Source organism: Bos indicus x Bos taurus, chromosome 8 (genome assembly GCF_003369695.1).
Source record: "Bos indicus x Bos taurus breed Angus x Brahman F1 hybrid chromosome 8, Bos_hybrid_MaternalHap_v2.0, whole genome shotgun sequence".
Lineage (NCBI taxonomy): Eukaryota > Metazoa > Chordata > Mammalia > Artiodactyla > Bovidae > Bos > Bos indicus x Bos taurus.
The window spans coordinates 85,742,544-85,870,051 of NC_040083.1; the positions used below are offsets into that span (position 1 = coordinate 85,742,544).

The window sequence follows — 127,508 nt, forward strand, 5'->3', positions numbered from 1 at the left end:
CTGTAACAGGTCTCCTAAAAGACAGTGAAGGGTTAAGGGGTCCCAGCTTATGCAACTAACTTATCCCTGCTTCTCTTACCTTGATGGGTAACAGCTGGACTACAGGAAGTAATGATATTTGCAACTCCTAGAAAAGAAGGTGATTACAAATTAACCCAACGTAAATATAATAAAACAAAAGTATGTCATCATAAAACAGAGAGGTGCACAATTGTTTTTCTTTTACAACAGGTCTCTGTCTCTAACTACCTGGATGACTTTGAACAAGTCACTTTATCTCCTCTCCTTCCGGCCTGGATTTTTTTCCCTCTGAAAAATGATCAAACTTGAGCTTAATGGTTTCTTAATTCCCTTTGTGCCCTGCAGTCCTAGGCACTCTGGCCTGTTACGCAGGTATGATGGCTTCTTGGTGGCTGAGACATCAAATAGAGCAGTATTGTCTACCAGGTACTTGCAGCCACGACTTGATTTAATTTAACTTAACCTGTATCTCATAAGCTAGATATTCTTCCTATTACACAGATGAGAATACAGAGGTTTAAAGAGAATAAATGATTTACCAAGGGTCCTAGAGCTGGTTAAGTGGTAGAGCTTGGGTTCAAACTTTGAAAACGTATGCTTTTGGTGGCTCCGCAGTGAGATCCTGCCACTATGCTAGACACTGGAGTAATAACCCAGTTGCACAGCAGTTACCACAGGCCAGCCCACTGTTCAAAGCACTTTACATATGCTAACTCACCTAATCCTCACAACAGTCTCATCCCATTTCACAACTGGGGAAACTAGGGCACAGAGAAGTTAAGCAACCCAAGGTTAAAGAGTTGGTATATATAGGAGGGAAATTCATAAGCACAGACAATAACTTAAAACAGGGTTTCTCCTTTAAAATACAGTATGGAAATACTGTTTTTTCACATGTATCTCTGTAGACTATTGGCACAGAAGACTGTTCCCTACCAAATCATCTACCCTTTAAGACTTCCTCTAAGATTCTGTTCCCTAAGAAACTCAAGTTACAGGGTCATCTCAGGATGCTTAGGTTGAGTATGTGATAAAATACATTAGTTTCTAAAAAATTAATTTATCCTTCTTTAAGAGGACTCTCCTAATTATGTTAATCTGGACTTTTAGAAAAATGTGTAATAGTTATCTAAGACTTGAAAGATAAATAGGATTCTATGACATTAAGAATTGTTTATTTATAGTATCCTGAACTGAAACAATAATTTCACCAAGCATAAAATAAACTCTTGTTTAAGTAAAATGGAACTTACCGTTGGGACAATCTAAGATCACCCTGTTGAAGCTTTACAGGATTTAGGATCCAGAATAATTTTTTAAATGACTCAGTGTTTATACAGTAACAGTGTAGGGAGGTATGGGTGCAGGTGAGGGAGTAAAACACAGTCTTTCACATATTTCTTAATTATGTGTTGAATATCCACTAGATTCTTGGGAAAACAGGGACAAAAATATTTTCACAGCTCTTTAGTCAATGGAGAAGGCAGGCATTAATTCAAACATACACAACTACATACTTAGGTTTTATTACAAGGAATCAAGAAGTGCAGAGTTCTAAAAAGAAAAAATAAAAAAGAAGTAGAGACCATATAACTCGGGGAGCGGGGAACTCCCTGAGAAAGTAGTGTTTGAGCTGAGATCTGAAGGATATATGTCTTGCTGGGAGAAGACAGCATTCTAGCTACATCCTGCCAAGATATATGGACAAGAAGAAGGAAAAGGTTAGTGGGGAATAGGGCACAGAACAAAGGATGGTTGAGGACTGGGCTTTATGTAATGATGTGGCAGGTACCATGGCACATCCAATTCTATACCTTATTTCCTAAAAAGAGAACCCCATTTTATTGAGGCAATGGGGAGAGACCCCTTGATCTCAGTGAAGGTAGGCCCAGGTCCAAGGTTCAAAATATTTGTTATAATTGGTTGGCTAATTCTATGCCTCCTTTCCCAGTGACCAGTGAGGAGCTGGCAAGTGACCAGTTCTAATCAATAAAGAAAAAAATGGAAGAATGCTGGAGGGTCACTGGGAAAAATCAGATTTTCAAGCAAAACTTCAGAGGTCAAGAGAAGACGTCCTTTTCACCTTGCCCCTCTTGTCCTGACTCTATGTGACAGGGTGACACTGGTCATCTGGAACCCATAACAATCTTAACAACACAAAGCCACCAGGCTGAAGATGGCCGAATGGAAAAGTAGCATCTGGGTCCTTGACTTTGCTGAGCCTCTGAGCAAATCCTGGAACTGCCTCCCCCAGGCTTTATGATATGTAGGATCATTTAAGGCCATCGTTTAAGTCACTGTTGGTCAGTCCTCTTACTTACAGCCAAATGCAACCAAAACTGATATGTTTGGGAAGGCATTTGTTTCAGTGATCAGTTGTTAAGTTATCAATCACCTCAGAACTTAATGGCAAAAAGCACCAATTTATTATTATCTCACAGTTTGTAGGTTAATTGTGCCCAGCTGGGCCGTTATCACTTGCGACCTTAGAGGAGGTTGCATAAGTTTAGAAGCTGGGACTTGCAGTCATGTGAAGGCTCAGCTGGGCCAGCTGCCCCAAGTGGCTCAATGGTGTGCTGTTGCCTGGGAGCTCAACTGGGGCTGTCAACCATCGTGCCTCTATATGTGGCTTTACCATCACGGAACCTTTAGCATCCATGACCTCTACATGTGGCTTCAGCATCATGGAATCAAAGTTGCTTCCCTGCTCTTAAGAAAAAAACCTCAGGAAACCAGTCTTTCTTTGCTTGGATATGAACATGGAATCATGCAGAACTGATGACCATCAGCTGCTGTCTTATAACCAGTGAGGAATACTGGTCTTAAAAAACTCACAGTAGAGTGGTTTCCTACAGGGAGTATTCTCAAAAAAGACTGTTCCTAGAGGTTTAGGCTGAAAAAGTAAAGCTCTTTATGACGCACCTTCAGATGTTACATGGAATCACTGGTCAAAGTCAAATTGCAAAGCCAGCTCAGATTCAAGATGTGAATACCAGGAGGTGTAATTCAATAGGAAGGTAATCTTTGAAGACTAGTTTCCATCCTGTTTATGGATTTTAAGTGATAAGTGGCATAGTCAGATAGCTACTATATTGAATAGATTGGTGAAAAAGAAGATAAAATGAGGAGACCAGTGAAAGGGACTGTGATTGACTCCAATATCCATTCTGTTCTTCCCACTGTGTACCAGTGAATCACCTCTTTGCTCCTTTACACCTAGTTATTCAAGAGTGGGCAGATCCAAGCCAGTGTGGGCCAAGCAGAGCTCTCAGGATCTCTGAAAAAGTTGCTTCCTTGCCCGTAAGAAAAAAAACCTCAGGAAGCCAGTCTTTCTTTGCCTGGATGTGAATGTGGAATCACGCAGAACTGATTACCATCAGCTGCTGTCTTATAACCAGTGAGGAATACTGGTCTTAAAATTACCTTGATACTGGTCTTACAAAGAATTTCTGCTCCGGATAGTGGAACACGGGTCTCAGAAAAATCAGAGTCCTCAATGGCTTTATTGAGTTACAGGACGAGAGCTATTCAGGGATGACCTGAACTTCACTTTTTAAATTTCTCACAAATTATTTGAATGATGAGATTTAAGGAATTTTCAGAGTTAATTTCATTATGCCAACAAATCTATTTGATTTTAGATACAAACAGCAATCTTTCTACATCCCAAAATAAGATATTCCACTGTGCAATTCACAGAAATTACCAAAAACACCAACTGACACATAATGCTAAATGTTAGGTAAAATATTGTGAAGGACAGTTAAGGATACAACTTTTTTGCTTTTTCCAATTTAGTACATATTCATATATACATGTGTGTATGTGTGTGCTCAGTTGTTTGGTTGTGTTCGACTCTTTCCGACCCAATGGACTATAGCCCACCAGGCTCCTCTGTCCATGGGATTTCCAAGGTAAGAATACTGGAGTGGGGTGCCATTCCCTCTCCAGATAATCTTCTATACTTATATACATGCTTATGTATATTATCGGAGAAGGCAATGGCACCCCACTCCAGTACTCTTGCCTGGAAAATCCCATGGACAGAGGAGCCTGGTGGGCTGCAGTCCATGGGGTCGCTAAGAGTCCGACACGACTGAGCAACTGCACTTCACTTTTCACTTTCATGCATTGGAGAGGGAAATGGCAACCCACTCCAGTATTCTTGCCTGGAGAATCCCAGGGACAGAGGAGCCTAGTGGGCTGCCATCTCTGGGGTCGCACAGAGTTGGACACGACTGAAGCGACTTAGCAGCATCAGCAGTAGCATGTACATTATATCTTGAGAATTCAGATAAAAGAACAAGATTTATTTTTTAAAAAAATCAGTCCTGGTTCACCCCTCCTCACCCCAGATTCCCATTTCCAAAAGACAAAGTTATTTCTAAAAATTGCTTTCTGGTTTTAAACAGCATACTGTTCTGCTATTTATTCATGCTATTCTGCTATGATGTTTTCATTTTGCTGTTGTTTGTTAAGAGCTTACCTTACCTCCAGGTAATGTGTCTTATATTCTCTCTCATACACATTTCACCAAATGCAATCTTTCCATTTTTCAATGAAGTTCATTCATAGTGTTTCTATTACAAAATGACTTTATACACTGTTCACTGTCAAGCCAAACAGTGATTCATCTCTACAACATTTTTCTTTTTTCAGTTTTTTTTTCTTTCCTTGATGTTGGACCTACTTTGGTCCATTCCTTCTGCCCTTCATCATTTTAATCCAATTTGGCCTAGTCACACTTAGCCCTGCCCACAGCTGTCATCTTGGAATTTTCTTCCCTTATTTTCTCCCTGAGGTGCCCCATGCCATCTGCTTTCTTGTTCTGCTTACTCATTTGGGTGTGGCATATCACTCAGGAGTTTCCTGAGAAAAAGTACCAAAGTATATCAGTTATTAAGAACTTGTTTGCCAGGCATTAGTGCTACTCACCAATATTTCTGGCTCTGTTTTCCAAACATGGGCTAGCAACACACCTTCTTGCCATATGAATAAAAAGGGCATGTCACCTAATGCCAGAACACTAATTGCTAGTGTGATCCTGGCAGTGACACAATTTCAGGTGATGTCCAGGATGGTGGCTTTTGTGTTGGCCTGGAACATGAAGAAGAGAGACATTGCAGAATCTCCTCTAATCTCAAATTTATGAAGGGAGGTAGCATCAGTTCAGTTCGGTTCAGTTCAGTCACTCAGTTGTGTCCGACTCTTTGTGACCCCACGGACTACAGCACTGCAGGCTTCCCTGTCCATCACCAACTCCTGGAGCCTACTCAAACTCATGGCCATTGAGTTGGTGATGCCATCCAACCATCTCATCCTCTGTCGTTCACTTCTCCTTGCACCTTCAATCTTTCCCAGCATCAGGGTCTTTTCTAATGAGTCACTTCTTCGCATCAGGTGGCCAAAGTATTGGAGTTTCAGCTTCAGCATCAGTCCTTCCAATGCATACTCAGGACTGATTTCCTTTAGGGTTGACTGGTTGGATCTCCTTACAGTCCAAGGGACTCTCAAGAGTCTTCTTCAACACCACAGTTCAAAAGCACCAATTCTTCAGTGCTCAGCTTTCTTTATAGTCCAACTCTCACATCCATACATGACTACTCAAAAAACCATAGCTTTGACTAGATGGACGTTTGTTGATAAAGTAATGTCTCTGCTTTTTAATATGCTGTCTATGTTGGTCATAGCTTTTCTTCCAAGGAGCAAGTGTCTTTTAATTTCATGGCTGTAATCACTATCTGCAGTGATTTTGGAGCCCCTCAAAATAAAGTCTCTCACTGTTCCCGTTGTTTCCCCATCTATTTGCCATGAAGTGATGGGACGGGATGCCATGATCTTAGTTTTCTGAATGTTGAGCTTTAAGACAACTTTTTCACTTTCCTCTTTCACTTTCATCAGGAGGCTCTTTAGTTCCTCTTCACTTTCTGCCATAAGGGTAGTGTCATCTGCATATCTGAGGTTATTGATATTTCTCCCGGCAATCTTGATTCCTGCTTGTGCTTCATCCAGCCCATCATTTCTCATGATGTACTCTGCATATTAATCAAATAAGCAGGGCCACTATATACAGCCTTAAGGTACTCCTTTCCTGATTTGGAACCAGTCTGTTGTTCCATGTAGCATACATAAGAAATAAACTGGTTTTAATAAGCCACAAAGATTTGGCGGATGGTTGTTACTGCAGCATCACCTAGGTGATCCTAATTTATACACACTGTGTATCTTCATTCTACTTCTATTAATTATAGACAGTTAATGATAGAATCCTTTGTTGGAAATCATTTCCTTCAGAAGTCTGAAGGCCCTGCTCCACTGTCTAGTTTCTAATAATATTAATGAGAAGCCTGATGCCATTTTACACTTGATCCTTTTTGTGTGACTGTTTTATCTCCTCTTTTAGGAGATTTAGGAGCTTTCTATATTCTCATTTTTCTTAACCTTTACAAAGTATAAGTAGTTGTGGGACTTCTAGTATTCAGCGGGTTGGGCACTTGAGGAAGTTTTTCAGTCTGGAAAACTCATGTCCTTTGGGGAATTTTCTTATATTATGTCTTAGCTTGCTTCCTCTCTACCTTTTCTCATGCACTACCTTTCTGGAACTCAAGTTTTTAAATCTTTCCATTCCTAAACTTATTCTCTCATCTCTCTGTCTTTTGTCCCTAATTTTAAAAATCTCTGCGCTTTTGTTTTGCTTTCTGGAACATTGCTTCAACTTTATCTTTCAAGACTTTTAGTACATTCTTTCATTTCTGCTTCCATGCTTTAATTCTGAAGAGTTCTTCCTTATTAGCTAGATGTTCATTTTTATGACATATGGCTCTTGCCTTGTGGTTGCATTATATTCTTCTTTTTTTGCCTAAAAATATATTTTTTCCTTCTTCATTTCATAATAACTGTGTTCCCTCAAGTTCTTTTATTAAATAAGCTTTGTAATTTTACAATAGTTTTAGATTTACAGAAAAAAAATGTGAAGGTAGTAAAAGGCATACATAACTCACAACCAGTTCCCCTATTATTAAACAGCTTACACTTGTACGGTACATTTGTCACAGCTAAAAAGTCACTTGGGTCAAGTCCTTTTTATTCCTTGTTTTAGTGTTTTTCTTTCATGTTACAGGTTTTTTCAACTTTGTGGTGAATCTTGGATGGCCATTCATACTGAAAAGTTAGGGAAATCCTGATACATAAAGTAAATGGGATTTTACTGGGCTTTAGTTAAAAAGTCTTTTCAGAGGCTACAGTAAAGTCTCTCACTATATTAATATTCATTTTATTCAATCTCTGAGTGGCAGCAGTCCAAGGTAGGAAAAAATTAAAATTTTAGAAAGAAATTTTAAGTTTAGAAATATTTTTCAAATGTACTAATACCTAATATGATCAAATAGAAGTAATATCTGAGGAAATATGATAATGGAGAAAACAGAAGACAATTTTAAAGTAAATGCAGTTAATACACCCAGAAAGGAGTGCTTTAAGGCATAGCCTTTATACCTCTTTTCTTCTGTATCTACATTTGTTTTCATTTCTATTCCTGATCTCGCCTCTGAAATTCAGATCCAAACATTCACATGTCTTCAGGACATCTCCACATATATACCTACCATGTGCTTTCCAACTTGCTCACCTTATCTTTACCATCTCAGGAAATGGTACTGCCATTTACTCATTGATTCAGGATAAAGACCTTGGAGCATCCTGACCCTCCTTTCTCTCCCAACCCCCAAAAGCAAATCCTATCAGCTCTACCTTCAGATGATGTCTCTGGAATAATGGCTTCTCACCTCATGCAACTTTACCAACTGCATCTAAGTCAGTAGTTTTTCAGGAACTTCCCTTATCTTTCTGAATGTTGAGTTTTAAGAACTTTTTCACTCTTCTCTTTCACTTTTATCAAGAAGCTCTTTAGTTCTCCTTTGCTTTCTGCCATGGTAGTCATGTATGGATGTGAGTTCAACTCTCAGAAAGCTGAGAGTTGAAGAATTAATGCTTTTAAACTGTGGTGTTGGATAAGACTCTTGACAGTCCCTTGGACTGCAAGGAGATCCAACCAGCCCATCCTAGAGGAAATCAGTCCTAAATATTCATTGGAAGGACTGATGCTGAAGCTGAAACTCTAATACTTTGGCCACCTGATGCGAAGAACTGACTCATTGGAAAAGACCCTGATGCTGGGAAAGATTGAAGGTGGGAGGAGAAGGGGACTACAGAGGATGAGATGGTTGGATGGCATCACTGACGCAATGGACATGAGTTTGAGTAGGCTCTGAGAGTTGGTGATGAACAGGGAAGCCTGGCGTACTGCAGTCCATGGGGTTGCAAAGAGTCAGACATGACTGAGCAACTGAATTAACTGAACTGACCGTTACCATACAATTACCTCACATCTTTGGTGTTGCTTGAATTCCCAAAACATCTCATCACTTGGTCTTTCCTCTACCTAGATCACTCTTTCACCAAAGATTCATACATTTCATGTCTTTATTAAGAGTTCTGTCCAAACAAAATCTCTTCAGAGAGCCTTCCCTGTGCACTCTCTGTAATTCTTTCTCTCTGTACATACTTTCCTTTTCTTCATAGCAGTTCATAACACTAAGCCATGTTATCTGTTTATTATCTATTAGTTAGAGTGTAAGCTCCAGGAGGGCAGGGATGTGAATATTTTGTGCATTTCTATGCTCCAGTGCCTTAGGAAGTAAATGCTCAACAAATAGATGTGGAATGAATTCCACATCTAGAATTTTAAACAATTAGCATTTCTAGAAATTAAAAATGATCACTGAAATTAGATTTTAAATCAATGATCAGATGCGCTGAATAAGAACAACTAAATAAAGTGGATTAGAAAGTTGACACCAGGAAGTTTACCAAAATGAAGCTTAAAAGGACAAAAATTGGAAATTTGAAGAAAAAGTTAATTTATATAAAATATAAATATATACATATAAAGAAAAAGCAGTTCTTCACTGTGGCACAACATGCATACATAACAAATTTTACAATTTTATCCACTTTTAAGTGTGTAATTCAACACCATTAAGAATTCTTTTATGTGCTAAGTGACTATTTGTATATCTTCTTTGGTGAAATGTCAGCTCAAATCTCTTGTCCTTTTTTTGACTTGGTAGCTTGTTTTTTGTTGTTGTTCAGTTGTAGAGGTTCTTTATTCTGAATGTTAATTTCTTACCAGTTATGTAGTTTGCAAATAATTTCTCCCATAAATAATTTTTTTAAAAAATCACATAAATGAAATAGAAATAGTAAAAAAAAAAATTGTTCTAGAACTGAAGAAAGACATGATGCTTCAGCCTGAAATAAACCACCTGGTACCCAGCAAAATAAACAAAAAATGTTTAACATTACTAAAAATTATACTTGTATGTGTATGTTGTGTTAGTCTCAGCCTACTGATAGAGATACTGTTGGTTAACAATGCCTGAGAGATTTGCCCAGGGCCTGTATTACTGTGGCAGCCTCCACAGGCATTTTCTTGACCTGAGCCAACGTCCCTGGTCCAGCCCTTGTGAATCTTATTATGACTGCAGTATGCACTTCAGCAGAAACCATCAGAGAACTTTAAAGAACAAGATTATTACTCACAGGTTTTGGAGAGTCCACAGCATGCTTCAGGCATACTGTAAAGCCATGGGGTGGGAGAGGGGGAGAGAGAAAGAGAACTTGGAGAGAATCTGGGGCTCTGCCTTTGTTAGGGTCCAAGGTTGGGGTGCTTAGGGTTTTGCAGGTTCACTCTGTCCAGGAAGAAATTTTTCCTTCAACCTTGTAGATGCTTCTGGCTAGTCTAAGAATTAAATTGACATTAAACAGATTAACAGGAGAAAATCACGCAAAATTTTAATAACAATGTGTACATTGTAGAGACCCAGGAAAACTGGGTAACTCAGCAAAATGGCAGAAACCCTCACCTTACATATCATCTTTGGCTGGAGACAAAATAGGATGTTGTGGTTAGTGCTTTGGGACTTCAAAGAGGAGGAAAGCAATTTACATGGATATGGAAAAGCAAATGTTTGATAAATAAATGTCTGCTGGGTCATGCAGAGTGGGACAGAGAGGAATTCTAACAAGCACTTTTCTAGGTTCCTGCTACATGCCCAGTTCATACCATAGTTATCTATGGTAACTGCTCTTTTATCTAGTCTTTAAGCAGTTAGGAGGAAGGTCAAAGGTTCTTTCTGAGTCTTTTGGGCTTTGACTTTTTTCAGCTCAAAATCATCTGCATGCCAAAGAAACATTTTGGAGGGGGTAAATTTTGCTCCTTTGCAGTCCCATTTTTGAAACTTGAAGTTTCACGGTCCAGAAGTTAAATTGATAGATTGTTTTATATCTCTTTGAATCAGTCTCTTAGTCCTGATAACAGATCAGTTTAGTTACTTATTTCAGGAAGCGGAGATGCAGGTGGGCTCTCAAAGTTAGGTCTATAGGGCATGGGCAGTCAGGTATTTTATAAGAGGCATTTCTATGGAGATGAAAGAAAAACAATGCTTAATGATTGGAGCACGTTGTAAACCCACTGTCTTCAGTCCTGAGTGCTGCCAGTCCAGATTCCTCAGTGTCAGGTCTGAAGCATCTTTTGCAGTTTGGAATGTCTCTGAGGATGTCTTTGGGTGTTTAGGTAACTTCTCTGTTGGCTTACATAGCAATAAGCACAAAGATTGTCTAAACATGGGCTATTGTGGTCATCTCTCTTAAATTTATATCGAGTTATTCATTTTCAGTTTACAGAGATTTAGGAAAAGGGAAGTTTTAGTTCTCAGTGATTTCAAGTCAAAAGTGGGAGAAATATTGAAACATTAGTTTGAATGTTATAGTAAAACTTTTGAGGAAACTAGAATTCAGGATCCAGTTCAGCTAATAAGTGGAAAAGCAAAACCTTGAAGATAACTAACAGAACTAGAATCTAATATCTATAACTGTGTATTAAAGTTCTACTGAAAAACATTTTTCTCTAATATCACCTTCATTTCTAACAAAGATAGCTGAATAAAGACTAGTTTTTGAAACAAGCTTAGTTTCATTAAACCTGGCCTGAATATTTAAATATGTCCAAAAAAAATGATGATTGACCATAAAGGCTTTTTAAAATTTGCTTTGCTGGAATTTTTCACATGGAATTCCAAGTTAAATTTTTATTTGCCTATAGAGGCCACAAAGTCATGAAGCCATATCAAGGACTTGCCATCAGGTTTCCCTGTAATACCTATATATTTGGGTGAATTCTTCTCTTCTTGAGGTCCCCCAAATATCCTAAGATTCTTGTGCCTGCTTCAGTCAGCTGGTAAGGTTGCTGGGAAATCTGCAAACAGGATACTTACTTGTGTGGTGCTCAACCATGTCCAACTCTTTGCCACTCCATGGACAATAGCCCACTGGGCTCCTCTGTCTGTGGAATTTTTCAGGCAAGAATACTGGAGTGGGTAGCCATTTCCTTCTCCAGGATATCCTCCCCACACACAGATGGAAGCTGGGTCTCCTGCATTGCAGGCAGGTTCATTACCACCTGAGCCACCAGGGAAGTCCTACTGTAGGGGATTTTTATTTGTTAATTCCTTATTCAATTAAGTGTATGATTTGAAAGTTATTGGGAAATCTGCATTTCTCAGAAAAATCCTTTCTGTAAATCTTCGTGCAGATGAAGCATTTTTGAGAAAGCATCAGAGTAAGACAGTAAAACTGTCTATAAATGACAAAATACTTAAAATGGCATGGTTAAATATCTTTTAATTCAAATGACAAGGAAATTTGGTTATTTCTGTAACATACAATATTTTAAAATCATAACTAGATTCTTACTCATGTTTTTCTTCAAAATAAAACTTTTGCCTTTTAAAATAATTATTAGAATTGTGATTGATAATATTATACCAGGACATATCTGAGTTTTAATAATTTTATATAATTTCTGCAACATCTATATTAGTAACCTTCATATAATACAACCTAAAGCTTATCATTACTCATTTGACAGTGCTTCCAATGTAATTAGACATACCAAATAAACCTGTTGTTATTGTCATTCAGTTGCTCAGTTGTATCCGACTTTGCAACTCTATGTACTGCAGCACACCAGGGTTCCCTGTCCTTCACCATCTCCCAGAGCTTGCTCAAACTCATGTCCATTGAGTTCATGAGGCCATCCAACCATCTTGCCCTCTTTTGTCCCCTTCTCCTCCTGCCTTCAATCTTTCCCAGCATCAGGGTCTTTTCCAATGAGTCAGCTCTTTGAAGTCAGCATCAGTCCTTCCAATGAATATTCAGGACTGATTTCCTTTAGGATTGACTGGTTGGATCTCCTTGCAGTCCAAGGGACTCTCAAGAGTCTTCTCCAACACCACAGTTCAAAAGCGTCAATTCTTCAATGCTCAGCCTTTTATGGTCCAACTCTCACATCCATACATGACCACAGGAAAAACCATACCCTTGACTATACAGACCTTTGTTGGTAAAGTATTGTCTCTGCTTTTTAATATGATGTCTAGGTTGGTTATAACTTTTCTTCCAAGGAGCAAACATCTTTTAATTTCATGGCTGCAGTCACCATCTGCAGTGATTCTGGAGCCCAGGAAAATAAAGTCTCTCACTGTCTCCATTGTGTCCCCATCTATTTGCCATGAAGTGATGGGACCAGATGCCATGATCTTAGTTTTCTGAATGTTGAGCTTTAAAGACAACTTATTCACTTTCCTCTTTCACTTTCATCAAGAGGCTCTTTAGCTCTTCTTCGCTTTCTGCCATAAGGGTGGTGTCATCTGCATATCTGAGGTTATTTGTGTTTCTCCTGACAATCTTGATTTCACCTTGTGGTTCATCCAGCCCAGCAGTTTGCATGATACACTCTGCATCGAAGTTAAATGTCTGGTTCTAGGTGAGTGATCATACCATCATGGTTATCTGGGTCATTAAGACCTCTTTTGTATTGTTCTGTGTATTCTTGTCATCTCTTCTTAATCTCTTCTGCTTCTGTTAGGTCCATACCATTTTTGTCCTTCATTGAGCCCATCTTTGCATGAAATATTCCCTTGGTATCTTTAATTTTCTTGAAGAGATCTCTAGTTTTTCCCATTCTATTGTTTTTCTCTATTTCTTTGCATTGATCACATAGGAAGCCTTTCTTATCTCTCATTGCTGTTCTTTTGAACTCTGCAACCTAATAAGTTTAATATCACATTTTTGAGATTTTTCCAGGGGCCTGCTGAAAAATCTCAAACTTAGCTTGAGGTCAAAAAGACTTTATCCAGAATTTGATTTTGGGAAATGTTTCAAAGATATCAAAAGTTTTTAAAACACTCATTCAAATAGGACCATACATCAGTATAAATGAATATTCACTTAACCAAAGTGACAATAAAATATTTCAAAGGCAAATACAGAAAATTTCAAAAAACTACTTAAGAGGTAAATAAATTCTACAATCTGCTATCAAACAGATTGATATTGCAAGAAAACTTTGCCCTCTTAGCAGACAGAGAAAGTAAAATTCTAGTTTTGCAGCAGCTTGGTGGTTTTTGCCACCCTGAGTGGCCTGTGGGATCTTAGTTCCTGACCAGGGATCAAACCCACGCACTCTGCAGTGGAAACAGAGTCTTAACCCCTGAACTTCCAGGGAACTCCCAGCAACAGCTTAGTTTTAATATTAAAATTCATTCATCCAATTAAATTTATTTTAACCTTAGCCAGTCCTAAGCACACACAAAACTTTTCTCAGGGTTTCTTTTCCATAAGCCTCTATATAATTTCTTTCTTTTATATATTCAAAATTTGTCCTGTGCTTTCCTTTCCTCTTTTTTTTTTAAAAAACTTTTGAGGACAAAATTACATGTGTTCCCCTCAGCAAAATGTATTTCTACTCCTTGTACATTTTTTCCATACATAGGAAGATGTTTTCCTTATTAATTTTAATTGCATATTAATTAGAATTCCTAACCCTTAGAAAGGCTGGGCTGGAAGAAGCACAAGCTAGAATCAAGATTGCCGGGAGAAATATCAATCACCTCAGATATGCAGATGACACCACCCCTATGGCAGAAAGTGAAGAGGAACTAAAGAGCCTCTTGATGAAAGTGAAAGAGGAGAGTGAAAAAACTGGCTTAAAACTCAACATTCAGAAAACGAAGATCATGGCATCCGGTCCCATCACTTCATGGCAAATAGATGGGGAAACAGTGGAAACAGTGTCAGACTTTATTTTTTGGGGCTCCAAAATCACTACAGATGGTGATTGCAGCCATGAAATTAAAAGACGTTTACTCCTTGGAAGGAAAGTTATGATCAACCTAGATAGCATATTCAAAAGCAGAGACATTACTTTGCCAACAAAGGTCCGTCTAGTCAAGGCTATGGTTTTTCCAGTGGTCACGTACGGACGTTGAGAGTTGGACTGTGAAGAAAGATGAGCATCGAAGAATTGATGCTTTTGAACTGTGGTGTTGGAGAAGACTCTTGAGAGTCCCTTGGACTGCAAGGAGATCCAACCAGTCCATTCTCAAGGAGATCAGCCCTGGGATTTCTTTGGAAGGAGTGATGCTAAAGCTGAAACTCCAGTACCTTGGCCACCTCATGAGAAGAGTTGACTCACTGGAAAAGACTCTGATGCTGGGAGGGATTGGGGGCAGGAGGAGAAGGGGATGATAGAGGATGAGGTGGCTGGATGGCATCACCGACTCGATGGATGTGAGTTTGAGTGAACTCCGGGAGTTGGTGATGGACAGGGAGGCCTGGTGTGCTGCGATTCATGGGGTCGCAGAGAGTCGGACATGACTGAGCGACTGAACTTAAGTGAACTGAACTGAACTCTTAGAAACTTTAATTTCTAAGAAAACAGCAGTAACTGATTGTGAACTGCTTGTTATACCAATATTTTTTGGTTGGTAACCTTGTGAATACATTTCATAATTTCCAGAAACATACATTTCCTCATAATAATTTTTTAAATCTGGTACATGACATGTTTCTAATAAATGTAAACATATTTAGTTTTGCTATAATAAAAAGACAAAAGTAAGTAAGAGACTTTAGCAATTAATACTTCAATATTTTATCATATTTGGAAATGATCTAGGCTTTTGATGAATTTTCATCATTTAATTTTATTTACAGAAAAGCTGTACAGTTTTAAGTTACCAAATGATTTTGGAAGATATTTTAAAGTTTTATCTCACTTATTTTCATCTAAATCATTTGTCCCCCCAGATTATATTTAGATCACCTTTGAAAACTTCAGGTGACATCCACTCCCTGGGGTCACGAAGATCCTCTGCAGAAGGAAATGGCAACCCACTTCACTATTCTTGACTGGGAAATCCCATGGACAGAGGAGCGTGGTGGGCTACAGACCATGGAGTCTCAAAAGACAGGACTTAGCGACTAACAACAGAATAACAACACTTTCAAATATTTAATATTGATTGAGCCCTTCTGGAGAGCAGTATGGCAGTGTTTACTGACATTAACATGCACACTGAGTAAAATCTGACTTTGAGGAAACTTGTTGGAAATACCCCAATATGCACAGAAAGACATACATACATCCATGGTTACTGAGCATTGTTTGCAACAGGAGAAAAAATGGTGGTCGGCGGGGGCGGGGCGGGGAGAAAGTGAGCCACCAGGGAAGCCCCCCAAAAGAAAAATGTTTAAATAAAATGCAATGAGAAATACACATAAATTACAATAAATAGTCTTCATTGATCATAAATATAAAATTTATAGCCCAAAGAAGAAAAAAGAATAGAAGACAATTGTGCAACAGTATTATCCCTATGCTCCCAGTTACATTTAAGAAATTCAACCGAAATATGCGCACATCACGTTTGGATACCTACGCTCTTGAAGATTCCACAGCTAACTGCTATACGGCTTAATACGTACAAAGCCTTACATGATAAATGGTAATAATAAGAGTTGTCTTTTTTTTTTTAATTATAATGCATTCTTGCATTACTTACATAATTTAAAAGTAAAGAATATGTTTGCGATTGCATTAATAACTCCCTGAACCCAACTACCTGCCAAGCGTGAGGGTCATTTATTACAACCCTTCCATCCCAAGAGCCCAGCACGGGATCCAGCAGTTAATGGCCTGGCTCTGAACACATGCTGCGGGGACCAGCCTGCCGATTCTCACCATTCCCCACACCCCAGGGAGATCCTAAAGTCAACATTCACCACACCATGCTAATTCTCCCTCAGACGACGCAGCTGCCAGCCATACAAAACGCAGGCGCGAGAAGGCGGTGCTCACTCCCGGCAGCCCCGCCTCCCGGGCTCCTAGACGTCATTGGGCAGCGCCGCTCAGTATCTGAAGGGCCTGCGATCTGCCTTCCGGAAGGGAATCCCGGCCGCTGACTATGGCGACCGTCGCGGAGCAGTGGGTCCTGGTGGAGATGGTCCAGGCGCTCTACGAGGTGAGCTTGGCGACTTCAGGGGCTTACGACCACACCCAACCCTGGGGAAGTGGGACGTTTTGTCTGGATTTTTGTGCTGAGGGCCTAGGCGGGCCTGGCCTAGTCACGCCCGGACCTTCGGCGTCGCTCCCTGGAAGGGCTCAGAGGCACATATTTCCCAGCGGCGGAATGTAGGGAGGCGCGGGTGGGAGCCGAACTGGGGGGTCTCGATTTGCTCTCCAGCTAGTGGAGAGCCCTCTCCAGGTCCTGTCCGGATACAGGAGAGAGACTAGTCAAAAGCCAGAACTGTTAAAACGGGAGAGATGAAGTAGAATGGAAAATCTCAGTCTGGAGAGGTCCTAGGGAAGACAGGTCCTTGGAACTGTGGAGCAGATAATAGGGGAAAAAATAATAAGTTGGAGTTTGTTTTTGTTGGGAGGTAGCCGAATGATTTGTTGGAAAGGAAGCCGAATGATTTAGGAATATGAAATAGCCATTCTTCCGCATACGTCCCATTTTCTGTCTTGCAGAGATACAACGACTTTAGTAAATCTTTGAAGAAAGATTAGTTAAGGGATGTTTTTTGAAAGGCCAGCCATTTCAGGTAGTAAGATAATATAAAATTTAAATGTCGTTCTTGTGTAAAACGTTCATTCGACATTTAGTGAGTTTCCCTGCACTGTACTGAGCTGTTCAGTGGCCACTAAACACATGTGGCTATTAAGCACTTGAAAAGTGGCGAGTACCGCTAAAGGAGTGAATTTTTCATTTACGTTAGATGTGTATTTAAGTAGTTTAATGGTGCTAGTGACTATAATATTGGGCAGCACAGATGTAAATGCTAGAAGCAGTGCAGTGTGCGAACAGGTAAAAGTCGCTGTGCTTATGAATCTCACATTCATGTAGAGTGAATCTCAGTTTCTTTCGATAATTTTCTTAAAACTTAATATTGCACTTACTGGCAGCGGTGATGATGAAAGATGCATCAGGACCCATCAGGACTTTTTGGAAAAAAAAAAAACAAAAAAAAACAACAACAGTTAAGAAAGAGAATATGGCTTAGGAGATGTCCAACCATAGGTTAATCATAGTGACTGTGAAAGTCACTCAGTCTTGTCCCACTCTTTGCAACTCCCTGGAGTTCTCCAGGCCAGAATACTGGAGTGTGTAGCCTTTCCCTTCTCCAGGGGATCTTCCCAACCCAGGGATCAAACCGAGGTCTCACGCATTGCGGGCAGAATCTTTACCTGCTGAGTCACGAGGGAAGCCCAAGAATACAGGAATGGGTAGCCTATCCCTTCTCCAGCGGATCTTCCCCACCGAGAAATCCAGCTGGGGTCTCCTGCATTGCAGGCGGACTCTTTACCAACTGACCTATCAGTGACTAAGAAGAGCCAGTGAAATTTAAGATTTGTATTTCAGAAATGAATGTAACTTCTACTGTATATTGTTGCTGCCTTTCTGAAGACTGCCTTCGATTGTGTAACTTCTCATGCCTTAGTCCTGACCATGAGTGAACCTTGAGAGGAGTCCTCCTGGATGTCTTTCCTAGGGAAGAAAAGAACCTGCATTTGTAATTTTTATTAATTCAGTAGACATTTCAGCTTTTCTTAGGATGATGTCTTTGTGGGGTGGAATGTTTAACTAGTGACTTGGATATTTGTTTGTCAGCTATAGTCCAATTATTGATAAAACCAAAAGGGTTTTTTTAATAGAGCCCTTATTCTTAAATGAATTATATTCAGGAGGGATCAGCAAATTTTAAAAATAATCTTACAGAGATTTCTGGTTTTGCTTCTAATTTCTGTGTACCTTGGATGTAGAATTTAAGGAGTCTTGTTGTGTACCTATACCTAGATAACATGTATGGAGTTTTAAAGGTACCTGTGCAGTGATCTGGAAGTTTATGTATGCATTTGTCAGCAGTTTCCCTGTCACCACCTCAGAATTTTTTGAACTACTGTGACTCATCACTTTCTGTCTAATGCTTTACAGTAGTTTGTATTTACATTTCTAAATACCTCTTTTAAATGACTTTCCAATGACAACCTATTGGAATACAGCACTCCATAACTGACTGATGGTGGTTTAGTTGATATCTGGAATCTTCTACATGCACTTCGTGTGTTTAGTTGTATAAAACATAAAAGTCAGCTAGCTTGGCCTTTATCCTGGAAATGTACAGTTGAAAAGAAAACCTGACATGGATAATTTCATTAAGGTAACTTTTTGCCTGCTGACATGGAAAACACTACATACTTTTGGGAAACTATGGTAGAAAAGAGACATGCTGTTTCTTTAAGCATTAATAAAGTCTTTCTGCCATGTTCCAAGGAGAATTTAAAGAGGCTTATCAGGGATACGGAAAATGTAGTAAGATGTGCAAAATTCTTTGAAAATTGTGGAAACTGGTTTCCAAATAATTATCAGTTCATCCGTGATATGTGAAGGTGACAGAAGGCTTGTGACGCTGCAAAATGTTTGTTAGTTATAGTTGTTTCCTACCAGTAAAAATACAAATTACCTGAAGGATCTGATAGTTAATATTGTTTAATTATTGAAATTCTGTGTCAGATTTTATTTTAAAAATTAATTTTTATTCCTAAAGATGGTTTAAAGCTGCAGTTTTAGAGATTTTTCATGTTAGGAGACATGCCTTCTGTTAGAAATGGGAAATGGAATGAGCAGAAATAAAGTGAGCTTTGGAAGTAAATCTCCAGAAGTAATAAATAGGTTTTGTAAGGGTCATGGGTAGTAGTATATGCAGGTGCATTAAATTATATGTGCAGGTTTGGAAATATTTGTTTATTTCTTGTTTGTGTTTTACTTTTGTTTTTGACTCCTAGGCTCCTGCTTATCATCTTATTTTAGAAGGAATTTTAATACTCTGGATAATCAGACTTCTTTTCTCTAAAACTTACAAATTACAAGAACGATCTGATCTTACACTCAAGGTGAGAAGTTAAATTTCTATTTTATTATTTGGTGTATGATTATAGTTGTTGCTGCTGCTAAGTCACTTCAGTTGTGTCCGACTCTGTGTGACCCCATAGATGTCAGCCCACCAGGCTTTCCCGCCCCTGGGATTCTCCAGGCAAGAACACTGGAGTGGGTTGCCATTTCCTTCTCCAATGCATGAAAGTGAAAAGTGAAAGTGAAGTCACTCAGTCATGTCTGACTCTTAGCAACCCCATGGACTGCGGCCTACCAGGCTCCTCCATCCATGGGATTTTCCAGGCAAGAGTACTGGAGTGGGGTGCCATTGCCTTCTCCAATTATAGTTGCTACATCTTTCAAAAAGGACTTGTGGTGGCCCAACTATATATATATGTTAAAATGTTTCTGGAATGTAAGGAAAACGGGAATGAAATATCAGGGTAAACGAATTACAAGGAATCCAGGGATAAAGTAAGTGTCCAAAGGAGTACCATGTTACAGGCCTTTGTATTTTGCTAGAAGTAAACAGCAGTCTGGAAACGTACTAGATGCTGGAAGGGAGACTTGGGCTACTGCTGAATTGCCAGTGTCCACCTATAAGGTTTCATGAGTTGCTTGGGAAAAGCAGCACTGTTTCTGAAGTGTGAATGAACGTTTTCCCTGTGGTCTTCATAAAGGAGATTCAGAGTCGGAGAGAATCCTCTCCATCCCACCACTCTCCACCTTCACACCCCAAATCGAATTTTCATGTGTTCTGTATGGTAAAGAATCCAGCTCAAGCCCAAGTTCGGCAAACCTTAGGAAGAAGTGTCAAGAGGACTTTCAGTGCTGCCCTCTGGGGGCTGTTAGTATGGAGGACCAAGGGGTTTGTGGAATCCCCCACCTTCTCGTGTGGGTAGGAACACTGAGTAACTGTGCCCCAGGTATGAGAGGGGAAGAGCAGTTTTGACTGCAGCGTGGTTTCTGTGACTTTGATTGTTTCCCTGTCCAGCCTCTATAGCAATATGCCAGAATACTTAGAGACAAGTACAGTTAGAGGTGTTTTCCCACAAAAGTGCCTACAACTTCAGGAGTTCACAAGGCAGCGTTAAGTGTAGCACAAAGATGGACACTGCTCCTTTCTTTGCTTGCTGGAGCATTCACAGGAGAAGGTGCAAGTGGAATAGAATTACAGCAGTGTGGCAAGTGTTGCCTTGTTTTCACTGGCTGGCCCTTGCTATCTTGATCATTAATGTTTATCATGAGAGGGTCAGACAGTATCCCCTCTAGGGGATATGCAGCAAGTGACTCTTAGGGCAAATAAGTTTAGGAAACCTGAGTAAAGCAAACTAAAGAGGTGTCTTGTTGCATGATTTCTTATATAAAAGGTTTTTTATACACCAGTGGCTATTTGAACCTCTGGAGAGATACCCTAAACTTGACCACGGATCCCCACCCCTGCCTTTTTTTATGGCACACTGATCCTTGTGGGATTAGTGTACCATAGAACACTCTTTTGATAGTATTACAGTAAGATTGAGTCCTCCAGCCCAGAAATCCTGTTTTCTTTTTTTCCCTTGGTATTTAGGAACTCCATGTGAATGATTACGTGGCCATGGAACAGATTTCTAGCCCAGCTGTTTAAGGGGTTGATCATTCCTAATATTCTTAATTTAAGTTTAAGCATATCAGTCCACACAAATGTGCATTTTGAAAGAATAATGCCTAAACATAATTCTAGGATAACCCTCTAAAATCAAAGCTTACCTAGAGCAAGATTCAGTAGTCACTGACATCTTACCCTAAAAGCTGTGGAAGGAACAAAAACAACTGTGTGAGCATTTCTAAAGCTTAACTTAATGGCACCAAAGAAGAAATGCCCTTCTCAGTTTTGCAGATGTGCAGAGTCTCTTGAATACCAGGCAATCTTGAATTGATTCTGAAATCTGTCTCCATGGTAGCGAGTGGACTGTGTATATGTATCACACGTGCTCTAGGCTTGTTCAGGCTACTGTTCTTCCATGCAGTTGATTTATTCAGCTAAGCATTTTTGAGTTCCTGAGCCTTAAGTGAGTATGCTCCTGGCCATGCCCTAGAGTTGTCTATTAGGAGAAACATACACAGAAGCATTTAACAGGAGTGTGGAAATAGAAATATTAAGAGTGGGCTTATCTAAGGCTAGAATTCCTGTCTCTGTCATGTTCATCAGGTGTGCCTCATCTCATCGTATACATCCAGAGTACATTTTCAAAATTACACTGCCTTTTCTAGTTCAAGAAAGGATAGGAAACTCAAAATAGTCAAAATACCTGTAATGTAAGAAATAGCAGGTAAAAGGAATAAAGTGGCTTTCTGTGAGAAATTTCCAAACAACTAAATCCTATTATAATAATCATTATTAGAGAGTCTTTTGGTATATTTCAGTTGCTTCTGAATCCTTGCCAGTGGCTTATAGAAACAGTGCTTTGTAGTCTAGTTGATCCCTTCCTATGACTATCATGCCTATAAGAACCTAAGGTGTGGCTGTCTGTAATATTTTGCAAGAGGCTGAGGTCACTTAACCTGCAGTCGTGCTTCTTATCTTTGTATTGTAGACTTTTTTTTTTATCATCAGTAGCATTTATACTTCCTTCAGTGAAAAATTCTGAACAAAAATAAAATGAAAAAAAATTTTCCATCACCCAGGAAGTTTCATGGGAAAAGAGCCTTTAGTCTGAGTTGAGGAAAGAGGTAAGGGGTTAAGTGCACAAAACTCAGTGGTGATTTAGTGTCATTTCCAGCCACAGCGTCTGGACCTCTTTCTAGCAGCGTGTTCATTACGATGGCATCATTACAACAAACAGTTTAGATACTGCTAGAGTTGCTGTCCAGTAAGTAGCACTGCACTGTATTTTAACTGCTTTTCTCTTGTAGGAAAAGGAAGAATTGATTGAAGAGTGGCAACCAGAGCCTCTTGTTCCTCCTGTCTCAAAAGACCATCCTGCTCTCAACTACAACATTGTTTCAGGGTAAATTGGTTTTGTTAGTCAAGGGCTGATGTTTGGTTTCCTGAAAGTAAATTCAGCAAAGTATAGGTTGGTTTATATAATATTCCCTTTTTAACTGAAATAAGACGTTCAGAAACTTCTGGAGATCGGACATGCTCTTTAATAGTCTCCAGCTTGGGTTTCAGAGTTTGTCTCTTTAATACATATCTATTTTTCAAAGTAATACAGACATATAGTATTTCAGATGGTGAGACAGTGAAATGAAAAACAGCATTCCTCCTTGTTGCCACCTGGTTTGTTTCTGATTTTAGATCTGTTGTAGATCTTTATAAGTAGATAGTAATGGTATGCTTACACCACTGTTTCTTGATTGATTAGTATAGACAGACAGTCCCTGTTGACTCTCACAGTATGAATTATGAAACTTCAACTCACACTAGTCCCTCCTGGCTTCCAGTGTTTTATCTGTTTATATTTTTAGTTCTTCTGTTTCAGTATAGAGAAAATATTAGACACATAGTATCCATCATCAAGAAGTAATAGGTATTAACATTTTGCTGTTTACTTCAAATCTGTTTTTTAAAAGAAATAGAGCATTGGAAATATAGTTGATCCTTGAACAGTATGGCAGGGGTGCTGACCCTCCATGAAGTCAAAAACGTACAACTAAATTACAGTCAGCCCTCCAGATACATGGTTTTAACACATCCCTCCAGATAGTGGTTTTACTACTATTTACAATCTCAAAGTTGGTGGATGTTCCTTTGCTTATATTTATGCTTTTACAACAATATGCCTGTTGCCATGAAAGTTTTCAGTATTTGTTTATAAAATACGATGCAGCATATTCTCTTGAGAGAGCTTCCCAGGTGGCTTAGTGGTAAAGAATCTGCCTGCCAGTGCAGCTGATGCAGGACATGTGGGTTCAGTCTCTGGGTCAGGAAGATCCCCTGGAGAAGGAAATGGCAACCTACTCCAGTATTCTTGCCTGGGAAATCCCATGGACAGAGGAGCCTGGAGGGCTGCAGTCCATTAGGTCGCAAAGAATCAGACACCACTGAGCAACATTCTCCTGAGACTGTCCTACTTCTGGTCTGACATGGGAGAGGCTTGTATTCTTCACTTTGGTGAACTTCTTTGGTCTTATGAAAGTTTTACTTGTTCTTAAATCAAACTTACCAATCATTAATGTTATGATCATAAATCCTTTCTACCACAGACGTCTAATTTGCCTGTTTTCTGTATGACAGTCACTTGTCCCAACGTAATTGGTTGAATAATCCATTTTTTACCTACTGATTGGAAATTTCCCTACTTTCATATGTCATGTTCATCACTCAGTTGTGTCGGACTCCTTTTTCATATCCTTCTCCAGGGGATCTTTCTGACCCAGGGATCGAACCTGGGTCTCCTGCATTGCAAGTAGATTTGTTACCATCTGAGCTACCAGGGAAGCCTTCTTATGTTTAGTTCCCTTATATAAGATCTATTTCTGGCTTTATTTCTGTTCTTTGGTATATTTGTTCTCCCTGTGCCAGAACCTCGTTTATGTTGTTCAGTCGCTAAGTCATATCCAACTCTTTGCAACCCCATAGACTACAGAACACCAGGTTTCCCTGTACTTCACTATCTCCCTAAGTTTGCTTAAATTCATGTCCATTGAGTCAGTGATGCTGTCTAACCACCTCATCCTCTGCTGCCCCCGTCTCCTTTTACCTTCAGTCTCTCCCAGCATCAGGATCTTTTCCAGTGAGTTGGCTTTTCGAATCAGGTGGCAAAGTATTGAAGCTTCAGCTTCAACATAAGTCCTTCCAATGAATATTCAGGGTTGATTTCCTTTAGGATTGACTGGTTTGATCTCCCTGCAGTCCAAGAGATTCTCAAGAGTCTTACCCAGCACCATAATTCAAAAGCGTCAATTCTGGGAAGCTCAGCTTTCTCTTATGGTCCAACTCCAGATCCATACACAACTGCTGGAAAAACCATAGCTTTGACTATACGGACCTTTGTTGGCAAAATGATGTCTCTGCTTTTTATATACCGTCTAAGTTTCTCATAGATTTTCTTTCAAGAAGCAACGTCTTTTAACTTCATAGCTGCAGACACTGTCCACAGTGATTTTACAGCCCAGGAAAACAAAATTTGTCAGTGCTTCCACTTTTTACCCTTCTGTTTGCCATGAAGTGATGGGACCAGATTCCATGATCTTAATTTTTGAATGTTGAGTTTCAAGCTGGCTTTTTCATTCTCCTCTTTCACCCTCATCAAGAGGCTCTTTAGTTCCTCTTTACTTTCTGCCATTAGAGTGGTATCATCTGCATATTTGAAGTTGTTGGTATTTCTCCCAGCAATCCTGGTTTCTGCTTGTGGTTCAACGAGCCTGGCATTTTGCATAATGTATTCCACATATAAGTTAAATAGGCAGGCTGAAAATACAGCCTTGTTGTATTCCTCTCCCAATTTTGAACCAATCCATTATTCCGTGTCTGGTTCTAATTGTTGCTTCTTGACCTGCATACAGGTTTCTCAGGAGACAGGTGTGGTGGTCTGGTCTGTTTAAGAATTTTCCACAGTTTGTTGTGATCTACACAGTCAAAGGCTTTAGCATAGTCAATAAAGCAGAAGTAGATTTTTTTTTCTTAGAACTCTCTTGCTTTCTCTATGACCCAGCAGATATTGGTAATGTGATCTCTGGTTCCTTTGCCTTTTCTAAATCCAGCTTATGTATCTAGATTCATGTACTGCTGAAGCCTCCCTTGAAGGATTTTGAGCATAACCATGCTAGCACGTGAAATGAACTCAGTGTTAGGGTAGTTTGAACATTCTTTGGTATTGCCCTTTTTTGGGATTGGAATGAAAACAGACCTTTTCCCATCTTGTGACCACTGCTGAGTTTTCCAAATTTGCTGACATATGAGTGCAACACTTTAACAGCATGATCTTTTAGGATTTGAAATAGTTCAGCTGGAATTCCATCACTTCCACTAACTTTGTAGTAATGCTTCCAAAGGCCCTCTTGACTTTATACTCCAGGATGTCTAGTTCTAGGCCAGTGACCACACCATCGTGGTTATCCAGGTCAAGACCTTTTTGTGTAGTTCTTCCATACATTCTTGCTCAGTTTAGTTCAGTTCAGTCGCTCAGTCATTTCCAACTCTTTGCGACACCATGAATTGCAGCACGCCAGGCCTCCCTGTCCATCACCAACTCCCAGAGTTCACTCAAACTCACGTCCATAGAGTCTGTGATGCCATCCAGCCATCTCATCCTCTGTCGTCCCCTTCTCCTCCTGCCCCCAATCCCTCCCAGCATCTGAGTCTTTTCCAGTGAGTCAACTCTTCACATGAGATGGCCAAAGTACTGGAGTTTCAGCTTTACCGTCGTTCCTTCCAAAGAACACCCAGGACTGATCTCCTTCAGAATGGACTGGTTGGATCTCCTTGCAGTCCAAGGGACTCTCAAGAGTCTTCTCCAACACCACAGTTCAAAAGCATCAATTCTTCGGCGCTCAGCCTTCTTCACAGTCCAACTCTCACATTCATACATGACCACAGGAAAAACCATAGCCTTGACTAGACGGACCTTTGTTGGCAAAGTAATGTCTCTGCTTTTGAATATGCTATCTAGGTTGGTCATAACTTTCCTTCCAAGGAGTAAGCGTCTTTTAATTTCATGGCTGCAGTCACCATCTGCAGTGATTTTGGAGCCTAAACAAATAAAGTCTGACACTGTTTGCACTGTTTCCCCATCTATTTCCCATGAAGTGATGGGACCAGATGCCATGATCTTAGTTTTCTGAATTTTGAGCTTTAAGCCAACTTTTTCACTCTCCTCTTTCACTTTCATCAAGAGGCTTTTGAGTTCCTCTTCACTTTCTGCCATAAGGGTGGTGTCATCTGCATATCTGAGGTTATTGATATTTCTCCCGGCAATCTTGATTCAGCTTGTGTTTCTTCCAGCCCAGCGTTTTTCATGATGTACTCTGCATAGAAGTTAAATAAGCAGGGTGACAATATACCGCCTTGATGTACTCCTTTTCCTATTTGGAACTAGTCTGTTGTTCCATGTTCAGTTCTAACTGTTGCTTCCTGACCTGCCTACAGGTTTCTCAAGAGGCAGGTCAGGTTGTCTGGTATTCGCATCTCTCAGAATTTTCCACAGTTTATTGTGATCCACACAGTCAAAGGCTTTGGCATAGTCAATAAAGCAGAAATAGATGTTTTTCTGCAACTCTCTTGCTTTTTCCATGATCCAGTGGATGTTGGCAATTTGATCTCTGGTTCCTCTGCCTTTTCTAAAACCAGCTTGAACATTTGGAAGTTCACGGTTCACATATACCTGAAGCGTGGCTTGGAGAATTTGATCATTACTTTACTAGTGTGTGAGATGAGTGCAATTGTGCAGTAGTTTGAGCATTCTTTGGCATTGCCTTTCTTTGGGATTGGAATGAAAACTGACCTTTTCCAGTCCTGTGGCCACTGCTGAGTTTTCCAAATTTGCTGGCATATTGAGTGCAGCACTTTCATAGCATCATCTTTTAGGATTTGAAATAGCTCAACTGGAATTCCATCACCTCCACTAGCTTTGTTCATAGTGATGCTTCCAGAGGCCCACTTGACTTCACATTCTAGGATGTCTGGCTCTAGGTGAGTGATCACACCATTGTGATTATCTTGGTCGTGAAGATCTTTTTTGTACAGTTCTTCTGTGTATTCTTGCCATCTCTTCTTAATATCTTCTGCTTCTGTTAGGTCCATGCCATTTCTGTCCTTTATCGAGCCCATCTTTGCATGAAATGTTCCCTTGGTATCTCTAATTTTCTTGAAGAGATCTCTAGTCTTTCCTATTTTGTTGTTTTCCTCTATTTCTTTGCATTGATCGCTGAGGAAGGCTTTTTTATCTCTCCTTGCTATTCTTTGGAACTCTGCATTCAGATGTTTGTATCTTTCCTTTTCTCCTTTGCTTTTCACTTCTCTTCTTTTCACAGCTATTTGTAAGGCCTCCTCAGACAGCCATTTTGCTTTTTTGAATTTCTTTTCCATGGGGATGGTCTTGATCCTTGTCTCCTGTACAGTGTCGCAAACCTCAGTCCATAGTTCATCAGGCACTCTATCTATCAGATCTGTTTCTCACTTCCACTGTATAATCATAAGGGATTTGATTTAGGTCATACCTGAATGGTCTAGTGGTTTTCCCCACTTTCTTCAGTTTAAGTCTGAATTTGGCAATAAGGAGTTCATGATCTGAGCCACAGTCAGCTCCCAGTCTTGTTTTCGCTGACTGTATAGAGCTTCTCCATCTTTGGCTGCAAAGAATATAATCAGTCTGATTTCGGTGTTGACCATCTGGTGAAGTCCACGTGTAGAGTCTTCTCTTGTGTTGTTGGAGGGGGGTGTTTGGTATGACGAGTGCATTCTCTTTACAAAACTCTATTAGCCTTTTCCCTGTTTCATTCCGTATTCCAAGGCCAAATTTTCCTGTTACTCCAGGTGTTTCTTGACTTTCTACATTTGCATTCCAGTCCCCTATAATGAAAAGGACATCATTTTTGGGTGTTAGTTCTAAAAGGTCTTATGGATCTTCATAGAACCGTTCAGCTTCAGCTTCTTCAGCATTACTGGTTGGGGCGTAGACTTGGATTACTGTGGTATTGAATGGTTTGCCTTGGAAACGAACAGAGATCATTCTTTCGTTTTTGAGATTGCATCCAAGTACTGCACTTTGGACTCTTGTTGACCATGATGGCTACTCCATTCCTTCTAAAGGATTCCTGCCTGCAGTAGTAGATATAATGGTCATCTGAGTTAAATTCACCCATTCCAGTCCATTTTAGTTCACTGATTCCTAGAATGTCGACATTCACTCTTGCCATCTCCTTGCTACCTCTTCTTAATCTCTTCTTCTAATGTTAGGTCCTTATTGTTTCTCTGCTTTATCCTGCCCATCTTTTCATGAAATGTTTCCTTGATATCTTCTGTTTTCTTGAAGAGATCTCTAGTCTTTCCCATTGTACTGTTTTCCTCTGTTGCTTTGCGTTGTTCATTTTAGAAGCCCTTATCTCTTCATGTTGTTTTCTGGAACTCTGCATTCAGTTGGGCATATCTTTTCCTTTCTCCCTTGCCTTTTGCTAATCTTTCATTAGCTATTTGTGAAGCCACCTCAGACAACCACTTTGCCTTCTTGCATTTCTTTTTCTTTTGGATAGTTTTTGACACCGCCTCCTGTACAGTGTTACAAACCTCCGTCCACAGTGTTATTTGTTCCTCTTATGCCAGAACTTCATTTATACCACTAGGTTAATAATAGGTCTTGGCTAGCGTGGATCCTTAACCTTCTTATTCTTCAGAATTGTCTAGGCTGTTTTTTGACTCTTCACTAATAGTTTAGGTTTAGCTGATCAGATTTCACCAGAAAATGAATTTGAACTTTCGACTAGTAATGCATTGAATTTGTGGATTAATTTGGAAAGAATTGGCATATTGCTAATACTGAATCTCATCACCATGTATCTTGTGTATAACTTGTATATTTAGGTCTTTAATGTTTCTGAGAAAAGTTGGATAACGTTTTTCATAAAGATTTTGCTTAACTTTTCATACTTTTTGTTTTGAAACATGATAGATTCACATGAAGTCATAAGAAATAATACAGATAGATTCCATATACCCTTCATTATGTCCCCCAGTGGTAACATCTTGCTTAACTGTAGTACAGTATCACAGCCAGGAAATTGACGTTGCATATCTTTTAATAGCTTTATCTCTAGATACCAGAGAGTTTTCATTTCTGTCATGAAGAGCATCATTTTCTTCTTGTTTCTGTGTTATTACACTGGCTGGGATACTTTGTATGCAGTGTTGAATAGGAGTGGTAACAAAGACTTCTGTGTCCTGTTCCTGATAGCTTTTATGGGATAACCTGTATGGTGTTACAGGCCTTCCTTTCTCATCCTAATTTGCTAAGGGAACTTTTTGTTAGTTTTAAAATCAGAGTATTAAATTTTATTAAATCTGTTGAGATGATTGTGACTCTTCTCCCCTAATCCATTACTGTTTTAAATTGTACTGGTTGATTTTTTTTACAGTAATTAAGCATATACATAAAATTTCTCGAAATTGCAAGCAGCCACACCACTCATCGTCACTCAGATTCTAGCTTGGTAGACTTGCAGAAAGATGGAGATTTACCCTCTGGAAAGGCTAAATATAAATGAAAAGTCCGAAGGATGTGTTAGGGAACGGGTGCCCTTCTGAAAACAGAATGTAAGTAAAATGTTTATAATGAATAGTAGGATGCTGATCCCATTTCCTCCATCTCAGCTCTTAGAGAAAGTTGGAAACCAGATTTATACCTCATATATACCAAAGGAGTTCTCTTTGGTGAAACTCGAAGTCAAGAGAATAAACACAGAAAATTTTGAGCTTAGGGTTTCCACAGATGAACTCGTGTCTGATTATTATAGAGTGAAGCCCACTGTGAGTCAAGAAGCCAGGCCTATTTACACAGTGCTTCAGTTAGCTTCCCTGTGGCTCATATGGTAAAGAATCTGCCTGTAATAAGAGAGACTTGGGTTCAATCCCTCGGTCAGGAAGAACCCTTGGAGAATGGCTACCCACTCCAGTATTCTTGCCTGGAGAATTCCATGGACAGAGGTGCCTGGCAGTCTACAGTCCATGGGATTGCAAAGAATCGTTCATGACTGAGCAACTAACACTTTACTTTTTTTCTTTCTGGTTAGCATTTCAGTGTCTTATTCTTAAAAATGGGTGGACAACCTTAAATTATGGTCCATTGATTTTCAACAAAGTGCCAAGACAATTCAGTAGGGAAAGAATAGTCTTTTTTAGCGAATGGTGATGGCACAACTGGATAGACATGTGTAAAAGAATGATGACAGACCTCAGACTCACAACATGTGTGAAAATTAGCTCAGAATTAATCACAGGCCCAAATTTAAGGGCAAAAATTATAAATTCTTAGTAGAAGAAAGAAAACAAAAGAGTAATTCTTTGTAATCTTGGGTTGGGCAAAGATTTTTAGATATGACACAAAAAGCACAAGCAGCCAAAGGAAAAATAAACTGCAATTCATTAAAATTAAAAACACTTGTGTTTCAAAGTCCACTATCAGAGAAATAATACAAAACCCTGCAAAATGGGAGAAAATATTTTCAAGTCATTTATTTGTTAAGGGGCTAGTATCCAAAATATATATTAGAAAACTCTTACAACTTAGTGATAGATAAACCCTATTTAAGCATGACTCTTTGGTTAATTTTTATTAATTGTTTGGGTTTTTTTTTTTGTTTTTTGTTTTTTTTTGCTAATATTTGGTACTTTTAGTATCAGTATTAGAAAACGAGTTTAGTCTTTTCTTTTCCCTTACTATGCTGGCCCAGGTTTGGTATCAGAAATTTAGTAGTCTTGTAATTTTCTTGGCAATAATATGTATTTGTTGTTTGTTCTGTTGAGCATAGATTTTAAATCATGAATTTAATGTCTTCAGTGAGTTTGTAAAACCATTTCTATTTCCTTTATGAGTAAGTTTTGGTTATTGTTATTTAGTAATTGTTCATTTCTTGTGTTTTCAAATGCTTTTGCATGAAGTAGTTCATAGAATTTTCTCAAACAGTTATATGTAAAAAAAAAAATATATATATATATGTGTGTGTGTGTTAGTCACTTAGTCATGTCCAACTCTTTGTTATCCCATGGACTATAGCTCGCCAGACTCCTCTGTCCATGGGATTCTCCAGGCAAGAATGCTGGAGTGGATTGCCATTTCCTTCTCCAGGGCATCTTCCTGACTCAGGGATCAAATCCAGGTCTCCTGCATTGCAGGCAGATTCTTTATCATCTAAGCTATAGGGAAGTCCTCCTCATATGTAAAATAATATATATGCTATATATATATATATATATATACATACACACACAACTTTATATACAGATGTGTAGAACAACACATCTGTGGGGTTTGTGTCTGCATTACAGTCATCTGTGTCTCCTTTCTCACTCAGATTTGCTAAAGGTTTGTCCTCTGGTTTAGTTCAGTCTCTGTTTTATTTTCTTCATTTTGGGCCTTTCTTGCAGGCACAGGTATTGACCTCCTCTTCAGCACTGCTCTCATCAGCACTCATGTAAGACAGCATTCTCATTTGCTTTTTTCTTGGTTTCCTTTATCCCCAGCACCTGCATCTGTTCTCCACCAGTAATGGATCTCACTGTAATGCTTGTATTTTACTTTCTTTTATTATTTTATGTCATTAAAAACATGTATTTTATTATTTTTAGCATGTATAGATTCTTGAAACTATTTTTAATGTTTTATGAATGTGTTTTTAATTTTGTGCTCTAGACTCCATTCTGATTTTTTTTTAAACAAGTTTTCTACTCAACACAATTTTTCGACAAATGTTTGAGTTCCTGCTGTGTTCAAGGAATATGCTGAGTATGTGCAGTAATCAAAATCTTAGTTCTCTTAGGCCAGGCAGACCAAAAATGAAGTAAATATAGTGTTAGCTGGTGTTGAGTGGTGTAAAGAAATATGCGGCAGCACAGAGAGGTGGAATTGCTAAGTGTACTTCTCATTTCTTTTGACTGGTACATATTATTCTGCTGTATATGGCTACCATGTTTTACTTAGCCATTTTCCTTGTGATATATACCTCAGCTGCCTCTACTCCCCACTGCTACAAACAGTGTGGTTATTAAACCTGATTGACATCCTGTTGTGGACCTGTTTGAGTCTCTCTAGGGGTGTGGGCCCAGCAGGAGAATCATGATGTAGGAAAGTCCCAGAGGGAAATGAGACAGGCGTATACCAGTACCCAATACCTGGACAACATTGTTTTATTTTGCATTTCTCTGATTATTTGAGCCATTAAGTATAATTTTATCTACTTATTAGCTGTTGGGGCTTTTCTCTTCTGTGAATGCCTACTAGTATCTTCTACTTCTTTTTCTACCTAATTCCCAGCCTACTTTTCAATTATCAGGAATCCCCATTATTGTGTAGATTTTAATTCTTGATCAGTTCTTGTGTAGTGATTTATTACAATGATTCTAAGAAACTTTTTTTTTTCTTTCTATTTTAAGATCTCTGAAATGGATATGAATCTTACAGCTACTGGGAGTCATTCTTACCTGGGGGCAGTTGGGGTGGTATCGTTTCTTAGCACTGATGAACTTGGTCATGGCTGTACTCACTGCCAACACCTCAGTTGAGTTACGTGGCCACAGGTCGTATAAGACAGCTGATGGAAGGAGAAATGCTCAGATTCCTCTAGACGGATGAACAGAGGCTGTTGGGACTATGGCTTTGAGCATTCCTTTGTCAAATTCCTGCTGCCTTTGGATAATAAGAGCTTACTTTCTAGAAACACGTGATTCAGTTGAGAAAAGATTAAATTAGGAGTTTAGTCCAATAGGAAAGTTCCAGCACGAAATTTAGAGAATGGGTGACTTGTCAGGTAATCTCAGAGATGATAGCAGAGCATCTTCCTAAGCAATACCAGGATACTCCTGTTAGCAGGGAGTGTGAATACCTGTGATATCCATGATGTAGCAGGGAGCAGTCAGTCAGAACTGCTGACTAAAAATTAGGAATGTCTTAACTGATTCATCTTGTTTATATTTTTCCCTACATAGGTGCGAAAGTAGAATGACAAAAATCTGTGTCAGGAATGCCTTTTCATTAAATATAACCTGAAACACATATAATAAGAAAACTGTCATTACATTTTAATTGGCCATGTCTTTCTTCCTTAGTGGTAGATAAAATACAGTTGATGCCATCTTGCATTCATGAAATACAACAAATTTCTATCACCCATCTGTTAGTTTTGTCTGTGGTATCTTCGTTGAACCAAAATTCTTAGTTTTGACTTAGTCACATCCATCCATTTTAGCCTCATGGTTTGTGTTTGGAGACTTGCTCTAGAAATCATTTCCTATTCTGAGGTCACAAAGACTTTCTAAATTTTCTTCTGTTACCTTTTTCAGAGTACTTTTTAGGCTTTTAAAATGCCTGGAATTCACCTTTGTATATGGTTATTCAATTTTATTTTTTCCCATTGAGAACAAAATATGTGTAACTTAGTGGGTGCAGCTGCTGCTGTTTGCAGGTATTTATATATAGGCATACCTCATTTTATTGCACTTTGCTTTGTTGTACTCCTGTGTGTGTGTATGTGTGTGTGTGTGTGTGTGTGTGTGTGCACGCACTCAGTCATGTCCAACTCTTTGCGACCCCATGGACTATATAGCCTACCAGGCTCCTCTGTCCATGGAATTTTCCAGGCAAGAATATTGGAGCAGGTAGCCGTTTCCTGCTCCACGGGATCTTCCCAACCCAGGGATCAAACCCACGTCTCATGTGTCTCCTGCATTGGCAGGTGGATTCTTTACTACTCTACCACTTGGGAATTCCATTGCACTCTCATAGATACTGCATTTTTTACAAATTAAAAGTTTGTGGCAACCTTGTATTGTCAGATGATGGTTGTCATTTGTTAGCAATAAAGTATCTTTTAAAAATTAGAAAATAATTTTTTTTAGTTTTATTAAGATATACTTGACATATAGCACTGTTTAAGGTGTATAGCATGATTTGACTTACATAGATCATGAATTGATTACCACATTAAGTTTAGTGAACATACATCATCTCATACAGATTCAAAATTAAATAACAATTTTTTTTTCCTTCTGAGGAAAACAAGTTTTACTCTCAACAGTTTTCATATATAATTTAACATCAGTGTTAACTATATTTGTCATGTTGTACATGCAGTGCAGGCAGATTCTTTGCCATCTGAGCCACCAGGGAAGCTTGTTACATCCCCAGTACTTAATTATCTTATAACTGGGAGTTTGTACCTTTTGATCACCTTAATCCAATACCCCCTCTCCCTAACCTGCCTCTGGTAACCACAAATCTGATCTCGTAACCACAAATCTGATCTCTTTTCCTGTGAGTTTGTTTCTTTTTGAAGTGTGATTGACTTAAAACACTATATTAGTTCCTGGTATGCAACATGGTGATTTTATATTTGTATACATTTCAGAATGATCACAATGATGAATCTAATTACCATTTATCACCATACAAAGATACAACAATAATCATTAAGTGTATTCCCCACACTGTGCATTTCATATCCATGACTCATTTTTTTTATAATTGAAAATTTGTACCTATGAATCTTCCTCACCCGTTTTTTCTCATTCCCCCAGCCTCCCTTCCCTCTGGCTATGACTCTGCTTCTCTGTGACTGCTTCTGTTTTGTTATGTTTGTTCATTTGTTTTGCTTTTCAGATTCCACATGTAAGTAAAATCATACATATTTGTCTTTCTCTGACTTATTCCACTCAGCATAATACCCTGTAGATCTATTCACGTTCTCACAAGTGGCAAGATTTTGTTCTTTATTTTTTGGCTGAGTAATACTCCTCCTTACATCTTCTTTTTCCATACTGATGGGCACTCAGATTGCTTTCGTATCTGGGCTATTGTAAATAATGCTGAAATAAACATAAGCGTGGAAAAATATTTGCTAATGAGTGCTTTTGTTTTCTTTAAATAAATACCCAGGGTTGGAATTGCTATATTATATGATAGCTCCATTTTTAATTTTTGAAGTGATTCCATGCTATCTTCCATAGTGGCTGTACCAATTTGCATTCCCACAAATAATGCATGAGGGTTCCTTTTTCTTCACATCCTTGCCAACACTGGTTATTTGTCTTTTTAATGATAACTCTTCTGACAGGTGTGAGGTGGTATTTCATCGTTGTTTTGTGTTTTCCTGATGATTAGTGATGTTGAGTATCTTTTGTGCCTGTTAGCCATCTGTATGTTTTCTTTGGAAAAATATCTATTTAGATTCCTTGCTCATCCTTGTCTTGTTCCTAATCTTAAAGGAAATGCTTTCAGTTTTTCACAGTTGAGTATATTAGCTGTGGGCTTGCTCCGTGTGAACTTTATTATGTTGAGGTATGTTCCCTCTGTACTCACTTTGTTGAGAGTATTTTTATCATAAATGGATGTTAAATTTTGTCAAAACTTTGTCTCCTTGTTGAGATGATCATGATTTTTATTCTTCAGTTTGTTAATATGATAGGTCATGTTGATAGATTTTTGGATATTGAACCATCCTTGCATCCTTGGGATGAATTTCACTTGATCATGGTGTATGATCCTTTTAATGTATTGTTTGATTCAGCTTGCTGATATTTTGTTGAGGATTTTTGCATCTATGTTCATCAATGATACCGGTCTATAATGTCCTTTTTGTGTGAAATTTCTGTGATTTTTCGTGTGTGACATTTTATTCTTTATACTATGGAGTTTGCATGTTCTTTTTCTATGTCCTTTAAGTGTAAGGTTGTCATTTATCTGAGGGATTTTTTGTTTCTTGAGATACTCTTGTATTGCTTTAAACTTGCAACAGCATTCTTCCATCTGGCCACCAGAGCTACATGTTCTGAGCATGCCCTGTGTGTGCTAAGTGAGTCTGTTTCAGTGGACTGACTCCTATGGATACTTGGTAGCTATGGCTGGTCCTTGGTCTAGTTGGTTACCACAGAAGTTGTGCAGAAGTTTTTGGCCCCTGATGGGCATGTCCAGATCCTGCACAGCTGGCTACATGGCTAGTGGAGTCCCAGTCCTGGTGCCAACCCCCTGGTGGGTGGGCCCAGGTTACGAAGTAGCTGACTGAAGGCCAGGAGCCCCAGAGCTAGTGTTTACCTAGTGTTGGTGGGCAGGTTTAGTCTTGGGGTTCCTGCAGCTCATGGGGTCCTATGACAGCCTGCCTGCTAGTAGGTGGGACTGTGTTTCCGCCCATCTCATCCCTTGGCCTGGCATTTCCCAGTACTAGTGCTGACTGGCTGGTAGACAGAGCTCAGTTTCAGTGCTAATAAGCTAGAGTGGGATTTCCAAAATGGCACTTGTCAGCAGCCGTGTTGCCATGTATGATGATCTCCCAAAATGATGGCTGCCACTATCTCTGTCTCCATATTAAGCCCCATTTGCCTCCTGCCTCTCTGGGAGGCTCTCTTAAGATCAGTGAGTAGGTCCTTTCATATTACTGATTCTGCCCTCCATTCTGGAATGTTTGAGATTTTTGTGTGCAGCCCTTGTCTACATGGATATTTTGCTTTTTCATGTTCTTGTGGGTGCCAGCTCCACCACCTCAGGAAATTTTATGAAACTTCAGTTTTGTGAAACTAAAGAAGTCCTAGGAGTTGGGAAGGCAGTGGCAACCCACTCCAGTACTCTTGCCTGGCAAATCCCATGGACAGAGGAGCCTGGTAGGCTGCAGTCCATGGGGTCACTAGGAGTTGGACACAACTGAGCGATTTCACTTTCACTTTTCACTTTCATGCATTGGAGAAGGAAATGGCAACCCACTCCAGTGTTCTTGCCTGGAGAATCCCAGGGACAGGGGAGCCTGGTGGGCTGCCGTCTCTGGGGTCGCACAGAGTCGGACATGACCGAAGCGACTTAGCAGCAGCAGCAGCAGCAGAAATTGGGAAAACAAGTGACATAGTAGATTTAGAATCATAGTGGATGATTTGAAAGAGAAAAAGCCCTTGAAGCCATAGAGAAGAAAGAAGATAGTTAATGAGCACTTTTTATAATGACAATTTGAGCCATAGCTTCTCACCCCACTTTATAGATGAAGAAACAGGCTCATGGAGGCCAAGTGACACCCCTGAGTTTCTGAAGCCGTCACTAGCCACAATGCAGACAGAATCTGCCTGACTGATCTACAGCTGTTCTTTTCAGAGTCTTGTATGAGTTCATCTGCTTTTGTTAATTTACTTCTAGTAGTCATTCTTTTCCTTCCCTGGATTCCCAGCATTTTTTCATTATTTTTCTTGCAGAAAACTAGTTCTGTTAGAATATACTGGTGAGAGTGGTGTTCCCTAGTCTTTTCTAGCTGCAGTACATTTTACAGAACAGCCCAGTGACAGAGCAGTGAGTTTGTGAAACAGAATCAGTTCTGTGCCACTGTCCTTTCCCTGGCCCTGTGTGGTATGTTTCTATTCCATTCTATTCTTTATTCTTACGATTTCCTTTAGGTGAAATGGGCTGGCTGTGATCCATTAATCACACCCTTTAATAGCTCGTGTCCCATAGTTTGGCCTGTATTTTTAAAGCATGACTTGTAGCTCGAGTACTTTTCAGCAGAGGACGATAGGTTGTCTGAGTAAGAGCCCATCTCCTGTTCAGCTGAACTCAGATCCATGCTCTGTGCAACCGGGCACTCTTATTTTACCCCTTTGTGGAGGGGTGGGGAATTCCTTTTAAATAGCGTTTCAGCATTAACTTTAGAAATGGGGGCCACGGCTTACTTATTCTTGTGGTGGCTTCCTGTAGATAACATGTATTTTTAAACTTGTCTGTAAGACTGTGACTCGCTCTGTCTCTTCATGCCTTTGATCTTGATGTTTCTATGTTTTCCTGAGGTACTTTATTTAGCAACTTAAGTGAGTTTCAAAACCAAGCAAAGGTTTGCCATTTGTCTATCCAAAATCTTGAAATTCTAGCTCACCTTTTTTTAATTTAAGTAGTATAGAGGGGCCTATTAAGAGTAGAGTTAATTACCAAGTATCTGATTTTTAATATACCATTTTCTAATTTTACTTTTTAAGAATAAAAAGAGAGATAGGAGTATGCGAATAGAGTAGAATGACACACTTGTGTGTCCTGTCCCCTTCCCTCTCCGAGACAGTATAATAATGTGTGTCCTGCAACACAAATGACTGAAGTATACCACTCTTGTCTCTTTCCCCAGCCCTCCAAGCCATAACATCGTGGTGAATGGAAAAGAATGTATAAACTTTGCTTCATTCAATTTTCTTGGATTGTTGGATAACCCTAGGCTCAAGGTAGGTAGCACATATGCTGAAGTGGACAGATAACATGACTGACTTGAGCAACTGGGCATAAAATAAGAGACAAATGCAGAATATCTGAAAGGGCTTTGTAAATGTTTATCATTATTCTTTCTTGACAGAGCTGTAACCTAGTTTTCAACAAGGGAAGGCAGGAGTGTCCTAATGTGGTCTAGTGTTAGGTGACAGCCAGAGAACTATATGAACCAAACCCGGTAATAGTTGGAGATGTGTCCAGGAAATTGCTTCATCTCCTTTTGGGATTGTGAGCCAGTAAACATTTTTTGAGGAAAGTTGTTCAGTCGCCCAGTTACGTCCAACTCTTTGCAACCCTTTGGACTGTAGCACGCCAGGCCTCCCTGCCCCTCACCATCTCCCAAAGTTTGTACAAGTTCATGTCCATGAACTTTGAGGTAAAACTTATGCCCAAAATGCCAAAAAGTGCGAATGCATTGAGTTAACCAGGTTTTCAGACGGTAAAGTGTCTGCCTACAGTGCAGGAGACCTGATTTCGATCTCTGGGTCAGGAAGATCCCCTGGAAAAGGAAATGGCAACCCACTTCAGTACGGTTGCCTGGAAAATCCTATGGACAGAGGAGCCTGGTAGGCTACAGTCCATGGGGTCGCAAAGAGTTGGACACGACTGAGTGACTAACAACCAGGTTTTAATGGTCAAGCTAATATAACTTTTCCATGTTCTTAGTCATATGCCTAAATCTTTCCATCCCTCCTTTCTTTATATCCTGTCAGAATTGTCTTAGTTCTTATAAAGGAGGAAAAGCCAGGCAACTAGAGAGGTATGTGAGCTATGTGGGTGAAAAAACAGGAAATTTCATTTTTGAGTTCTTAAGGATAAATTATTACAATATATATTTTTTTTCCACAAAGGCAGCAGCTTTGGCATCTCTAAAGAAGTATGGTGTGGGAACTTGTGGACCTAGAGGATTTTATGGCACATTTGGTATGTTTTCTGTCATATTTTTTAGACTGCTGCTTCCAACAATTAAGATCCAATCTGATTTCATAACTTCTTGGAAAAGGTATCCTTTATTAGTTGTGGTAATAAGCAAATGAACTTTCCAGAAGATTTTGTGTTTGAGACCATTGGTGGGAGACATGTTGATCTTAAGCTGACTGTCCCTTGTGTTGAAGGGCCATGGATACCTAAGGCGCACTGTCTCAGTAGGACGAAGACTGAGCTCTTGTTGCATTTGCCCCAAGAGACAATGGTGTGAGGAGACTGTCTGCCGTGCGTGACATTTGTGATGGGAAGCATCTGGTTTGAATGGCTCTGCTCTTCATAGTTGTGCAGGAACCCAAATCTTCCCTGTATTGTTGCTGTTGGCCTAATAGGGGCACCTTCCTGGTCTGCGTGGCTGTAGCCAAATGATGAGTATGGGGGAGCAGGAGTGCAGGGCTGCTGTACCCGTTTGGGTGGGCAGGTGGTATTGCTCATCATTCTGCCCACATTCCATTGGTGAAAACATAACTTGGATCATGCCTCCAGCAGAGGGACTGGGAAGTTGCCCTAGCTGGACAACCACATGCTAGGAGCAAGGTGAGAACAGATTGGAGGTACGGGGGGCAGTGATCAACTGTATAGCCCTTTTCTTTCTGGAATGAAGATGAAGGATCATTGATTTCCTTATGTGTGGATGACCTGGGGATGGATTAACTACCTGTTAGGATGAGTATGATTTCAAACACAGTAAACTCCCTAAATCAGAGTCATCAAAGAAGACCTTGGAATTTTATGATGGTTTTTGTTAAATGTATATTGTTCTTTGCTTCTGAAAATTTCAGAAATGTTGTTATATAATTGTTCAAGTGAGTATACTACTGGAAACAACATTCTGGTTTACGAAATGTCAGAGGCTGGGGAAAGAGGTCAGGGAAGGAAGTCTCTTTTAAAGTCTTCTCTGCTCATTTTCATTTCTTGGTCTGTGCTTTTTTTTTCACTTCTGCAGTTAAGATGTTTTTATTTAAGGGAGCACCTTTCTTTATCCTTTAGCTAGTTTAGTGGTTGAATTATTTGTATTAGAAACAGATGATGGGAGTTGGTGTCCAAGACTCCTGCAGCTGGACAGGATCTTTAAAATCTTGTATTCCTGCATCCCAGCTATTCAGAAGAGAACTAGAAAGCTCAGAGAGGTTAAGTGACTTCCTCATGGTCACACTGCTAATTAATTTCAACCCTAAAACTAGAAAACAAGTTTCTTGATTTGCAGTCGTAATGGGAAGATCAAAGACTTTAAAGAGCTTAGATCAAAACCTCCCTCTTTCTTCTAGCCTAATGCAAACATGAGTTGTTTGCCTGCTTTTTATTGGTAGGGTATTATTTCCTTGATAAGAATTAGAAAACCAGAAAAGGCACTTTTTGTTTTTACAGGTTTATTTGTTGTAATCTGATCAACAAGCCTTTCTTTCCATGATCTGCTTGCTGGGGTAAAGAATTTGCTTTCTTAAAACTCTCTCTTTCTAGCAGATTTTATTTGCCCATGTGGCCTTGACTCTTGCTCGAGAGTTATCTGAGAAGACCAATAAGAGATTTATTGTAAAATTTAGTGAAAAAAAAGTTTCAAATCTTTAAGACCAGTTTTCCCAGAACTGTGGAAATATGTTGTTGTAATCACCCAGTCAATTTTTCATTTGAATCACCTGAAATATGCATAATAGGATGCTGTGTGCTTCCAGATTTGTGTGTGGGGGGGTCTTTAATGATTTTTAGATTAATTTTTAAATTGCAATGTAGTTGACAAAAAATATTGTTAGTTTCAAGTGTATAGTGATTTGACATTTGCATACATTATGAAATGATCACCACGACAAGTCTAGCAACCATCTTTCCCTAAAGTTATTACAATATTATTGGCCATATACCCTATGGTGTATATTACATCCCCATTGCTTATTTATTTTATAACAGGACATTTGTACCTCTTAACCCCCTGTACCTAATTATCCCCACTCATCATCCCCTTTCCCTTTGGCAGCCACATATTTCTTCTATCTATGAATCTGTTTTCATTGTGGTTTGTTTGTTTTGTTTCTTCGAGTCCACATATAAGTGAGATCATACGGTGTTTGTCTTTCTCTGTCTGACTTATTTCACTTTTCATAAAACCCTAAATTAATTTTCTTGATTGAATAATTCAGTCCATGATATAAATCTCAAAAAGGTTTAAAAAGATAGTGAAGTCTCTACCCACTGTCATTCTGCCTCCCAGAAAAGACAGCTACTGTCAGTAGTTTCTTGTTAATTCTTCCAGAGACTTTTTTTCAGTGTATGCAAACCATTTCATACTTTTTCACCCCAGTTTTACAAAAATGATAGCATACCATATATATGTAGTATGCTGTTCGAGTTTGTTTTAAATTTAGTCTCTCATATGTCTGAATGTAATAAACACATGGTTGTGTTATCAGCTCTTTTGTGAACAGCTTTATTTGTCACTGTGTCTTTCTCCGGGCTTCCCAGGTGGCAGGCACAGAGGTAAAGAATCTGCCTGCCAGTGCAGGAAGTGCGAGAGACATGGGCTCCATCCTGGGTCAGGAAGATCCCACGGAGTAGGAAATGGCACCCGTTCCTGTATTCTTGCCTGGAAAATCTCATGGACAGAGGAGCCTGGTGGGCTACAGTCCATGGGGTCTCAAAGAGCTGGACACGACTAAATGACAGCACACGCCCACTCACACGTATCATTCTTATCCTATTGTAGTTCAGGGTTCAAACAGACTGTGGTATCTGGATAAAGATTGAAGATTAATTTGCAGTGTGATGGTTTTGTAATAAGACACCAAACCTGCCTGGAGTAACGTGTAATGTTTTCTGAATATATCGTCCTTCCTATTAACTTGCTTTGTTCCTTTTCAGCAGTTATCTATGCTTGCTTATCATCTTTTTTCCTTTCTTTATATGTATATTGCATATATTTTTATTTTTTGTTTTTTTCAATACGATATTTTCTATATTTTTCCTTATTCTGGAACCGATCACTTAAATTATTGTAGTTGTATTACATTACCTTGAAATTTCAGTGTATGTAAGTTTAGGGAAGCTACCTGAGATCTGCTAAGGCTATATTTTAAATCTCTAAAATACCTTCTACAGTTAAATTATTCAAAATATTTATGGTACATTAACCCTTTGCACTGAGCATTAAAGCAGAAGTAAAAGACCCCTTTCCTTTCATTTTAGTAGCTTGTGCGTTTATGAGACTAGGGTCTCTTTCCCTGGCCCAGCGAAAGGTTGCTTTTAATTTTGTCTTTTTCCTGAAAGGATCATTCAGGCATCTATTTTCAGTGAAGAAAATGTTGCCTGTTTTAGCTCTTTTCTCAACATTTCAAGTAATGAATGAAAATCACTTATTGGAAAAGTAAATGTCCTTATTAAAACATTTTCCACTTATTGTTTGATAGTAAAATTAGGTGATACTAGATGGTTAACCGGAGAAGGCAATGGCACCCCACTCCAGTACTCTTGCCTGGAAAATCCCATGGACAGAGGAGCCTGGTAGGCTGCAGTCCATGGGGTCGCTAAGAGTCAGACACGACTGAGCGACTTCACTTTCACTTTTCATTTTCATGCATTGGAGAAGGAAATGGCAACCCACTCCAGTGTTCTTGCCTGGAGAATCCCAGGGACAGGGAAGCCTGGTGGGCTGCCGTCTCTGGGGTCGCACAGAGTCGGACATGACTGAAGTGACTTAGCAGCAGCAGGTGATTAACACAGAAAAAAGAAAATTGAGAATTGAATTAAAATTCTTCTAGTTTCTTAGGCTAAATGTTTACCTGCCTCCTAAAGGCCCAGCCAGTTGTCTTATATAGTAAAGGACCATGTGAACCAGAGGTTTTTCCGCCTTCTCATCTTACTGTTTTAATGTGTATTTTAGAATCAATCAAATGGTGTTATCAAGTTGTGGAGCCTTCCTTTTCTCTAAGGCTAATGCAGTCCCAGTGCCTTTGATAATTGCTCTTGTTGAACCTTTTTATTTTGTTTGTAATGCATTCAGATCTCATTTATTTGTTTATTCCTCAGGCCTGGGATCTGCCTTGCATATGTAATACATACTTGGCTCTATGGTCTTAAACTGAATCAAAAGACAGTTACTGGCAGGGTTTCATGGTGAGAGATAGTGACATTTAATTGTGTTTTAGAGAAAAGAGTAAAGAACTGTTCATTTGTTTATTTTAAAGATATTTTTTCTCTGTTGTATAGTATCTTGACTGCATGTTTTAGTAGGAAAAGCATTTGGTCATAAAATTCCTAGATTTGCCACTTCCTTCTACCAGTCATGGGATTGTAGTTTTCTCAGTGTAGGCAGGGAATGATCTTTGTGCAACTTAGAACATTTTGGTAAGAATCATGTAAGATCCTGTTTGTGAAAAAATACTGCATGCAAAAGCATTCTGGAAAACATTCAGCACTGTTTTTGTATTTTAATGAGTACATATGTGATATTTGTACTTTTAAGAAAAATTGTCCAAGTCTCAGGTATTTAAAAAAAGTATGTAACATAAAAATATGGAGATATAAAGAGAAAATATAGTAGGTTGTAACTGTTTTAAAATTGGCAATTTTATGGTTTTTCCTCTAAACAACAAACTAGAACTTGGCCATAATACCTCCTTTTATTCTGATAAATAGGAAATTGAACTGAGTGGCTTTAATATATGATAGCCCTTATATTTGGATATCCAGGATTTGGATAGCTTCATTAGAAGATAACATATCTAATATTTCCTTTTAAAAGAAGAAAACATTTTCTTTTATTCTACAAATATTAATTTAGTTGAACAAACACACAGTATGTTGCTTTTTCCATGCCAGGCATTATTCTGAGTGTTTATGAGCATTAACTCTTGCGGTTCTCCTAACAATCCTTTCAGGTAGGTACACCTGTTGCCATTTGACAGAGGAAGGACCTGAGAGGGACAGAACAGTTTTAGGCCTGTCTGGAGTTCACAGCTGGCAGTGAGGGAGCCCAGATCTGAGCCCCTGTGATGACCACCATGGCCAGGCTCTGTGCTTGGTGTGGGGCAGCCTGCCCTAGCCTTGCCTCCCATCTGTTACGTTCTGGTGAGGGAGCAAGTGCCAGCAAGGGCAGCAGAAAGGGCAGAGAGGACATGGAGGCCTTCTGGTCACCTCCTGCCACAGCCTCCTGCCTGCCATATTGTTTCCTAGCAGTGAATTTAAAAATGCCGCATGCAGATCTATGAATCTAATTGTTGAAAGGGATCGTGCACACAGAAGATAGACATCCAGAGTCAAAGAACATGCCCTGGCAGTTTTTTCTGTTTGCTGCCTCCCCTGCCCTTTTGTTGAGAATTTCTTCATTGCAGTGTAATATCATACATAAAAAGAAGTCATACAGCTATCCTTGTTCACTTGTCACAAAACCTGCTTTGCAAGGCTGACATCAGCTAAAGCCCAGTGTTTTTAGTTAGGAGAAAAGGCCTGTCTTATTTAAGCTTCTGGGACTAGACAAGAACCAGTAAATCACTGACTTATTGTAGAGAGATTCTTCTTATCACTTCATGGTAATGACATAAAAATGGTTATGAGTATGTGTGATGAGAGTATTAACATAATTTTTTATCAACTGAGTTGCTAACTGTAAACCCTTAAAGCAGAGCCAAGATGTATTTGTTTTATTTATTTTTATTTGTTTTATTGCTAATCAATGAGAATCATTTAGATCTACAGAATGACTTTAAATCCCTTTTTGTGGTTGGTAGAAAGTTTGTATGCACAGCATGTTTTTTCTTTTTGAAATGGAGATAATGAATGAAAGCATTTCACTGTGACTTGGGTAGTACTTCTGCTAGCTAAATTGTTGAGACTTGCCATAGATAATTCCCGATTTAGAGGTAGCATGGTAATTTGAAGGAGGCCTCCTACATGGGACCTGCTCTCTCATCTGATCAGAAATGAGAGGCAGCAGAGAGGTGGGGGTCTTCGTGTAGGGAAGGTGCTCAGAGGACACTAGCAGAGGAAAAGGAAGGCACACCTGAGACATGCTCGTGCTCAGCCGCATGGAGGAAGCTGGATGTCTGGTGCTTTTCTGCTTTCCTTGTTCTTGTCAGATTTTTGCCTGAAACCTTTCCCTGGCAACATACCTTATAGAATGGTGGGCAGGGAGGAGCAAAATCAAGTCTGTAGTCTTGGTGGTGTTGCTATCACAGGTTTGATGCTTGAAAAGCTAAGCACTCCTTTGGTACTATTTCGATCAACCAGGATGCATCTTTCTAGACCTTGTTATTGTGAAATCTCATGTTTATTTAATATTGATCTAATTAAAGTATCAGTTTATAAAAATAACTATTTGACTGGTAATGGAAATCAAATGATATTTCATGTTTTTTATGTAATAGGCTATATGGGAGTGCTTCCCTGATAGCTCAGTTGCTAAAGAATCCACCTGCAATGCAGGAGACCCCGGTTCGATTCATGCATCAGAAAGATCCGCTGGAGAAGGGATAGGCTACCCACTCCAGTATTCTTGGGCTTCCCCTGTGGCTCAGCTGGTAAAGAATCTGCCACAGTGCAGGAGACCTGGGTTCTATCTGTGGGTTGGAAAGATCTCCTGGAGAAGGGAAAGGCTACCCACTCCAGTATTCTGGCCTGGAGAGTTCCATGGACTGTGTATAGTCCATGGGGTTGCAGAGAGTCGCACACTATACTGAGTGACTTTCACTTTCAGGCTATATTGGTATACTTTTAAACTTATAAATGGGTAGAAGCATGCCTAGATTTTTTTTAAAATCATTGCTTGATTAGAATGGGGTAAATAGTTCATTTTCACAATTCTGTATCATTCTTTAAGAAGTCTATGAAGTAGACTTTGATTTATTTTATTTTTCGGATATTGCTGCTAAATTTTCTAATTCCTCACCGTGCCTCTCTTGCCATCAAATTGGGATTTAGTTTGGACCCTCTGTGCTGTCTGATTTCTCGCTCAATGACTGGCTCCCATCCCTGCAGCCTTCAGTTCATGATTGAGGGACCTCTGCCTTTAGTCAGAAGTCACTACGGAGGTGTTGCAGTTCTGAGTGTAGAAGGGACCCAGATGCTTCAGACCAGGAGACCAAAGGCACAGCTTAGTCTTTTGTCTCCCTTGTAGGCTCAGAGTTCTCCATTGAAAACTGCCAGATGCCTCTCTTAGCTGTCTCACTTTGTCAGGTGGCAGGAACCCTGTATTTCTCCCTGACCCAGTGCTTATCACAGTATCTTTATGTGATATTTACTAAATGTTTAATTTACAGTTGAATTAACTGAGATTGTTAGACAGCCCTCATCTCCTTTTTAAAATGTAGTCCTTTGTGAAGTTGTATCTTTTATAATTCTCAATTTTGTCTCATTAATTAAAAGGCATCGCAATAAGATTAGCTTGCCTCTGATATATCAGTAAGTGGGTTTACAGAGTTTAGACACTTTAGTCAAATGTTCTAAAAAGTGGTTTATTCCTATTGCTGAACTTACCCCTCCCTGGAAGGTGATGGAAGCTTTATAATTAACTAGGTCCCTGTCCCTTACCGTGGGCTGGGTTGTTTCTTTTGTATATCTCAGTCCTTCAGGTCTTTTCCTTCTCCCCTTTCTCACCAGGAATGCTCTGGTGGGGAGGGGCATACCGCAGGGAAGGCTGATGCTGAAGGGGCCTCTTAGTGCGATGCTCCCACCTACAGGTCCTCGACATGTAGGCTGAAGGGAGGGTTCTGCTGGGCCATCAGCCTTCTTCAGCCCTTAGTGGAGAACATCTAGGTCCTCTGCCACTGCCTGCGCTTCTGAGTTCCTCTCAGTGGACATACCCCGGCTCTGTCTGAAAGTCTGCCTTTACTGCTCTGAGCTCGTCCTCTTTCTCTTGAAACTGCAAGGCTAGAGGGGCCTGGCTGCATCTTCCCTGTATCAGCTTCTGAGTTCTCCTTGCACAGGGCATGGGTAAAACGCTGATCTGGTTCTCCAGGCTTGGGTCCTGCTGTACTTAAAAGAGCTAAAGGAAGTTAAAAAAAAATTTTCTGCTCTTGGGTAATGCTTCAAGACGCCTTAAAGTTTTCCAGTTCAAAGCCAGTCAGTATACTGTTTATTCCGGATATCGCTGGTCTTTTCATCTGAGGGTCTAGGAAGGTGAAAGGCTATATGGAACCATGATGTAAGAGAGAAGAAAAAAAACAGTTTAATAATTACAGTTTATCCCTATAATTATATCAACATTCTTCCTAAGCTGCTTCCATAAAAGGGCCATATTTCTCTTTGTATTCTACATTTGGATTCACCAGTACTCTTAGAAAGAAAATTCAGACAGAAGCTCAGTCCTACAGTATAATGGCAGGTGCCACCAATAAATGCTGACACAAACTGTCAGTGGAGTGACCACCATACTTGAGAAAGCCTCCCTCTCAATGCAGAGTGTGTGGAGTTCTTTTTAACCACTTTGCTTTTGTATTTCTTTTCCTTTTAAAAACTGCTTGACAGTTGTCTTAATGCCTGGTTTGGTCACTTCTGCTAAAATGCAAAAAGGCATTAATAAATTAACATACGTTGATAACACCTCAGCACTGTTGATTGAGAGAAGTTAAAGTGGGCAAAGTGACAGGGCCTTGAATTCTTACTGCTAGAGTGATATGAAAGCAAAACCGAGTCAGAGCCATCTCAGTTATGTGTTTACGGACAGATGAGTAGCTGACTCAGTTCACAGAGTATAGACATAGTTTGGGCCTGGAATTATCTTAGTAGATACTGTATAACTTGTAACTAAAAACAATTACATTTGACCACAAGGTGACTACTAATAACTAAACTGCCTATGTTATTTTCTTTCTTCTTTAGTCAAAGAAAAAGAATTAAAAGACCTTTTAACCATTTAACTTTTTACTCTTGAACTAGATGTGCACTTGGATTTAGAAGACCGCCTGGCAAAATTTATGAAGACAGAAGAAGCCATAATATACTCATATGGATTTGCTACCATAGCCAGTGCTATTCCTGCTTACTCTAAGAGAGGGGACATTGTGTTTGTGTAAGTTACCTTTACCTTCATTTCAAAATTCCTTTGGAAATAATATTGGCCTTCCTAGAAAATGTCTCTGTTAGAGATCATCTACTTAAAATATTGATATTTTTTTTAACATTGAGAAGGTCAAACTTCTGCAGGAAGGGGCCAGCCTTCTGCCTTCCCTATGCAGCTCCTGACAGCATGGTATCCTTGTGAGTCTGTGATCATAACCCACTCACACTCCCTGCTGAAGTCACTCCACTTCGCAGCACCCACGCTGCAACTCCTGGTCTCTGCTGATCTTACCCCATGGGTTGTTTAGAATACTGAAGTCATGAGTTGGGAACTCATAATAAGGACTTGTATCTCTATTTTTATGAACAATGGAAGCTATTAAGTGAAGTGTGACAAAACCAAATTCTGGCTACAGTGTTAAAGAGGAAGCAAAAGTCAGTCTGAGACCTAAAATTAAAAGTTATTTAATAATCTGCGCAGAAGATAACAGAGGCTTGGGCTAGCGGCAGGTACTTTTGATGCTGCCTGTAACCTGCTGCCTGGGCTCTGCCAGCCCTCACTCTGCTCCTCCCTTCTATGGTAAACAGCAATACCACACATCCAGTGCCCATGTATGTTTGCTTCTGGAAAGTTAAGAAAGTCCCCAACTAGGGACTAGATTTTTAATAAAGCATAGTTACAACTACAGTGTCATCCAGTATTGCTTTGTATAAGTACCACCCCATAAATTCCTTTTTGAGTTTAAAGTCCAGAAAAGGCTTACAGTTAACAGTTGAACTTGTATGCTTCCTTTGTCAGATAATAAATACTATATTGTCCTTTTGGTTTAGTTGCTGGGAAACCTAGTCTAAATTCACTTTCAAGTCTTATGCTTGGTGTCTTAGAACTTAAATTTCTAGTACATCATTAGAAAACTTAATTATTTCCTTGTACATAATTTTAAATATTCCACCTGAAGTCTATTTGAAGGTAGGCACACTGGAGGTAAAAATGGTATTTAGCAAATGATTTAATGAATTGTTTTTGATAAATTCATTAGGCATAGGCAATATGCCTGAGGTTTCATTTTCTTTCTTTTGTAGTAAACTGTGATAATGCTTTGTCTACAGATCTCAGAGCAATGGTTGTTCATATACTTAAATCTTTCCCTGTTACTTTATCTTTCTGTTACTTTATGTACCCTTTACTAATGAAATGCTTTATGTTGAGATAATTGTGGCTTTACGTACACCTGTAAGAAATGCAGAGATTTTCTGGACCTCTTACCTAGTCTTCCCCAAAAGTCACCTCTTGCAAAACTCTAATACAGTTTCAAACTGGAATGTAGACACTGATAAAGTCAAGATAATCCCTGGTTTTGTCACACCCATGTACCTTCTATCCTGTTTTCTCTTTAACCCCTGAGGGCAATGGCACCCCACTCCAGTACTTTTGCCTAGAAAATCCCATGGACGGAGGAGCCTGGTGGGCTGCAGTCCATGGGGTTGCTAGAGTTGGACACGACTGAGCGACTTCACTTTCACTTTTCACTTTCATGCATTGGAGAAGGAAATGGCAACCCACTCCAGTGTTCTTGCCTGGAGAATCCCAGGGACGGGGAAGCCTAGTGGGCTGCCGTCTATGGGGTCACACAGAGTCAGACACGACTGAAGCGACTTGGCAGCAGCAGCAGCAGCAGCCACTGCTTTCTTCTCCCATTTCGGTAATTTCATCATTTCAAGATTGCTGTACATATGTAATCATATAGTAGGTAATATTTGAGGATTGCCTTTTTTCATTTTGAATGAATTCTCCAGAGATTCTTTAGAGTTGTTGTATAAAACAGGAGTTTGTTCCTTTTGATTGCTGAGCCACATTCCATAGTACGGATACACCAAAGTTTGTTGAACTATTCACCTCTTAAGGACATCAGAGTTGTTTTTAGTTTAGGGATATTACAAGTAAAGATGCAATAAATATTCATGTATAGGTTTTTCTGTGAGCTTAAATTTTATTTCTTTGGAATATAGACCAAAGAGTGCAGTTGCTGGTCATGCAGTGTTACACATTTCATTTTTCAAGAAACTGCCAAACTTTTCCAGAGTAGCTATATTATTTCACATTTCTGTTAACAGTATATAAGTGATGTAGTTTCTCCAACATCTTCAGCAGCATTTGGTGTTGTCACTATTTTTCGTTTTAGTCATTCTGTAGGTGTATAAAGATATCTCATTGTGGTTTTAGTTTATATTTCCTGATAACTAGCCATACTTAACTGTTTTTAGATTTTGTTAGTCTTAGCATAGGAGAAGGAAACGTCAACCCACTCCAGTATTCTTGCCTGGAGAATCCTGTGAACACAGGAGCCTGGTGGGCTGCTGTTTGTGGGGTTGCACAGAGTCAGACACAACTGAAGCGACTTAGCATGCATGCATGCATTGGAGAAGGAAATGGCAACCCACTCCAGTATTCTCCTGGAGAATCCCAGGGACGGAGGAACCTGGTAGGCTGCTGTCTATGGGGTTGCACACAGTCGGACACAACTGAAGCGACTTAGCAGCAGCAGCAGTAGTCTTGGCATCAGAATACTTTCTGAAGTCAATTTGAAAGTGTTCTCTCCTCTTCTAGTATTTTCTGGAGAAATTCTATAAACATGTGTTAGAATTCTCCAGTAAAAACAGTTGAGCCTGGAGTTTTTTTGTTTTGTTTTGTTTTAGAAGTATTTTAACTATGAATTTGATTTCCTTAGTACTTATAAGGCTATTTAAATATTGAGATGTAGTAGCTAGTGTTTTTCAAGGAATTGGTCCATTTCTTCTGAATCATCAAATTTATATGTATAGCATACTTTGTGGTATTCCTTTCTTATCCTTCTAATGCGGTATACATTTCACTTCAGTTCAGTTGCTCAGTCGTGTCCGACTCTTTGCGACCCTATGAATCGCAACACGCCAGGCCTCCCTGTCCATCACCAACTCCTGGAGTTCACTCAGACTCAATCGAGTCAGTGATGCCATCCAGCCATCTCATCCTCTGTCGTCCCTTCTCCTCCTGCCCCCAATCCCTCCCAGCATCAGAGTCTTTTCCAGTGAGTCAGCTCTTCGCATGAGGTGGCCAAAGTACAAATGTCTGGAAGCCCATTTCCTTCCTGACTGGTAATTTTTGTCTATTCTCTTTTTTGTCATTTTTGCTAGAGATTTGTCAATTCTATTGATCTTTAAAAAAAAAAAAATCAACTCTGTTTCATAGAATTTTTTTGTACAGTGTATTTTTGTTTTCATTTCTGCTAATTTCTGGTGTATTTCTTGTCTCCTCATTTTCAGTTTATCTTATTCTAGGTTCTTGAAGTGGGAGCTTCAATTACTAATTTGAGGCTTTTCTTTTTTTTCTAATGTGTTAGTGTTATGAATTTACCTAATCATGCTATAGTTGTGTTCCATGAATTTGATGTGTTTATTTTCATTTTCATGTAGTTCCTTGGATTTTATTTTCCTTAATACTCTCTTTGACCCATAGGTTATGCAGAAGTGTGTTGTTTAGTTTCCAAACCTTTGGAAAATGTAAATGTGTTAGTTTTGTGGCCTGTGATATGGTCTTTCTTGGAATATATTCCATGAGTTCAGTTCAGTTCAGTCACTCAGTTGTGTCCGACTCTTTGCGACCCCATGAATTGCAGCACGCCAGGCCTCTCTGTCCATCACCAACTCCCGGAGTTCACCCAAACTCGCGTCCATTGAGTCTGTGATGCCATCCAGCCGTCTCATCCTCTGTCACCCTCCTCTCCTCCTGCCCCCAATCCCTCCCAGCATCAGAGTCTTTTCCAGTGAGTCAACTTTTCGCATGAGATGGCCAAAGTATTGGAGTTTCAGCTTTAGCATCAGTCCTTCCAAAGAACACCCAGGACTCATCTCCTTTAGAATGGACTGGTTGGATCTCCTTGCAGTCCAGGGAACTCTCAAGAGTCTTCTCCAGCACCACAGTTCAATTCTTCAGCACTCAGCTTTCTTGACAGTCCAACTCTCACATCCATACATGACCACTGGAAAAACCATAGCCTTGACTAGATGGACCTTTGTTGGCAAAGTAATGTCTCTGCTTTTGAATATCCTCTCTAGGTTGGTTATAACTTTCCTTCCAAGGAGTAAGCGTCTTTTAGTTTCATGGCTGCAGTCACCATCTGCAGTGATTGTGGAGCCCCCCAAAATAAAGTCTGACACTGTTTCCACTGTTTCCCCATTTGTTTCCCATGAAGTGATGGGACCAGATGTTTCTGCCATAAGGGTGGTATCATCTGCATATCTGAGGTTATTGATATTTCTCCCAGTAATCTGGATTCCAGCTGTGCTTCTTCCAGCCCAGCATTTCTCATGATGTACTCTGCATACAAGTTAAATAAGCAGGGTGGCAATATACAGCCTTGACATACTCCTTTTCCTATTTGGAACCAGTCTGTTGTTCCATGTCCAGTTCTAACTGTTGCTTCCTGACCTGCATACAGGTTTTCAAGAGGCAGGTCAGGTGGTCTGGAATTGCCATCTCTTTCAGAATTTTCCACAGTTTATTGTGATCCACACAGTCAAAGGCTTTGGCATAGTCAATAAAGCAGAAATAGATGTTTTTCTGGAACTCTCTTGCTTTTTCCATGATCCGGTGGATGTTGGCAGTTTGATCTCTGGTTCCTCTGCCTTTTCTAAAACCAGCTTGAACATCTGGAAGTTCACGGTTCACGTATTGCTGAAACCTAGTTTGGAGAATTTTGAGCATTACTTTACTGGCGTGTGAGATGAGTGCAATTGTGTGGTAGTTTGAGCATTCTTTGGCATTGCCTTTCTTTGGGATTGGAATGAAAACTGACCTTTTCCAGTCCTGTGGCCACTGCTGAGTTTTCCAAATTTGCTGTCATATCGAGTGCAGCACTTTCATCATCTTTCAGGATTTGAAATAGCTCAACTGGAATTCCATCACCTCCACTAGCTTTGTTCATAGTGATGCTTTCTAAGGCCTGCTTGACTTCACATTCTAGGATGTCTGGCTCTAGGTGAGTGATCACACCATCGTGATTATCTGGGTCGTGAAGATCTTTTTTGTACAGTTCTTCTATGTATTCCTGCCACCTCTTCTTAATATCTTCTGCTTCTGTTAGGTCCATACCATTTCTGTCCTTTATCTTTGCATGAAATGTTCCCTTGGTATCTCTAATTTTCTTGAAGAGATCTCTAGTCTTTCCCTTTCTGTTGTTTTCCTCTATTTCTTTGCTTTGATCACTGAGGAAGGCTTTCTTATCTCTTCTTGTGACATTGTACAAGAGACAGGGAACAAGACCATCCCCATGGAAAAGAAATGCAAAAAAGCAAAATGGCTGTCTGGGGAGGCCTTACAAATAGCTGTGAAAAGAAGAGAAGTGAAAAGCAAAGGAGAAAAGGAAAGATATAAGTATTTGAATATGTTCCATAGTCACTTTAAAAAAGAATGTTTTGGCAAATACAGAGAAAATCCCGTATGAGGACAACAGTGAGAACGCGTCACTTCGTGACAGGACATGTGATTAATTTCCTTCCTTATGCATTTCGGTTTTTCATATGATAGTATTCAGTGATCAAATGTTGTACTGATCATTATTTGTTGAAAGTCAATGATACACAAATTAAAACCAAAAGAAACCACACAAAAGATTTATTTGCCACTTCTATCTTACAATCCACTCAGAGAGGTAGTTTTACATGTCAACTTCCTAAGATATATTTCTATATATCATAGTTTTAGTGAAACAAAGAGTAATTTCCATGAAATTTTATTTACCTTTTGAGGAAAATTATTTTTCTCCATTATCATTAAATGTGCTGTGCTATGCTTAGTTGCTCAGTCGTGCCTGACTCTTTGTGACCCTGTGGACTATAGCCTGCCAGTCTCCTCTGTCCATGTGGATTCTCCACGTAAGAATACTGGAGTGGTTGCCGTGCCTTCCTCCAGGGGATCGTTCCAACCCAGGGATTGAACCCAGGTCTCCCACCTGGCAGGTGGATTCTTTACCATCTGAGTCACCAGGGAAGCCCTGTCATTAAATAGGAAAACAATATTCTGCTGAATGGAGTATTCTGTAAATGACAATTAAATCTTCCTGATTGGTGTTATTGAGTTCTTCTGTATCCTTGCTGATTTTCTGTTTGGTAGTTCTGTCAAACTACTAGTGCTACAGGTCTATCAAACTGTTGTTGTTTGTCTATTTCTTCTTTCATTTTTATCATTTTTTGTTTCTTACCTTTTGTAAGCTCTGTTACTTGGTACATGTTTAGGATAAGTTTTCTTGACTAATTAATACTTTTTATTATTATATAATGGCTCAACAGTAAGTTAGAACTGGACATGGAACAACAGACTGGTTCCAGATAGGAAAAGGAGAACATCAAGGCTGTGTATTGTCACCCTGCTTATTTAACTTATATGCAGAGGACATCATGAGAAATGCTGGGCTGGATGAAACACAAGCTGGGTTCAAGATTGCCAGGAGAAATATCAATAACCTCAGATATGCAGATAATACAACCCTTATGGCAGAAGGAAAAGAAGAACTAAAGAGCCTCTTGATGAAAGTGAAAGAGGAGAGTGAAAAAGTTGGCTTAAAACTCAGTATTCAGAAAACTAAGATCATGGTAGCCAGTTCCCATCCCTTCATGGCAAATAGTTGGGGAGACAGTGGAAACAGTGAAAGACTTTTTTGGGGCTCCAAAATTTCACTGCAGATGGTGACTGCAGCCATGAAATTAAAAGATGCTTGCTCCTTGGAAGAAAAGTTATGACCAACCTAGACAGCATATTAAAAAGCAAAGACATTTCTTTGCCAACAGAGGTCCGTCTAGTCAAAGCTATGGTTTTTCCGGTAGTCATGTATGGATGTGAGAGTTGGACTATAAAAAAAGCTGAGCACCAAAGAATTAATGCTTTTGAACTGTGCTGTTGGAGAAGACTCCTGAGTATCCCTTGGACTGCAAGGAGATCCAACCAGTCCATTCTAAAGGAAATCAGTCCTGAATGTTCATTGGAAGGACTGATGCTGAAGCTGAAACTCCAATGCTTTGGCCACCTCATGCGAAGAACTGACTCATTAGAAAAGACCCTGATGCTGGGAAAGATTGAGGGCAGGAGGAGAAGGAGACGACAGAGGACGAGATGGTTGGATGGCATCACTGATTCAATGGACATGAGTCTGAGTGAACTCTGGGAGTTGGTGATGGACAGGGAGGCCTGGTGTGCTATAGTCCATGGGGTTGCAGGAGTCAGACATGACTAAGCAACTGAACTGAACTGAATGACTTTCTCTGTCTCTGATAATTTTCTTTGTTCCAGAGTTGTCTTTATCAGTTAATAACACAGGCACTCTGCTTCCCTTTTGAAAGTTTTGTGTGGTGGATTTATTGTATGTAATAAATATGTTCACTGCCTGTATTATTGTATATAACATACATACATATTCCCTTACTACCTACCTATCTCATTACATCTGAAGGCAATTTCTTATAGGCAGTATGTTTAATCCTCTGTGCCAGTCTCTGTCTTTAAATTGTATATTTAAGCCATTTACATTTAATGTAATCATTGGTATATGAGAGCTTATTGTTCGGTTGCTGAGTTGTGTCAACTCTGCAGCCTCATGGACTGCAGCATGCCTGGTTTCCCTGTCCTTCACTATCTCATGGAGTTTGCTCAGGTTAATGTCCATTGAATGGGAAATGCTATCTAACCATCTGAGAGCTTAGATCTACCAATTTTTATTTTTCATTTTTTACTTGTTCTGTTTGTTTTTTGTTTTCCTTTTTCTTTTTCCTGCCTTTCTCAGGGTTAATTGAATGTCTTTGGGAGTTCCATTTTTATTTATCTTGTTTATATAATACAATCACATATCTTTTTTTTATAATACAGTTGTTTTAAGTATTTCTTGTAAACACCTTGAGAACCACATGAGATAGTGTTATAATTTTTACTTGAACCATCCAAAAATAATTTAGAAAACTCATGAGAAGAAAAGCCTACTGTGTGTGTTCATACTTTTTACTTTGTTCTTTCTTCCTTCATCAGAATGTACAGTTATTTTATTTTATTTATTTATTATTTCTATGTGGAGAGCTTTCCCTAGCTATTCATTTAGGGGAGGCCCGCTTGAGAAAAATTCTCATAATTTTTTCCAACTGAGAATGGCATCTTCTCTTCATTAGCAAAGAATATTTTGCCTAGTTTTGGATTCTTGGTTGCCAGTCTTTTCTTTCAGTATCTGAAATACATTGTGGCGCTCTGTTCTGGTTTATGATGAGAAATGTACTGCCACTCAACTTTCTTTTATATATAAGACGTCATTTTTTGCATGCTGTTTTCAAGAATTTTTTGTTTGTCACTAGTTTTCAGAAATTTGACTAAAATTGTATTGGCATTTATATGCTTGGGTTCACCTGCAAGAATTTCACTCAGCTTCTTTAATCTGTTGGGTTAAGCCTCTTTCCAAAGTTGGGACTTTTTTCAGCTATTATTTATTTAAGTACCTATTTGGTTCTCTTCTTTGGAACTCCGCAGAGTTGAATGTTGCATATTTTATTGTGGTCTCACAGGTCCCTGAGACTCTGTTCTTTTCTTGCCAGTCTGTTTTCTCTTTGCTATCTACATTGACTTGATTTCTACTGTTCTGTATTTTTAGCTTTCTGATTTTGAGCTCATCCACTATGCTTTTTCTCTTGACTATTTTGTTTTTCAATTCTAACATCTCCACAGGATTATTTATTTCTTCCCTCTCTCTGCTGAGACTTCCTGTTTCTTCATTTGTTTCAAGCATGTTGGTAATTACTCATTGAAGCATTTTCATTGTGACTGCTCTGAATCATTGACAGATAATCCTGACAGCTTTGTCATCTCAGTACCTATACTAGTTGATTTTTTTTCCATTGTTTGATGTTTTTTGGTTCTTGGTATGACAACATTTTCATATTATGCTGTTATAGTTTATGCTTTATTTAAATGTTCTAATTGTTTCTCTGACAGTCTTCCAACAGGGGCAGGGGGCACTGCTGCCTCATTACTGCCAGATGGAAATACAAGTCCAGGGTCTCCACTGGGCCTCCATTGACACTGACATGGGGTTATTTTCATTTCTGCTGGTTGTTGATGAGAGTCCTACTTTTCTCTGAGCCTCCCCTGACATACCCTAAGCATAGAGAGGGGAGAGTGCCTCTCGTGCAAGAGGGTTGGAAGTTGGGTCTCCACATGGTCTTCACAGTGGGAGCCACTTGTTACTCTCCAGTAGGGATACATACAAGTCCTGGTTGTCTTCTGTGACAACTCCCTTGGGGGTGTTGGGGAGCCTTGTTATGGCCCTGTAAAGGCTAGAGTCTAGGTTCCCCCTGAGCCTTTGCTGATGTGGAGGGGACAGGCCCAGGTTGTTCTTGATTTGGCTGCAATAGAGACATTATTGGGCTTCCCTGGTGGCTCAGAAGGTAAAGAATCCACCTGCAGTATGAGTGACCTGGCTTTGATTCCTGGTTTGGGAAGATCCCCTGGAGAAGGGCATGGCAACCTGTTCCAGTATTCTTGCCTGAAGAATCCCTATGGACAGAGGAGCTTGGCAGGCTACAGTCCATGGGTTTGCAAAGAGTCGGACATGACTGAGTGACTAAGAACACACACAGACATTATCATTTGCTGAGCTGCCCCCTTTCCTGTCCTTGGCTACAGAGAGCAGACTTTTGTCAGACCTTTTTTGTCTATGCCTGTTGGCATTTCCAGTTTGCCTGCTGCATCAGTTCCAAATCAGGAAAATCCAGGAACTTGTTTCATGTCATTTTTTTTTAATTTATTTATTTTCATTGGAGGCTAATTACTTTACAATGCTGTAGTGGTTTTTGCCATACTTGACATGAATCTGCCACGGGTGTACATGTGTTCCCCATCCTGAACCCCCCTCCCACCTCCCTCCCCATCCTATCCCTCTGGGTCATCCCAGTGCACCAGCTCTGAGCACCCTGTCTCATGCATCGAACCTGGACTGGTGATCTGATTCACATATGATAATATACATGTTTCAATGCTATTCTCTCAGATCATCCCACCCTCACCTTCTCCCACAGAGTCCAAGACTCTTCTGTACGTCTGTGTCTCTTTTGCGGTCTTGCATACAGGGTTATCATTACCATCTTTCTAAATTCCATATATATGCGTTAGTATACTGTATTGGTGTTTTTCGTTCTGACTTACTTCACTCTGTATAATCGGCTCCAGTTTCATCCTCCTCATTAGAACTGATTCAAATGCATTCTTTTTAATGGCTGAGTAATACTCCATTGTGTATATGTACCACTGCTTTCTTGTCCATGTCATTTCTTACATCCCTTGCTTGTGTGCTTTTTCTTATTTTTCAGTATTGTTTTATATTTGTTTTATATACAATGTCAAGGATTTTTGGTTTTACCCAGAGAGAAAAATAGGAAAAATTAATAATGTCTTTCTCCCCAGAAGTAGAAGTCTTGTTTGAAGTTTTAAATAATACACTTAATTTAAAAACTATATTCCACCCTCTCACCACAAATAACTCAATTTGGGAGATCGTACTGAAGTTTAATCTATATGACTCAGCATTCTCCCCTGGGTTATATAGAGTCAACAGTCCAGTATTCATTTTCATGGCAAAGTAATGGCAGAGTGGTGGCCAGTCAAATCAGAGATGTTATTGATGATAAGATACATCAATGTTTCATTTAGTTTTCAGAATGAGAAAATTACTGTGAATATCCATACAGTAAGATGCATGCTGATTTTTCAAAGAGCAAAATATGGCAAGAGTATGGTTCTTGGAACAGAATCAGTATGGTAGTTAGGTGGAAAGACTTGGCAGAGTGAAGCGCAAACAATGATGTATTAATGTTCAAACATATTTTATCTATTTACCCTCTTCAGTTTAACAAGTGGATGTTGGTCAAGTTATAAAAACAAGCATTCCTTTTCTGAGAATGTTGACAAGACTCTTTAAACCCCATTCTGGTGGGTCTGTCTTTCTTTCAGAGATAAAGCTGCCTGCTTTGCTATTCAGAAGGGATTACAGGCATCACGTAGTGACATTAAGGTGTTTAACCATAATGATATGGACGACCTGGAGCGACTACTAAAAGAACAAGAGATTGAAGATCAAAAGGTATGATTCTTTTGAAGAAAATTATACAGTTCTTTAGTACTTTCTAACCAGCTAAATTATAAATGAAATGGTAATTTGTAATGAAAACTTGCCTGTGGATCACATTTGGGTAATAAATAAAAGTGTTCTTGCTTATTAAATGTACCTCAGGTTAGAAAGCCAAGTCTGATAGTAATTGCCTCATCATTGTCATCATTATATGTGGCAAATTTGGAAAAACGGTATCTAGGCAGCTTTCTAAAAAGAGAAAAAGAAAAACAGCATGCACTTTGGAGATGGAGGAATATATACTCAACTCTACAGAAATAACACCAGAATTCATTACAGTGTTAACAGGATATACCTAGTGAATTCAAAACACACTTATTCATATCAGAATAAATCATGTATCAGTCCACTGGAAAAAACAGTGGCAGCGTATCTTAATCTATGAATTTATGTGAGACTTCTGACCCCAGCCTCATCCCAGAGCTCTGAGCGACTGCTTCCTATGGGAAGCAACTGCCTCAAGCATGGTTTCCTTCCCTCCTGCAGCCTGTTTACACTTCTCAAGCACCTGCGTAGGTCCTTGGGGCAGGGAGGGAATTGGGGGAGTGGAACTTGCTCCTTATTGTTCTGATAAAGGAGGAAATAGAGGAAATGTATTCAAAGCATCACCGTTAGAATTAGCATTTATTTGCCCCTGACAACAGGGATGGAGAAGGTAGTTCTGGTCTGTGGTTCTGCAGTGGGAACCACTGTATGTAGATGTACTAATAACCTGGTCACCAGATTCGTAGTTTGAAACACCACTTTCAAGTGGACTTTTCCACTGCAACTCATCCATTGCTAGAGTAACTGATAAAGATGCTCATCACATGCTTAATTTTGTGTTAATTCCCATTTTTCTAGATACTTGTTTTATTTCTTTTGGATTCAGTTGTCTTTGTTTAGGTGATAGTCTAGGAGCAGCACTACATGATCATACACATTCTTGTGGTGAATATGCATAGATTCTGCTCTTCTGCGATAGATGTGCTATAAGCTGTGTTTTATAATTATACAATTTAGAAAAATCTATAGATGTTAGGGAACAGCTTAAAATTGAGACCATACCACCTATGAATTCTTTCTACAAATTGTAAAATGATGCCCCTTATTATGATTTAGTATTAGAATGCTACCATATTGAAGAACGCTGCCGTAGAAAGTATGACCAATGAACTGGTCTGCTGTGGAGTTATTTTGCCAAATTAACATTGTACAAATTTGGAAGACAACATACTCAAGTTTTGTGTGTATGTATTTTATAAGATTTACAATCTGTGGAACTTTTTTAAAGTGAATAACCAGGAATTATCTTAAAATTTATTTCCATTTTATAGTTTTTACCTTTTTACTAATTAATTCTACCATATTTTCCTGCCAAGAGTAAGCTTTCTAAATTACTTTACATTTTGATTTTTAGAAATAAATACTTTAAAATTTTATTTTAGTATTTAAATTTTTATATATTTTCTATTTAGATGCTTGTTTTTACTTTGAAAGTGAGTTAAAATATTGCCGTTTAGTCTGGATTTGGATCAAACTTTTTTTGTCAAAAATTTCCCAACTTATTGGGGTTCATATTTTTTTTCATTCCTTTTCTTATGGAGTTCTCGTATCCCATATTAATCCTTCTTTAAGAAAAAAAAAAAAGACAGTAGATTAAAAACAGCAGTTCACAGAAATACAAACAACTGAGCAAATAAAACATAGTCTGACCTCACTAACAATTACAGAAATTAGGGTAAAGGTTTTTGCCTGTCCAATTAGGGAAAACTTTTATGGTAGTAATCAGTGCCACACTGATGTATGTGATGATACAAAGGGTCCTCCTATAGCTCTGATGAGAGTTTCAGTTGTGACAGCCTTTCTAGAGGATAAATGGGCGCATATATTCTAGGATTCTTAAATACCTGTATCCTCTGGAGTTCTATCTTTAGAAGATAAGATAATCAGAAATGGTGTCAAAGATCAGTGGGGTGTGGAAAGGCATGTGTTATTTGAAAAAGTCCCTCCACCGCACCACCTTTGAACATCACTGGATGAAGCCATAGTCAGTTTCACTTGACTCAGTTTTGAGAAATAAGAAAGGTAAAGGTTTCATTTGTTTTTTGGTTGACAAGGGAGATCAAGGTTTGTCTGTTTTTTAACTTTTTATTATTGAAAGATCTGGCACATTCAGAGGAAATAGTAGTAGAGTGAAGCTCCCTGTGCCCTTCTCTCAGCTCTGTTTTCAAAATTCTGTCATTCTTGTGTCATCTGAACCTTCACCTAACTTCCCACCCCATCTCTGTGAAGATGATGATTGTTATCATCATTATAGTTCTTCTTACTTTAGGTAAAATTTACAGACACTGAAATACATAAATCCTAGTCATACAGTTTTGACCAGTGGTTATACCTATGTATGGAGTTCCCTGGTGGCTCAGATGGTAAAGCAACTGTCTACAATGCAGGAGACCTGGGTTCCATCCCTGGGTCGGGAAGATCCGCTGGAGAAAGCAGTGGCAACCCACTCCGGTACTCTTGCCTGGAAAATCCCATGGACAGAAGAGCCTGGTAGGCTGCAGTCCATGGGGTCGCAAAGAGTCGGACACGACAGAGTGACTTCACTTTCACTATGCCTATGTAGCCCAGGTGTCCTGACCCCTGTCACGACGTAAAACATCCACTTCTCCCCCAGAAGATTGCCCTGGGTCCCTTCCCAGTCATTCTGGGTTTGGAGGGTTGTGTTTTTGTTTTAATTTTCTCAGATTCTAAACAGTTTGTATTTGTGGGTGAGGCCTCCTCTTTGGCTGAGTGAGTGAGTGAAGTTGCTCTTTGTGACCCCATGGACTGTAGCCCACCAGGCTCCTCCATCCGTGGGATTCTCCAGGCAAGAACACTGGAGTGGGTTGCCATTTCCTTCTCCAGGAGATCTTCCCGACCCAGGGATTGAACCCAGGTCTCCTGCATTGCGGCAGATGCTTTAACCTCTGAGCCACCAGGGAAGCCCTGAAGGATTGTATATGAAGCCCTCATTGGCTATGTGACCTGAAAACATACCTAGGAGAAGAAAGCACTGTTTTTCATCTCATAGTAACAGGATTGCAAACCTTAAACTTGAAATTAATTTAGTCTATTTATTTATCTTGGTGAATACATCTTGTAATGTGAAAGTGCTAGAAAGCACCTAACAGATTTTTATATTTGGAGTTACTAAAGTTTAAAATGTCTGTTTTTTCTTTTAAAGAATCCTCGCAAGGCTCGTGTAACTCGACGTTTCATTATAGTTGAAGGATTGTATATGAATACTGGAACTGTTTGCCCTCTTCCAGAATTGGTGAGCAACTATGTCTATTAATTATTTGAGAATTCAGACTATTTGGCAGTTATACCTTTTGTTTATGACCACTTTAAATGTATAACATCTACACTGCTTTGCTTAATAGATATCATAAGCACAATCTGATCATATTAGGGAAGTAGATTAACATAAATGCCAACCATGACATTTAAAGAGTAATCACGACTGACTTTTTTAAAATCAACTTTATTGAAGTGTAATGGATACATAATAAAATACACTTACTTTAAGTGTGTGCTTTGATGTGTTCTGACAGGTGTACACCACTGTATCACCAGCACCACAATCATGATATAGAACATTTCTGTCACTCCAGAGGATCCCTCAGGATCATTTCTTAAATGATTAATGATGTTGAGCCTCTTTTCTTGTGTTGGCTCGTTGTTGATCTTTGGAGAAATGTCTGTAGAAGCCTTTTGCCCAGTTTTAAATTGGATTGTCTTTTTTGTTAAGTTCTTTGTATATTCTGGATACTATACCCTTATCAGATAATGTGATTTGCAAATATTTTCTCTCATTCTGTAGATTGTCTTTCCATTTTTTTGATGGTGACCTATAATGCACAAAGGTCTTTAATTTTGGCACAGTCCAATTTATCTAACTTTTTGTTCTTACTTGTCTTTGTATATTCTGTGAGAGAGGGGTTCAACTTCATTCTTTTGGATGTGATTATCTGTTTGTCCCTCTACCATTTGTTGAAGAAGCTATTATTTTCCCATTGAATGGTCTTGGCACCTTTGTCAAAATCATCTGACTGTAAATATATGGGTTCCTTTCTGGACTCTCAGTTCTATTCCATTTGTCTGTCTAGCCTTATGTGAGAACCATGCTTAATTGCTTAATTCATGTAGCTTTGTGGTAAGCTTTGAAATCAAGACATGTGAGTTCTCCATATTTGTTCTTTTTCAAGATTCTTTTGGTTATTTGGAGTACCTTGAGATTCCATTTAAATGTTAAAATCAGCTTTTCTATTTCTGTAAAAAATGCCATTGAGATTTTTTTATAGGGGTTGTATTGAATATTTAGATTACTCTTGGAAGTATTATGATCTTAATGATAGTTCAGTTCAGTTCAGTTGCTCAGTCGTGTCCGACTCTTTGCGACCCCATGAATTGCAGCACGCCAGGCCTCCCTGTCCATCATCAACTCCCGGAGTTCACTCAGACTCACGTCCATTGAGTCAGTGATGCCATCCAGCCATCTCATCCTCTGTCGTCCCCTTCTCCTCCTGCCCCTAATCCCTCCCAGCATCAGAGTCTTTTCCAATGAGTCAATACTTCGCATGAGGTGGCCAACGTATTGGAGTTTCAGCTTTAGCATCACTCCTTCCAAAGAAATGCCAGGGCTGATCTCCTTCAGAATGGACTGGTTGGATCTCCTTGTAGTCCAAGGGACTCTCAAGAGTCTTCTCCAACACCACAGTTCAAAAGCATCAATTCTTCGGTGCTCAGCTTTCTTCACAGTCCAACTCTCACATCCATACATGACCACTGGAAAAACCATAGCCTTGACTAGATGGACCTTTGTTGGCAAAGTAATATCTCTGTTTTTTAATATGCTATCTAGGTTGGTCATAACTTTCCTTCCAAGGAGTAAGCGTCTTTTAATTTCATGGCTGCAGTCACCATCTGCAGTGATTGTGGAGCCCAAAAAAATAAAGTCTGACACTGTTTCCCCATCTATTTCCCATGAAGTGATGGGACTAGATGCCATGATCTTCATTTTCTGAATGTTGAGCTTTAAGCCAACTTTTTCACTCTCCACTTTCACTTGCATCAAGAGGCTTTTTAGTTCCTCTTCACTTTCTGCCATAAGGGTGGTGTCATCTGCATATCTGAGGTGATTGATATTTCTCCCGGCAATCTTGAGTCCAGCTTGTGTTTCTTCCAGCCCAGGGTTTCTCATGATGTACTCTGCATATAAGTTAAATAAACAGGGTGACAATATACAGCCTCGATGTACTCCTTTTCCTATTTGGAACCAGTCTGTTGTTCCATGTCCAGTTCTAACTGTTGCTTCCTGACCTGCATACAGATTTCTCAAGAGGCAGGTCAGGTGGTCTGGTATTCCCATCTCTTTCAGAATTTTCCACAGTTTATTGTGATCCACACAGTCAAAGGCTTTGAGTCTTTTCATTGATGAACAAGGAATGTGTTTCCATTTATTTTTATTTTCTTCAATTTCTTTCATTACTGTTTGTGGGTTTTTTTTTTTACTGTAAGGTCTTATCTCTCTTTGGTTAAATGTATCCCTAAGTATTTTATTCTTTTTGATGCTGTTATTGATGGGATTATTTTCTTAATTTCCTTTTTGAATTGTTCATTGCTGGTTACAGAAATACTATTGACTCTTGTGTATTGGTCTTGTACAACTTTTGCTGAACTTGTTTATTAGCTGAAATACTATTTTTGTGGATCTTATTCTATATTTAGGATTATGTCATCTGTGGACAGAGATAGGTTTACTTCTTCTTTCCAATCTAGTTGTCTTCCTTTTCTTACCTTAATGCTCTGGCTAGAACTTCCAGTACAGTGTTGACTATAAGTGGCACGAGTGTGTATCCTTGTCTCATTCCTAATCTTTAAGGGGAAGCTTTCAGGCCATCACCGTTGAATAGATTTTAGCTGTGGGTTTTCCATAAATGCCCTTAATCAAGTTGAGGAAGTTCCTCCTTTTTCTAATTTGTTGAGCGCTTTTCTCATATGAGATTTGGGTTTTGTCAGATGCTTTTTCTGCATCAGTTAAGTTAATCATGTAATTTCCTTCAATCTATTAGTATGGTTTGTTACACTGATTTTCCTGTAGTAAACCACCATTGCATTTGACCATTAAAGTCTGAATCTGTGAGTCCATCAATTGAATAAGGATTTACAATTAAGAGTTTCATATCTTATTTTTAAATTTTTCCCTATTTATTGAGGAAATCTAGATACATCCAAAATGTTAATAAAAGAGATGATTTCTTATCCTCTCCTTCCTTTTGTGTCAAAGCCTGATAGGATAATGTGGGAGAAAGAGTGGGCCACAGGATACTAGAAGTGTATATTACAGAAATGCAGTAATAAAGCAGTGTTCATGGCAGATATATAGCCAATGGAAAAAATATGAAGTGTAGAAACAGTAAGTATTGAATATGTAAAATTATAGGATACAAATTAGGGTTTGACAAAGGGATTCCTGTTTTGTTACACTTGTCTGTTTGTGTACCAGTACTGTAATAATATTATTAAACATTTTCTAAAACATAGTTTTTAGAAACTATTCATTTGATAATATCTCATATTAATGGATAGGACACAGAGTCAGTGTTGAAAAAGTGTAATTCACCCCAAATTGGTTTGTTCATTGTTAAGAAAATTTATCTAAAAGCCCAGTGGGGATCCCTTCCCAATTTGATATTGATTAGCATGATTATGGTTAAAAAAGAAATTATCAGGGACTCATGATACAAGAGTCTTATATATTTTTGTGCATTAGTTCTATAGTCTCAGTGGGAAAAGTCTTTTAGTAATTAAAATTTGATAATTAAAAGTATGATTGTGGCACAAGAGAAGATTACTTGAGTCATGGAAGGATTTATGACCCAACTTCTCATGTCACATATATAAAAATTTAGTGGTTGATAATCACTATATTTTAATTCAGCTGTAAAACTGATCACATACATATTGTAAAGGGGTAAATCAATTAGACATCAGAAGGAGAAAAACAAAACAAAACTGTATACTTGTGTGTTTCCCAATGTATACACCCAAAAATTTATGAAATACTTAGAAGAATGTATAGATAAATATGCATCTAAACCATTGATGGGAAAGGACTTTCGTACAAGCCAGAAAGCATAGGGGGAGGGAAAAAAAGATTAAAAACCATACTAATGAAAACTTTTTCTGCATTAAAAAAATGAATCTAAACTGAAACATAGTGCCTCTGAGGAAAGAATGTATACAACATTTCCCTAGGAAGTTCTATGCATAATTAGACCAATATTTGACACATATATTACAAGTCTGTACTTACAAGGCCTAAACAGTTCGTTTTTAAAAAATTGGCATTGTGCTGTCTGTTTTATTTGAGTTAAATTGAATCATTTTAGAGCATCCAGATTTCGTTATTTTCATTTTTTATGGCAGTTCTGATCTATGAAGAGAGTGTGTGTGTTAATCTCTCAGTCATTTGCAGCCTCATGAACTATAGTTTGCCAGGCTCCTCTGTCTATGAAATACTCTAGGTAAGAATACTGGAGTGGGTTGCCATGGCCTTCTCCAGGGAATCTTCCCAACCCAGGAATTGAACCCGGGTCTCCTGCATTACAGGCAGGTTCTTTACTGTCTGAGCCACCAGGGAAACCCGTGGGTATGTTTACTTACGTTCTGTTAACATGCTGCCAGTACCGAATTATCAAATACTAAACTTTTGCTCCTAGGACAAATACAGAGTTAGTTTTCTGCAGGCCTCTCATCACAACGTTTTCATCCATTGCTCAATACATAACCTTGTTTTATATGTGTTTGTGTTAAAAGACACCTTATTTAATATATATTGTTGATTTATTCACATTGAACTCATGGCTAGCAGTACTGTAACTCTGGCCTGAATGATACTTAGGTAAGATACATTTTTTTTCATAAGGCACATCATAGCCTTCTTGCACTTAGGAAAACTAGACAAGACTTCAGCACTGTGCTAGGGGTCCATTTTAAATAACAAAATCACCAACAAAATGTGAAAAATGTGGCAGTAAACAAGACGTGAAGAGGACACTTATTCACAGTATGAGCTGAAGCAGTAGCCTGTTAGCTCGCCTGGAAAGTGTGTTCCAGGTGACTCACAGTTTTCACCACTCTGCAGGTGTGCCTTAAGTATTAATTTGGGGTCACAAATTTTAGCAAATTGGCAGTTTCACAAATATGAATCCACCAGTAATGAGGATACACTGTACGTTTTTTTCCTCTCCTTTTTATTTTAGGTTTAATTTTGTTCTTAACCATATGTTCTGTGCACTGCTAATTATCAGTATTTTAAAGTTGTGTTTATTTACCACATAGGTTAAGTTAAAATATAAATATAAAGCAAGAATCTTTCTGGAGGAAAGCCTTTCATTTGGAGTCCTGGGAGAGCATGGCCGAGGAGTCACGGAACATTTTGGAATCAGTGTAAGCTCTCCTTTTTTGGAACATTCCCTCATATAGTAACCATGCAGTTCCACCCTGCTGGGCAGGTTTCATGGATACAAGACAGTGCTCCTCATCAGTGTGCACTGGCAGCACTTCACTGAGTCCATGGAGGATGGCTCAGCCACACCAGAGCCCCATCTTCCCTTGAAATCTATGAACTCAGAGTGGCTAATCATAGATTTGTGTTCTGTTTAAAAGGTAGCATTTGATCCCAGCTTTCAGTATCTCTAGAAACAGTTAAATTTACCTTTTTTTTCCTTAAAATCAGTAAGAATTCCTCAAGTTGTCCTTAGAAAATATTTATTATAGCAGTGAAAAGATGTTCTTTCTAATATTTAAAATTGTATATTCTGTGTAGTATGTATATATGGGGATGATTTTAATATGTACAATATCAGAAACCCTTACCAATATGGTATTCACAGAAAAGCCCCACAAGGTCCCAGACAACTGGAGTATGTCATGTTTTTCTTTTGCTGAAGGAAAATAAGCTTCAGTTAGCCCCACCCTTGGTGGTGTGAGTGCCTAGATCTTCAGGAAGGAGGAGCAGCTCGGGCCCATCTGCACAACTGGTCACCACTCACCACTGCATAGCCTGCCCTCGCCCACCACTGTGTACTCTGTCCTCGCTCACCGCTGCTGTAGTCTGTCTTCATTCACCACTGCCATAGCCTGTCCTTGCCCTCCACTGTGTGGTCAAGTTAAAGAAGCTTTTCTCCAAATCTTGTGTATAAAAATTTTCACAACATGTTAAAAAGTTGAACTTATGCAACATAAAATCACCTTCAATTATATTTGCATCCCTCTACCCATACAGATCTAGAGAAAAATGTAAAGCAGAATGAATATCACAGAAACTTGACTGAAGCATGCTCCCCAGAGACAGACTGACATTTGGCAACTAAATGCCCTAAAGAATTTAAGAAAAATGGAAATGTAATTCAAGTAAAATTTACACTAGAGCAGCTTTTAAGACATGAAGATTTTAAAGAAGATAAAAGCACCATATAATTTCACTCTTCTGGTTTTCTGACTGCTCTTAGCAGTTGTCTCAGAGATATTATTTATAAGAGCTTAAGTACAGAATGTGTGGACTTTATTTGGATCCTGATTCATACAAATATCATGGAAAACAAGGTTTGTGAAACAGATACTTGAACCCTCAATGTTTGACATATAAGAAATTTTGATAATGTTTTTGAAAGAGTACCTATCTTTTAGAAATGCTCGCTGAAATATTTATGGATGAAAACAAGTTAAGTCTGAAATTTGCTCCAAAGAAATGAAGAGGGCAGTAGGGGGCTGTTCATAGAACAGGATTGTCCATAAGTTGATAATTATTGAATCTGGTGGTAATTCTGTAATACCAATATATGTTTGGAATTTTTCATAAGGAAAGGATGAAGAAGAATAAGAGAGCACAGGTTTCCTTGTTGGATCTGTGGAACACTTAGAATAACACCATGTGTGATCTGACCAGTTATTATGGCCACCAGTGAGTAGTTACTGAATGGCTGTTGTGCACAGGATGGAACTTGGTGCCGGGGGCTGGAGCAGAACGTGAGGACCCAAGGAGTGCTGAGCCGTTGAAAAGGTGGTGGGTGTTCAGGAGCCCACTGGGCACATTAGGTTTATCCACTGCCCAAATTGGTTAATTTGTTCAAAGAACCTATTGCCTTCATGTTTGAATAAATTGATTTCGTTTTTGGAAAGGTGGAAAAGATGAATGTAGTACACATTCCAAAAATGCTCAAAAGATTCCTTTTTGTTTCTCTCAAGTACCTTCTATGGAGAAGGCCAGCTGAGACCACTGTTTTAGCAAGGAATGATCTTATCTTGTGCTTCTGAGTATGTTGAGTATCGAACAGCTTTAGATTTCATCTTTTATTATCTGTGAATAAATTGTCAATGCATGACAAAATGCAAAAAAGTATATATAAAATGAGACATTCAGAGGTGGGTTGTGAAGCAACAGTCCTTTTAACAATTGATTTTGTATGACTTATCCTTTATTTTCATAGAGGTGGTTTGAATCCAGATGTTGACATCATCACTGCTGAAATTTTGTCTCTAAGCTTGACATTGGCCTTTTTTTTTTCCCTTTTCTTTAAATTGAGAAGTAACTCCCACTGTTCCTCTTTTCTGGCAGATTGATGATATTGATCTTATCAGTGCCAACATGGAGAACTCACTGGCATCTATTGGGGGTTTCTGCTGTGGCAGGTCTTTCGTAATTGACCATCAGGTGGGTTCTTTTTAAAAACAAAGAGCAAAAACTGAAATTTACTGCTCCATTTGAGTCACCCAAACATGTAACTGTTTTCGCAAAATTTCATTCTTAGTTTATCATACAGTTTTTATTTAGAAATAGATTTCTTAAAGAATCACTCAAAATATTTACATTTAGAAATTGTTTCCCTTTTTAAAAAAAGGTTTTGTTTTTGTTACATGATAACTTCTGTACATGCCTGGGTTTTACCACCTTAGCAGTTGTACACACTTTTTGGTAGGTGGTACGGAGATTTAGTGCCTTTAGATTTTTTTAGCCTCTCTGTCCCCGCCACCCCCCACCAAATATATGCTTTGTGACTTGTTTGTTTCTTTTCAGCGACTTTCTGGCCAGGGATACTGCTTTTCAGCTTCGTTACCTCCCCTGTTAGCTGCTGCTGCGATTGAGGCTCTCAACATCATGGAAGAGAATCCAGGTATAACCTTTAATCCCAGGAAATCAAAGATGTCACAGGTTATGTTAGCCATGCTCCTGGTTTGCTTTTTTGAGAAATTGGCTGGAGGGAATTATTTCCTATACAAAGCTCTGGCTCAGAATTAGATTATCTGGCAACCTATGGGAAGGATGATGGTGAAGAAGTTGTCCCTGCCCCCAGGGTTTTGGTATAGAGCTTCTCTCGTTTCTGGAGATGAAGCCAGAGCCACAGCAGAGCTGGCTCCTTTGGTGGGCAAAGATGCCGGAAACAGGAGGGTTACCTCTGGGCCAGTCATGGTGATTTAGTTTATTTATTTATTTTTTTGAGAAATTTGCTGAAGTATGCTAATTTTTGGTACATATAATTTTATAGCTGTTGTCTGGTTGTCCCCTCCAGCCTTTGAACCATGAGTTGGTACCAAAGTCAAACTGGTTTACCAGCCATTAAAGCTTGCTTAATGGGCAGGTGACTCAATTTAAAATGTGATTCTAGGCTGTGATAACACCTCCTCACCAAGGGCTAAAACACAAATGCAAGAGCAGGTCTGGGTTTTGTAAAGTTTAAATTTTCTAAATTTCTAAAGTTTCAGCGTTGATTTTTTTAATTCAGAGAATCAGTAAAAGTGAACATTTCTCTGTGCATAGTCATATGCTTGCTTATCAGTAGCCCGCCACTCTCATCTCCTCCGATATTTCAGCTTGTGAAATTTCCTTAAAAGAAAGCAAAAGTATCAAGAAAGAGATCATAAACATTAACACAGTGTCTGTGTTTTCCCAAATTCTTTAGGGTCCAGAAATCAGATTTGTACCCTTTTATTCTTAGCTAGATAATGTATAGAATCTTGGTAAGAAAAAGAGCCTTTGTTTTGTTGTTGAAAACCTCCCAGATTTTGCTGAAAGTAGGGTGAGAAGGTGCCGGCTAGTATGTGCCAGAGATGAAAGTTGGGCGTCTTCAGAGGAGTTACCAGCTGTCTGTGTGTTACTAGTAGGCAGAAGGATTTGCAGCATTTGAAAGTGATGAACTGGGGACTTCCTTGGTGGTCCAGTGGTTAAGACTCTGCGCTGCCACTGCAGGGGCATGGTTTCCATCCCTGGTTTGGGAATTAAGATCTTGCATGCCACATGGCATGGCCAAAAGGAAAATTAATTAATTAAAATAAATTGATGAACTGGGTCTTTAAAAACATTTTTAGATTAGTAATACCAAATTTTCCAAATGTACTATCAAATGTATTTGTTTCATTCAGGTATTTTTGCAGTGTTGAAGGAAAAATGCAAACGAATTCATAAAGCTTTACAAGGGTGAGTTACCTTTTCAACCATCTTGAAGTTTATCTTCACCACATTCAAACAACTCATGAAAAATTTTGAATGTCACGTCTTTGGTTTTGAGTGCATTTAATCGGCTGGGTCAATTTGACTAAATTGCAGCCAAGAAACCAAAAACACAGTTCATTCAAATTTCTTTTTGTGTGAATCCAAAACATCCATTTTGCCATTGTTTTAAAGAATCATAGCTTTGTTTTTCTAAAAATGATAATAAGTTCATTAGTAAAATAATTAAAGCAGGACAAAAGATAAAGATGAAAACTAACAAATAACAGAACATTTGACCACCAGAAATAACTGATAAACATTGGAGAATCTCTGCACATCTGTAGGGATACAAGGATGTATTAGATGATGGTGGGTTCATACTGTCCATGTTACTTTTTAGAAAATTATTCTTTTATTTTAAATTACTTAAACTAGTGAAAGTGAAGTGAACCTTATGTGTATTCTGTTTATTTTTGTTTATATTAACTATACAAGAGTAGTTCTTTAAAATTCCTTGAGAATTGAGGGGGAGAGGGGAATTAAGGCTGGTGACATCCTCAGGCTCTTATAGAAAATTATCTCACCTTGCCTGTGGTGTTTCTTTTTGCCTTTCCAAGCTGAAACCTGCCTTCTCAGTCATGGAAGTCCTATCCCTATTCCCAGATATGGAATCTAGAAACTTTTCTAAAAGAAAAAGACAGTTGATAAATAAGCAGGTCACAGATGTTCCAGATACTATAGGGGCAGAAATAATTAAAGTCTGGATCTGACTTTATGATCATAGCAAAAGTTCTTGCATGATTTATGGTAGAGAGATATTGTTGTTATTGTTTCCAGTTACATTGGTTTATGAAATATTAATAAACCTGCTCAGCCCAGCACCACGGAGTCACTGTCAGCTCATGAACACATGCCTCAGATGCCCTTTATTCTGTCTAGCAGTGTTAATATGTTTAAGTCCAATCCTCCATTGTTCCCAGCTCTTTCACACTTCTCCTCTCTAAAATCCCTCACCCTTGTCTCACTGCACCCACTTTTAGCTGACAGCCCTGTCTCATGCTTTCACTTGGGAACTGCTTCATTTTCCCTCACAAACTTGTACACCTGCAGGTTTCCAAGCCAGCCTTCCCTCCTGTTACAGCCAGAGAAGTGTTCCTCCATCCATCATAGCTCTTCTTTCTTAAAACCGAGTGCCTTTGATTGTCTTCTCTCCTTTCTCTGCAGTCTCTCCCATTTCCTGAGTCATTTGATTAGCTCTGCCCTGTCTTAAATGTTTCTTTCCCATGACCCCACACTCTCTTGTAGTAACTAGCCCGTTGCTCTGCTTCTCTGTGTAGTCAGTCTTTTCCCCACTGTTTAGCCTTCTCTGCATCCTCACCTCTCATGTACACTTGAAACTACTGAAACCCACCTCTGCTCCTGCACCTTACCCAGCCATGTGCCTGTCACTCAAAGGCATGACTGTATTTTTTGATGTTAAAACATCCTTGTATTCCTGAGTAAACCCCTACTTGATTATAGTATGTTTTTCTTCACTGTTAAAATTTTGAATTTTTATATCCATATCTGTGATTTAAATGGGGCTACAATCTTTGGTTCCAACAGCCTTACGTAACCTAAGAATCAGTGAAATAATTTTTCCACTGTCTTGTATTATGGAGCTACTGTGTAAGACCAGGCTTGATGATTTATTTCTTCAGAGTTGAGCAAGACTCCTCTGTCAGACTCTCTGGAGTTGGGGCCTTTGGGTTGGGCATGTAGTCTATGATTATCTTTCCTGTGTCTGTATTATTTCCTCTTTTTATTTTCTGTTTCTGTAATTTTTCCTTTTTCCAGGATTTTTGCCCAGCACATTTTTTTTAAGTTTGATTTTGTTTTCTTTGATTGATCTTTTTTTCCCCTTATTTTCCTACCTTCCTGTTTCATTGAATTTTGATTTTATTCTTTTTTTTTTTTTAGCTTTTTACATTTAGCTTATTGGTTTTATTATTTTCCAGTAAATGTCTTAAATATAAACATTTTCAAAGGCAGTATTTCCAACATTCAGTTCTAAGTAATTTTCTAAATCTCTTCTGATCAGAGATTTGCTGCTGTCATCTCTGAGGCTGCATTTGGGAGAGGAAGTCAATGGCCTATGCTAGTTTTGAGTCCTTGCTGGAATCTTGAAGTCCTTAAATTCCGACAGATAATTATTCATGCCCAGTGCTCTCCCCACAGTAAGCACATGATAGAGACCATGTCTGAATTGTTGACTGTCCTGTCCATGGGACTTAGATCAATGCTTAGGATTTCCATTTGGTAAAAAAAAAATGGTAGATAATAAGGTCTTCAAAAAGATTTTTTAAGTATGCTGCTGCTGCTGCTAAATTACTTCATTTGTGTCCGACTCTGTGTGACCCCATAGACGGCAGCCACCAGGCTCCCCCGTCCCTGGGATTCTCCAGGCAAGAACACGAGTGGGTTGCCATTTCCTTCTCCAATGCATGAAAGTGAAAAGTGAAAGTGAAGTTGCTCAGTCGTGTCCAACTCTTAGTGACCCCATGGACTGCAGCCCACCAGGCTCCTCCATTCATGGGATTTTCCAGGCAAAGTACTGGAGTGGGGTGCCATTGCCTTCTCCGTTCAGGCTCTGAAACACAGCTTCTAAGTTTCTGAACTGGAGTTATAACTATGTCCATTGGTTTTAGTTAAACTTTAACGCATCAGTATCCAGGCAGCCAGAAAGAGGCCATTTTGTTTCATTCCTCTCCCACCAGCTTGCTCCACCCAACATGTGAAATGAGCCCATTTGATCAAATAGGAAGCTTGATTGGGCTTTTAGGTGCCTTGTTATTAACAAGGAAAATCCAGGCCATTTTATTCATAGGAAATGCTATTTGGAAAGTAATATATTCAGTTCTCTCTGAGAGTATATGACCTAAAATAATTGATATTTCTTTGTATACAGTTTAACACATTCAAAATTCACCTAGGAAATGGGTTTTGAAAGCATATTACTTAGTTTCTACATTAGTAAACAACTGATCTATAAGGTTTCCCAGTATTCTAGAAGTCCTAGAGTCTAAGGTTCCATTCAAATCTGCAGCCTGGTTTATTGAGAGATCCTAGCATGATGTATTCGGAGAAGGCGATGGCACCCCACTCCAGTACTCTTGCCTGGAAAATCCCATGGAGGGAGGAGCCTGGTGGGCTGCAGTCCATGGGGTCTCTCAGAGTCAGACACGACTGAGCGACTTCGCTTTCACTTTTCACTTTCATGCATTGGAGAAGGAGATGGCAACCCACTCCAGTGTTCTTGCCTGGAGAATCCCAGGGACGGGGGAGCCTGGTGGGCTGCCGTCTCTGGGGTTGCATAGAGTCGGACACAACTGAAGCGACTTAGCAGCAGCAGCAGCAGCAGCAGCATGGTGTATTACATGTAAAGAAAGTAGGCATAAATTAATGATGTTCAAGGCTGGCTTGAAAAGCAGGTGATCTTAGCCTCCCCACCTCACGTGCTATTTGGCACAAGTAGTCATTCAGGAAAAGCGTGGTGAGTCCTAAAAATATTTGAGGAATTGAGTATGCTACCAAGTACTTTTTGTATTCATTTTACTCTAAGGGAAAAGCAAATCTTTCCAAGTAAAGTACACTAAATGAAAGCAATCTAAAATGTTTGGCCCAGTTTCGAATAGACATGTATTACGGTTTCTGTCCCCCGAGATAGGTCAAAAATCATACCATTCCTGACTAAGTACTATGGCCTGCAGTTCTCATAACATCTATAATAATCATGTGAAAATATAGACTTTCACCTCTAAAGAAATCTCTCTTTCTCCTTGAGAAAGAGCAGGTTTCTGTACTGTTAATCCTAAGAAAGAAGAAGGTAATTGTAATTCAAGTAACACATGCACACAAGCAGGCAGCTTTACAACCTGAACGTTGCTGGTGGTCAGAGTATAAAATTTCAGTGTCAGAAGCCATTCCTGTGATTTGTGAAAAACAAGACACAAACTAAAGATAGAAAATAAGGAAGCAACATTATCAACTATAATAAGTTGTCCATGAAGAAAACAAAATAATAGAAACTGAAGGTGCTTTCCTGGAGTGGGTGATGAGGGAGGCCCTCAGGGGAGTGGCAGTGGGCCGGGACCAGGCGTGCCTGGCACCAGCAGGAGGACAGGAGAGAAGAGATGAGGAGAGGAAGCTGTAAGCCCGGGGCCCACGACCCGCGTGGGACCTGTGAGGGCCCCACTGAGGCAGGGCGGTCCCAGCCAAGTGGGGTGAGGCGTGCAGACCACCTGGTGGGAGGCTGGAGACAATGTCTGTGTTCTTTGTGAAATGTGAACCCAGGGGGACCCTCCAGCCAGTGAACCGTCTTCCCAGCCGTGCTGCAGGGTGTCCTAGACCGGGAAGCACTGCCCAGAGCATGTATTTTTACCTTGCTTTGTCAGATCTAGAATCCCATCACATGGTGTTTCCCATGAAAGTTCCAAGTTTCTGTCAATTCATTAATGCAGACTTCATATGATTATTAATACGTGAGGAACCTGAGCTTGAGGAGGGCACGGAAACCCACTCCAGTATTCTTGCCTGGAGAATCCCCATGGACAGAGGAACCTGGCAGACTACAGTTCATGGGGACACACAGAGTTGAACTTGACTGAGCAACTAAGCACAAGCACAGCCTGAGCTTGGAAGGGGAATTATGCGTCTGTATGTTTCCCTTTCAGCATTCCTGGACTAAAAGTAGTGGGGGAGTCTATTTCTCCAGCATTGCACCTCCAACTGGAAGAGACCACTGGGTGTCGAGAAAGAGATGTTAAACTGCTTCAGGAAATAGTAACTCAAGTGAGTATCCAGTTATTAGGTGAATACATACATACTTGCGAATGAAAACAGACTCACTCTGCTTCCTTGTCCTGCTTGTCCTGACAGTTCCTTTCTGAGGCTCCTGCCCTGAATCTGTGCTGCCAGGCGTCAGGGTAATAGTAATGTTTCTCCACACATTATTTGTGTCATGGGATGTGGGCCTTGTCTAGGTGCCAGAGTGTCCGTTCTGATCAGACTCACCTCTGTCCTGTTCTCATTCATGGCAACAGCTAGTCTTACTGCTGCTTTGTTCCAGAGGGAGACTCAGAAGAGGGCATGTGAATCAGTTGACTCCATACTGTACTTAACATAGCTTATCTTCGTAACTAAAAGAAAAAGTGAGTCTGTGGACAGTTCACAGATCCCAAAGTAGTATCTGTGGGCCTGATCGATACTGGCTGTCTCTGGGAAATCATCTTGAGAGTCGCATGAGGAGAGAACAGGCTCTGGAGCAGGGAAGAGAATACTCTGTGAAAGCTGCATCTGTAAGAAGGAAGAGGCAGTTCTTACAGTGTTTTTGCATCATCACAGCTTCCACCTTAAAAGCCTTTGTTCCTCTTTGTCTTTTCTTTTCCGTATTTGATAGAGAAAAGAAAATTATGACACAGTAGCTCTTTTTTAAGCTTTGTAGAACTGAGAGGAGGTTCTGCCAAGTTTTTGTTGAATTGCTTGACAAAACAACTGTTTTTACAAACTGAGCTATGGTTTATAATGTTTCTTAACTAGCGAGGAAGCAGAGCCAGTCCAGATGTTTGCAGAAGGAGTTAACTTTTCCAAGTACACTTCCAGAATGTAGAATTAGCAAACGTCACTGCCTGCCGTTGTTTTCTATCTTTTCCTAGCAGAGGAAAACCTGCCTTCACAGCTGACAGAGTGGCTCCTCTTCAGGCCGACGGCTGCCACAGGCTGGCTGTGTTTGTTCTCTCTTTTATAGCACCTCTTGTTCTGATTGGGTCTTGTTGTTGTTGTTTAAATACAATTCACCTGTAAAATTCACCCTTTAAAGTATCCTGTTGAGTGGTTTTTAGTATCTTCACAGGGTTGTGCAGGCTCTGATTCGAAAACATTTCATCACCGCAAAGAGAAACTGTTATAAATCATTACCCTTGTCTGACTTTATGCTTTTTTTATTTTGATATCATTAATTTTTTAAAATTGTTGACAGATGGCTAATGTATCGGAAAACTGTTCAAAAAACGTGTGATACCAGACTTCTCTGTGCCTGGTAGCACCGTGCCCAAGTGTGCACATGGGAATCAGAGGTGTCGCTGGCATTTGAAGTGTTGGTTGCTCAGGTGTGTCCGACTCTCTGCGACCCCACGGACTGTGGCCCGCCAGGCTCTTCTGTCCATGGTATTCTCCAGGCAAAAATACTGGAGTGGGTTGCCATTTCCCTGTGAGCAATTTCTGAAGTGATTCTGCTGGCATTATTAAATCCAGCTCTTGGTTAGCCTGTAGGGCTTTGCTGGTCCTGTTTGCCCTTGTCCTAACTCTGCTTTCCCTAAAACGGTAATCCCTAGTTACCTATGGCTATTTGAATTAAGTCGGACTCAGAGCTCAGTGTCACAGTTGCGCTAGCCATGTCTCAGTGACCGAAAGCCACATGGGTCCCTGACTGCCCATGAACGGTGCAGAGTAAACACCTCCCTCATTGCAGGAGGCTCTGTAGAACAGTGTTGCTCAGGATGATTTTGTAGTTATTTTGTCTTGGTAGTTATAATTGGAAAAATGAATTAAAACTTCTATTGAGGGTGACATTTCAGTGTACCTTCCTGTTTTAATGACCAGTGTCTGTGGTCTGGGCTTTCCAGGTGGCGTTAGTGGTAAAGAACCCGCTTGCCAGCAGGAGGCAAGAGACGTGGTTTGGATCCCTAGGTAGAGAAGGTCCCCTGGAGGAGGGCACAGCAACCCACTTCAGGATTCTTGCCTGGAGAATCCCATGGACAGAGGAGCCTGGCGGGCTACAGTCTGTAGGGTCGCACAGAGTCAGACGTGACTGAAGCAGCTTAGCACCCACACGCATCTTCAGTTGGGGTCACAGGTATACTCCTTTTCCATACAGTGCATGGACAGAGGCATCGCATTGACTCAGGCACGCTACTTGGAGAAAGAAGAAAAGTACCTCCCCCCTCCGAGGTTAGTAGACTTTAAAATATGACCTGAGGCATCATTTTGTTTACTACTTTAAGCTCTTTTGAAATATATTATGTTTTGAAATTTTTTGAAAGATCATCATAGGATAAGGAAGAATATGTATCATTAAAAAAATAGTATATCACCTGTTGTTCTTAAACTAGATGTTTTCCCATTTTTAACTGAAAATCCCTCAGGACTCTAGTAAATGAAACATCTGTGATCTCGAGACTGAACTGGGACAGCCCAGGTTCCCACCGGTGACGACCTGCCACTGTGCTGTGGCAGCCGTTTCTGCCACGCGGACAGTCCTGCAGGGAAGGGCACGGTCTGGTTGGTGGTGTCATCTCACCTCTGGCCCAAGCACTGTGTGTGATACTTAATCTGACAAACATTTATTAAACTCCTAAGGAAAAACAAAGCATCAGTGGGGAAAATCGAGAGAGGGTTGAGCAGCCCTCCAGGGAAAGTACCTTGACTCATGATTTAAAATCAGTGTTCATTGAATGGGGAGGAAGGTGGGAAGGGGGTTCAGGATGGGGAACATATGTACACCCATGGCTGATTCATGTCAGTGTATGGCAAAACCACTATAATACTGTGAAGTAATTAGCCTCCAATTAAATTAATTTTTAAAAATAAATAAAATCAGTGTTCATTGAACAAAACATCCTTATTCTGCCCTTAAGCCTTTACAGGGTAGTCCAAGGAGGTAGATACCCAGAACATCGAGTGTTCAAGGTCATGACACAGGTCACAGAGGAGGAGGATATGGTTAATTCTAGCCTGGGAGGGACTCAGGCTTCCGAGAGCAGGTGATGCATAAGTTAAACCAGGAAAATTGAGTGTATCAGACAAGCTGGGGTGGGCATGAGGCCTTCCAGCAGGGAATGCAGGGTTATGGAGATCTACAGGTGCATCAGGGGAGCCCAGAGCACAGGTTTGAGAGGAACCATTGAGAGGGAGCCTGGGAAAGACCCAGAAGAGCACATGGAGTCAGAGCACCATGCAGACATGGAGCACCAGGCTGGGTTCTGGAAGGCTGTTCTGGCAGCAGCTGGAACGCACCCTGAAGATCCTGCTCTCTCTCTTCTAATCATACCATCCCGAGTTATGAGCCTGTGTTTCATGAGGACAGGGGCCACCCTAATTCTGTGCCCTCGGGACTCCAAGCCCAGCCCACCTCAGCCCATATGTGTCCAGTGGCTGATGCAGATATTTGCAGAGCAGAATAAGAGGCACAGAGGTAGTGTTGAGCTGTCAGGCTGATGTTTCTTATCTTTAGTTTCTTGAAAACTTGAAAACCTTTGCCTTGCATCAAAATATTGTAGAACTCTGTATGACTTACTGAATTAAAATTGTGAACACCACAGACTCATTAATTTGAGAAATGTTGACTTCCTGCTTTGAACCTGGTCCTGCTTGCAGTGGTAGGCTTAAAGCTCTGGCAGAGCCCCACTGCAGGGTTACCTTGACCAGATCACTGGTAGTCCGGGGAGGAACAGTCACTCCTGTAAGTGGCAGTCAGTACTTGCAGTTCGCAGGACACAAGGTCCCTGCCACGACTGCTCAGCCCTGGCGGGGCAGTGAGAAAGCGGCTGTGGACTGTAGGCCGTGTTCCAGTAGAAGAGCTTTACACACAAAAACAGATGGCCGCCGACCCTTTGTGTAGACTCTCATTGGACTGTCTTGTGTGTCCCTGTGGTTTCTCAGCATTAGGGTTGTGGTCACAGTGGAACAAACAGAAGAGGACCTGGAGAAAGCTGCGTCCACGATCAGCGAGGTGGCCCAGACCGTGCTGCTTTAGTCTGGGACCTGGTGGCCACTCCACACACCACACTCAGGCCTCAGAATCATGGCCGAGCGAGCAGAGGGTGCCTTGCAGTTACCCGATAAGGTGTCTCTAGACGGTGTGGATGTCAACGTGTTGTGTGACCATGAGATGGATCCTGGTGACTTTTTAAAGGAAAACATCCGAAAACCCAAAATCTAATTTTTTTTTAAAGGAAAAACTAATGACAGTGTCTAACTGATCCTTAAATTGTGCTAGTTAGTACTATTTGTCTAAATAATTAGACAAAATTGTCTACACCGGTAAAGCTTAGAGGCACTTCAGCATATATGATACAAAATGTACTGAAGATCTAATCCAACCACATGTTTTTCAGTCTTTGTCATGTGAAGCGCAGTGGTGGCTGATATATAAAGGAACACTTTTGTGTAATTATTATAAACTTTTCATTATAATATATTTGAATCCAAGAATTTTTATATACACTATGATGTTGCAACCATTTCTAACACTGAATCTTAGCATCCCTAACCAGAGAACAGTCATTATACTTCCTAAGTGAGCAATAATTTACATCAAATACTATTTTATTTTAGTATAATTGACCTTTACATTTATTCTTTGTTGATTTCTAATCTGTTTTCTGAAGAGGGTTACTGTGATCATCCCAAAATGGAAATCATGTCCTTGATATTTTAGAATATCTTGAATGTATTCTTTTCTGTATAGTGGGTTTGCCTAGGGACATATAACCATGGGGCTTTTCTAAGCTAAAGAAAATGTGACCTTTATTTCTTTTCAGCTTAATGAATTCCAGATATCTGAAAAAGATGTGAAAGCACTGAAAATACAATTTTTAATCTGTGCTTTAGCTGTTTTTTTCTTTAGCAGACCAAGTTGGGTGATATAAATGTTTGTGATATGTGCCACAAGATAGTACATAGATATTACATTATTATTCCATCTCTTGTTAAAGGGAAAAGAATAAAATTATATTGAAAATATCATTTTTATAGTATATGTTCATATTAACAAATGGTCCTCAACATCTTTTTAGATAACATATTTTTTAATGTTTGGTTTCTATTTTGCTTGAGGTATTTTGTACATATGTGCCTTGTGATTGCTGCTGCTTTAAAAGATACAGTACTCTGGGGGATGAATCTGTTCTGTTTTGTTTTTTAATTAAATAAACCTACACTCCTGATAATCAAGTCTATTTGTATATGTAATATATTCAACAGAATGGTCTCTTAATTTTAAATTCTGCAGACCTAGGGTGGTAGTCTGTGTGTGTGAGTGTGTGTGTATGTTATGGGGGTGTTTAATTCCTTAATGCCTTTCTTCAATATATAGTATCAGAAATTTCATTGGTTCATACTGATTTAAGCCTTGGCCCCATATGACTACAAAAATACAAGGCCTGTTCTTTTTATAAGCAAATTAAGATTGTAACCTTTCAAAGTCAAAATTGCAATATCTAGATTTTTATTGCTACTTTTAAAAAATGATTGGAAGTTCCTGGAAAAAAATGATGGAGCAGCACATATTATTTAACTTCAATCCTTGAAACACATCAACATGAACCAAAAACAAAGCCTAAATTAAAGCTATAGAGTGACCACAATCCAGTAATAGACACCACAAAAAAATACCTATTAGAAACAAAAAAATTGTATAAAACAAGTGAAACGTTGAGAAACAGTATCTCAAGTCTAAAGCAGGATGCACATTGCTGTTTTAGAGACAGTGAGAGGGTCTGAAGTGCTCTGTCAGTTGTCCTCTGTTTAGAAAGGCAGTGACTAGGTGAGCAGCGTGGAAAGCTTTGGAGCAGATTCCCACTCAGTGGTTGCCCCCAGGGGAGGAAGAAGCCGCACACGACTGCTCCCTTTTTGTTGTCTATAGGAGACGCCAGCTCAGGAAAAGTGGGACTTTTAGTCAGGTTAGGAAAAATGGACCATAGGCCTAAATACAAAGATAAAACTACAAAACTTCTAAGAGAAAGCAGAGAAGGAAATATTTCAAATCTTTGGTTAGGCAAACATAGATATAATACCAAAAGCCATAAGCCATATAAGCCATAAAAGAAAAAAATTGGTAAATATAGGCTTCATTAATTTTTTTTTGTTTAATTTGTTCTTCAGAGGACAGCTTGAAAGACATGAAATAAGCCACAGATTGTGAGAAAATATTTGCCAGTCATATATAAGAAAAGATATGTATCCATAAAGAATGTAAAGAGCACAACTCCAAAATAAGAAATGAAAAAGTATGATTTTAGAATGGTGAAAGACTGGACATTTCACCAAGAGAGACATTCAAATATCTAAACTCATGAAAACGTACTTGATCTGATTTGTCATCAGAGGAGTGCAAATTACAACTACCACGAGATACCATTACAGGCTCACTAGAATGACTGTAATCAAAAAGATGGATAATACCAAACGTCATCAAGATATGGAAAAATTGGACACCCCATGCATAGCTGGGGGAAAGGTAAAATGGTACAACTATTTTGGAAAACACTCTGGCGGCTTCTTCAGTTTAACATAAATTTGCCGTGCGTGTGTGCATGCTCAGTCGCTTCGGTCATGTCCAACTCTTTCTGACCCTATGAACTGTAGCCTGCCAGGTTCCTCTGTTCATTCATTCTCCAGGCAAGAATACTGGACGCGTAGCCGTTCCCTCCTCCAGGGGATCTTCCCAACCTAGGGATCAAAGCTGCATCTCTTACATCTTCTGCTTTGGCAGGCAGGTTTTTTTTTACACTGGCACCACCTGGGAAGCGCTATTCATAATGGCCATAAATCAATCCAAACGTCTGCCAGCTGATGATTGAATGAATAAACAGAAAGTGGTATATTCATAAAATGGAATACAAGTTAGCAATAAAAAGTCAAAAAATTTTTTGGAAAAAAACAGATGAAAACGACCATGAAATTATGTAATACTATGCATATTCAATGTCCATAGAAAGCTGATATAAAAAGTTAGTGGTTGTCTGCAACTGGGGGTGAGGTTGAGATTGACTGATGAAAACTTATCAGCACAGGGGACCTTTGCAGGAGATGTTCTAAAATAGGATTGTGGTGATGGATGCACAACTCTGAATATACTAGAAAGCATTGAATCAAGGAGATCAAACCAGTCAATATTAAATCAATCCTGAATATTCATAGGAAGGACTGTTGCTGAAGCTCCAATACTTTGGCCACCTGATGTGAAGCCAACTCATTGGAAAACACCCTGATGCTGGGAAAGGTTGAGGGCAGGAGAAGTGGGCAACAGAGAATGAGATGGCTGGATGGCATCACTGATTGAAGGGACATGAGTTTGAGCAAACTCTGGGAGTTAGTGAAGGACAGGGAAGCCTGGCGTTCTGCAGTCCATGGGGTCACAAAGAGTCGGACACGACCTAGCGACTGAACAACAGCAATACTGAATCAAGTACAAATCTGTGGTAATGAACATAATTACTAATCAATTGACTCTTCCAGTCATTTCAGCAAATGTGTTCTTATCTGTGTTGACCCTGATGAACATCTGGAAGTCCACGACGTGGATGGGGTGGCAGGTCTCAGCAGCAAAGGACAGTATGCCAAAATAGAACAGGAGGCAGCTCAAGGCTAATTTGAAAGCAGAACAGGGTCTGGTCCTAGCTTATCTGCTCAGTAGCCATGAGTCCTTGGACAGGACCCTCCTCCTCACTGAACAAGTTCTTTATGAAATAGAGTTGGGCTGACGGACTATATTTGAATTATCTTAAATCTTCCTGCTGTCACAGTGTTTCCCAAGCCAAGTTGGAAAATTCTCTTTGGCTCCAGAGAAACCTCTGTCACTGAGAAAGAACTACCTGTGCACACTTTTCCCACAGGGAATGTGACTCACACCAATCAATATCCTATTTTGATGAAAACTCACAAGCCAGAAAACTTCAAAGACTGGATTCCATTCCCCTGGTTGTTGCTATTTACCCTCCGAGTGATTCTGTTCCCCCAAACCCCAAGCCGTCTCTCCCCTGCTTAATGGCATCCGAGAATTTCCCTGGAGGCACTCCCCATGCTGTGCATCACCTCAGGCCCCGTTTTCCTCTCACATTTATTCCACAGACTGCAACATCTGAGGAGGCCGCCAAGGGTTCCACGCACAGTGCAGAGGGTGCCCCAGAGTCTGGACACCTAGAAGGGCCAACATCACCACCTGCCGCCCGTGTGAGCCCGGACAGTGACCCAAACGGACTGCGCCTCGTTTCTCTGTCTGTAAAATGAGAGTAACTGTGCTGTAGCCTGTAGAGCCATGGTGAGAATTGGGTACGACGATACATGCAAATACTTTAAAGTGCACTTGATGTGTACTGAGTACAGAATATATGTTGTTATTAATGATAATAATGGAGACAAGTTGGCAAAACGTTTGCCTATCTTCCTGCTTACGTGTTCCAGTAGGAAGTCATTCCAGAAGGACTTGGGACTCACATAACATCCAGGTCTGTGATTTTTTTTCCTGCAACTGGTTTACAGAAGCCACTCCAAATATTGAAGATTTCGAAGAAAGGTATTTCTGCCTCCTTAACTCACATGTATGGCTTAGAACCAGCTTCCTACACGTTCTGTTGAGAATCCAGATCTGGCAGTCAGTTCCAGGCCCGCCCCTCATCTCCCACACAGGGACTGATAGAAACCTGAGAAAGTGCCCCACCCATCCTGGCAACTAGAGCTGAAGAGAGAAACCCTCTGTTCAAATTCCCAGTGCGTTTCTTCAGTCACTGATGGCACTGAAAATGAAAGGCTGATAAAGTATGATATGCTGTTTGGTTTCCCAGCTCCTCCCAGATAAGAAAGACTTGTATTTGCAGCTCAGCCTTTCCTCAGCTCACAAGCCCAGAACTAGTAAGTGAGATCTGGAGGCCAGGCCTCCCAGTAGGCTGCCTCATGCAGGCAGGCCTGAGTCCTCTGCCGGGATGTCTCTGAGTGTCCTGACGCTGCTGCTGCTGAGCTGAGCTGAGTTGGGACAGCTCCAGGGCCTCAGACCTGCAGGTGATACATCATGCTATATGGCTGTCACATCTGCCTCTTCCATATTCTTGATTTCTTTCATTCAAGTGAAGAGGAAACCCTCATTCACCCTATGCAGTTGACACACAGTCTCTGCTTAGAACTGAGCAATAGGGATTTGAGTGCTCGGGGCCCACTGTTCTTCCACATCTGTTTCCTGTCCCTTAGCATCTGGCTGGCCTCCTGACTCGTCTGACTCCCCAGCTTAAATGGACATGCAAAGAACTTATTCTTCATTCCTGGGGATGAAGAACCTTGCTTTCTTGTTGTTTACATTTTTTAAATTACACAAGTGATTATATGTTCAAATTAAACATCCAAAATATAAGGAGGCACGAAGAATAAAACTTGAAAATCCTACTTCCACCCAATTCCACTCCCCAGGGGTAACTCTTATTCAAAGTTTGTTAGAGATCCTCCAGAAACAATTTCTATTTGCATGTGTACCTATATTCAAGTGGATTTTTAGAAGCACAGAACAACTGCATAGTTCTTGTTCTGACTTAAGGTAGGAATTTTTCTGTGACGGCACCTCATTCCATTTACTTTGGGCAGAGTATTCTGTAGTTTGGATGTGTCACAATTTATTTGACTAGTTTTCTTTTTGTAGACATTTAATTTCTTATTTTTTTCCTATGGCAAACAATGTTGAAATGAACATCCTCAGACATGTAACAATGTGCTTCTGTGGAATTTCCATGGTGTGGACTTCTAGAACTGGAATCTTGAGCCCAGGAGTTTGCAAAATCTTTCTTTGTATAAATACCAGCAAATAGTTTTGTCAGGTATCTATATGGCAGGTTTTCTCTTTTCTTGCTGTTCTTGTGTTATTTTTCTCTTTACAGCTGTGTCAAATTTTTATGCTATCGAATTTGCCAGTCTCTTCCATACGGCCTAGAAATTCTGGCTTGCTAAAAAGAGGTGTCCACACTCCAGAATTACAAGAAAGTTGTCCTTTCTCCTTCAAATACTTCTTCCTATGGATCCGTAGCTACTTTGTGAGCTTGTTTGTCTTATCTTGGCCAACATCAGAACACTGCAACTGTTGTTGATTTCTGATACGTGTCCCTGTCTGGTAGAACAAGTCTCCTATCTTTCTCTAGTTCAAAATATGCTTTGACATTCTTTCATTTTTTTCTTGCAGAAGACTGTAAGATTCAGGTTACCATATTTTAAAATCAGAGTGGTTGTGTCTGCATCATACTGCTTTCAAACATGTTGATAGAGACCTTTATTGTCTGGGATGCAAACTGCCTGGTGACATCAAATGCTCCACACAGCTATGTTAATGGAAGCCTCTTCTGAGCATGCTAGGTTAGAAGCTCTGCAGGAAAAAACTATATTTACTCATCTTTGTCCCCCCTGCCCCCTGCATCAGTGCAACCAGATCCTCATTGACACAATAAACATTGAGTGAAGACATTCTAGGACAAGAGCAGTAAGCTCTTGGTACAGACTCATGGCATTGGCTCTTTCTCACAGGCACATACATGCATGCATGCTAAGTCGCTTCAGTTGTGTCCGGCTCTGTGACCCTATGGGCCATAGCCCACCAGGCTCCTCTGCCCATGGGATTCTCCAGGCAAGAATACTGGAGTGGATTGCCATGCCCTCCTCCAGGGGATCTTCCCGATCCAGGGATAGAACCTGAGTATCTTTTGTCTCCTGCATTGGCAGGCAGGTTCTTTACCACTCGCATCACTTGGAAAGTCATAGCCATGTACAACCCTGAGCAAATAGCTTTACTCTATGATAGTTGGCTTTCTCATCAGTAGTATGGCCACAGTCTTACAAGTTCTGCCGACCTCGCAGGGGGATTCTAGAACTAAATGAGTACCATGCAGTGCCAGAGCACTAGGAAAAAGTAAAGTAAAACATCCTAACAAAACAAAATGAAAAGGAGAGCAGGGTGGAACGATGGGTAAAAGCTAGACAAGAAATTAAAACATTCTTCTTCAACTGTCTGCTATACATCCCTCAGCCACCCACAAAAAACTTGAAAAGAAGTGAGAGGTACTTCTCAGGATCCTCAGAAGCTTTAGGGAGCAACCTGAGACCTGGGGGAGTAAAACACCTCCTCAAATGATGGCTGAATCTCTGCTTCAGACATCTGACAAGGAATTCCCTGGTGGCACGATGAATAAGAAGCCGCCTGCCAACACAGGGGACATGGGTTCGATCCCTGGTTAAGGAAGATTCCACGTGCTGTGGAGCAACTAAGCCACAACTACTGAGCCCACGCTCTAGAGCCTATGAACCACAGCTACTGACTTGCATGCCACACAGCTGAGCCCACATGCCTAGAGCCTGCGCTCTGCCACAAGAGCAACCACCACATTGAGAAGCCCATGTGCCATAACTAGAGTAGCTCCCTCTCACTGCAACTGGAAAAAGCCTATGCAAAGCAACAAAGACCCAGAGCAGCTGAAAATAAATAAATATTATAAATAAATAAAACGTGACAAATTTGCACTAGTGTGTTCAGAACCCAGACCCAACAACATCCCCTCCTTCTTTCCTTGTCCTTACCAGGGAAAAGACCCTGGAAAGGCCAGAAGGCTCTTTCTTGGCCTTCTGGTTGTCAGAAAGACCTTCTGGTTGTCAGAAATCAGACCAAGGAAAACAGTGATCCTTAACTGAAGGCTTACAATATACCAGATTCTGTTCTAACCTCTTTTTCGTCCTCAAGGAAATCCTGTGAGGTGGGGATAATTGACTTCATGTTTTATGGTTGAGAAAGTTGAGATACAGAGATGTGGAGTGACTTGCCCATCATCACACAGCCAGAAAGAGGTAGAATCTAGATAGAATCCAGGTATTTGGGTTCCAACATCTATGCGCTCAAATCTCAAATCACACATCTTTTCATGCAAGATCACATTTTCATTGTGCTCTCTCTCTTGGTGATACGTGTCTGAGGCTCCTAAGGATCTTAGATGCCCCTCTCACTGATACATATTTATCTCCAGAGTAAGTTGTCTGGAGTGATGTTCAGTTGATAATTAATTCAAATTCAAAAGGAAAATGCTTTGGAATCTATAAAGTACTTTAGAAATAAAAGATTTAGTTTACAAATCACTGTGCTGTACACCTGAAACTAACACTATATTGTAAATCAACTAAACTTCAATTTTAAAAATTAATTTTTGAAAAACGCTTCTGCATCCTAATTCCAGGAATCTGTGAATGTTTCAAATTATTTAGAAAAAAGTGGGGGGGGGTACCTAAGTCAAATGACAGGTTTCAGAAGAGAGACATAGGGGAAATGAGACAGAAGACATGAAGACGGAAGCAGAGATTAGAGTGATGCAGCTACAGGCCAAGGAGTACTAGGGATGACCAACAGCTGCTGGATGTTGGTGATCTTCCCCCAAGGCCTCTGGAGGGAGTGCAGACCTGCCAACATCATGCTTTTGGACTCTGGCCTCCAGAACTCTTGAGAGAATAAATTACCATTGTTTTATTGCCCCACCCCAAACATTTATTGGTTTGTATTTCTATATCAAAGCTTCTATAGTCAAAGCTATGGTTTTTCCAGTAGGCATGTATGGATGTGAGAGTTGGACTGTAAAGAAAGCTGAGTACCAAAGAATTGAGGCTTTGGAACTGTGGTGTTGGAGAAAACTCTTCAGAGTCTCTTAGACTGCAAGGGGATCAAACCCGTCAATCCTAAAGGAAACCAGTCCTGAATATTCATTGGAAGGACTGATGCTGAAGCTCTAATACTTTGGCCACCTGATGCGAAGAACTGACTCCTTGGAAAAGACCCTGATGCTGGGAGGGATTGAAGGCAGGAGGAGAAGGGGATGACAGAGAATGAGATGGTTGGATGGCATCACCGACTTGATGGACACGAGTTTGAGCAAGCTCTGGGAGTTGGTGATGGACAGGGAGGCCTCGCATGCTGCAGTCCATGCGACTGAACTGAACTGATTTCTATACATGCTAACTTTTGCATGTCATACCTATTTCATTTGCAATCTAATTTTCTCTGCTCAATGTTTTTTTGTGTTCTTGTAATATGCCAAAAATATCTTTAAAACATGATATATTTAATTGCTACGTAAGATTTGTTAGACCTGTTTTTTATTTGTCAAACACTTATCCTTACCCAGTTAAATCCTTCTATTTTGTAAACAGTATGTTGCCATCATTTTTGAAATTATTTAAAAATTTTTGTTCTTATGCAGCATTTTCAGTGTAATTATTACTGACTAGATTACTCTAAGTGAGACATTTCCTTTAACTTTTTGAAAAATATGGATGAGGCTATTTGACATTAGTTCTTTTTCTTTCAAAACTTAAAAATCAAATTATATTGAAGGATTTCTACCCCAGCTGTTCCACCTTCAGCCACACTCTCAAGAGGCAGTCCACTTAAACCTTTTCCTCTTTATTTCTCCTAGAGAACCAAGTATTGGTCTATATATTGTTATGCCCCATTTCCTCATTCATCAGCCTTCATTAAGATCTCCTATTTTGAAAATATTCTCTACATATCTTTTCCTCATTTCTTTATTTGAATTACTACCTTCCACTTGTTTATTCTTCTAGGAGTTCTTAGTTTATGCCAAATAATAAGCCCTTACAATTTCATGCAGTTGCATTACTGTCATCTATATCTTAGCTGCCTGCATTTGGTGTAATGAAAGCTATTGATTTCTTTTTCCCTTACAGTTTGTGCTTTTGAAGTTTAGTTAAGGACTTTTCAACACTCTTAGCTCCCCACTGATTTCAGTTCTTTATTTTTCATATTTAGGTCTTTAATCCATCTGAAGGCTAACCCTGTATCAGGATTAGGTAGAAGTCCAGTTTCATTTTTATTCTTCTTCATATGGTGAGATTGTCTTCCAAAATCATTCACTAAGCAATCTCTTGTTTCCCCCTTAAATTTATTTTTATACTTTATCTTATATTAAGTCTAATACAAGCGTCAGTCTTTAAGTTACTATGTTCCTTTGCTGTTTTCAGCTGTTCTCATGCCAATTTCACTGTCTTTATTAAATTACAGTCTTTTAACCTACCTTTATTATTTGACAGGACACATTCACCCTTTGTTTTCTCTGAAATTGAATTCACCATTCATAGGTTTTTATTCCTTCATGTATGTTTTTAAGTAGATTTAGTTGAGTTCCTCAAACTATCCAAGTGGAATTGTCTGATATTGCATTTCATTCATAGATTAATTTAGGAATCAATATCTTACAGTATTGAATTGTTCTAAGAGAATGGGATGTCTTTGTATTTATTCAGATCTTCAATCTCCTTTGAGTTTTTAAGTTTTCGCATTGAGGCACTTTTGGTGTCTTGTATAATTTCTAGATATTTTTTACTTTTGGTTATTGTAATTTGTATTTTACTTTTGTTATCTTTCTAGTCAGTTATTGCTGGTGTAGAGAAAGCATTGATTTTTGTAAGTGTATCTGGAAAACTTGCTGAATCATTTGTTGGTTCTTTTGTTTTTTCAAGTAGATTATACTTTTTATTTCTTTTTCTTTTGTTATAGCATTGTCCAGGATCTCCAAAACAAGACTAAATGGTGGCAGTGGTAGTGGGCATATTTGCCTTTACTCCAAAATGAGTTAGAAAGTGTTCGCTCCTCTTCTCTTTACTAGAGAGAGTTTATAAAAATTGGTTATTAATTCCTTAAATGTTTGGAGAAATTCTCTATTTGAAAATACCTGAAACCCGGGGATTTCTTTCTCAGGAAACTGTATTACAAATTCTATTTCTTTAATGGTTATAAGACTATTCATATATCTATTTTATCTTGCTTAGTTTTACTAGGATGTGGTTTTCAAGGAATTGGTCTTCTAAGCTGTCAAATTTATGAGGATTGAGTTGTTTGTAGTATTTATTCATTATCATTTTAATGCCTGAAAGATCCACTGTGATACCCTTCTTTCATGTTGACATTGGTGATTTGTATAATCTCTTTTTATATCTTTGTCAATAAGTTTGCCAATTTTATTGATTTTTTTTGACAAATGAGTTTTTGTTTCATTAATTTTCTCTCTTGCTTTTATTTTCATTGACTTCTGCTTTTTGTTTGTTTTGTTCTTTCTGTTTTCTTTTTGTTGTTGTTTTCTTTTCTTTTTCCAGTCTCTTGAGCTAGAAATTCAGATTATTGATATATTATCTTTTTTCTAATGTAAAGATTTAGTGCTATAAATCTCCCCTCTCAGCCCTTCTTTAGATAAACCGTACAAACTTTGATATATTGTATTTTTATTTCATTTATACAATTTTTAATTTTATTTTTAAATTTTCTTTTGCAACTTCCTGTTTGACCCACGGATTATTTAAAAGTGTATTAATTTCCAAGTATTTGGAAATTTCTCTGTTGTCTTTCAGTTGTTGACTTTTTATTGATTTTCTTGTGGACAGAAAACATACTCTGTATGATTTCAATTCTTTTAAATTCATTATGGTTTGTTGTATGACCTAGGAAGGACATGGTTGTCATGATGAATGTTCCGTGAACACTTGAATAGAATGAGCATTCTGCTATTGTTGGGTGCAGTGTTCTATAAGTGTCAGTTAGATCCACTACGCTGATGGTCTTCTGTGTTCCTGTTGATTTTATCTCTCATAGTTCTATCAAATAGTATGAACTTCCAGATATAGAATTCATTTAGTTTTTTCCTTTTATCTCTTGCAAAGTGTTGTGCTACTAAGTTCTGGCTTGATGGTTTCAGAAATCGAGAGTCATTAATTCAGTCTTCCTGTAGAGTTAATACATCATTCCTCTCTGATTGTTTTTAAGATTTTTTTAATTAATTTTTTTGTCTCTAGTTTTTCGTTATATATTTAGTTCCATATCTGTTTCACAGATCCCTGAGGCACTGTTCATTTTTTTCAGTCTCTTTTTTGTTTCATTAATACTGCATGAACTCAACTGACCTCCCTTCAGGTCCACAGATTCTAGCCACTGTTATCTCTACTCTCCTATTGAGCTTACCCTTTGAGGCTTTTTTTTTTTATATTGGCTATTATATTTTTCAGTTCTGTAATTTTCATATGGCTGTCTTTTGTAGTTTCTATTTTTTACTGAGATTTTCTATTTTTTCATTTGTTTTAAGAGAATTCATATTTGTTTATTGAAGCATTCTTATTACAACTTTTAAAATCCTTGTCAAATATTTCATTATTGGCATTTTTTCTCATCTCAATATTGGAGTTTTTTTTTCCTCATTAAAAGTGTTGGTTTCCTGGTTCTCAGTGTGATGAGTGAAATTTTATTATGTCCTAGACATTGTGGTTATTATATTAGGAGACTTTTAAGTGCTCTTTAAATCTATTTTATTAGACATTCACCCTTTCTAAGTTTAATATCTAGGTTCTAGCCTATTTTCATAGGCTATAGTCCAGTGACCATTTAGTTTTCAGAGCCCTTGGCATTCTATTCTCGTCTGCTTCATTCTTTTGGCATTTATGTGGCTCTCGCTCAGTCCCTACAGGTGCTGCCTGAAGGAGTGGAAGTTGCTTTCCTGGGGCGTGCAGAGGTGAAAGGCCACCTTCAGCCAAGGGAGGTAGAGAGACTGAAGCCCCTGGGCCTGGATCTTCTCATGCCATTGGGTGGAGGGCAGAGCCATGCTAGGCTGTGCTGATGCTGCCTGCAGTGGATCAGTCTACTCACCAGTACCCAGAGGAGGGAGTGGAGAAGGGGTTCCAGTGTGGCTCTGAGGGCAATTGGAGACCTCTGACGTGCCCCTTGTGAAGTAGGAGTTAGCACCCCCCACCCCATTTTGGCTCTGTTGGGTTTCTCCTTTCTGATTCTTTGGCCAGTGCCTTTGTTTGTTTGTATGTCTATGTACATTAGTGTCCCCAGGTTTCAGGTCTCTCTGGCCCCATATGAGGCATATGAGAGATAAAGGAACTCACCACATCATCAGTCCTGAGGTCTCTAACTAGTCAACCTCTTCTTTCCAGCTTTCAGAATCCTTTATTCTTGACTGTTGGATTATTTCCAGGCTATTTAGTTTGACAGTGAAGTGGATGAGGGATAAGTGAGCCTACACTTTCTTGTTCTGGAACTGAAAATGCTATTAAAGATTTTGCACATGGAAAGCAGAATGAACCACTTAAATTGCATGGCTACAGGAGCTACTGCTGGGCCTTGGTATAGAGTGGGCATTCTGTAATCATTATTCGTTGAATGAATGAATAAATGGAGTTTTCATACTTTAATATCAATGTCCTAGAGGCATATATAAGCCAGAGCCCCATTTCCCTGAATTCTTGGACAAGTACTTCTCAAGGCTTTTAGGCTTCATCTTTCTGAGAAAAGACCATAATGAACTGGTAGCCTGAGGTAGGAGACTGCTATTTTCTAAAAGCTGATGACACTACTGTATATATATATGTGTGTGTGTGTGTGTGTGTGTATGTGTGTGTGTGTGTGTATATATATATATATATATATATATAAATATATATATATATTTTTTTTTTTCACCTCAAGGAGCAATTATTGTTTTCTCTTTTCCAAAAGGAAGAAAACTTACTCTTCAGTATTCAGACAGCTTAACATAGTAAGGACTCAAAAACACCCTCTTAGCTTGAACCTTTCTTCAAGAAAAAGGTCAAGTATTTAAGATACAGAAATGTTAATATTTTTTAAAAAATTGCTGTTAATAACACTGGATTGACATGACAGAATGTCTGCATTTTTTAAAGACATTAATGTTGAGATTTAAATGAGATTCCCTTCAGCTTATAGTCCCTTTTCTCTGTGAATATTACGATGCCTCTCAGATGTGGCTTTTAAAATAAAAGCATCTTAATGAAGCAGTAAATAGCTCTACAGTGAGGGGATCATCTGTGAGGGGTGTGCTTCACAGTGGATCACACCCACAGGTTTTGTTTTTGTAAATTTGAATTTTACTCCTCAACGGATACCCTATTTTTTGTATTCAAGAGATGAAACACATAAGGAATTCATTAAGAAATCAGGCTTTGGTGGGACAGCTTTGATTTGACACTTTTGAAATATGATCCAGGTCACAGCGGTGAATGGTGCAAACCTCTTTTTTGGCGATGGCATCTGGACTTGATTATTTTAAATTAGGTTGTGTGGCGCTGGCATCCACTCCCCTGCGAAACTGCTACTGCAGACAGCCCTTGTTCCCCAAGATGATATGGGAAATTAGATGAGTTCTGAATACTTAGAAATAAAATTTATGTTAATTATCAACTTTGTTGTTTCAGTATCCCATTTTTCTAAGCTTCTAGAATGTCACCTTTTATCTTTCATTGGTAGTGATGGTTTTCATGCCAAAGATAAATTACACCTGGAGCATTTTATTAATATTTAACTTGTACCTTCAGAGGCATAAGTGACACTAAATAGGCTCGTCAGTAAATATTTATTAAATGAATGGAAAATTACCCCCAAATAACCTACCATTAAGAACACGCGAGTGTGTTCCGGGGGGTGCGTGGGCGGCTGCATGGCTATCTGCACACCATGTCCAACAGCTTCACTCCCTTTGCATCTTCAGTGGTCAGGAGTTCAAAAAGAGGGTGGAAAATTGGGTTTAAACCCAGTTTTCAGCAGCTCATGTGTACAGTTTTCTGATTTCGAGAATGTTTATATTTGAAAGTTTATTTTCTCGCAATCAGAGTCTGGTTAAAGAGGGGAAAAAAGACACTTTAACATCTAAAGAGTTTACCGACTGTCCGTATTTCCTCTTTTATGTTGTTTCAGAAATAGTCACACAGCCATTTCTTAAATAATTTCATAGAAACCAAATTCCAAGTGCGTTTATGTTTCAAAGACGAGTGGGTTATTTTGATGAGCTTTCAAATTTGAAAGGCCTCTTTAACAAATATTTTGGGAAGAGATCAAGCACCGAGAAGATCTGGAATGCCGATGTTCATTTGTACGCACACATGTCAGGGTAACACAGTTTTATCCCACTTACTTATTCTGCTCCCCAAGACTTAGATTAAAAGCATCCAAGATTGTAGACTATTAACATCTGTAGTATTATGTCTCAAAGCTCTCCAAGAAATTGCAACTCATCTGAACCTCCATAAAATCTACTAACAGATGAGAAATGAAGGAAACTGACTTGCCTATCTTTCTACTGCCAGGATGTCACCGAGACTTGTTCTTGACTCCTGTTCACTCCATTTGCTAAACTTTTCTATCACACAGCAATCCAAACTGGGCTAAAAACAGCCCTGGAAGATCAAATCCTGGGAAAACAATAATTTCCAAAATGGCCCTTGAATCCCCCTTGTCTTCTAATCCATTATGACCTTCTTTTGTCCCACTGAAGTGTTAACATTCTTTGTGTCCCACCTTTTACTTTTAAATTTGGGATTTTTTTTCTCCTTCAAATGATGGTGTCTGTTTGTTTTTCTTCTGCATATCAAAATAACTCATAAATGAGTCTTGGAATCACTATTAATATTCATGGAATATTGTTTCTGAATCACTTTTCATCTGTTTCTGGACAGGCAAAGCAGACTTCCATATTAAGAACAGAGGGCACTGGGGACTTCCAGTGATTAAAATTCCATGCTTCCATTGCAGGGGACCCATTTTCAATTCCTGGTCTGGAAATAAGATCCCACAAACAGTGCAGCTAAAAGATTTAAAAAAATAAGAACAAAAATGAACTCTGGAAATAAAAGGTGGAATTTCAATAACAGACTCAATTTCTTAGCTCTGTGACCTCAAGCAATGTTTGGAACCTCAGTTTCCCCTTCTGTGAAATGAGGTAAGACAAGCAGCTTCCTGGTGATATGTGGCCGTTCCACAGGGCAGAGGTGATAGGATACCCAGCACACTAAGCACAGAGCCCTGATTCCAGCAATAGCCATTCAGAATGGATGCTCACAACCAACAGCCAAACAGAATGGATGCCCGTGACCAGCATCAAGCCAGTTGTCCAGGGCATCTAACCTGGTGCCCATTGAATAGCTACTGACTCACTGTGGCTGAGTTTGGGCTCCCCCAAACACAGACCCTGAAATAAGGATTAAAGTGACAGCAGTGTATCTGGGCAGTGATCCCCAGAAGCACCTGCTGGATAGCAGGAGGCATCAGGGGCTCGTCCTGCTGGGACCCTCCCAGTTGACTGGTGAGCCAGAAGGCTCAGTCATGGCCCCACTCCTGTCCCTCTGAATGAGGGCTGCCCCACACATTCTTGCCTACTCTGTACAAGCTCCTACAGCCATGGGCACTTGCTGTAGGGGTCACAGAGGGGCAGATATGAGCCCTGAAGGAATGTAGCATCAACAATATCTGCTATGACTGCTACTATAAGTTTTGCAAGAGAGAACTCAGCATTTACCAAGTCCCCAAGGAGACAATGGTCACTTTGAACACAGAGTTAAACCTAGGACTTTGAAGGAACCAGAAGCTCCCTGCCAGGCTCTTCTCTTCATGGTGAGTAGGCCTGGCCTGCCACTCAAGTTCAAGTCCAGTCACAGACAGCAGATTCTCTCCCTGGTCAGGCATTGGAGGGCTGCTGCTCCTGAGGTAAAGGGCTTCCTACAACTGAGACAGACTCTGAAGCAACTGACAGCTGGGGGCAACAAGCCCTTCCTCAAAGGAGTAACTGGATGGCCTGTCTGTCCAGTACATTCTAGAATTCTGGTAGGCAGGCTGTCACTGCCCAGGGCCACTCCCTCTGAGGGTACTTCTTTGGAGAAAAGACCTCCATGTGCTGACATGTGGAGTGAAAGAACTGGCTTCCTGCCAGGAACACTCTTACTGGGGATACCAGCCACAGCCTCCTTCACACACGAACAGCCAGCTTCTCAGCCCCTGACTCTTCCACATGAATAGATGGAGGAAAATTGCCTTTGTGGGAGCGTCCAAAACAAATGAACCAGCCAAACATAATCAGGTAAAGAATTATTTATACACACATTTCTATGGTTGGGTATCATCAGAAATAGTAGAGAAAACTCTGCATTTGTGAGTTGAGAATGATTATCAGAGATCAAAAAATAGCCTAATTTTTTTTGCAAGTTCAGTAGGTGGAGTGGAAGATAAAGTTAAGGAAATATCAGGGTAAGAAAGACAGAAATGGAAAATAGAAGAAAATTAGAAAATCATTCTAGGATGCTGCTAAGTCACTTCAGTTGTGTCCGACTCTGTGCGATCCCATAGACAGCAGCCCACCAGGCTCCCCTGTCCCTGGGATTCTCCAGGCAAGAACACTGGAGCCATTTCCTTCTCCAATGCATGAAAGTGAAAAGTGAAAGTGAAGTTGCTCAGTCGTGTCCGACTCTTAGCGACCCCATGAACTACAGCCTACCAGGCTCCTCCGTCTGGATGAACAGCATCTAATTAACTAAAGATAGAAATAAAGATGGAGAAGGAAACGGCAACCCACTCCAGTTTTCTTGCCTTCAAAATTTCATGGACAGAAGAGCCTGGTGGGCTACATCCAGTCCGAGGGGTCACAAAGAGTCGGACATGACTGAGCATGCACACACAGCAGGGCATAGAAGGAAACAACTGAAAAAATTTTAAAGCTTAATGGATTCCCATTCACTCAGGTTTCTTTTATTGAATACTTCTGCTTCAACCAAATGTTCTAGCCAAAGCTGAATTAAAGAACAGGAGGTTTAGAGTTATCTATTTCTACCCAGAACACCAGGGAGAATTGATAATCCTGAACTTCCATAGAGGGAAAACACAGATCTTCTATTGTGACAGTCATTGAGGCTGTCCTCGGAACAGAGGCCTATAGTATGGCCCCTCCCAGGGAAAGAGTCATGGCCAGGCACGATCATCCAGGGTGCCTTGGTCAGTTATTCAATGGGGTGTGGTGTGGCACAGCCCTGACCAAGAAAAGGCAGGGAGACAACTACAGGGACTGGTTTAAACTTCCTGCTACTTTCCTTGTTACTCAGGCTGTGATATTTGGAGCTGGTGCAGCCATCTTATCCCAATGAAGACCATTGCTAACACACTGATGGAGGAGCAGAGCGGGAAGGAGCCTAGAGCCTTGAAGCACATGGAAAGTTGTCAATCCAACCTTAAGATTGCTTCCTTTTCCACTTCTCTTTAAGGGAGCAGTCAAGGTATTTGTGCTATTTTTAGACAGATGCTATGTTCTGGGAAGAATCTGGAGAATACACCCTAACATATATCACTTTGGCATGAGAATTATTTTGAACTGAAGGCAGTTGAGAAGCGGCAGCTGTAGGAAAAGCTCTCTAGCCTCTCTCTGTCTACCTAAAAACAGGGCAGAAGTTTCTGTTTGTGAAGGTGTACCCTTCTCCCGTACCAGGAGGGAAGAATCACCTTTATTACTACAGATGGAGGTGATAAGTCTGCATAAACAAGTCTTACTAAATAACCCTTATCTTTCATTGCTTTCTCCCATATATTTACTACCTCTAGAAGCCTAACTTAAATCCCTTTCCTTTATCTCTTTGCATGTCCACAATTTATCACTCTTTGTTAAAATGACATATATGCCTCCAGGTCTATGCACCCCTTGGGGTCCTTACTTTTATTCTATAAAGTCCTTTGTGTACACATAAAAATTTAAATTAACATCAAAGAAAATGTATGTGCTTTTTCCTCCTGTTAATCAGTCTTTTGCCAGTTTAATTTGAAAATGCAACTACAGAAACTAAGAAGGTAGATAAAGTTTTTCCTCCTCTACAATTCCTTGCTACCTAACACAGCTTAATTAATATACATACAAAGAATCAGAAATAATAGTAGCATGGAACTTTACAGCAGTCATATGAGAAGTTAAAAGCTAGTGAGAGATTAGTAGAGACAAGTCACATTTCCCTCTGTCCTCACCAGCACTTCAAATGGTCTATCCGATGGTTTCTCAGTGTCATTATTTTTAAAGATTTATTTATTTGTTTTACTATGGTGGGTCTTTGTTGCTGCACACAGGCTTTCTCTAGTTGTGGTCTGTGGGCTTCTCTTTGCCATGGCTTCTCTTTTTGCAGATCACGGGCTCCAGCACGGGCTCAGTTGCCCCATGGCATGTGGAATCTTCCTGGACCAGAGATCCACCCGGTGACCCTTGCATTGCAAAGTGAATTCTTAACCACTGGACCACCAGGGAAGCCCTCCCACTCTCATTGTAATTTGAATTTGCTGATAGCCAGGTGAGGCTTGGCATTTATCACAGATTTGTTGGTCATGTATGTAGATTTCTTCTTCTACTGTCTACTGTCCACTGTCCACTCATTTTATACACTTTGAATTCCTTGCTCTTTCCTAATTGATGTGTAAGCTTTCTTTTTTCTTCAGGTTCTAACCCCTTATTCTCTATGTTGAAAATAACTTCTCACAGTCTGTGATTTAGGGAGATTAGGGCTAAATGACATAGCATTTTGGCTGTGTCATTTTTTTTTTTTTAAAGACTTTTTATTTTAGAGTAGTTTTAGGCCTGTAACAATTGAGAAGAAGGTACAGAAATTTCTCATAAATCCTCTAACTTCTTATCAACATCACTCACCAGAATGGTACATTTGTTACCAAGGAGGAGCCAACATTAACCCATTATCATCACCCCCAAATCCACAGTTTACCTTAGAGTGCACTCTTGGTATTGTACATTTTATGGGTTTGGACAAATATATTAAAGTGTATGTTTATCCTCATAGTGTTTTACAGAATAGTTTCACTGCCCTAAAAACATTCTGAGCTCTGCCTGTTTATCCCTTGCTCCTCTGCCTCCAATGACAACCACCAGTGTTTTATTATCTCCATTGTTTTGCTTTTTAAAGAATGTGGTACAGTCAGAATCATCCAGTATGTAGGCATTTCAAGACTGAATTATTTGTTCCTTTTACCCCAGTGACTCAATTGTAAAAAGTCTACCTGCCAATGCAGGAAACGCAGGAGATGTGGGTTTGATCCCTGGGTCGGGAAGAACCCCTGGAGAAGGGAATGGCAAGCCACTCCAGTATTTTTCCCTGGAGAACCCGATGGACAGAGGAGCCTGGTGGGCTACAGTCCATAGGGTCGCAAAGAGTCAGACACAACTGAAGCGACTTAGCACACAGCATAGTTGATTTAGAGTGTCATGTTAGTTTACGGTGTATAGCACAATGATTCAGTTATACGTGTATGTGTATTTCTTTTCAGATTCTTTTCCCTGATAGATTGGCTGTGTCATCTTTGAGACTGAACCAACCACTGTGTTATCTTAGGCAAATTATTCAACTTCAGCCTCCTCTCTTCTAACAAGGCAATATAATCCAACTCAGGATTATTCAGGAAATTAAGTGAAACAAAGTATGTCAACAGGGTAGTAGATTAATATACAGAGGTAGCTTTTCTGATTTTTAGAGCAGGAAAGAACCTTAGAAATCACTGAGTCCATTGACCATCAAATCAATGCTATTTAGACAACACTTACCAGGTACCAGGGACAGTTTTGAGTTTTGCACATATTAGCCTATCTGATCCTCCCAACAATGCTATTTGATGATACTATTATTACCCCAGTTTTACAAATGAGAGAACTGAGAAACAAAGAGACTAGGACACTTGCCCAAGACATCTTGGAGTGGGCAGGCAAGGTGAAGTTACAATTTCTACTCTTTTATCTACTGGGAGGAGTGCTCACAACAATTCAGTTTTTTGAAGAAATGTTGTTTAGACAAGAGATCATTTGAAAAGGACTGATAACCACTCCTTAGCTACTGCAGGGACATCTCAAGTTTCTAAAGAACTACTGGTTGAGGCCCACACCAACATATGAGGAGCCGTGGACCCAGACATGAGGTGTCAGCTAGAGTCCTCCTCCCAAGCCCACAGTGCCCTGGGGAGTGTTCCCTGATCATCTCCCATAAATTAGCAAGAAATGCCTTCGAATGCAATAAGGAGGGACCACCCACCCTCGTTATACACAACCGGGTTCTTCTGGGAAGACAGTCTGTAGCTTCCGTCAGATTCTCAAAAGGGCCCATCATCCCAAACAAGGTTAATTTACTCATTAAACTTACCAGTCTAAATCTTAAGCTCCCCCCAAAAACTAACAAATGGAGCTTTCTTCTTTTTACTTTTACAATGACAAGAGCTAGAATTTCCCTGAGCTGCAGGGGCTCCACGAGCAAGCTTTACTCAAGTGGATAAAGAAGAGTCAATAGATGCTGTAAAAAAAAAAAAAGATGTTGTAAGGAGAGGGAAAAATCCTTTTCCACACCCTCTTGTGTTCTGTTCCTGGGACAATGCAAATTAAAGTAACACCACCACCATCCCCCCACCAACACACACACAAATAAAAAACATATTAGGAGGAGATAAAAGTTTATTTTATATCCATATGAAGGAGCCTCACAGAAATAAAATGAAAACCCCAAACCCAATGGGGTTAGGCCACTTTTAAGGGAGCTTATATACCATTTTTAATGAAGAGTGAAAGAGTATGGAAACAGGACAAAGGGAAAGACATTTATGCTTCTAGGGCAGTGAATTGCAAGAAGATAAATCTATGAGGGAAACGAATGGAAGATAACGGTAGTTTTAGTAAGGTTTGTTTGTAAGGATCCATCTCTGTGTTGACTCTGTCTCAGGCAATAAGAATATTCTCTACTTCGTATGGAGAGGGCACTTTATCACTGGAAATCGATGACCTGTTTTTAGGTGGGAAGCAGAAGGTCAGAGCCCTGCTTTCATCTGCTGTTTCTCAAATGTTTCAGTTCAAAATAATCAGCGGGTCAAAGATCAGAGTCTTTCCCGTGAGAGATGTCGCCATCACCACTACCAACACCACCTTCTCTGTCCCACCAGCCTTCTTCCAGGACAGGGTCATTCAATTTCATTAAACAAGCAAACAGCCTGGAGATTTTAACCAGAGAGATATTTCATACAAATAATTGCTCTGGGGACTTGGATCAGCTCAGTGACCAGAAGTTGTGAGGCCATGGGATTTGGGTCCCTGGGGGAACCTTCCCAGAGCCAGGGCCTCCCTTGCCCCTCCAGTGTTTCCTGAACCATCAGGGACACTGCTTACAGAAGCTTAGTTCGTTCCACCTCACCTGGAATTCAGCCTAGGCAGCTGTATCTCAAAGGTTTTCTTGAATAACAATGCTTTCGAGGTTTATTTCCGTAGAGTTTTCTGAATTAAATCCATCTAGGTTAAAACTCCGTTCAAGATAGTAACAGAAATTGTTGATCAAATACTGTTTTAAAGCAGGGCTAATATGCCTATACAGTTACAGTTAGGTAAGGAAACGCGCTTGTTGAATTTAATCCAATACTTGGCCCACAGCATTCCAAGGTCTGGAGGGAGTTTGTTTAAGCAATCCTGTTTCTTAAAGCCAAAACATAAGTAAATTAAAATTCTTTACTGTATTGGGGAAATTTGAACAGATCACATTTTCCTGGTGGTACTGCTTTCAAAAGGAGAACGATGAATCCAATTGTGTGTATGTTACAAGCTAACAAAATAATCTCCCTAACACCATTCTGATGTATAAATAAATAAGTGTGTGTGCCCAAGGGAAAAACAACTGAGCATTTCAATACAAGGAGCAGAACAGGAAAGGTGTCCTGTCTCTTCAAAAAAGTGAGATTTCTACTTCATTTCAAGCAGGGCTTAAGGATTACATTATAAAATCTTTTAAATGACATTTTATTATAATAGAAAAAAAAAATGTGTTCATTGTATAAAAACTTCAAATGTTCAGGAGAACGACAAGGACAAAAATCACGCTTAATCTTCTCCACAGAGGTAATAATGAAAAGAGTAACTTGATTAGTGATATAGTTAGCTCAGGGGAGAGGGGAATAACCTTTAAAGAAGACGTGTTTGAAGATGGTCCATGTAACACTTAAAAGCAAAATTATATGTTTATATAGGCTAACTTTGTTTTTCTGGGCTTCAAAATCACTGCAGATGGTGATTGCAGCCATGAAATTAAAAGACACTTACTCCTTGGAAGACCAACCTAGACAGCATATTGAAAAGCAGAGACATTATTTTGCCAACAAAGGTCCGTCTAGTCAAGGCTATGGTTTTTCCAGTGGTTGTGTAAGGATGTGAGAGTTGGACTGTGAAGAAGGCTGAGCACCAAAGAATTGATGCTTTTGAACTGTGGTGTTGGAGAAGACTCTTGAGAGTCCCTTGGACTGCAAGGAGCTCCAACTAGTCCATCCTAAAGGAAATCAGTCCTGAATATTCATTGGAAGGACTGATGCTGAAGCTGAAACTCCAATTCTTTGGCAACCTGATGCAAAGAGATGACTCATTTGAAAAGACCCTGATGCTGGGAAAGATTGAGGGCAGGAGGAGAAGGGGATGATAGAGGATGAAATGGTTGGATAGCATCACCGACTCAATGGATATGGGTTTGGGTGGACTCTGGGAGTTGGTGATGGACAGGGAGGCCTGGCGTGCTGTGGTTCATGGGGTCGCAAAGAGTCGAACACGATACTGATACTGATAGGCTCAGATGGTAAAGAATCTGCCTGCAGTGCAGGAGACCGGGGTTTGATCCTTGAGTCGAGAAGATTCCCTACAGAAGGGAATAGCTAGCCACTCCAGTGGAGAAGGCAACGGCACCCCACTCCAGTACACTTGCCTTGGAAAATCCCATGGACCGAGGAGCCTGGAGGGCTGCAGTCCATGGGGTTGCTAGGAGTCGGACACGACCCAGCGACTTCACTTTCACTTTTCCCTTTCATGCATTGGAGAAGGAAATGGCAACCCAATCCAGTGTTCTTGCCTAGAGAATCCCAGGGACGGGGGAGCCTGGTGGGCTGCCGTCTATGGGGTCGCACAGCGACTGAAGCGACTTAGCAGCAGCAGCAGCAGCCACGCCAGTATTCTTGCCTGGAGAATTCCATGGACAAAGGAGCCTGGCAGGCTACAGTCCATAGGGTCTCAAAGAGTTAAACATGACTGAGCGACTTTCTATGTTTCTCCCTGATATATAAATGAGGAATTTTTTTCTGAATGAAATTCAGAAAAAATTTTTTTCTGCTTGCATAATGATACTGTTCCTGAGAAATCAGAGCAATAACCATAATCAACAATTAGCATTTAATGAACCCCTATACTTTGTGAAGGATTTATTTGATTCCCTAAAAAACCTGGCAAAACCTCATGAATAACAAACTTTTTATAACTAAAAATTTAATCATTAAATCCAGATTAATTGGCAGGATATTATATTAAGATATTATAAAAAGTCCAGTGCCTTTGGCATGGAGCACCAATTGCAATACTAACTAACATAAAGCAAAGGCTGCCTCTGACTTTAGGACCAATTTGCATCAATTACACACATGCCATGAGGGAGACAGGGCATCAGAATTTGAACCCAAGGGATGACAAATGGAGCACTCAACTACATAATGAAATCTAACTCTTTGAACAAATAAATATCTGAAAGTTCATACTGATACAAAATAAAATCTTGAGTAAGTAAATAAGTGGGGAAGTAGTGGTAACTCTTTCTTTCAGACGAATTCCAATTAACAATGGTATAAAGAATGAGGGAAATAGAAAATTAGCAATGTTCTTAAGCTTTCAAGCTTGAGATTGGGAGGGGTCAGATACCGACATAATAATTGTCATAGGCAAGATCCACTGATGGATGTGAAATTTACTGGGGTAAAGTTTGAGGAGCAACAGGATATTTGTATTATCTCAAAATATCCCCCTTCTAACAATGACACGGCACAGTGCGGACCCCAACAGACGACCTTCCCAAGGGACTGAGGGTAATCTCATCAACAATTAGACAGACCCACATGATGAACCCAGAGAGGGGACATTGCACTGAGAAAGGCGCAACACCATTTGGATGGTATGCCTGCTGAAAATGTAACCTCAGTCTAATCATGAAAAAGCATAAGACAAACCCAAATCAAGAGACATCTTATAGAAGGAATTGACCAGGGCTCTTCAAAACAGTGTCAAGGTCATGAAGGATAAAGATGACTGAGGAATTGTCCCAAAACAGAGGAGACTAAGGAGTCTTGACACTAGATGCCAGGTGGGATCCTGCAACAGAGATGGGACATAGTGGGAAAACATGGGACTTGAATAAGGTCTACCACCAGTCCATTCTGAAGGAGATCAGCCCTGGGATTTCTTTGGAAGGAATGATGCTAAAGCTGAAACTCCAGTACTTTGGCCACCTCATGCGAAGAGTTGACTCATTGGAAAAGACTCTGATGCTAGGAGGGATTGGGGGCAGGAGGAGAAGGGGACGACAGAGGATGAGATGGCTGGATGGCATCACTGACTCGATGGACGTAAGTCTGGGTGAACTCCGGGAGTTGGTGATGGACAGGGAGGCCTGGCATGCTGTGATCCATGGGGTTGCAAAGAGTCGGACACAACTGAGCGACTGAACTGAACTGAACAGTTTGTCTAGTAGCCTCTTATCAACACTTATTTCCTGGATTTGATCACCATCCTTTGGAAGGTGTTAACATAGCAGGGCTTGGGTGAGGGTACGTAGGAACTCTCAGCCCTATTGTGCATCTTTTCTGCAAAACTAAAAATATGTCAAAATATAAAGATAAGAAACATGGCAGCAGAGAGAATGATTTCCTCCCACTTGAGCACCAGATCATAAGTCCCATGGGGGGTTGCTCTCCATGGCTGGCATGGATTTCTGATCAGTGACCTGACTGCTTCTCTCATGAGCAGCAGTAACAGTCCCAGGAGAATTGAGGCCAAGATTTATTTAGTCTTGTGCAAAATGGGAAGGTGCGAGTTATTAATAATAAGAGAAACTGGCTCTTTCTCACCAAGATTGGTGTATGACTTGAGCAGAAAGTTGAATTAAAGGAATCTTAAAGATATGCCTACAAACTGACTAAATTTGTTCATAGTTTAAAATGGAAGACATGCTCAATGTTCTCAAGCTTGTGTTGAGATTGGGAGGGAGCAAAAATTAACACCTCTCTTTTCTTCTCCTGAATTCTGAACAAATTGACAAATAAGACAATCAGTGATCAAAATATTAGTTTCACGAGTGTTAGATTGAAGAAAAGGGTTTTTCCTCTACTTTCTAAGGACTTTTTCTTAATATCTGTCTTCCCCCACCCCCAGACACGGGCAGAGCTGAGCCACTACAGTCCCTGAGAAGGCAGGGCCCAATGACCAGATTTTGTGGAGCCCAATGACCAGATCTGGAGAGCCTGTTATCTCCCAAATCATGCATGATCCAGATGCCCTCAGCTCCCCCGCGCTCCAAACACCCATCAGAGAAGTCTCCCTCTTCCCTTGCAGTGACTGAAGTGAAGGGGAAGAGATCCCTTTTTTCTGGGCTAAGCTCAGAATGCTGTGGGTGAGTATAGGAGGGAAGATGATTTCCCTGCAGCTTATTCCTGAAAGTCAAGCAAATGTACATGAATTAAGGTTGCCAGGGCTGGGGAGAATGGTGAATGCAAACTTCGTGTTTAATGGGGACAGAGTTTCAATTTTGCAAGGTGAAAAGAGTTCTGTGGAGGGATGGTGGTAACACAGCCGTGCAAATGTACTTGATGCCATAGAACCATATGCTTAAAAAATAGTTAAGATGGTAAATTTCATTATGTGTATTTCACCACAATTAAAAAAATGTTTAATTAAAAATGAAAAAAGGTATACTAATTAATAACAATGACACAAATCAATTATGATTTTACCATATCAGTTTTATTTAAGAACCAAGCCATCACTATGTCTAGATTTATGTTTGCTCTGGAGAGAAGCAGAAAATGGTCTCAGAAAATTTCTTTTAGCTATTCCTTCCCCAAGGACTATAGCATAAGAATGTCCAGAAAGTATTTCTTTGGAGTTTCATACTTGCTTCAGGAGTGAGTAAATAAAAGGATGCTGTGAGTTTCCCAGGAATGAGCAGGGAAGAAGCTAACATGGGTTCGTAGCAAAGATAAAGTCGGTGGAGACAAGAGATTGTGGGGAAATCATTCAGGATAGTGTTTTGCTCTACATCAAAGGCGCAGATGATGGACCCTGATCAAGGTCGCGTGGGGAGGTGGAGGGGGCACCACATCCCCTTCCCAAGATCCCATCTTGACTCCTCTGGATACAAAGTAGCTCTGAGCGGGCTCCAGATGGAGACTGAACCCGTGACCTCTCTGCATAAAGACATCATGACACCCACTACGCCATCTGGGGCTCATAAAACCACATTCTCTATCTTTTCTTGGCTCTCAGGCTAGTCAAAAGCTGAAGGGCAATATTTGGGACCGCTCTGGTTTATTCGTGGGGTTTAATTCAGAACACATTTCCACAAAGAGAGGCAGAACAAAGCACAATAGCACTAAAGTTCAATTTACATTCTCAGTCAGTGAAACAAAATGGAAATAAAAAACAGTTGTGTGAGAGTCATTTATAACTAAACTATGGCTCCAAAAGCGCCTTTCCTATAATGTCATGGAATAAAAGACATTTTCAAACCACCAGCAAGGAAAGCTTAAAGGGCCAAAAAAGGAGAGGTGAAGGCTTTCTATCTGAAAATAAATAAATAAATGAAATTAGAGCTCCGATGATGGCATGCAGTCTCTCTCCTCTCTCTCTGGATTTGGCAGATACAGTTATTTCAGTATTTCCTGATTTAAAGTGTTTTCCTCCTGGTCATGGTTGGTGTTGGTGCTGCTAGTCATCGGAAAGCCAGTGCTGTCCCAGGAAATCCTTCAGGTTTTACTTCTCAGTTTGGTGAGACTCCTCCAAGACCACAGGGCTTGTCTGCCATCACAATGCCGTGATTTCCAGGTACAGATTTGCCACAGTAAGTTATGTCTGGCTTGTTCTACCCCCAAAATTTACCCAGTGCTGGCAGATGGCTGCCATTCCAACCACCACAGCAGCTCTGCAGTTAAGAACCAGCACATAACACCGGTGTTCTTACAGGACGGGAATCATTCTAGGATTGAGGTGCTAAATGAAGGGACTCCCTGAGTTGAGTTTCAAGCTTGAGCTTCCACAGCTCATCAGTAGCAGGACTAGAAGGAGACTCTTGACTCCACATCTTGCACATTTTCTGCAAAGCTGAAAGAGGAAAATTTTTAGAACACACCCAAGTCCTCACAAGAGTGGTCACATAATGCTATTCACAGCTCTCGGGCTCCAAGTTGTCCTCATCACCAGGCCTTCACTTGAGCCAAATTTTCCCTTGAACACTTCTGAGTCTCTGGGCTAGTTTATCACTGTCTGTTTAGACTTTCTTTTACAGGACCTTTCCCACATTATATTGTAATAATCCACTTACAGGCCTGTTTCCACAGTTGCACTGTAAACTTTCTGAGGATATGGCACATCCTTCATTCATCCCCGTCTCCACAGATTTCAGCCCAGTGTTTGGTGTGTAGCCAGGGCCTTCTGAAATGTTTATGGAAAGAATTCATGCTCTATCCTCACTAAATGCAATAACTTGTCAAATTAGTTTTTTTTCCAATTTTTTGTTTTCCTTTGTGTGTGGATACTTGCTAAAGAAATCCACTAAGAAGATACTTGTAGACTTGGTAGGAAAGAGTTGGAGCTCAAACCTGCTTGTTAGCTCCTCCTCCAGAATCCAGTTCATAACCTCAACTCCTTAGCTTCCTGCTAAGAGAGTTTAGAATGGCTTAATACTTGAATAAACAGCAAGGTCCTACTGAAAAGCACAGGAAACTACATCCAATACCCTTTGACAAACCGTGATGGAAAAGAACATGAAAAAGAATGAACTGTTCAGCAGTAATTAACACAACATTACAATTCAACTATTGATGTGTTGTTGTTTGGCCACTAAATTGTGTCTGACTCTTGTCACCCCATGGATTGTAGCCTGCCAGGCTTCTCTGTCCATGGAATTTCCCAGGCAAGAATACTGGAGTGGGTTGCCATTTCCTCCTCCAGTTGGCCTTCCCGACCCAGGGATCGAACCAGCATCCCCTGCTGGCAGGCAGATTCTTTACCACAGAGCCAATTCAACAATATTTCAGTTGGGAGAGGAGTTGGGAAATGGCTCGATACTGGTTTCCCAGACTCCCTTGCAGCTCATGGGAGCAGTTATGGCCAAAGATAAGTCAGTGAAGGTTCCATGGGAAGCTTCCCTTTCCTCTTGCATTGAAGGCCACTGCCGCCACCTGCAGACAGGGCAGCAAACGTGAATGTGAAATCCATCACTAATCATGGAGTTGCAGGGAGACAGAGTGATCCAGGATCTCACCGAACATCATAGAGCAGCTGAACCTGCACAGCGATGGCTATCTCCAGACTTGTTCTGTAAGAAGTCCTTCTCTTTTGAAGGCATTTTGAGCACAGAGGTGGCTTAATGTCTTTGAACATTTCCATGTAACAAGAAATAATGGAACAATTGCTCTGAGCAGAACACTGTTAATTTGAGGAGAAAGATGCCTTTTCACCAAGACAAGGCATCAAGGAAGATGCTTTTTTGAAATTTTATAGCAAAGCCTATTTGAGGGTGTTGTCATCTTCCCAAGTCTCATAATATTTTGCTTTTTCTGCTATGACTTCCCAGCACAAAGCTGCTACTGCTGCTGCTAAGTCACTTCAGTTGTGTCTGACTCTGTGTGACCCCATAGACGGCAGCCCACCAGGCTCCCCCGTCCCTGGGATTCTCCAGGCAAGAACACTGGAGTGGGTTGCCATTTCCTTCTCCAATGCATGAAAGTGAAAAGTGAAAGTGAAGTCGCTTAGTCGTATCCGACTCTTAGCGACCCCATGGACTGCAGCCCACCAGGTTCCTCCATCCATGGGATATTCCAGGCAAGAGTACTGGAGTGGGGTGCCATTGCCTTCTCCAACACAAGGCTATGTATGTGTATTTTCTGAACCATTTTAAAATAAGTTATGGTTTTCATGACATTTTACCCTTCAATGCTTCATAATTAATAATTTCCAAATGTAAATGTCCACCTCAAATGTCTCCCATAGCTGTTTTTTAGAACCATGATCCAAGTATTGCGTTCTGTTTTTATCTAAACTAGCCTTCCTAAACCTTTATATTTGCATAATATTGGTTTGTCGGAGAGACCAGACCACTTGTTATGAGAAACCTCTCACTCTAAAGATTTTGCCTGGAGAAGGCAATGGCACCCCACTCCAGTACTCTTGCCTGGAAATCCCATGGGCAGAGGAGCCTGGTAGGCTGCAGTCCATGGGGTCGCTAAGAGTCGGACACGACTGAGTGACTTCACTTTCACCTTTCACTTTCATACATTGGAGAAGGAAATGGCAACCCACTCCAGTACTCTTACCTGGAGAATCCCAGGGACGGGGGAGCCTGGTGGGCTGCCGTCTATGGGGTCACACAGAGTCAGACACAACTGAAGTGACATAGCAGCAGCAGAAGCAGCAAGGATTTTGCCAGATTGTTTCCTGCTGGCATTATTTTATTGGTCCTCTGTCCCTGTATTTCCTATAACTGGAGTTATGTCTAAAGGTTTGATGAGATTTGAGTTTAAATGTTTTTAGCAAGAACACTGTAGGAGATCCATGTGGGTATTTCTCATGGCGTTTTCTGGTCACATAGATCCCTGAGCCACCTTTTATTTGCAGGCAAGCTTCTCAGCCACTGGACTTGTGCCTCCCCTTCTTGCCCATATCACACTGTCCCTGTACCTGATCTGAAGCATCTCATGGTCCCCTCCATGCCTCTGTGTGTGTTATGCTCTATTCAGTGCTCATCTTTCTCCTGTAGGCTTGGTCCACAGTAGTAAGCACAGTAGCATGGCCCTTGTATGTGGACAGGACCTGGAGCTTGCTTCTGACCAGTGAAATACAGCACAGGTGAAGGAAGGTCACTGGCCTGATAAGGTTACATACAACAGTAACTTCCATCTAGCCAGGAGATTCTCTCTTGCTGACTGATGATTCAAACTGCCGTGTTGGAGAAGTTCATGTGGTAAAGAACTGAGCGCAGTCTCCACCAACAGCCAGGAGGAATAAGGCCCTCAGTCCAACAGCCCTCAACGACCTGAAGCCTGTCAAGAGTCATGAGAGCCTGGAATTGATTCCTTCCCTGTTTGAGCCTCAGTTGAGACCCTGGTCCTGGCTAACACTTTGATCTTATGAGAGACCCTGAGTCAGATCACTCAACTATGCTCCACAGGGATTCCCCACCCACAGGAGCTATGAGATAATAAATGTATATTGTTCTAAACTGATATATGAAATAGCAATAGATAATGACTACAACCCACATACTGTTATTCCATACTTCAAGCCTAATCAGTCTTCAAGGACCAGCTTAAATACTTTAGTATGCTTTAGCACCCTAATGCCCTGAGTCTCTGTTGATCCTTCATTGTCAGAACCACACAGTTCATGATTTCAGACTACACTAGGGCCATTAATACTATCCCTTCAACCAAACCATATGTCCTTTGCAGGCAGAAGCCACATATAAATGCTTGTATCTCCTGTACTCTGGAGCATCACACTGCATATATAGGAGGTACTTACTGAATACTTCTTATTAACAACAGTAGCAACTGTTATAATCAGCAATCTGTAACAGTGTATACTCACTATAATCCTGGCTTACCAAATGTTGAGAGCTCTATCAGGAGCTATAATCAAACATGTCTATAATAACAAAAAATGTTTGGCCCTGAAAAAGAAAACACTTATTTGGGATTTCCTTTTAGTTTTTACTTCTTTATGAAATGATACAAATGGAGTGAATTAGTGACAACGATGTTTTCCAGATGTTCTCTAGATATGACAATAAAAATATAAACAAGACTTTTTCTTATTTTTTCCCAAGGAAACTCTATTAATAAGTTCAGTTGACCCTCCCCCACATCCACGTCTCCCCCTTAGCTTGCTGTGCCAAGCACAGGAAAGACTTAGAAAATCCACATGTTGGTAAAGTTACTTTATGGTTCCCACTTCAAGATGGAGTCTTGAGCACAGTATTTCTTCCCTTAAAAATTCCACAAAATGAGATAAAATTTACTTTTAAATGACAAATTCATCAGCTTGCTGAAAAACAGCAAAAGGGTGTATCAGGGAATTGAACATTGTGCCTAATTACAAACGATTAGCTGGCAACAGAGATGTTTATCTGAAAATTAAAGCCCCTCATTCATTACCCAAGGATCTAAACAATGTAGAGAAATGACAGAGTGGATGATTTTCCCTTAGAGAAGCATGGGAGAGAGTGAGGTGATTTTGGACTGACAGGAAACTGGAAGGAAATAGAGTTATCTCACCCCAAGGGTAAGAGGTATATGAACTTACACCATGCCCTGAATAAGAGCCATCGACAGTTATATGGCTCCCTGCTATGCCTACCTTCTCCCCAGAACACCTTCAGGAAAGGAGACTGATGGGAAGTTGTTAAGGAAACACACAGAAGGCTTGCTCAGTTGCCTTCTGTCATTAAAACATGTGAAGCATGCATGAAAGAGAAGGACCAAGATGAGCAAACACAACAGACTTGGAAGGAAACAGACAATACAGACAGCAGTATGGGCTTGCAGTTCAGTTCAGTTTAGTTCAGTTCAGTCACTCAGTCGTGTCCGACTCTTTGCAACCCCATGATCTGCAGCAGGCCAGGCCTCCCTGTCCATCACCAACTCCTGGAGTTCACCCAAACTCATTTCCATTGAGTCGGTGATGCCATCCAACCATCTCATCCTTTCGTCCCCTTCTTCTCCTGCCCTTAATCTGTCCCAGCATCAGGGTCTTTTCAAATGAGTCAGCTCTTCTCATCAGGGGGTTAAAGTATTGGAGTTTCAGCTTCAGTATCAGTCCTTCCAATGAATATCCAGGGCTGATTTTAGGATGGACTGGTTGGATCTCCTTGCAGTCCAAGGGACTCTCAAGAGTCTTCTCCAACACCACAGTTCAAAAGCATCAATTCTTTGGCACTCAGCATTCCTTGTAGTCCAACTTTCACATCCATACATGACTACTGGAAAAACCATAGCCTCGACTAGATGGACCTTTGTTGACAAAGTAATGTCTCTGCTTTTTAATATGCTATCTAGGTCAGTCATAACTTTTCTTCCAAGGAGTAAGCGTATTTTAATTTCATGGCTGCAATCACCATCTGCAGTGATTTTGGAACCCCCCAAAATAAAGTCAGCCACTGTTTCCACTGTTTTCCCATCTATTTGCTATGAAGCGACGGGACCCAATGCATGATCTTAGTTTTCTGAATGTTGAACTTTAAGCCAACTTTTTCACTCTCCTCTTTCACTTTCATCAAGAGGCTCTTTAGTTCTTCTTCTCTTTCTGCCATAAGGGTGGTGTCATCTGCATATCTGAGGTGATTGATATTTCTCCCAGTAATCTTGATTCCAGCTTGTGCTTCATCCAGCCCAGCGTTTCTCATGATGTACTCTGCATAGAAGTTAAATAAACAGGGTGACAATATACAGCCTTGACCTACTCCTTTTCCTATTTGGAACCAGTCTGTTGTTCCATGTCCAGTTCTAACTGTTGCTTCCTGACCTGCATATAGGTTTCTCAAGAGGCAGATCAGGTGGTGTGCTATTCCCATCTCTTTCAGAATTTTCCACAGTTTATTGTGATCCACACAGTCAAAGGCTACGGCATAGTTAATAAAGCAGAAATAGATGTTTTTCTGGAACTCTCTTGCTTTTCTGATGATCCAGCGGATGTTGGCAATTTGATCTCTGGTTCCTCTGCCTTTTCTAAAACCAGCTTGAACATCTGGAAGTTCACAGTTCACGTATTGCTGAAGCCTGGCTTGGAGAATTTTGAGCATTACTTTACTAGTGTGTGAGATGAGTGCAATTGTGTGGTAGTTTGAGCATGGGCTTGACAGTGTATTATCAACAACATTTCTATTCATGGCCTCCACATTTGCAATAGAGCCAGGAACCACATCCAGAATCTCCTTTTTTGGATGGTTCTGGGATAGTGTCTGCTCATGAAAGACATGGGTAAGAAATTAGGAAGATGGAAGAGGAGAGACCATTAGAGGTGGCAATTATAATTAAACATATGAACAGATGTTGAACTCAGAACATTTTCCCAGATTACTGTGCAGAACCACCCACCTCACTATGGCAGAGTGAAAGTTGATGGGAGCTTCCAAAGATAGATGAGAATTGCAGCAGCATCCTGGGAATCTTCTGAGAGTCACCCATTTTGGGGGACCCAGTGTAAAATTTTAATGGATGCTTCACTTAGCTTTTCCCTCACCTTTTAATAGTTGTATGAGCCCCTAAATTTTTATATTAAAAGCCTTATTATCTTGAAAATACACATTATTTTATATATATATCTCTAAGAAAATCATCTTGCCAACATGAATTGCCATCATGATCCTTAGATAGATTTAAGTGCATACTGCATCAATAAAACAAGAAAAGGCTGCTAGGGAAAAAAGAGCAAAAGTTTCTAGAAGTTTTAAAAATTATGTGTTATATATATATATATATATATAATTAAGCATATGTATTATTATTATAACTAGAGATTTCATCTGAAGTTTTAAATAATTGACTTAAAGTAGGTAAGGAAGGAATTATTTGTGGTCTGTAAGGTAAAATCAAGGAAATTACAAGTGAGAGAAAACTTAAGGCATCAAAATATGTATATAAGCCAAACAAATTGATTAGATTCCTTGAAGAAGAGATTGGGGTCAATAGGCAGATAAGGAACAATTAAAAAAAATGTACAAATATTTCTTAGAGATGAACAAGTTTTGAGATTTAAAGGCCAACAAGTACCCAAAAAATTTGTAAGACACACAGTTAGGTACAATTTGGAGAAACTCCTAACATCAAGGATAAAGAGGAAATCCTAAAACTTTCAAAGAGATAAACAGTGTATTTCATGAACAATGAGATTTAGACTAAGGTCTTTATCTCGTGCTTTACCTGACACTTGGAGATAAAGAGATAGTGCTTTCCTTCTCAGGGGAAACTATTTTGATCTTAGATTCCAGGACACAGCCAAAATATCAGTGAAATTTGAAGAGAGACAAAGACAACATTGGACTTGAAAAGGTAAGCTTTTGATTGCAGGTAGCAGGAACCCTGGAGAAGGCAATGGCACCCCACTCCAGTACTCTTGCCTGGAAAATCCCATGGACGGAGGAGCCTGGTGGGCTGACTGAGCGACTTCACTTTCACTTTTCACTTTCATGCATTGGAGAAGGAAATGGCAACCCACTCCAGTGTTCTTGCCTGGAGAATCCCAGGAACCGCAGAGCCTGGTGAGCTGCCATCTATGGGGTTGCACAGAGTTGGACACGACTGAAGCGACCTAGCAGCAGCAGCAGCAGGAACCCTGAAGTAGGGCTGAGGTCACATGGGATTGCTTCAAGGCTTAATGATGGCCCTAGAAAGCCTGTTACTGTCTGTCCATCTCTCTATTCTACCATTTCAAGCATCCATTTCATTCTATGACTCGTTTCCATTAGGATGTCAAGTTTCCTAAATTATATACATTGGGAGAGAAAGAGTGGAAACTATTTCCTTCTCTGCAATCTAATGGGACTGACTCAGGCTGTGTGTCCCGAACACAATATAATATATGCTGATTTAGTTCAGTTCAGTTGCTCAGTCGTGTCTGACTCTGCGACACCATGGACTGCAGCACACCAGGCTTCCCTGTCCATCACCAATTCCTGGAGGTTACTCAAACTCATGTCCATTGAGTCGGTGATGTGCTGATTATCTTAAATTAATCCATAAAGTGGGAACGGGGATCACTTACCCTGAGTCATATTGTTTAAGCAGAAGAGGAGTGTGAATACCTCACAAGAGTTTTCTTTGAAAGAAAAAAGGAAAGAAAGGTACTGGATCGCCAAATAACAATGTCTGATACACACTGTTATATCTCTTCCAAAACAAATAATTTGAGGATATACTCCAATATAAAGGAAAAAAACTTTCAGGAAAAAGATGATGCCTAAATCAAAGAAGAATGGTAAGCAAAGAAACATACATGTATATCAACAGTTGTAAATGATATGGCTATAAAGTGGACTTCTGTTTTTGAATAAGGATTCCTTAAAAAGTAGGAGCAAATATTGTTTTGTTTTTGTTTTTTAAATAAGCGAACCATAGCCTGGAATTGCAATTCCCGATTATTTCAGTGAAATACGGAAGAAAGAAGTAAAAAGAAGAGTGAAGATAGTTAAAAGCCAGCAAAAACATAAGTGAGTTAATCTTAAAAAGTAGGAGAGTAAACACATATGTTTATACTCCAAATTATAAAGTATATATATTTTCCCAAGTGGTAGTGGTATAATTATGAATATAGAGAAAGAGCAAATTCTTCCTCACTGATCATTAGGGGAAAGCATAATAAAACAACAAGGAGAAAAAATGTCTTCATTCATCATTTTGGCAAACAATTATTTTGATAATCTTGAGTTTTAGTAGGGGTAAAGAGAAATATACTCTTGTAGAAGTGTAAATGTACAAGCTGTCTGGAAGGAGATTTACTAGTATCTCTCAAGCATTCAAATACATGTACACACTTAACTAGCAATTCCCCTTCTAAGAAAATTTAAGAAATATTTGCACTAGTTCACACAAATAAATGTTGACAGTGATCCGTGTAGAATTACTTAAAATAACATAAATAAATAAAGGACCTATAATCCTTCGAATAAAGGAATGACTGAATTGTTGAATAGCTATGCCACAGAATCTCCTACAACAGTTTGAAGCAGAGTTTGGTTAAGACTTTTTCTGTAAAGGGGCAGTAAGTAAATGTTGTAGATTGTGGGTGCCTCATGGTCTCAGATTCAACTGCTCAGTTCTGCTATTGGAATGCAGAAGTAGTCATAGGCAATAATGAAATGAATGAACAAGGCAGTGCTTCAATAAGACTCTTTTATAAAAAGAGGCAGCAGGTTAGATTTGACTATAGGTTGTTTGCCATGCATTTAAAAGATTTCATTTGATATAATGTACTGATATGAAAATGTTTCCATCATGCATTCATTAAGAGAATCGAGTTGGAAAACAATGCATTATATGATGCAAATTTGAAAGTTATATGTGCATTTACATATACTGTCAATTCTCATTATTATAATAATGTTCTATGAAGTCACCTCCAACAGTGAATTAACAAATCCTGAACCATTTGCTCCTAAGGGAAATACAGAGTTAGGTTCCTGTGAAACTAGTCGCATTTTCACCAACTGCTTAGTACATAAGGGCTTCCCAGGTGTTGTCTTCCCAGGTAGAGTCTGGCGGCCAGTGTAGGAGACATGAATTCAGTCCTTGGGTTGGGAAGATCCCCTGGAGGAGGAAATGGACACCCACTCCAATATTCTTGCCTAGAAAACACCATGGACAGAGAAGCCTAGCAGGCTACAGTCCATGGGGCTGCAAAGAGTTGGACATGACTGAGTGAGCCCACACAAGCACACACTTTATACATAACCTTGTTTTATGTGTGTTTCTATTTAAAGACACTGTATTTAATACTTATTGTTGATTCATGAACATTGAACTCACAACCGGCAGCACTGTAACTCATGGGTGAAGGAAGCTTATATGACACATCACAGCCTTACTGTGCTTAGGACACCAGACAGCTTTTCAGTGTTGTGCACAAAAATGAGAAAAACGTGGTGCTCAGTAGACCACAAACAGGACACCTGTTTTCAGCAGGAGCTGAAATAAGAATGCAGAATGTCAAAACTACTACAGGATTTTTAAAAAGTAATTGAGAATGTGGCTTGCTGGCCAAAAAATTTTAAATGTAACCTAGAAGTTAATTTAAAAAATTTTAACAAGTACCCAAGTGTCTGTCAATAAATGAATGGGTAAATGAAATGTGGTCTAGTCATTGGATGGAAATTTATTCAGCAATAAAAATAAAAATGGAGAATTGATTTTTTTCCAACACATAGAGATGTTGAAAATATTTTGCTGAACAAAATAAACTGGTCTTAAAGATTACATATTGTATTCCATTTACTTAGAAGTCTAGAATAGACCAATCCTTGGAGACAGAAAGTAGATTAATAACTGCGTAAGTCTGGGAGGTTTAGGGAAAATTGGGCTGGGAAATCTGTCTTTTAGTGGAGACAAATGTTTTAAAATTAGATTGTGATGATGATATATTCACAACTTTAAATATATTAAAAAACACTGACTTGTACACTTTAAATGGGTGAATTGTGTGGTGTATAAATTATAACCTAATAAAGGTATTTTTTTAAAAAATCAGTTATTTCCCCTCAACTCACAACAGTGTCTCCTGTATTGCAGACAGATGCTTTACCATCTGAGCCACCAGGGAAGCCCCTGGAGTAAACGTATAAGGCAGGCTAAAGATGGCTACAAATTCTTTGATACCTTTCCCACAGAACTGGGTGTCTTTTCCCTCCCTTTGGATCTGGGCTGATCTGTGCCTGTTTTGTCCTATGGAGTATGACAGATATGAAGCTATGCCAGTTCTAGGCATAGCCTTTAAGACCATTACCTACTATCTTGTCCTCTTGGTGCCCTGGGTTGCCATGTAAGAAGTCTGACTAGCCTAAGGCCATTACAAGAAGCCCAACTATGAGAAGACTCATTGGAGAGTAAGATACTATGTGAAAAGAGAAAAAGGCCAAGAAAGACCAGTGACCACTGAAACACATTGAATAAAGAAGCCATCTGGAAGGAATGCCTCAGCCCCAGGGACCGTAGTTGACCCTATGTAGCTCAGAGAGTGAGTATCCAGTTGAGCTCTTCCAAAAATTGTGAATTACAATATTGTGAGCAAAATGAAATCTTTGTTTTAAAAACAACAGTTGTTTTTAAATTGTTGCTTAAAAACAAATGGTTCTTTTAAGCCACCAAGTTTTGCTGTAGTTTGTTATTTTGCAATAAGGAACTGGAAGAAAGTAACAGACCTTCAGGAAAAGATGGCATGGAAGACCAAGAAGCTCTATGGGACTAAAAGCCAATGTATTCCATAATGAGATTTGCATTCCTGGGGGTAAATTCCATTTGATCATGATTTATAATCCTTTTGATACCTGTAGGATTTGATCTGCTAAAATATTACTTAGAATGTTTTACGTTGAATTCTTGAGAGGTATTCATCTATAGTTTTGTGTTTTTGTAATGCATATTGTTTTGGTAATCAGGATGATGCTGGCCTCAGAAATTGAGGTGAGAATTATTTCCTCCTTTTTGATTTTATAGAAGCCTGTGTATTGAATTGCTGTTATTTCTTCCTTAAATAATTTTCAGAATTCACCAATAAAATCATCTAGGTCTGGCATTTTCAATGGGAGGAAGTTTTTAACTACAATTTCAATGTCTTTAATAGATATAGGGTTATTTAGTTTCTTTCAGAGTGGGCTTTGGTAATTTATGTCTTTTGAGGAATTAACCTGTTACATCTAAGTTGTTGAAATTATTGGCATAAAGTTGTTAAAATATCCCATTAGTATCCTTTTAATGTCTATATAATCTCTAGTGCTGTCGCATTGTGTCACTTTAGCTGGAGATTCATCAGTGTTATTGACCTCAAAGACTTGGTTTTATCAATTTTCTATTGTCTGTTTCATTTAATTCCTCTATGATCCTCATTGATTCCCTCCTTCTGCTTATTTTTGGCTTAATTTGCTCTCTAATCTCTAGTTTCTTGTGGTAGCAGTTGAGGTTATTGATTTAAGTCATTTTTTCTTTTCTCATGTATGCATTTATGCTATTGATTTCCTTCTAGTAAGCTAAAGCTACACCCCCACAAATTTTGCTATGTGGTATTTTCATTTGCATCCAATTAATAATATCTTATTTCTCTTTTTATTTCTTTTCCATCCTATGGGTCATTTAGAAATATGTTGTTTAGTCTCCAAATATTTGGGGGATTTTCCAGAGACCTTTTTGTTATTGATTTCTAATCAATCCATTGTGGTCAGAGAACACACTTTGTATAGCTTGAATCTTTTTAAAGTTATTGAGACTTGTTTTATGGTGCAGCATCTACAGAGCATTCTATAAATTTCCTAGTGCAGTTCAGATCTTCAGTGTCCTTACTGATTTTCTATTAGTTATAGAAAGAGTGATGTTGAAAACTCTGACTATAATTACCAATTTGTTTTTTCTCCTTTCATCTTTGTATCAATTATTTTAGAATTTTGTTATTAGGTTCATAAAGGTTTACACTGTAGAATTGTGGGCATTTTCATGTCCTCCTGATAAACTCACCCTTTTGTTTATTATGAAATACTCTTCTTTATCTTTGGTAATATTCTTTACTCTGAAATTTACTTTGTGGAATATTAATATAGCCATTCTAGTTTCCTTTTGACTAGTGTTATCATGGTATATCTTTCTCAGTTCTTTTGTTTTTCACCTAATTGTGTCTTTTTATTTAAAGTGCACTTCTTATAAGTAGCATATAGTTAGGTCTTGCTTTTTTAATTCAATCCAATTATCTCTGACTTTTAATTATGGGGTTTAGTTATTTATACTTAATGTGATTATTAAATTGATTACATTTAAGTCAATCATCTTGCTCTTTGTTTTTCATTTGTCCCATCTGCTCTTTATTTCCTTTTCTCTGTTTTCTGGTTTCCTTAGGATTAATTGAAATTTTATGATTCTGTTTTATCTCTTTTATTGGCTTTTGAGCTATAAATCTTTGTTTTGTTGTTTTAGTGGTTGTTTTAGAGTTCATAGTGTTCATCTTTAATTCATCACAACCTCCCTACAAGTGATGTCACACCACTTTACATATATAAGAGAACCTTAAAATACTATATTTCCATTTTCTCTTTCTTCTTTATTATTATGTCTATTCTTTATTTTATTATTGTCATACACTTTCTTCTAGATATTTTATAAACCAGACAAACTGTGTTCTGTCACTCAGTCTTAGAACCTAGATTGTCTGATCCAAAGTCCATTCTTTTCATCTATATACTAAGCCCCTAAACAAAACAAGAAACTAAACAAAAATCCTCTGCTCAAATATGGGCCTTGACAAGCCTCAGCAAGGAAAGTTTATGTTGGTTAAATGTGAAGTGGACCCTGATTAAAACGCAATACAATCAGGAAATTCAACTATTAGTTTAGATTATTCATGGTTTCGACAATGCATATTCATTTAGGCCTCGAAAAGTTCTAAAATAGCTATTGGGATAAAGTTGATAGATTTACAGTGTAATGTTACTATAAACTGTTTTTTTTTCATGTGGAAAGTAAAATATATAATGTAACAAACAGCTCTGAATTCTATAATGAATAATAATTGCTTATTCATATGGTACTTACAGTTACTAGGCAGCACTCTCAGTGCTATAGGTATATTAATTTATTTAAACTTATTTCACTATGAAGTAGTCCATTTACATCAGGGCAATGAGAATTGCTATATATGGCAGTTCAGAAAATGTTTAACTTGAAAGTGTAATCAATTTTGAGGATGGTATGCATCCTGTTATATTACTTTGCTACATTGGTTGGATCATGATTTACCAAAAAGGATTTAGTTTCCATCCCATGTGAATACTAAATTTCTTTCTCTCTTTAAAAAGAAAAATACTTTGTGTTTTATTATTTCAACAAGTTCTCAATCTTATTGTTTCAACTAGTACCGATAAATTTTAGTTCTTACTGTTCATATCATTTTTATGATATGGCATCAAACTCTCAAATAAATACTGACAGGAGCAAGGCTGGAATTTGTGGCATAATACATTGTTTGTATAATCTACACCTCCTAAGAGATGAATAAATCATACATTCTTGTGTAACAGGACAGAAGGAGTTCCCATATGCTCCAAAGAACTCTGAGCACATCTGTTGAATGTCAGAGCCCTGGTTCAGGAGTAAAACATCACTCAGGGTGGCAGTCTCATGGCTGCAGGCACAGATGCCAAAGGATGGTGGTGGCATATCACCTCCAAAAGCAAGATGGGACCAGGAAGCAGACCAATAAAGTCAGCCCACCATCAAGGTTTCTGTGCCCTCTGCATGGATGTGAAGGCTCTTCCCTCTCCTCCTCATGGGGGTGCAGTAAGCTACACCCATGCTCCCAGACAATATCTTATGGACGAGAAGAGATGAAATCAGAAAAAAAAAAAAAAACCCACTATTTTAAACTCAGCTCATGTGGCGAGTTGAATACACACTGAATGAATAAAATGTGTAGTGTGTAGATAATTATACATGCAAAAGATTAAAAATAGACAGCAGCCAAGGGAGATTGGAATGGTCAGCTTTGGGGACAGACTCGTCAGGGAGGGCACCAGTGAGGAGGTGACATTTGAGTAGAACTTGGAGGAGGTGAAGCAGCATGGCATCCAGCCTGTCAGAGAGGTGCATTTTTGGCAGATCAGGGTCAGTGGGCTGCTAAAAGAGACCAAGGAAGCTAGTGAGGAAGGAATGTGTGACTAAGAGACAAGGAGGCTCACGACAGCAGAGTCATGTGAGATGGAAATGGAATAGCTTGGAGGAAAGTTAAAGTTTCTAGCCTTATCCAGAAGCACAGGATATTCACTAACTTCAGATTTAAACTTAAGTGTATGTATATTTGTTAGGGATAATCAGTAAAATAGAAATATAATAGATAACTTTCTAAAAAAGTAAAGATGGTAAAAAAAAATATTTTTATTAGACAGGAGTCAAAAAAGGAAAAACTAGAAATAAAGAGAAAGCCTAATAAATTGAAATCCCAAAATAAGATTTAAAAATAAGTCCTGTTACATATGATATATATGGTTTATATGTATGTATGTATATATATATATGTATATATATATATCTGAAGAATTGGATAAATTGGATTAGATATTAAAAATAGTACAATATGCTACATAAAGGTACATATTAAATATGAAAGGGAGGCACCAAAAAGACACTTTAAAAAAACATGTAGATTGAAAATAAATGGGCACAAAATCATTAGAAGACAAATATTGCATCATAAACACAAAGCTGGCACAGCAGTATTAACACCCATGGCTGAGTCATGTCAATGTATGGCAAAAACCACCACATTATTGTAAAGTAATTAGCCTCCAATTAAAAATAAAATACCCTGTAAGACCCAATTTAAGGTATGGGACATAAAAAAGGACAAGAGAGGCCATTTTACACTGTGATCGGTTAAGGTTTCATGTGTGGCTGGCTATAACAAAACCCAACAATAGTTACTTCAGCAAAGAGTTTATTTTAACAATATAAGTAACTCATTGCCAGGCAAGCCAGGCCTATCCCAGGTTTCATGCTGTCAGCAGTCTCCTGGCTTATTTCTCTATGTTCTGTCATTCTCATGGCTTCCTAATGATACTAAAATGACTCTTAACCTCCGTGTTCCAGAGAGAAGAGGAAAAAAGGAAATGCAAAGAAAGAGTGGTACCTATATCAGAAATTATACCCATCAGTTCAGTTGAGTTGCTCAGTCGTGTTCAACTCCTTGCAACCACATGGACTGCAGCACGCCAGGCTTCCCTATCCATCACCAACTCCCAGAGATTACTTACCCAAAGGCATGTCCATTGAGTCGGTGATGCCATCCAACCACCTTACCTTCTGTCGTCCCCTTCTCCTCCCGCCTTCAATCTTTCCCAGCATCTTTTCAAATGAGTCAGTTCTTCCCATCAGGTGGCCAAAGTATTGGAATTTCAGCTTCAGCATCAGTCCTTCCAATGAATATTCAGGACTGATTTCCTTTAGGATTGACTGGTTGGATCTCCTTGCAGTTCAAGAGACGCTCAAGAATCTTCTCCAATACCACAGCTCAAAAGCATCATTCTTTGGCGCTCACCTTTCTTTATAGTCCAACTCTCACATTCATACATGACTACTGGAAAAACCATAGCTTTGACTAGATGGACATTTGTCAGCAAAGTAATCTCTGCTTTTTAATATGCTGTCTAGGTTGGTCATAACTTTTCTTCTAAGGAGTAAGCGTCTTTTAATTTCATGGCTGCAATCACCATCTGTAGTGATTTTGGAGCCCCCAAAATAAAATCTGTCACCGTTTCCACTGTTTCCCCATCTATTTGCCGTGAAGTGATGGGAGCAAATGCCATGATCTTAGTTTTCTGAATGTTGAGCTTTAAGCCAACTTTTTCACTCTCCTGTTTCACTTTCATCAAGAAGTTCTTTAGTTCTTCTTTGCTTTGTGCCATAAAGGTGGTGTCATCTGCATATCTGAGGTTATTGATATTTCTCCAGGAAATCTTGATTCCGGCTTGTGCTTCATCCAGTTCAGCATTTCTCATGATGTACTCTGTATATAAGTTAAATAAGCAGGGTGACAATATACAGCCTTGACATTCTCCTTTTCTTATTTGGAATCAGTCTGTTGTTCCATGTCCAGTTTTAACTGTTGCTTCTTGAGCTGCATACAGATTTCTCAGGAGATGGATCAGGTGGTCTGGTATTCCCATGTCTTTCAGAATTTTCCACAGTTTATTGTGATCTACACAGTCAAAGGCTTTGGTGTAGTCAATAAAGCAGAAGTAGATTTTTTTTCTGGAACTCTCTCACTTTTCTGATGATCCAGCGGATGTTGGCAATTTAATCTCTGGTTCCTCTGCCTTATCTAAATCCATCTTAAACATTTGGAAGTTCACAGTTCACATACTGTTAAAGCCTGACTTGGAGAACTTTGAACATTACTTTACTATGAGTGAGATGAGTACAATTATGGGGTAGTTTGAGCGTTTTTTGGCATTGCCCTTTTTGGGACTGGAGTGAAAAGTGACCTTTTCCAGTCCTGTGGCCACTGCTGAGTTTTTTAAATTTGCTGGCATATTGAGTGCAGCACTTTCACAGCATCATCTTTCAGGATTTGAAATAGCTCAACTAGAATTCCATCACCTCCACTAGCTTTGTTGGCAGTGATGCTTCCTAAGGCCCACTGGACATTGAATTCCAGGCTGTCTGGTTCTAGGTGAGTGATCACACTATCGTGATTATCTGGGTCATGAAGATCTTTTTTGTACAGTTCTTCTGTGTATTCTTGCTACCTCTTCTTAATATCTTCTGCTTCTGTTAGGTCCATCCCATTTCTGTCCTTTATTGTGCCCATTGTTGTATGAAATGTCCCCTTGGTATCTCTAATTTTCTTAAAGAGATCTCTAGTCTTTCCCATTCTATTGTTTTCTTCTATTTCTTTGCATTGATCACTGAGGAAGGCTTTCTTATCTCTCCTTGCTCTTCTTTGGAACTCTGCATTCAAATGGGTATATCTTTCCTTTTCTACTTTGCTTTTCACTTCTCTTCTTTTCACAGCTATTTGTAAAGCCTCGTCAGACAACCATTTTTCCTTTTTGCATTTCTTTTTCTTGTAAATGATCTTGATTACACCCATGGGTTATACCCATGGCTATTCCTAAACAGAAGATGAACCAGTAGTTGCAAATTATTAGCTGAGTATATTGCTACTCCAACCAAACTGGGGTGTTACTGCTAAGGAGTAAGGAGAGAATATGTATAAGGTGGGCCACAACCAGCGTTTATTATGTACAGTGACAAAACAAACTAGACAAAGTTATCACAAATTTATATATACCTAGGGCTTCCGTGTTGGCTTAGCTGGTAAAGAATCTGCCTGCAATGTGGGAGACTTGGGTTCAGTTCCTGGGTTGGGAAGATACCCTGCAGGACTAAACAGCTACCCACTCCAGTATTCTGGCCTGGAGAATTCCGTGGACTGTCCATGGGGTTGCAAAGAATTGGACATGAGCTAGTGACTTTCACTTTTTCACATACGTACCTAACAACATCACGGAGAAATACAAAAGGCAAAACATGACATGATCATGGAGACAAATTTACAAAATCACAATCACGGTATAAACAAGCTTCTTTCAGACACAAATAAATCAAGTAGACAAAAATAAGTAAGAATAAAGCACTATCATCAAAAAGTCTACAAATAGGGAGTTCCTTTGGTTGCCTAGTGGTTAGGATTCTGGGCTTTCACTGCCATGGCCCAGGTTCTATCCCTGGTGTGGGAACTGAGATCCCGCAAGCTACATGAAGTCTACAAATAACAGACGCTGACAGGGATGTGGAGAAAAGGGAATCCTTGAGTACTCTTGATGAGAATGTATATTTTTTTGCTGCCACTATGGAAAACAGTATGGAGATTCCTCAAGGAAACAAAAATAGAACTACCAAATGATCCAGCAATTCTACTTCGGAGTACATATCTGAAAAAACGGAAAATATTAATTTTCCCAATTAATAATTATTAATTATTATTATTAATAATAATAATTAATAATCCCAATGTCTATACATTATTTACAATACCCAAGATATGGAGCAACCCAAGTGTCCATTAGTAGATAATGAATGAAGAAGATGTGGTATATACATACATCAGATCAGATCAGATCAGATCAGTCGCTCAGTCGTGTCCGACTCTTTGCGACCCCATGAATTGCAGCATGCCAGGCCTCCCTGTCCATCACCAACTCCTGGAGTTCACTGAGACTCACGTCCATCGAGTCAGTGATGCCATCCAGCCATCTCATCCTCTGTCGTCCCCTTCTCCTCCTGCCCCTCCCCCCACACACACACTATGGACCATTACTCAGCCATAAAATGAATGACATTCTGCCATTTGTAACAACATGGGTAGTCCTTGAGGGCATATGCTTAGTGAAATAATTCAGACAGAAAAAGACAATATGTATATTATCATTTATATGTGAAACCTAAAAAATAAGAACATCAAGGTACATAACAAAACAGAAACAAATTCACTGGTACGGAAAACAAACTAGTGGATATACTAGTCAGAAAAAGGAAGAGGGAAGGGGCAAGATTGGATACGGAATTAAAAGATACAATCTACCGGGACTTTCCTGGTGGTCCAAGTGTTAAGACTCTGCTTCCACT

At 39.6% G+C, this 127,508-nt stretch overlaps 1 protein-coding gene across 1 annotated transcript; it reads left to right on the top strand.

Annotated features, from left to right (window-relative positions):
- Positions 1 to 16,324: 16,324 nt before the first annotated feature.
- On the top strand, positions 16,325 to 81,937 carry SPTLC1 (serine palmitoyltransferase long chain base subunit 1). The gene is made up of 15 exons (XM_027550350.1): positions 16,325 to 16,442; positions 19,268 to 19,375; positions 22,251 to 22,345; positions 38,127 to 38,220; positions 39,115 to 39,187; positions 48,110 to 48,242; positions 59,250 to 59,379; positions 62,636 to 62,725; positions 67,798 to 67,905; positions 70,076 to 70,171; positions 70,535 to 70,631; positions 71,878 to 71,932; positions 76,660 to 76,777; positions 78,861 to 78,934; positions 80,645 to 81,937. The coding sequence occupies exons 1-15, from the start codon at positions 16,386 to 16,388 to the stop codon at positions 80,736 to 80,738; spliced, it is 1,422 nt and encodes a 473-aa protein (XP_027406151.1). The 5' UTR covers positions 16,325 to 16,385; the 3' UTR covers positions 80,739 to 81,937.
- Positions 81,938 to 127,508: the final 45,571 nt, after the last annotated feature.

Excerpts from the sequence above, each read along its gene's own strand:
- SPTLC1 (XM_027550350.1), top strand. The coding sequence starts at position 16,386 with ATGGCGACCGTCGCGGAGCAGTGGGTCCTGGTGGAGATGGTCCAGGCG. Across the intron at positions 22,346-38,126 it reads AACTACAACATTGTTTCAGG|CCCTCCAAGCCATAACATCG; the intron begins GTAAATTGGTTT and ends CTCTTTCCCCAG. Across the intron at positions 59,380-62,635 it reads AAGAGATTGAAGATCAAAAG|AATCCTCGCAAGGCTCGTGT; the intron begins GTATGATTCTTT and ends TTTCTTTTAAAG.